This window comes from Vigna angularis, chromosome 2 (assembly GCF_016808095.1).
Source record: "Vigna angularis cultivar LongXiaoDou No.4 chromosome 2, ASM1680809v1, whole genome shotgun sequence".
NCBI lineage: Eukaryota > Viridiplantae > Streptophyta > Magnoliopsida > Fabales > Fabaceae > Vigna > Vigna angularis.
The window spans coordinates 36,438,662-36,582,840 of NC_068971.1; the positions used below are offsets into that span (position 1 = coordinate 36,438,662).

The 144,179-nt window shown below is 31.7% G+C and overlaps 10 protein-coding genes and 1 pseudogene across 27 annotated transcripts; 2 read left to right on the forward strand and 9 right to left on the reverse strand.

Annotated features, from left to right (window-relative positions):
• Positions 1-3,821: 3,821 nt before the first annotated feature.
• Positions 3,822-11,477, reverse strand: LOC128193361 (protein NRT1/ PTR FAMILY 3.1-like; annotated as a pseudogene).
• A 7,779-nt stretch (positions 11,478-19,256) lies between these two features.
• Positions 19,257-22,995, reverse strand: LOC108343995 (protein NRT1/ PTR FAMILY 3.1). The gene is made up of 4 exons (XM_017582457.2): positions 22,852-22,995; positions 21,422-21,639; positions 20,395-20,954; positions 19,257-20,217 (listed from the first exon to the last, which is right to left on the reverse strand). The coding sequence occupies exons 1-4, from the start codon at positions 22,979-22,981 to the stop codon at positions 19,326-19,328; spliced, it is 1,800 nt and encodes a 599-aa protein (XP_017437946.2). The 5' UTR covers positions 22,982-22,995; the 3' UTR covers positions 19,257-19,325.
• A 4,340-nt stretch (positions 22,996-27,335) lies between these two features.
• On the forward strand, positions 27,336-29,172 carry LOC108345073 (psbP domain-containing protein 6, chloroplastic). Of its 2 annotated transcripts, none has more exons than XM_052873997.1 (3): positions 27,336-27,744; positions 28,234-28,550; positions 28,687-28,822. In XM_052873997.1, exons 1-3 carry the CDS (start codon positions 27,438-27,440, stop codon positions 28,717-28,719), a joined length of 657 nt encoding a protein of 218 aa, XP_052729957.1. In that variant the 5' UTR covers positions 27,336-27,437; the 3' UTR covers positions 28,720-28,822. The 2 variants fall into 2 exon arrangements, with proteins under 2 accessions (XP_052729957.1, XP_017439129.2); XM_017583640.2 differs by having other exon boundaries at positions 27,347-27,744; positions 28,790-29,172.
• Positions 29,173-33,528: 4,356 nt separating this feature from the next.
• On the reverse strand, positions 33,529-36,860 carry LOC108345800 (bZIP transcription factor 17). Its single transcript, XM_017584561.2, has 2 exons — positions 34,856-36,860; positions 33,529-34,233 (listed from the first exon to the last, which is right to left on the reverse strand). The coding sequence occupies exons 1-2, from the start codon at positions 36,753-36,755 to the stop codon at positions 33,812-33,814; spliced, it is 2,322 nt and encodes a 773-aa protein (XP_017440050.1). The 5' UTR covers positions 36,756-36,860; the 3' UTR covers positions 33,529-33,811.
• A 12,004-nt stretch (positions 36,861-48,864) lies between these two features.
• LOC108343670 (uncharacterized) lies at positions 48,865-52,095 on the forward strand. Of its 2 annotated transcripts, none has more exons than XM_017581990.2 (4): positions 48,865-49,295; positions 50,057-50,681; positions 50,996-51,275; positions 51,843-52,095. In XM_017581990.2, the coding sequence occupies exons 1-4, from the start codon at positions 49,184-49,186 to the stop codon at positions 51,891-51,893; spliced, it is 1,068 nt and encodes a 355-aa protein (XP_017437479.1). In that variant the 5' UTR covers positions 48,865-49,183; the 3' UTR covers positions 51,894-52,095. The 2 variants fall into 2 exon arrangements, with proteins under 2 accessions (XP_017437479.1, XP_052728795.1); XM_052872835.1 differs by having other exon boundaries at positions 49,277-49,407.
• A 4,258-nt stretch (positions 52,096-56,353) lies between these two features.
• LOC108343665 (transcription factor MYBC1) lies at positions 56,354-58,916 on the reverse strand. The gene is made up of 2 exons (XM_052872836.1): positions 57,261-58,916; positions 56,354-57,179 (listed from the first exon to the last, which is right to left on the reverse strand). Exon 1 carries the CDS (start codon positions 58,286-58,288, stop codon positions 57,347-57,349), a length of 942 nt encoding a protein of 313 aa, XP_052728796.1. The 5' UTR covers positions 58,289-58,916; the 3' UTR covers positions 56,354-57,179; positions 57,261-57,346.
• Positions 58,917-60,529: 1,613 nt separating this feature from the next.
• Positions 60,530-69,505, reverse strand: LOC108345869 (calmodulin-interacting protein 111). The gene is made up of 11 exons (XM_017584697.1): positions 69,099-69,505; positions 68,193-68,360; positions 67,153-68,036; positions 65,995-66,199; positions 64,799-65,006; positions 63,389-63,837; positions 62,442-62,868; positions 62,146-62,226; positions 61,840-62,030; positions 61,571-61,758; positions 60,530-61,400 (listed from the first exon to the last, which is right to left on the reverse strand). Exons 1-11 carry the CDS (start codon positions 69,396-69,398, stop codon positions 61,319-61,321), a joined length of 3,183 nt encoding a protein of 1,060 aa, XP_017440186.1. The 5' UTR covers positions 69,399-69,505; the 3' UTR covers positions 60,530-61,318.
• An 11,289-nt stretch (positions 69,506-80,794) lies between these two features.
• LOC108344783 (G2/mitotic-specific cyclin S13-7) lies at positions 80,795-83,552 on the reverse strand. Its single transcript, XM_017583274.2, has 9 exons — positions 83,357-83,552; positions 82,857-82,998; positions 82,680-82,740; positions 82,344-82,568; positions 82,111-82,236; positions 81,772-82,020; positions 81,532-81,690; positions 81,257-81,435; positions 80,795-81,163 (listed from the first exon to the last, which is right to left on the reverse strand). Exons 1-9 carry the CDS (start codon positions 83,394-83,396, stop codon positions 81,010-81,012), a joined length of 1,335 nt encoding a protein of 444 aa, XP_017438763.1. The 5' UTR covers positions 83,397-83,552; the 3' UTR covers positions 80,795-81,009.
• A 6,537-nt stretch (positions 83,553-90,089) lies between these two features.
• On the reverse strand, positions 90,090-115,327 carry LOC108345757 (G2/mitotic-specific cyclin S13-7). Of its 13 annotated transcripts, XM_017584494.2 has the most exons (9): positions 92,653-92,799; positions 92,207-92,336; positions 92,045-92,120; positions 91,733-91,972; positions 91,524-91,649; positions 91,181-91,432; positions 90,927-91,079; positions 90,641-90,819; positions 90,090-90,534 (listed from the first exon to the last, which is right to left on the reverse strand). In XM_017584494.2, exons 1-9 carry the CDS (start codon positions 92,687-92,689, stop codon positions 90,372-90,374), a joined length of 1,356 nt encoding a protein of 451 aa, XP_017439983.1. In that variant the 5' UTR covers positions 92,690-92,799; the 3' UTR covers positions 90,090-90,371. The 13 variants fall into 13 exon arrangements, 1 of the variants encoding a protein (XP_017439983.1); XR_008246869.1 differs by lacking the exons at positions 90,090-90,534; positions 90,641-90,819; positions 90,927-91,079; ... (3 more) ...; positions 92,045-92,120; positions 92,653-92,799 and adding exons at positions 112,378-112,503; positions 113,582-113,666; positions 113,862-115,327 and having other exon boundaries at positions 92,215-92,336; XR_008246870.1 differs by lacking the exons at positions 90,090-90,534; positions 90,641-90,819; positions 90,927-91,079; ... (4 more) ...; positions 92,207-92,336; positions 92,653-92,799 and adding exons at positions 94,517-95,096; positions 112,378-112,503; positions 113,582-113,666; positions 113,862-115,327.
• An 8,148-nt stretch (positions 115,328-123,475) lies between these two features.
• LOC108343994 (uncharacterized) lies at positions 123,476-124,330 on the reverse strand. The gene has a single exon (XM_017582456.1). It carries the CDS (start codon positions 124,328-124,330, stop codon positions 123,476-123,478), a length of 855 nt encoding a protein of 284 aa, XP_017437945.1.
• Positions 124,331-126,561: 2,231 nt separating this feature from the next.
• Positions 126,562-135,135, reverse strand: LOC108345859 (stomatal closure-related actin-binding protein 3). Of its 4 annotated transcripts, XM_052873743.1 has the most exons (14): positions 134,799-135,007; positions 133,763-133,953; positions 132,976-133,275; positions 132,530-132,658; positions 132,185-132,277; positions 131,432-131,572; positions 130,856-130,924; positions 130,027-130,110; positions 129,445-129,625; positions 128,855-128,968; positions 128,640-128,698; positions 127,895-128,029; positions 127,443-127,592; positions 126,562-126,914 (listed from the first exon to the last, which is right to left on the reverse strand). In XM_052873743.1, exons 3-14 carry the CDS (start codon positions 133,258-133,260, stop codon positions 126,882-126,884), a joined length of 1,473 nt encoding a protein of 490 aa, XP_052729703.1. In that variant the 5' UTR covers positions 133,261-133,275; positions 133,763-133,953; positions 134,799-135,007; the 3' UTR covers positions 126,562-126,881. The 4 variants fall into 4 exon arrangements, with proteins under 4 accessions (XP_052729703.1, XP_017440167.1, XP_052729702.1 ...); XM_017584678.2 differs by lacking the exons at positions 133,763-133,953; positions 134,799-135,007 and adding an exon at positions 135,014-135,135; XM_052873742.1 differs by lacking the exon at positions 133,763-133,953.
• Between the last annotated feature and the right edge of the window lie 9,044 nt (positions 135,136-144,179).

A 144,179-nucleotide genomic window follows, 5' to 3' on the forward strand; every position in this document is an offset into this window, starting at 1 on the left:
TAAGCCAAAGTTTAATATCGGATGCCCAAGTCGCATAATTAGTGTCACTAACTTATCAATAGACAAGTGCATATTGACATAGTTAATATATATGGACAGGTCAGATACAGTGGTGGTAAAAGAGAGATCAGAAAAGATAACAACGGGACAAGCCAAGTTTCTTCAATCAAGACAACAAGGTCAGATCTAGAGGAAGGAGGTCACGATGAGTCCAATCATGGTGATCGGAGTCAGAGAAGATGACACACACACGACTGGAAAAGACAATGTTTGCTAACTTCAATTGACACTTTAGAACGCGTTTGGACTCTGATGGTTGCAATCTCGATGTGTTAGGGTTGCCTGACGAGACAGTCGAAATTGAAACTTTGATGATAGTGACTACGGAAAACATCAACGACGAAGATTATAGTGATAAGGACAACAAAAATATTGCAAATGAACCTTTGACTCTATATACCATATTAAATATAGTGAAAGACTATATATGTGATTAATATTCCTTGTGTAAAAAATACACATAGCATACTTTATTTATAATAAAATAAATATAGTTAAGTCCATAATACAAACTAAAAAATAATAACAAAATAACAGAAAATAAATAATTAAAAAAAAGATAAATATAAGATAGAATAAAGTATAATTCTAATCTCTGTTCCAATTTTTTTACTTACTTTATTCACTAAAATAATTTAAGATTTTATCTTTGATAAACATAAATATCCCGAGATGCTAATTAAACTATCATCTATTTTCTTAGCAACATTTCTAACTTTAGTTAATCCTAAACATTTGAAAATTGAAAAAAAAAAATTTGATAAAAAAAGTAAAAGAAAAGTGTCAAATTTTACATGCCTAGTAATATATTTAAAAGTTAAATTTCTATACAATGATTTATCTATAAAAATATAAAAAATATTTATTATACTATTTCAAAGAATCATATTAATACAAAATAAAATATAGTTCGATTTAAATTTAAAAAGTAAAATATAATTACAAAAATATTATTAATAGAGTTAGTTATAACTCAAAATAAAATATAATTTAATAAAAAAATTTATAACATATAAGAATAATTTATACCACTTATTTGAAAATTTAATATTTAATTAATCTAAAATAAAACTTCAACTTGAAAATAATAACAAACTAATAATAATAATATTTTAAAAGTTGAAAGTTATGTGTAAATTTATTATTATTATGTTTTGAGGGAAATCACAAACATAAAAAAGTGGATTAAATGATGAGAAAAGTAGAAAAAGGAGAATTATTTGAATTTAAAAAGAAAAGAAAGTGAAAATTTTGACATCATTGGCTATTCATTAACGCACTAACACGATCAGTCATCTATCCACTTCTTAACAAACCATCGTACTCAGTTCACACTGCAGAATTCAACACTCAGTGCCTGCAAAAGTCAATAACACATCGACGATGCAGAGCCACACCACGCTCTGCTTCATTTTTTATGGTCCCTCTTCTCCTTGTCCTTCTCTGCCGAACTTTATGCTTAATAATCATTCACTGAACACCACTATACAAACAACTTTTTATCACACTTCATTGCATCATATCAGTCTTTGATTTCCGTTTCAATAATTATACTTTGCAGCTTATGATTCAACCATATAATTAAAAAAATCTATTTAAATCGGTTAAAAAGATCAATTTAGAGATCTCGATTGTTCTCAAATCATTTCTGAACTGACAAATTCTAAAATTGTCTATTTAAAAGAAATATTTTCTAGCAGTATCTAGGAAGTAAAGATGATCTCATTGCTTTCATGGATATGCATGCTGGTCTATGTGGTACGATTTTATGATAAGGATGTAAACAAACATGTATGAGTGGGTTGGTGTGACATGATATTAATTGATTAACATAAGTTTCATTTTGAAAATCCTAAAATCGTGCATTTTTTTTTAATGGAAGACATGAAGCGAATGCAATAGATATAAACATGAGTAAAATTAATCATGAAAATAGCAAATAAAAAAGTTTCTTCATTTGAATAGATTTGAAGGAGAGTGATTGAATAGATTTGAGATAATTTGAAGGTAAAATTTTTGTTGTTTATTTGAGTGGATTTTGGAGATAACTGAGAGTGGATTTGGAAGTAAAGTTTGTGAGAATTAGTGTAAAATTTGATTGATGTGACAAATTAAAAAAATTTACTTCCAAATTCATTCTCACTTACATCCAAAATCGACTCAAATAACAAAAGAAAAAAATACTTTCAAATCCTCTCAAATCTATTCAATCACTCTTCCCTAAATCCATTCAAGTGAACAAGAGCTAAAAGATCTTGCAAATGAAAGAAGGAAGAAAATTAAAATTAATATTAACTTTTGTTGTTGAAATGAGTTAGGCAACATTGTTGTTTGTGTTTTTTATTTTTTGTATTGAACAAAGTTTGTTACTACATACTAGGTTAGAATATGAGTAATGGAAATTGTAAGTTGATATATACTGTTCTCCCTTCTCTCTTTGTATTAAACAATTCTGATAATTATCCTATTCATTGCTGCATATGTTACGTATTTAATATTTAATATTTAATATATAACTATAATAATGAAGAACAACTTTTGTTGGAGCTGGTTTTATATTCAATGTTCCATTTAGTTTTAAATGTTAAGTGGGAAAGTTAAAGTCATTTGATTCATTATTACGAAGAATGAAGGATAAAAACTATATGTATTTTTTTCTTCTAAATAAATATAATTAGACATAGAAAGATATACAACATTGTGTGAAAAGATTCCAGTGATAAAAAGAGTGAGTTCTCTTATTTATTTTTGCAAATGAGTAATAATAATAGAAAGAGACACATTTACAATCATTTGATATATATTATAAAGATAAAATGGTGTTAAAATAATTAATTTTTGTATTTTTAGAAGAAAAAAAGGAAGTAAAAACTAAGAAAGGATAGTATCAAATTATTTAAAAAAAAATTGTGTGTTGCAAATTGATAGCACTTAATGTTAAGTAAGAAAACAAGAATAAAGTCATATTAAGTTTGCAAAATATGATCATCTTTGTTGTTCCTCTTTCTATTGTTTTCTGTCGTTGGTCTAACAAGAACACCTATTTGTGTGTTCTAACATCTTCAATGTCTTATAGAAATATTGTAAAGATGAAAAATGTTATACCAAGTTTTAAACTTAAATTCTTTACACATGTTATCATTTCTAAACATGACAATTCTAGTAAATAGTCTCTCGTTTTCACTATAATATTCATCATCAATCACATCACTTTGAATAAAATAAAAATATTTTAGGCTTCGAAGCTATGTAAGGGAAGAACAATATTAATTGTCTATCTTAAGGTAAGGGAAGAACAATATTAGTTGTCTATCTTAAGGTAAGGGAAGTTAATTTTTTTCTTTATAAATTGTGTTTTAAACATTGTAGTAGAGTTTGTTATAAAACATGGTTGATAGGAATTATGAAATTTGTGGATGTGAGCCGTCAAATTAGAAGGAATGTGAAGTTTATCAAGAGCCCTATTGTTGAGAAATTTATGATTTTACTTGCGTTGTTTCAATATGGATCTCTTGGTTAGAACCTGCAATTTGAACTCTGTTTGATGTGGAGATATGGTTCAATTGATACGTCTTTGGGGTTGTAAGTATAAAGTTGGGAGAATCCATTTGATAGTATAGTATGAAATGTGACATAATGTCGATATTTTTTTAGAATTAGTTATGTTTTTTATTTCTAACCATATTTGGTTTTAATCCTTCTTTTCAACTTTGTTCCATCTAGGTCCATCTCCTTTTGAAACTCATGGATTTAGTTTTCAATGACTAACGCTGTTATTTTTTTTTTCTTTTTACGTGGCAAACAATTTTGTAATATTATTGTCATTCTTAAATAGTTTCAAGTTTCGAACCATAAATTGAAATATGACATACTCATACATGATCTTCGATAAAGCCTTGAGATTATACATTCAAACTAATGACGAGTGGAACGGAATACACCATATTCTTTACTTTCTGTATTCAGCATCTCCACCATCTTTGGAATTGGCAGATGAGATGTTTGTATTATTGTCCTGTTCCAATTCCAAATCCTTGTGAATGCTCACTTGAGTAAATTCTTCCAAGGGCTTTAAGTGTAAAACCAAACACAAATTCCAAAATAAATGATATTCAAGACTTGAATCCCAGTAACAAGCAAGTAATAGTAGTCCAATCTACCCCTGTTGAGGTTCCTATCAGGCAACCAATTCTCCTCCTTGCCACTATACTTATGCACAAGTGATACAACTAGTGTACCAGCATAGCTCCCAAGGGCAATTACTATACAGTACAAAGCAGTGGCACTGCTTCTCATGCTTTCAGGTGACTGATCATAGAGAAACTCAAAAAGCCCCACAGACATGAAAACATCTGCTAAGCCATGCAAACAATACTGAGGCACCAACCAGAACACACTGATAGGAATAGTGGAATTTGGACTATCCAATAAGTGGTACTTGGCGGCAACAGCTTTTCTTTTTACTTCAACTGGTGCTGAAATTAATGTGGCTATAGTGTTAATCACAAAGCCTATTCCCATTCTTTGTAGGGTTGTGATTCCTGAAGGGTTCTTTGTGAACCTACGGATAAACGGAACAAAGAGGCGTTCGTATAGAACAACTCCTGACATCAAGGTTAGTACACTGAAAATGGACATGTTGGCTGGGGAAATTTGGAATGAGTGAGAGAGGTGTCGGTCCATTGTGCGAGCTTGTTGAATTACAAAGCTGGGAAGATGTGATGAAGCAGCTATGAGCAAAATTCCTGAGGAAGAAATTGGAATGATTCTAATGATGGATTTTAGCTCCTCAACTCTATGAACAGTGGCCAATTTCCACCAGTTTGGTGGTGCATTTGAGTCTCTGCCTTCTTCCCCTGTGACAATTGCAGCCTTGTCTAACCATCTGTGGATATAGTGAAGCAATGTTTAGCGTGCAAATCCATGAACTATTCAATTATGAAGTTTTTAGCAATGTTGGATCAGTGAAACCCCTTAGCTGATGCTATTTTACCTATTCATGAAATCAATATGAAATCCTTTATTACCTTGTTAAGTGCATATTCATGCATATGGAATGTTAGAAAAGAATCATATACTTTTTATATTGGCTGAGATGTGATATCACTGTTTTGAAAATAAGACCTGAGAACCAAATATTTGACTTACTTAAATTGAGTTGTGTGTAAAAGTCTTCCTTCCAGACAGATAGCAGCATCGAGGTCACTGTTTTGGTACAAAAACTTGGGATCATTTGGCAAAGTCTTGTTCCTCTTCTTTATAGCAGCCACAATCACTTGAACCAAACGAACCAAAGGGCTACCTTCTGGTTTCTGAGTCTTGTAAAGTGGTGACCCCAACACAGGCAATGATGGATACAAACATGACAATAGTTGGAATGCCGAAGCCCCAACCCCAGCCCGTGTTGTCTTGAATGTAAACAACAATGGTCAAGGCACTAAGAGAAGCCAAATCCTAGGCTGAAAAAGTACCAATTGAAGAGGTTCCATTTCCTAGATGCCACACCATTTTTGGTCATGTCAAATTGGTCCCCTAAAAAGGGCACAACACAAGGCCTAATGCCACCTGATCCAAGGGATGTGAGGAAGAGAGAGATGTAGAATATGCTCAGTTGAGAAGGTTTGGCTTCTTGGCAATTCACTTGTGTTGGGCATGGTGGGGGGCGAAAATGGGGCAGTATAGCTGATACTGTTAAACTTACCAGTCCCTGTATCAAGCAAGAGAAAAAACATGTTCTTAATTGAAATATTTAGTGTAGTTGGAAGGTTCATTAGTGTGATTACAGATTCAGTAAGTGAGTGAGAATATGATGAGATTGTATGAAGAAAAGGAGAAGGTAAGAAACCAGTTGATAGATAAGAGAAGCAACAGTGATGGTCCAAAAGCGACCAGCAAAGGACTCAGCAATGAGAGCACCGAGAAGAGGGGTGAAGCTAGCTGTTCCACCATATATAGTGAGAATGTTTGAGGCAGATACGAGTGGCATGTTCAGCACTTGGGTCAGGTAACTTATCAAGTTTCCATTGAAACCAGCTACTGCAAATCTATCACAGAATTCATTTGCTGCATATTCACACACCCAACAACCATTTACCTCAACATTCATAAACAATGTGAAACTCAACATTATGCATGAAAATACAATAATATTTTACCGGACATATTAAAATACCGGACATATTAAAAAATCGAAGTTTAAATCTAATTCAACCCGTAAAAGATTTCATCCATGTATATATTTTAAATTAATTTTATCTGATATAAACTTTCAACACATTACCTCAAAGTATATACATTTTATTTATAAAACTAAATATTAATGATACGAGTAAAATATACGTCAAACAAACACAAAACTTACTAAAATAATCTTTAACCTATTATTTTGATATCATTATTTTAAGAATTATACTTTAACCAAAAAATGTACACTTACATATATCCTTTAAATTATCCTTCTCGATACATTTCTTTTAAATTACATGATTACTATACTGAAAATAATATATTATTAGCTATCATAGAATTATGAACACCATATTTATCCAGCAGCAAAATCAATATTACCAGGTAAGATTTTTTAGATCTCAGTTCACTTTGATTATGAACTATTACTATTAAACAGAGAAACAATAATTTAATACGGCATAATATAATTGTCTTGTCATGCAGTTGGTTATATATTAAACACGTTAATTTTTTAAAATAAAGGGATTAAATATGTTTTTAGTCTCTTAATTATTAAACGAGGTTTAGTTTCTTTTTCAAAATTTACTTCACTCTTATTTTTCTCTTTAACAAAACTATAATTTTTAGTCTTCCAAACGTTAAATTTTCAACGGTGTGCTACGTTGTTAGTCACGTTTGATGCCACGTTAGAAATCGAAAATCTGTAAAGTGAAAATGCTTTGGTTCTCTTCCTTGTTACCATGTCCAACCGCCATCCTCCCTCGACACCATCACCTCGACCCCATCGCCCTCTACCGCCAATGGGTCGTTCTTGCTGGGTGTACGACACCAAGCTATTAGGCGGGTTCATCTCACCATTAACCTCTTTCCTGCCTTCTCTCACTCCAATACCTTCTACAGTGGTTGGCTCAACCTAGTTGGGCCCCAGTACAACCAAACCATCAGTCCACCTTATGCAATTCTTCGATACATTGAATGAGACCTTTTGTTAATTGATCACCTTTCGTTTGCTCTAAGTGTTTCTGTGGAATCATGGCTCTAGCTCAACAGGTTGAGGAATTGCTTCCGAAAAACATGGACAGAAAAGAAATATTTTATACTCTAGCTCTTTGTTACTGTGGAGAAACATACGAATGCTTTGGATCTTTTAAGGAACTCTCTGAATCACAAAGAGAACTCAAACTGCATAACGGAGCTACTTCTAGCTTCAAAAATTTGTGCAGACAATAAGATTTACACTAAAGAAGGAATCAAATATTCTTTCAAAATAAATGTAATCCGATTTACACTGAGGGAGAGTGATCCTTCATGTCCAAAATAAAATTTTAAGCACGACAAGTAAGGGGAAAAGAATATTAAAAATTTATTTAAATTCTACCTTTTTAATATATGTAGAATAACTTTAATTTTGTCATACAGAAGAGAAAGGGAAACTGTGACAGAAGACTGGAAATAGAAATATATTTATCCAATGTGTATATGGCCTTATCACAGTGGCAGGATGTTGAAGTTTGTCTGGAGAAATATGAGGCTATTAATCCTTATTCTGCTTCTAGATGGCACACAAAGAATATATCGTTTGTTTTCAATATAATTTTAGAAAGGATATAATTCTCCACAAAAATGAGGAATCTTAAATTATCTGAAGCTTAACGTGTTTTACATTCCAAACTTCCTTAAGTTATTAAGTCTCATTTTGTTAAGGTAGCAAAATTCATAGGATAGGTTTTTGTAGGTTTACTTTTTGAAGCCAGAGGTCTTTATCCAGAGGCTCTGAAATCATTTAGGAAAGCATTATATATTGATCCCAACCATGTGCCAAGTTTGATATCTACAGCGTGTGTCGAGCAAAACACATGGTGAAAAGAGTTCAAGATCCGTTTACAGTAAAAGTTGTATCAAAAGAGGTCTAATACACCAATAAGCTCCGCACTAACATGGTCAATGACACCAGAAATATAAAATATAGAAATGTCTCCAAAGGCAAGACTAAAACAGTACATGTTACAGTACTTCCATGGTTTTATATACACATTGTATTCCTCTCCCTATCACAAATTGGTCTTTTAAAACTAGCCATTACTCATTGGGAATTTTTATGTATCAACTCCAATGATTCTGAAACTCCACAGTTTTTGAAGTAACAGAACAGGATAAAAGAGAATTTTATGTGAGTTCATTAGCATTCAAAACTAGCCATTACTCATTGAGAGTTTCTAGCTTTGCCAAGATGGACTGCAGATGAAGGTAGGAAGAAAAAAGTACAACATTTTTCTCTCCGAAGGTTCTTTCTGCTGATTTTTTACTTACTGTGTGTACACCATAAGTACTGAACCCTAGAGTTTCATCATATTACAATAAACAAAAATAGATAACATTTTAACTTTAAATAATGGACCAATCATCGCCATATAGAACAATTAAACACTATAAGTTATATGAAGACAAGGTAAAAACACTATACCCAAGAAGATTGACATTACTGGCCTAAACACGGTAACGTATGACTTAGTCTAGTGTATCAACTCCAGTCGCTGTGGAAGGTTTTGAAGTGAGAGAGGATAGGGGAAAGGTTAACGGTGGGATGAACCCGACCCAACAACTTGGCGCCGCGCACCCAGCAGGAACGGCGAGATGAGAGGCTTGCCAGAGATGCAGCGGAGGGCGGCGGGATCGAGGTGGAAGGCCGGGGTGAAGGTGATGGTGTTGAGGGTGGAGGCCGAGGCGGAGAGAGGGAGAGAACGGTTAGCCATGGTAACCAGGAGAGCTATTCTCCCTACACCTCACTTCCTTCCTCCTCCACCCCTAATTTTACCTTTTTACCCTTCATTTAATAAAAAGTTAAATTTAATTAAAGAATTAATGTTTAATCTCTTAACCGCACTTCGAAGTGCGAAAACTAATGGCACTTCACGTTTATATGATTTTTATGTTAACCGCATTTTGAAATGCGGTTTTTATTTTTTATTTTTATTTTTTAACCGCATTTTAACTACATATATAATAATTAAATTATTATAAATAAATTCAAAATAATATTTAACTTACAGATAATAATTATTATTTAATTCAATAAACAATTTAATAATTATTTCAATTTCATAAAAAATTAAAATACTTAAATGAAATTAAATACATAATAAATAATATATTATGAAAATTAAATTTATTGAAAAATAACAAATTCAACAAAATTTAACAAAAGAAAAAAAGTAATTCAAAAAAATAATTGGATTCTCCGTGCCGCATTTCGAATTGCGGTGAGTGGGTTCGTGAATCTGTAGTTTGTCTTTGTCGCAGTTCGAAATGCGGTTTCCCTGACCGCACTTCCAACTGCGGTTTCCCTGTGCAACTCCAACAAACGCTCTCCGACGAACACGAACTAACCTCCGGCGCATGAACACCCAACCAAGCACATGCATAGAACAGCAAAGAAAGCAGATGGAAGATACTAACCTGGACGCCAGAAAAATGGAAGGTACTGGTACACGGCAGAGAGAAGAATAGCAGAATGAGGGAGAGAAAAAGAATGAGAACTGATTTGGAAGGGGGGTGTAGGGTTTGAGTTTGAGATGTTTGAGATGTTTGAGATGCGGCATATTGTCTTTGTGTGAAAGGACGAAAGGTATCCTCGGAATTAAAATATGTTTTGGAGGTGCAGGACGAAGCCAGTGAGGTGCAGGGAGAATCGCTCTAACGAGGAAGAGAACCAAAGCATTTTCACCTGAATTCCAGATTTTCAATTTCTGACATGGCATAAAAGTGGCATACGTTGACCAGTTCATTGAAAATTTAATTGAATTTGTTTTTAAGGACTAAAAATTACAGTTTCATTAAGGAAGAGGATGAAAGTGGAGCAAACTTTGAAAGAGGAACTAAACATAAAAACGCTTGATAATTGAGGGACTAAAAACATATTTAACCCAAAATAAAATACTAGAATATTAAATTTACAATATCGATAACATATATTTTGAGAGGTAATTTTAAATAAAATGAATGTATTAATGAAAAGGTGGCACAAATATTTATTAGAAAATATTAATTTTTTAAATGAATTTTATTGGAGAATATGTCATTAATTCAAACTAAATATTACACCATCAAATTATTGGTCCAAGTACTATTGAACTTTATCACTTTTTTAATTTAATTTGTGGAAAAATATATATAATTGTAAATGGAAATTTTATTAGAAATGTCACCACATTCTTAAATCCTTATAGGAGAAATTAATTATTATTGAAATCAATAAATACATATCCAAAGCAATAAAAAAATTATATATATATATATATATATATATAGCAATTACTTTTGATAAATATGTTAATTATATTTAAAGTTTTATATAAACTTTAAAATAATGATAAGGTAGAAAGATAAGTTATATATATAAGCCGTACAAGACGAAAGATCGAGTCACTATAATAGTAAATTAGGTGACCACTTGACTTAAAATGGTTAAATTACTGACACATGATTTGTGAAGTTTTTCGTATCAATTTATGATTAATTAATAAAGGAAATAACATCTATGCAATATAATATAATTTCATGCATGTTCGTAAAAAATATACAAGCATTACCCTGACTTTTTATAAATCAGTCTTTTTCGTATTTTAGTCTAATGGTCATAGACTCCATAGTAACCTAAAATATAAATTTAACAATTCTTTATATATATATATATATATTTTAAGAATTGATGCAAAAATGGAAATAAATTTACACTAGCTACTATTTTTAACTTAAAAAACTAAAATAGAGAGAGTAAAATGATAATTGTAAAGTTAACCTAATCATTATGAGCAAAAATCAGACATGCATCAAGTGTAAATGACCAGAATTAGAAGACAGTTTCTAATCCTCTGTTATAATCTTGTTTTTCTTAAAGCAATTCAACCATTTTAAAAGACAAATAAGACCCATTAAAACTGATATTAGGGAACCCTAATAGTAAATAATAACTCTTTCATAAATGGTAAACCCTGTTATAATGGTAAAAAAACAAAACAATATGATAAAATAAAAACAATAATATGAATGTTGTCTCACCAAGGATGAAAGGTAATGTTCTGATACCACCACGACGTTGCTGTGATTTCTTCTTGTTCTTCTTCTCAGTAACCTCGCCACTGTCCATTTCCACACTCTTCTTCTCTATCTCCATATCTTCTTCTGTTATCGTATACGCCACTGATATCTGTAATGTAACTCACCCTTTAGCAGTTTTTGTCCTCATCTATATCTATATATATAGCTGTATATAGACATTATAATTGCATTATTGCATATATAAATATACTCACCCATAAAATATAATAATATAATAGTAGCGAAACCAATGAATATAGCGTGACGTACGTCTTTAGCATGTGCTGTTCTCAGTTTTCAAAGGTTGTCTCCAATTCATTTGCTCATGTGGGGTTGTCAAAGGGAATATTAAATTATAGGTGTATTTAAATTTGAATTATGTTTTTTAAGTTAATTTAGTCTATATTATTTTTAATTATTCAAATTCCAATAACTAAAAGAATCATCTCGATTTTTTTTTCCTTCAAAGTTTTTTCAAGTTTCTACTAAATTTGGAAATTTTAAGTTGAAAGAAATTGACGGACAGATTAAATTTGCATCATTTTTAAAATAGTGCAAAAGGATAGAGTTACACATAATTTAAACTAGAGGAATCAAAATACAATTAAACTAGAAATTAAAATCCCACGTTCGAGAAAGGTTGCACCTGAAACAAAAATAATAATAATAATAATAATTACAGTCACAATTGGGTTGAGAATTATAAATTATATGTACTGTATCTTAATGTTTTATTTCCTGTTTTTTCAATATATAAAAAATAATATTTGGCTTTAATAACATGTCAATAGATTTTTAGACCTCCAATAAAGTCTTCGACTCGTAACAATTGAAACGAGAGTTTGACTCTTATTTTCTTCTTTGATAATAAGATATAGTTTTTCAGTGTTATATATATCTGTATTTTTTTTTCTTTCAACAATTTTAGTTTATACTATTAAGTAATAACATTAACAAAAATATTACTGAAATTAGTACTTTTTTTTTACGCGTGTTTCTCTAATATAAACTTTGATGCATAAAACAGTTTGTGAGTCATGAAAATTTGAATTAGAAAGTTGATAGGGTATTAAGTTAATGAACTAGAATACTTTTTTTTTTCTTTTAAAAAGCATATTTCAGAACTTTCTGGTTCATTAGCTCAAATCTCATTATCTTTCTAAAACTCAGTTTCATATTTTTCTTTGTCTTCTCTCTACCACATCTCTGCCTTCTCTCTTCCAGTCCTCTTCACTGAGCCACTGAATTTTTGTTTAGGTGATGCCCAAACATCCGCAACGTAGAGGGCTTCGCAACGGACATATTCGTTTCGGGTTCTAGGCTGGTAAGTCCCTGCATGCAACCTCTTTTTCGTTCTTAAAACTAACACATGGAATCTCTGCTGGTTGCATGTGTCTTGTGCATTCATCTTTTTCATTTTCCACTCCATTCTAGCTCTAAGAGCTGTTTTCTACCATCAATGTGGTGGTTTGTAGGGTTTGGTTGGGTCCTTGTTGTGTGAGGTACCGTTAGGACATTCCAGTGAGTTGTGCGGTTTAACTCCAAGGTAAGGGGAGCTAGAAATACATCTTTCCATTGTTTGTATGAGGCATATGTATGCTATATTATGACTTGGTATGCTGTTTGGAGTGGTATTTCACTTGCTTGGGTATGACGCGTTATATGAACCTAACTGTATAATGAGTGATGCTAGAATTAATGACTGTGTAGTTGTTTGCATGAAGTGGATATCTGAAATTGGGTATGTTTGATGTATGTATTCTGTTGAATGGGTGATCAAGTGGAAGGTAAGGTAAGTATGCACTGTTTTGAGTAAATTGGTAGTGGTTTAGGTCAAGTTAGGGGAAGTAAGGTGGTGGATTTGGGAAGTAGGGGTTCTGGGTACATTTGGGCTGTTGGGACATCTTAGGCAAGTCATTTGTGACTTGTTAGGATCATAACACTAGCCTAAAACCTGTTAGAAATGGTAAAATCGAAATTGGGTCCTTAAGTTGTAGATATTGATGTTTTAAAAGATAAAACTTGATCTTAATCACTTTAGATTAGTAATAAGGAGAGTTAGGATCATCTAGGCAAGTTTAATTAAGCTTAATACACGAATTGGGGGTGTTAGAAGTTGATAAAAGGGCCTAGAATTGGTTAAGGGTGTGTGAGTTGCATAATTCTGTAAACTTGTGTTCTGCAGATTATGCAGTCTCCCTATGCAAATTGTCTCGCATAGCGAGACCCTGTAGAGGGTGCTCACTGTCTGGGTCATTCGTTGTGTGAGACCATCCTGTCTCGCCTTGCGAATAGGGTGCGCTGTGCGAATCCTCTGAGTCCAGAGTTCTCTTTTGCTCTTGTTATTGGTTGAACAAAGTGCGTGGAATGATTAGAATGCATAGTATGATGGTGGTAATGTGATTATATTGAAAGTATGTGAATGTATGAGACATGTTTGGTGGTTGAATGTAACAAAGTATGGTGTATGGACGTAATTCCATGGATCTCAAGGGAGGTTACATGGTGGCGTCCTATGTCATTAGACGTAATTTCGTGCTTCTGAAGGAGAGGATTCATGGTGGTGTCCTTGGTGTGTTTTAGAATGATTTGCATGGTAGCTTAGTATTGGGGGTTATCCTGACGCTCCAATGGCCTTTCATTCTCAAGTAGAGAGGATTGAACCATGTGGTGAGGAGTAGCAGGAGGTCCTAGTCTTGGGGGCTTCCAGTATGGCCCAAGGTGAGTGATAACGGACTAACCTCGTGAGTGTGGTAGGGTGAAACCCATTAGCAACGGCTTTGCAAAGCAGTAAAAGCCACCATGAGTGCATAACCCACCATAGCTCGGCAATCATTATAAGTCCAAACGAGTCAAGTTTAAGGTGCAACAAGTCATGTTTGTATAGTCAAGTATATTTGTCTTTACTTGCATATTGTATGTGATTATTATAACATGATTTTTGTACATCTAACTCACCCTTTCTTCTGTGTTGTATTTTGCTTGTGTGTGCTTTTCTTTTGCAATGATCATCCACTTGGATGTGAGCAGAGGTGGATGAGGTGCCTTTGGAACAGGCCTTGGAAGGAGATGACGCTGCCGCTTAGTCTAGTTAGGATTCCTAATTGTTCCTGTTGATTTTGAAATACTCTAATGCGTTTAAAGTTTTAAATTAGGACTTCTTTTGGGATGACGGTAACCTTAATACTTTATTTACAGTCTTTCTCTAACTGTTCTATAATATTAAAATGTAGACTTACTATGTTATATATTTCTATATAATCTGGGATGTTACAGCATTTATATTGGAGGTTGGGTGTTTTGAAAATTTTTATTTTGATTTACTAAAAAAAGAAGTTTAAATTCTTATTGTATTTTATTTACATTAATATATGAAATTATTTGATATTTCACTCATACAGTACAAAACCACCTTAATTACTTATTTATTGTTATTTAATTTTAATTAAAATTTAATATTAATAATTATGATAATTAAAAAAAATTCTCCTTTACATAGTTATTAAATGCATAAGACTTGATAAAAGAATTACACAGATATAACTTGAAAACTACAAAAAAATGATTTGAAATTACATTTATTTTAACTATAGCTAAGGGCTATTAAATAGTTACAACAATAGCTTTGTAATGAAAATTAGCTCCAGCTGGCAAAAAAATAAATGAAAAACATTGTTTATACTTTTATAAAAACAAACTTTGCTTGTTTTTATTTGCAAATTGTTGCTCTCTTTGTTAATTTGTTAACTATATACAAGATTTTAAAACTGAGAATCTGTTAGCTATATTTCATGGAGGTGACATCCCTTAATTAAATAAATCGCGATAGACTCTTTCCATTGACTAACGAGAGAGTGCACCCAAGTTGTTACAAAATATATAATAATATATAGATACACGTTGATATGGCTAAATTTTAACGTCAACTTGTTTATATTACTCCCAGCTAACTAATATTATTGTATAAACTAGTTGCAAAGTCTATGTTTTTTAAACAAATAAAAAATTATAGTGATTATAAAAATATAAATGGGTGATTTAGAGTATGTCGATGTATTTATGTCTATCTAAATAATTTATATTTATTTTTTTATAATTTTTGAAATAAAATTTTGAAATGTACAAATAAAAAATATTTAGTACACATTTTTATAGAAAAGATGTAACATATCACTGTCGTTTACTTTACTGTTAATTAGTATACGATAAAAAAAAATATATTTACATAATATTTAATTTAAAAGAAAGAAAGTCATGACTATATTAGAAAAATCTTTTTTATACCGATTAAAAAAAGACATTTTTACTTTTAGAACATATATAGAAATAGAAGTAAAATATTTGATAGCAAAATAAAAATAAAAGTAATAATAAACTTAGAAAATTTTCAAATATTCATAAACTCTTTAAGATTTTCAATCATAAAAGACCATGAAGAATAGTAAACCTCATATTAGAATGAGTGATAGTTTTCTTTACCTTGTGAAGTGCGAAGGTTGGTGCACTTAATTTGAACGTGAGATTACTAGAGACGTTAGATTTTGGCTTGTAAAAATCAAATCTGTTGAATCACTACATAACAGAACGTGGAAAATTTAACATTAAGCAAAAACTACAACTGCAAGCATACACATTATCAAAGTTAAATTATTTTACACCAGAATATTTGTTTGAAATTTAATGTAAAAATTGAAACTCAAGCCATGTGCTCTCTACAACCCAATTTAAACTGTACCGAAACAGCACATGCCCATTGTCCAAAGTCCTAAATTTATGTCCAAAAAATTATGTATGATAACCAATAAAATGGCTTACCTTGTTGTTGTTGGAACACCATATAGACAACAAAGTTCACCAAGCAGCTGATTCTGGCCTGCCAAGTTCACTAAGCAGCTGACAGTGTATATAGTTGGAACACTCAACATACCACGCGACGGGACCAAACACACACCAGGGACAAGAGCCAAACGCACACAGTATACCACCACACGTACAAATCCACCACAATTGGGAAGCACTAGAGCACCAACCATAACGAGGGCATCACCCACCACAGATGAGAGGAGCTTCAACCACGACAAACAACTTCAACAATGACAATCGACAACGTCGAACAACAACTTCATCCAACTAACACGATGACAACTTCAATAATAACAACCAATAAATGAGTGAACGAGAATCAGTGAAGGAGAACGAAGAATATTTAGAAAAGAATGTAAAATAATTTATATCAATCATAGTGTCTAACTAGTATATAAAAGTTCCTCGAATATTACATTTCTGGTACATCATACATTCTATACTTGTTCTAGGTATAATAGGTATAGAAAAACGACTTTCTATACATGTTTTGATTGCAACTAGTATATAGAAGTATTTGTAATTTATTCCAATTTTTCGTTGTGTTACTTTCTATATATGTTTCTAGTGTAACTGGTATAGAAAAATTTCTCTTATTTACAACAATATCATTGTACCACTTTCTATATAAAAATCGCTATAAAAAGTATATTTTTCACTAGTAAATAAACAACTACAAAATATAATATTTTTTATCATATATTCTCGTAAAACACATTATTGTTATAATTGATAAATAACACAATCACACAATGAGTTAAGTTAGAGTTTTAAAAACTTTTGAATATGTATATAAATACAAATATTACAATCACATTTCGTCCATATATTCTAATTAATATAAATTCAAAATAATTTATTTAATCAACATCGAAAATAATTATCTAATTATCAACCAACTATATTTCATGTTAGAATACTAACATCAACTACCATACACACTTGATTCTACTTCTAAAAGACATTTACATTAAATCAAATTTAAAAATCTGTATTTTTCATACTACCTTAACTAAGATGTCATAACAACAAAGTTACAAAATATAAACTCAATCCATAACATGTTAAATCCTGTAACGTATGAGACATAATTCTTTTCTCACACCACAAATAAGGTCATAAGAACTTCCTTCAACTTATTATCTAATATTTTTTCTATGTACATCTAATATTAATAGAGTCAAAATCTCTCTTACAAAATCTCAAATCAATACACAACCTAAATTTTTTTAATATAATATTCATTTTTTTTAAATAACTATGTTTTTCTTTTCTTCAAGTATATATGGACACACATTTACATTTACCCAAAGAAGACATTTTTTAGAACCCCTTAATGTTAACCCTCCCAGTTATTGGTTTTAGTTTTAGCATATGTTCAATTATGCTTAGAATACCACTATTATTTACAATTTTGAGCCATTGGTGCCAGTAGATGAACATGGCCACAAGTTAAACTCGTATAGACGAATCAAACTTCTCTAATTATAGAGTATAAAGTGAGAGGTGAAAATCATTAATTAAAGTTCATGCATTTTCAGACATGTGTAAAATATTTTGAATTAGTTTGAAAAATATATAATATTAAATGTAAAATTTATGCTAACCTACCCACTTTATTATTGCTTTTAATTTCAACATATCTTCAGTTATATTAGAATATACTACTATTATAATATTATTTACAAATCAGAACCGTCGGTGGCAGTAGATGAATTTGGCCACGTTAAACTAGTATAGATGAATCAAACTCCTCGAATTGTAGATTATAAAGTCGGAGGTTAAAATCATTATTCAAATTACATGTATTTATATAATCAACAAAATTTTCACTTGTTGGCTATCTATTCAATGAATATAATTATACTTTTCGTCATATTATCTAAAGTCAACACTCCACATAACTCTTAGCATAGGCATGCAATATGGAAAAGCAATGAATGGATATGTTAGAGCATTTATGCAGCAAAAACTAAAGCAATAAATAAAATAAAACCATTGCAATAAGTACGTATATACGAAACAAAAAATACCCTTGCTCTTTACGACCTTTCAAGCAGTATTTTAGCACTCATATTTTAAAAAATTTAGCTAATTTCGTATTTGTAATCAATGTCTAATTTTTATTTTATTTTTTTTGTTGATTGTTATCAAAGTAGTACTTTGACTTCTTTTTTTTATTTGTCGTAATATTATAGTGGGAAGGTAGAATAGAGAGGGAGGAGAAGGGGCTGTTGCACAGAAGGGAAGGGAGAAAAATAATTAGGGTTTAGGTATATAATTTTAATGAAGGGTAAAATTGGGTTATTAGGTTTATAGGGGTGCAGGAAGGAAAAAAAAGGAGGTGCAGAAAAAAAAGACCCTTAAAAAACAACTATTTCTTTCTCTGCCTTTGCGGGCCTTTACGAGATGATAGAATTTAAAAATATATTTTAAACTATGCTTCAAAATATATTTCTAAATTTGAAAAAATAGAGAAATCTAGTAATGTATTTTGAAATAATTTAAAATACATTTATAAATTCAGAAATATATTTTAGATTTCTGAGTTACGAAATTCAGAATATAATTTAATATTGCATAAAATAAAAAGTATATTTGAGATTGTACTAACATATTTATCAGATTACGCAACTTAAAACATATTTCAGATTGTGTGAATCCATTTCAGATGATGCAATATAGAATACTATGTGATCCGGATTACAATTTCAAAATCTAGATTATGCAATTCAGAATCTTTCCACTATAAACAATTTGAACTTTATTCGCACCTATGAAAGTGTAGAATATGAGGGTGCTAAAAGAAATTATCTGTGCAAAAAGATTAGTGTCATTTTTGGAAACAGAAACATATATGAGACGCAATTCCTTACTATTTATAAACATTTTCCTTACTAGGAACTTTTAATATCATATATACGCCAGATAACAAAAGACAGCATATATAATTTATGCACACTTTCCATTTAACTTTATAAATCCCATTTAAAATACGATTAATTTTATTTAAGATATACATGCGAGGAATTGATCAAGTACAAGACTTGAATATGAAATTTAAATCTTTTTCATTAATTGTAAATTATCTTCTGGTACATCCTTACATATACAACCTAAGTGACAGAAGAGATGTTTTGTTTGTCTTGTTCCAAATCTTCGAGATTATTAACTTGGCTAATTTCCTCGAGGGACTTGTAAGTGTAAAAGCATGCACATATTAGAAAATAAATGAGATTGAAAACTTGGATTCCACTGAGAAGATAAAAGTAGCAGTCCAATCTACCCCTGTTGAGGTTGGTATCAGGCAACCAGTTCCTTTCCTTGCCAGAATACTTGTGAACTAGTGAAACCATAACTGTGCCAACATAGTTCCCAATGGCAGTGGTTATGCAGTATAGAGCTGCAGCAGTGCTCCTCATGCTCTCAGGTGACTGATCATACAGAAATTCCAAATGGCCCACAACCATGAAAACTTCAGCAACCCCATGCAGACAATACTGAGGTACCAACCAGAACACACTCATAGGAATAGTTGCACTTGGACTGTCCAATAAGTGGTACTTGGCAGCAACTTTCTTTCTCTTGATTTCCACCCATGCTGAGACCAGTGTGGCTATAATGCTAACCACAAAACCTACTCCCATTCTTTGTAGGGTTGTGATTCCTGAAGGGTTCTTTGTGAACCTACGGATAAATGGAACAAAAAGCCGTTCGTAGAGAACAACACCTACCATCAAGGTTAGAACAGTGAAAATGCTCATGCTCGCTGGGGGGATTTGGAAGGTGTGAAAGAGGTGTCTATCCATTGTGCGAGCCTGCAGAATCACAAAATTATGAGACGATGATGCAGCTATCAGCAAAATTCCTGAGGCCCAAATTGGAAGCATTCTAATGATGGATTTTAGCTCCTCAACTCTGTGCACCGTCGCTAATTTCCACAAGTCTTGTGCTGCATTTGGATCTCTTCCTTCTTCTTCTGTCACAATTGCAGCCTTGTCCAAACATCTGCATGTATAAAAACTAGTTCAATCTTGAGAAAATCATCTAAAATATACTACATATATACATACATACATCTATGAAATATTTTGTACTTTGTTTTTCAATGTTAGCCTATTATATTCAATAGTGGTTAGGTTTGAGTGTGAAATTTTAAACTAGCATATTGTTGAAGTGACATACTTGAATTGATGAGAGTGTAGAAGCCTTCCTTCCGAGGAAATAGCAGCATCTAGCTCCCAATTTTGGTACAAAAGCTTGTGATCCTGGGGCAAAGCCTCCTTTCTCTTCTTTACAGCAGCAACAACTACTTGTGCCAAACGAACGATTGGACTACCATTTGGTTTGACGGACCTATAGAGTGGTGAGCCCAACACAAAGACAATGATGGATATGAGCATGGCAATGGTTGGAATTCCAAGACCCCAACCCCATCCCATGTTGTCTTGAATGTAAACCACAATGGTCAAAGCACTTAGAGAAGCCAAGCCCATGCAGAAGGAGTACCAATTGAAGAGGTTCCAGTTCCTTGATGCTACTCCTGTTTTGGTCATGTCAAATTGGTCTGCTGAAAAGGTGACAACACAGGGTCTAATTCCCCCTGTGCCAAGTGCTATGAGTAAAAGAGAGACGTACAGTATCCACAGCTGAGAGGATGAGGCTTCTCTGCAGTTCACCTGTGTTGAGCATGCTGGGGGACGCAGATGGGGTAGTATAGCTGATAAAGTTATAACAATCAATCCCTGTATCAAGAACAATAGTGTGCCCAAATTATATGGTGTAAGAGTTTATTATATTTATTGAGGTTAAATAATTTTTTAATCTGTGAACCTGGACGTACGAAATTAGAAATCGTTTCGTCTCACATTTTGATATTCATATTTTAAAAAATAATAAATATCTAGTAACAAATCTAACGTTCATAACCTGGCTTGCAACGAGTCCGAAAACGAGGGAGAAGCTTGCAGTTCAAGCACTCCAATTGTTGTGACGCATATGGATATACAAGGATCCCATTGTAGATCTCGTCTTTGTAATATATTATTGTTTTACAACATATTTTGGACAAGAACGAATTCCAATTTATTGTAAAAGTTTAGAATAAAAAACATATTTAAACCTGTTTATTATGAGTTAAATGGATGAAAGTTGCATATTGAAGCTTTGATGAGAATGAGTGAAATTGTAAAAAGAGAAGAGTGTAATAAACCAGTTCATAGATGAATGAAGCGACAACAATAGTCCAAAACCGGCCAGCGAACGAGTCAGCAATTAGAGCACCAAAAAGAGGAGTAAAACTCGAAGTTCCAGCGAAAGTAGTGAGCAAGTTGGAGGCAGGTACCATTGCCATGTTCAGCTGTTGAGTCAAGTAGTTTATCATGTTCGCATGAAAACCAGAACTTGCAAATCTGTCACAAAATTCATTTCCTGCACAACACCCAACAATTCTAAGTTAATTACTCTTGTTAACCTAATTATTATGTTGATTGTTTTCACCATCGTCTAATTTTATTATGAAATTACATTAATGGTACTAATTTAAAAAAATTAAATAAATTGTACCAAATTAATATGATTTCAAAATGAAAAAATCATGTTGTATTAAATAAGTCTCAGAACAACTTTTATGAAAAAAAAAATGAAATCATTACAACTTTAATTAAACTTAATAATAAAATGAACACTATGACTTCAGTCTATTTCGTTACAAAATTAAAATCGTGTCAACATAACATATTTTATTTTTATTCATAAAAGATAGATTAAATTTAATGAAAAACGTTTCAATATGACGATTTCAATTTTTTTTAAAAATATTTATAATTTAACACAATTTCATTTTATCTCTTAGACTTTATTATGAAATTCCATCACAATGGTAACATGATTCTTATTCTTATCTCACACTATTAATTAATTCAATAATTATGTATTTAGTATGCCATTTTATATGTTTTATATTCATTTCTAGATAATAAATAAAGATGCATTTTATCTTCTAAAAATAACAGGATTAGCATTTTGTCATGGACAATGATACAAATCCATTTCTCATCATAAGATATCTATTGCATATATTTTTTATTACATTATATATCCAATAAAAATATATATTATATTTTCTCCGTTCGTGAAACATTTTCTTTTCGTAACTGCCACAGCCAGCACTAACAGACACTGGACTTTAGCTTTCGCGAGGACTGCAGGAATGCATTATTGGTTCTTTAATATATTATCTGAATTATTTTTTATTATTTGTTAAAAATGATTAAAAAAATAATTTTGAATTTGCTAATAGATCTGAATGTGTTTAGAGAAACTCTGACTAACATTTCTGGTAACTTTTTTCTTCCATACTTTTTATTTTCTTCTTTTTCGTGCAACCAAAGATTAAATTTAAATATAAAAGTGAATCAATACAAAATTCCAAACACTGCTAACAAAAAAATTGCATATTCCAGAATACGAGTGTTTTAAGGCACCAAAATTATGAATAGAGATGATGATTTAGTTCACTTTCCCTGTCTTGAATCTTGGACTATGTGAGTCAAAGTGATGATTTGAAGCAACAGATTGATAGGAAAAAAGAAGCTAAAAATAAGCAGAAATGAAGATAGGAAATGAAGAAGTAAGATGTACCAAGGATGAAGGGTAATGTTCTGATGCCTCCTCGTCGATGGTTTTTACGGTGTAGAAGCTCTTCTTTCTCCGCCACCTCGCCGCTGTCTCTAATGTTAATGTTTTTCTCTGCCTCCATGTTTAACAGCATATGCCATACACTCGCCGATGTTGTCTATATGCCTCTGAATACACCTCACATTGTAATATATATATACAGAGAGAGACAGATTAAGATTCATTTGTACCCAATGTAAAAATTAGGATTAAAAAATTTCTTTCCATTTATTTATTTTTAACTAAACAACATCTACTTCTTATATTTCTTACTTCCCTTATTTTTTCTTTTTGTTTATCCTTTCTATCAAACTCGGCATAAACATAACGTGATAATTTGTCATATTGACTACTAGTTTGACATAACATGTAATAAATGTTGTTGATTTATTTTTATAATTTTAAGATACTATTTTTTTTTTCTCAATGTAAACTAAGAAAAAGATTTAACACTTTGAAAAATAAACAAAAAGAAAAAGATGTAACAATAAAAATCAATAACTCACTAAATCACCTTAGAGGGAAATTATAAATTATTTACAAAATTTTAAAGATGGATATTTATTTTACATGTTTTTAGTGGTGAAAATTTAATGATAAATTTTAAGTAATAAATAAATGTTGTAATATACTTAAATTCTGTAGGTAACCTTTTGAGAATTTTGGTAGATTCAAATATGGAAACATTAGTTATAACAAGTTATAACATTAATAGGTATAAAAAGTCGCTATAAAAAACCTATTTTGCAGTAGTGTATCGACGCAGAGGAAGGGGAAGACAATCATTCAATAAGACTAAAATTGAATCCTTCAAATGTCATGAAATGAGATATTTTCAATATGAATGTCCTATGGGAGAAGAAAGTGAATTATGACGAAATAAAGAATATGGTAGAACAAGATGATGAAAAAGATATCTGACTTGAGCGTCGAAATGTCTTCTGCAGGTTAACAACTCATCGGGGTGGATTGTGTTATTGGAGAGGATTGGACGATCGAAAGAGAGCAGAGCAAGGAAGGACGACTTGTCCTCGGACCAATTCAACCGAAACAACAAATGTATTTTATGTTCCTGAGCTAAAAAATAATTTATTGAACATAGAAAAGAAGGTTGACTATAATCATTTAGAGCAAAAAGTGCAATGTTGTTCATCCTAAAAGAGGCCTAATTATGAGATAAAAAATGAGTGGAAACAAGATGTTTGTATTCACAACCACTAAAGGAGCAACAACTTGTTGTCAAGTGGATTTTACGCACGATTCTTAACGATGGCATAATCGGTTAGAACATTTAAGCTATGATGGCTTAAAAACACTGGTCATTAAACAAATGGTGAAATTGTTGCCTCTATCACAACTCCCAAGGATCTATGTACATAGTGCTTGGTAGGGAAACAACACTGAAATGAAATATCAAAGAAAAGTCTTTGGAGAGCATCAAAGAAGATGCAGGTGGTTCAGGCTTATTTAACCAACTTCAAGCAGTAATAAAAGATATATCATAAGTTTTAATGATGATTTATCCCGAAGTATACTTTAAGTGAGAAATTAGAAACTTTTTCTTTATTTAAAGATTCAAAACACAGGTAGAAAAGGAGGCTGGAGAAAGTTTACACACAAATAAAGGAGAAAAATTTACTTCCAAGGAACTTAACAAATTTTGTAAACCATGGCATTTGAAGACAATTAACAGTTGCATTCCTGAAAAAAAGAGTAGAATCATTATAAATATTATTCTTTTGCATTCAATCAATAAACTCATATGACAATATGGTTTGACCTAGCTTAACCTCTATACTTAAAAAAAACTGAATTTTATTTTACAAGCTTGTGTAACACAAAAAGTCATATATCATCTATATAAACATAAATAATAAATAATGTTATATGAGAATATCATGAGTGGTAAATTAAGAAGACGGAAAATAATTAATTTTATATTTAGTATATTTTTCTTTGAAGTTATATATGTAAATATAATTTGATATTTTTTAAAAAGAAAAGTTTATTTTGAAAAAAAAATTAAAAAAATAATTTGTTTTCATCTTACACTAATTAATAGAATATTACAGCTACATACCAATGATAAAAATTAATTTATAAATTATATTTTCGGATTTTTTCAAAAGCATTCTGTTTAATATTACCCTCCATAATAATGACAATAAATATAATAATTTACAAATGTTATCTTTTCCGCAAAATAGGGTTCGTAGGCATTATCATTAAGTAGAGACATGGCTTCTAAGTGTGAAACTAAAATAGGAATCAAAATGACAAGCAATAAAAGACATTATTTTTGGGTAAGTAAATAAAGTTAATTATGATTATGTCCTTGCTTACGTCTGCAACACTTGAAGTTAGAGACTATGTTGTGTCACTGGAATAAAATCAAATATTTTCATATGATGACAGATTATGCAATAATTTTAATTTGTGTTTTCGATACAATTATGCAGTTAGTACTTAGATTAATTAATCCTCACAAGAGATTGAGTTCATAGTGTCTGTTGCATAGTGTTGTCCGTGACACCTTGCTGAATACAAAATACCGTATATATTTCCAAAGAGAGAAAGATTATAGACATGCTAATTTGAAGAAGTAACCCTTTTAATTTTCAATGTCTGAATTGAGATTTTCAAACAATTTTTGGAAGGATAATTTGTTTTCATAAAAAAATTGAAATACTTATAATTATTTATATTTATGTGATTGCACTTATCGATTTAAAAAAAATAGCCTAATTGAGGTTAAATCATATAATAAATTAAATATTTTATAAAATATCAATAAAAGAAGGAAAAGAACAAGAAAAAAAAGAGAGAAGGAAAGTATGACAGGACAGTAGTAAAAAAGGAAGAGGAGAAAGAAGAAAATAGAAAGAAAAAAAATCAAAGTAATATTTACCAACAATTCTAATTAATTATCAAAATTTGTTGATAGTTATTAATAAATGTTGTTGAAGGAATAAGAGCTTTAATCGTAAACCTTATGAAGCTTGAGAAGTAGAGGCATATAATTTAAAAAAAATAAATAAATCAGAGTTATGGAGTTATGGATAGAAAGACAAACTTGTTGAGTAAAGTCAACAAGAATAATCGAAGAGACACCGGAGATTGGAAAGGAAATTGAATAGGTTTTATATTATGATTTAGCTTGGACTAAGAGTTAGAAAATAAACTTTATTATTTTTTGTTTAGAATTTTATTATTGAAACTACAATTTAAAGATAACTCTCACTAAATACAAATTTAATTCATTAAATTATATAAGTGTGAAGGTTGACATTCAAGTAATAACAATTCAAGAACGTTCAAGACACATTGACGGAAAGAAAAAAAAATAATAAAAAAAAAATAAAATATATATATATATATATATATATATATATATTATAGGTTTCTATATTTTCTTTAAAGAAATCCATGTATATATATACTATTTAGACCACATAAAAATAATATTTTTCTAATTACATTTTCAAGAAATACTAAACGAAGAACATAAGAAATTATTTTCTATTCCAAGAGAATTTTGTCTGAACACATTTCTATTAATTCTTCTTGGGATTATATGTTATAGGTTATTTTTTGTTCTCCATTCTTAAACTCAAAGAGAGAGCATATATAGTCATTAGAATCATGAATCTCAAATAAAAAAGAAAGAAATTTGGAATTATTTGAAAAGCAAATATGTAGGAGATCAAAGGATACAAACTATATTTTTGGATGGATGTTTAAATGAAAGAAATATTTGCTAAACAACCAAAAATTTTTGTCATTAAAGTATAACAGGAAAAAGTGTATAACATACATAACGTCATATATGGATTAAAATGGATACCAAAATCAACACACTTGAAGAACTTCAACTTCATAAAAAATTCAAATTTACTCTATATGTTAAAAATGAACACAATGAAATATTTATGATATCTCTTTATATCAGTGATCTTTACAATATAACATGGTTTTTGTTTCAAGTGAATTATCATCTTTATATTCTCCTTGACTCTCTTTATCTGCCACTCATCAATTTAAAAAATATTATATCGTAATTTAAATTTTATTCATTATAAATTTTAATTATGATATAATTTATAAACATACAAAGTCAAAGTCTGTAATTATAATGGTTTATATATAAATATTCGCGCAATAATTAAAATAGTTATATATAAAACAATATGTAAAATTGTTTCTAATTGGTCAGTTGTGAGCAATAATGCAAAAATCAATGATTTTAAACTATTTCATCCTTTTTAACATAAAACAATAATAATATACATAAAATTGAAATTAACTCATGAATCAAAAAGTGTTTTAAAAAAATGAAAAATAAAATATTAAATTAATGTGATAATAATTATATTAAAGAACATCTCGAAACTTAACATTAATAATAGTTGTTCCCACAGAGGGGGAGTATGAAGTGTGATCGTGGTGTGTCCACAGTGGATAAGAGACAGAGTGAGTTAGATTCTAACATCAACCTTAAACCTTGTCCCTCCATACAAACATTTCACTAACATTAAGCCCCCCAATCTGAAATGGCAACCTTTCCATTCACTTCCTTATTCCCACTCACACTCTCATCTCCATCTTCATCTTTCAAGCTCTCGACTTTGCATGCTTTCAGAGCCTCAACTTCCGAGTATGTTTCCTTCCGGCACACACCCAGAAGGGAATTCTTGAAGGGTCTTGCTTTGATGCCTCTTCCTCTTGTTGTGCTGAGAGAGCCACCCCCTTCACATGCTAGAGAAGTTGAGGTTGGATCCTTCCTCCCACCCTCACCCTCTGACCCTTCTTTCGTTCTCTTCACCGCCTCTCCCAAGGACACTCCCGCCCTTCGAGCAGGTACATGGATTTAACACTACAGACAGAGTTCAATTGTTCACATTTGTGGCCGGAGTGAGTGCTAGTATAGATAATTATTTCATGGTTGTGTATTTGAGCATCACATTGTTTAGCTTCGTGTGCAAGGACAATTTGTGATTACGATTAATTTTTGGTGTTCCAAGAACCTGAATTATTTGATAGGCTAAGGAAGCTATGATTTTGATTACTCTTATGCAGACAATTTGGCTTGTTAATCGATAATTTTGCACCTCTCAGTTGCATATTTGAAAATTATAGCTGTAATTCTGGAGCTTTGTGACTCTGAAAAAGGTCTCATTGTATTAGAATCTAGGTCTGATTAACGTACAATTTTGTTACTGTGTCTACTCTCATCCTCCCCATGAATTGTATATGTATACATATTTGAGAGAAAAAGCATATATGAGGCATTTGATCTTGCCTAATGTTGTTCTATGCAAATGATAGTCTAGATTTAGTTCTTTGCAGGAAATGTGCAGCCATACAAGTTTCTCCTCCCCCCAACTTGGAAACAGGCTCGTGTAGCAAACATATTATCTGGAAATTACTGTCAGCCAAAGTGTGCAGAGCCTTGGGTGGAGGTTAAGTTTGAAGATGAAAAGCAGGGAAAGGTTCAGGTAGTGGCTTCGCCTTTGATACGCCTTACCAACAAACCGAATGCAACAATTGAAGACATTGGTAGCCCAGAAAAGCTGATTGCTTCTCTTGGCCCTTTTGTCACTGGAAACACACTTGATCCAGAAGAGCTCATTGAGACTTCAGTAGAAAAGCTTGGTGATCAGACGGTACATTTCTTTCCTAAACACTTACATTTTTGCTTTTACATGTTAGAAAAGGAAGAAACTGAATGAAGTACTCAACCAATAAGTTTAATAATTACTAGTCTTTTACTTTTTTCAACACTCACAAAATCAATGGCAGAACAAAAGTGTTCCAGTTGAAGCACTTCACTAAAACGACCATGTAGAACAGGTTTATACAGAGATGTATATTAGTGACCAACATTCTGAAACGTTATCTGCAGTACTACAAATATGTGCTTGAAACTCCATATGCTTTAACTGGCACACACAATCTTGCGAAAGCAACAGCAAAGGGAAACACTGTTGTGCTGTTTGTGGTCAGTGCCAATGACAAGCAGTGGCAAACGTCTGAGGAGACTCTAAAGACCGTGCTTGATTCCTTCCAAGTTTAGTTTTCTGTCAGGTAAATAAAGAAGTTTACCATCAGTTTATTTCTTTCTAGTTTTGTTTATACAAAAAGACTCAGCAATGCATTGGTCACCATTTCAAATTTTGTGTTTGGAGGTTGAATCATGTTTAAATGCTTTAACTTCATAGCAGTATGACCTTTTTCTTCTTTGTATATACCTCATTGAATAAACGACATATGTTTGGATTGTCTTAATTTCTTAATTTATTCATCTTTGTAACCAAACACTAGAATCAAGAAAGTAGATAAATAACAATTAGAAGAAGAGAATAAAGATGTTCAGTGCAGTAGCCGATTCATTGACTTCTTCATTATCAGAACCCATATGTTCAAAACACGAGTAATCTACTCCTTAGGGAGTTAAAACTATACTCTAACTAATGATGTAAGTTTTTCGTATTAATCCTTATTCAATCAAACTCTAAATATTGTAAACTCTCAAATATGTAGACATCAAAGCTTTTCATAATTAAAATTTGATTTCTTATTTAATTTAGAAATATGAAATATAACGTTATAAAAAGTAGTCAACTCTATTTTTTTTAAAACGCCAAAATATTTTCATTTTACACTCATATTTGGAGATGATAAAATGGTTCAGACTAACTCAGAAAATAGGATAGGGCAAGTTAATCGCATCGCAATGTCTATTTTTTATATATATAATTTTGTTTTGTATGTTAATATATAATATTAACAACACATTTAGTGAATTTCAATCTTTTTTGCTGGACCTATTTCCTTTATGACTAACCAACTTGATTCGTGGAATAAATTTTTAACCTAACCTATTTAATTTTCTGACATAATTTATTTTTAGAATTTTAGTTGTATTCTATTGATCGCTATAAAACTTGATTGGTTGTCAAAGAATACAAACAAATCTATGGTCAGGATCATAGTAACTTTTTCTCCTATTTGACTTCTCTTTTCCATTGCAATTACTCACAACCGGACTTTATTTCAACTTAACATTAAAAATGCATTTCTAGTGAACTTGATAAGAAATTCTACATGAAACAACGATGAGAAAACAATGGGAATTATTCTGGTATTTAATTTAGAGAAAGATACTGATGTCACATTAAAAAAAGAAAACATTCAAAAAAGAAAAGATGGTGAACGACAAATGATGAGGTTGATCATTACAAGTTATTTTTATAAATTTGGATTCTTATAACTAAAAACAATTCTACAAAGTCTCACAAATTGAAAATTCAATTTTCATTTTAAATTTATAAATCTTATGTTGCATGACACATACATCCTTTTATAAACTATTGTGTAAGACCTTCTAAATTTTACGTCAATTTTCGTTAAGTAGTTTTTAATGTTCACTAGTATTTAGCTTTCACTCACAAGAACATAAATGATTCACTTTCTTGTGGTTTTTCTTTCATTCCATGTGAGAATTCAACCTCTTGATTAGAAACATGATAGAAATTACAAAGAAAACCAAATTAATGTTACTAGTCAACCTCATAATTAGAAATACAATAAAAATTACAAAAAACACAAAACAGAATCATGTTAACCCTCTCAAGATTATATCAAACAACCTCTTGAAGGAGAGTTACGGATTCTAGTGTTAAACTTGTATTTGACCAAAGAGAACCTTGTTTTTATTCTAAGAAATGAAGCAGGAGATTAGTTGATAAATTAAATTAATTCATTAATCCAATTTTTAAAGTTACATTATTTTTGTCGGAAGTAATTTTAATATAAAAGAAAAGTAAGAAATAAAATGTTGAGACAATTTCAATTGGTGGATACAATATAATGAAATTAGTCCCTTATTATAAGCTCATATGACCAAAGCAACTCCTTCAAGAGTTTAAATTTGAAGAAAATTCTGAAAGACATTTTGTATGTAACAACCATAGCTATATACATTTTCTCTAATCATATCTTTCATAAAATAATAAATATATTGAGATAGATTGTCATCTTATAAAAGGATTGGAAATAAAAAGACATAACTACTAGATTTATTTATATTTATAACAAATTAAAAATGTATGACCTATATGTCTAAACTTAAAAAGAAATATTATAACTATTAAAATAAAATAAAAAACCAATCTTCTATGATTAAAAATATCTAAATTATATATATATATATATATATATATATATATATTTTTGTTAAGAAAATTTTATTTATTTTCATATTATATTTTTATTATAGAAAATATCAAATCTTTATTTCTAATTTTCCAATAATTTAAGGTGTCACCTCACAATTTTATATTATAATTTTAATTTGGTTTAATACCCAATTTTGTCCCCACTTTGGTTCGGAAATCTCAAGTTAGTCCCTTTATAGAAATGTGAGTGCAATGGATCCTTACTTGTAATTATTTGAGTCTAATGAGTCCCTTCCGTTAAATAGAAGGAAACGGAGTTAGTGGGCTGATGATGTGGCAGTTGTCTTTGGTGAGGTGTCAAGACGCAATTGTTTGCGTGCTTACGTGGTGTTAGGGTTCCCCATTTTCAAATTGGGTTTTATTAAAAATTGGGGATAACTCATTTCCAGTACCATCCCAACACTCACCTACAAACCAACACAACTTCCATTCCTCCATTCACTCAATAGAACTATACCCTCCAAACTCAATTTCCCCAACACGCACGCTGTTCCCCTCGCCTGACCGTCAACCGTCATCCATCCTCGCTGAAACAGCTACTGTTTCTTTTATCTGTAAAAGACAAGAAATCATTTCCCCCGCGCATCACAGAAAACCATCATCCCACCCCAACTACCACTTCGATTTCCAACTAGCAAAATCCCAAACACAGACTTGAAAAAACAGAAGAAATTATTCGGTTCCTAACTTCAATCAGATTTCCCATCACATGAACTCATTCCAAAACCCAGAACAGAAGAGATAAGGGAGAATAGGAGAGTCCATTGGTGGCGGCCTCCAAAGCTGTCGGCGTCGCGGTTGGGAACGGATCCGGTGGCGTTTGGGTTTGCCGCCGACGTCTAGATCGGCTCCTGGCGCGGCGCGGAGACGAGAAAGAGAGAAAGCAGTGACCCGCGGTCGGCAGCGGTGGACATGCCCTAATCTCGAACAAATCACCCCCAAATCCTTTTATCCCCAATTTTTAATAAAACCCAATTTGAAAATGGGGAACCCTAACACCACGTAAGCACGCAAACAATTGCGTCTTGACACCTCACCAAAGACAACTGCCACATCATCAGTCCACTAACTCCGTTTCCTTCTATTTAACGGAAGGGACTCACTAGACTCAAATAATTACAAGTAAGGATCCATTGCACTCACATTTCTATAAAGGACTAACTTGAGATTTCCGAAACAAAGTGGGAACAAAATTGGGTATTAAACCTTTTAATTTCTTAAAGTTAATTTTAATTGTCTGAGAACCGTGACTCAAATCTTACATAAACACATTTCAACTAAAGAAAAACTAAAATCATTGAAGTATATTATACCTATTAGACAATTAAGGCTGTATTTTATCTATGATTGTATTTTACTTTCACTGACTCTCATTTTGTTTAGGAAAAAAAAACTAATTAAAGTTGTATGACACATTCTATATCTTTTCTAAATGTATTTATGTATATATGGTACTAACCTTTTTGTAAATAAATATTTTGGTTAGTGTTATTCCATTGTTATATATTATGAAAGCCGTATTATTGTGAGGAAAGAAAAGTACATTTATACTGTTATTATCAATTGGTTCCTCTAAATTGAAATTTAATTGTCCGAGGTTATTTAAGTTGTCCATTTATTTCATTTAATTTCTTAAAAATTAGGAAAAAAATATGGTTTGACCCCTTAAAAACATTTTATATTTCTCCGCTTATTTGTTTTCATTTCTTCAAGTAAAATAATTAACTCGGGATCAATTTTTTAATATAAAAACTAGCCATGTGGACATCTATATAAAATCGCATGTTTAGTTATGGCAAAAGCTTTAGGTTGAAGAATGAATATACAGGGAATAAAATCATATCAGAGTAAAGGGCTATTTTAGCTCTAAAAGTATGACTTATCCAATTACATTCTGAAACTAAGTTTGAGAATTTTTTTCTTGTTCCATTAAATTAAATATTTACTGATATTTTAATTTCTATATAATTTAAATTTCATATTTTTATTTTATTTTTTAATCAACAAAATCATTAATCATCCAATAAATAGAGTATTTTAAGATTTTAGATTGATATTATCAACAAATTACTGTCAAAAATTTATTTAAAACAATTAGTTTAAAAACTGATAGTAACAATACTGTAAGCGTTTGCCCACTCAAATGTAACGTTAGTTTCTTTATTGAAAAGTAGAATATAATTCCCAAATTCACTCAATAGAAGTTCCACTCGAAAGCTAAGTGAAAGAAACGTAATATAAGCGACCAAAGCTCTGGAGCGGTTTCTAATCTATATGAATTTTAGACAGTTATCATAAAAACAATTTCATAAAATTATCATTATCCAAAATCGAGTTTACATGCTTTGTCTCAAACACACATTCGAACTAAAAATTCAGTGATGCGTGACAAGGGATCCGCTCATAAATTAAAAAGTGGGCATATATTATTCAGTTTCTAAGAAAGGTCTCAACCTTACACGGCTGGTGAACAACCCCCATTGAAGCCCAGCTCTGTATTCTCAGCTACATTTTTAAGCCTGCTACTTTAAATATGTTATTATGTACAAAACTGGAGCAGAGTTTCTTTCCTTCCTTCCCTCCCAGTTCCCACATATCCTTTGTTATAAAACTAGAACTCGGGTTAGATGGTTCAGCTCTATCGGAACACTTCACCGAAGGAAAGATGGATTCTCATACATAAGCAGTCACCAAAGGGGAGAAGCACGAGGCAGACCGCAAGAGTAAGTGACATACTTGACACTATCAATTAGCACAACCACGAAGATCCGAGAGAGTGACTTCGGTCTCATCATGCCATCGACATCACCATCGCCAACCTCTTTAGGATCAACAAGAACTGAAACCACCATGGAAGATTCATTACCATGGAGGTGGTTTTTATCCAAGTTTTTTACATGCTCTTCAGTTATGTTCAGACTCGATCCAGTAAGAGAATCTGGAAGCCCACGAAGGGTTCTTCTATTCCTGGTCTTTTTCACCGAGGTAGCATTCTGACGCTTTTCGGTAGACACATTAGATACTGATGTTGCAGGAACTATAGCTCCAGGACTTGGAGAAACATCAAACTGGAAAACTTCAGTGCACATGCCAGAACTTAACATTGGCCCTGTATCAGAAAACCAGAAAACTCAGCATACTTTCCATGTTATGAAGAAACAAAATAGGTCGACAGATCCTTTAATTTGCATATGATTGAAAGGTGGAAATCTCGAAGACACTGTTTTCAGCTCTTATATTTAGCCGAGATGCCGTTGATAATGAGTGTAAATCATGGCCTAAGAAAACCTATTCTACAGCTACAACAATAAACATGCGAAACGTACTGGAAAAATATTTTTAAAACCAATCTCATCACACTAGTTTGAGACTCCGAAGGAAACAAAGGAGAAAACACCTAATCAATTCGGAAAGGCATCAGAATTTGTTGCAACAATATTTCATCATTAATTTATAGTAACAAAACAGTATCATGATTTCTTATCAGGGAAAACCAAGGAACAACCAGAGAAAAGAAAAACATGTTATGTAAGCAAAGATAGCATCCTCAAGACTTAATCATCACCAAAATTAGAAACCTTAAGCCTAATGTGCTAGAATATTCACAGAATAAGATTAGAAAATAACCAAGACATGACATAAATTAGAAGAGTGATGTATCATATTATTTCCTATCAAGCAGCCTATACATAATAAAATTAACAATGAAAGCCACAATATTGGATAATCACCTGCAAGACCTTCACGGAACCACTGTTGCATTTTACCATCAGTTGCAGAGGACTTCATATGGTCCTTTAAAGCTTTGGTTGAACCAGAGGCAAGAGCCTTCCTCTGTTCAGCAGGAACCCTATATACATTTGGATGTCTTCCAACTTCAGGTATAGCCAATGCAGAATCCCAATCCTTAGGAATGGCCAAACCTGTTTCTCTCTTCTCCTTTGCATCGGCAGTTTGAGATGCCATAGCTTTTTCACTAGCCATTATGGAATGGATAATTAAGTTTCCATCAATCTTCACCATCTTATCATTCCTAGGAACATACAAAGAAGCAACAAGAGGCTCGCTGGCATTTCCCTGGCGACCAAAATTATCAGGGCCCTCCCGTTCACCCCTTTCTTCTCCTAAATGCCGGCCTCTCTCATGATTCATTTTGTCTTTAACACTAAACCTATCATTAGAAAACCGTACTTCTTCATCTCTTTCAGACCCATTCCTAGGACCGTTCACAGACCAAACCTTACCCCCACCTTGACCATATACCCTATCACTAACAAAGCTAGACATACCAGTATCAGGAACATTGTCCACTAAACCGCCAAACTTAAAATCCACAAGCGGAACAAGCCCACCAAAAAGCATGATAAAGAAAAACAAACCCAAGAAACTAATACTAGCAACCTTCTTAGTTTTCCCCTCACTCTTCTTACTATCGGACTTTTTACCTTTGGGTGCTGAAGTGGGTTGCTGAGGCTTCAACCTGGGAATGGGTACCAAAGGAACCTGAGATCCCTGAGGCTTGACAACATACGGAGCACAAGGCATCCAAGGATAAGTCATGTGTGCCATTGGAGGATGAGGGTAAATCCCAGGAGCAGGTGGTGGAGGAGCACACATCACACCAGCACCCACTTGCTGTCTAAGTGTAGCATTCTCAGCCACCATGTATGAAATCTTGCTACTCAGATCAGCAATGATGGAATTCATTGATCTCACTTTCTCCTCAAGCTCCTCCACGTAATGCTTCTTCCTCTGCCTAGAAAGCTGTGCACTTTCCCTATTCCTCATCAACCTTGCCTTCCTTTTCTCATCATCGTCATCAATTGCATTCACATCAGATGGAGTCTGTTTCTCTGTCTTAGTGTCCACCGAGGAGGAAGAGAACCTTCTGTGCTTGGTAGCACTTCCTTCACAACTCACTTTCTTCCTCTTCAGATCACACCCAGAAATTTCCTCCAATTTCACACCCTTGTCCATAACAGCATGCTCATGAGACGATGTTATGTTCCTCTCGAAAGATCCAGAATCAGGCGAGGGCGAGTTCACAGCCTCACATACACCCGATCCACCGTTCCCTGAACCCTGAGAGGAAACCGGTCCACCAGAAGACTCCTCCCGGTCGCAAAATTCAGACTCCGGCGATGAAATATTCGAAACCCTAACATCAGCCGCGTCATGCGAACCCTCTTTGCACGAATTACCCTCAGAAACAGAATCCGACGCTTGCGAATTGAAAAACCTTGAAACGCCGAAGCTCCGATCTCCAGAAACTACAGACGTGTCTGAACGCGGAGAATCGGAATTCTTCGCGGAAGACTCGTCAATCGGCGGCAAAACGGAGGTATTATTGGGGTCACATGCGTCAGGGAGAAGGAAATCCTCGACGTCGGAGGGAATGCAGATTTCGTCAAGATCGTCGAAGGTGATTTCGAACTCTCCATTGTTGTCATCAAAATCCATGCCGAATTCGAGATCTGAGGTGAAGGGAAGCGTGTCGGAGTTGAAGAGCGAGTCTATGGACAGGAGGGGGAGGGATCCAAACTCGGTGGAGAACTCGTCGAACAAGGGATCGGAGACCGGCAGCACCGCCGCCTCCGGCGACGGTTCCACGGCGTGCATTGATTCGGTCATGGGTGAGGGTTTCCGAGAAGGAAGACGGAAAGTTTGGGTTTTAAGAAATGTTGGGGTTTCGCTCCTTATTAGAAGACGAGAGCGTGAGTCACGCGCTATGAAACTGTCTACTGAATACGATAAATAGTTCTACAGAATTCTTGTGTGTCAGTCACTCTATGTGCCACGCGTTAATTTTTTTGAGTACTATTATTTATTATTATGAGGGAGAAAAAAGGACAAGAAAGCGTGTCCAGAAATCTGAGAAGGGATAATGGGAAGAAAGTAGTAGGACACAAAATCCTGTGAGCAAGAATTGCGTTTCCGCTACGTTCTGTTGCTTTCAACGACCACGACGGAAGGTGTCATGTTTTAAACGACTTTTCTTTTCGAAAGTTGAACCTAAAATTATAATGTCAGCAACTCACTACTCATGTACATATCTGATTCTTTAATTAATTTACATTGATACTATTAATCAAGGTGATGGAGGCATTTTTAATTAAGGATTTGGCTTTTAGTGAAGGAAATTTATTTTAGATGATAAAGCCTGGTGATGATATCTTATAGTATAATAATATATTATTTATTTCTAAAATATGTTTATATAATAACTTATTATTTAATATTTTATGATAGTATAATTTAATTTTCTTATATCTCTAATAGATTATAATGTAATAATTTATTATTTAATATTTTATGATAGAATAACTAATTATCATGTTATATTTTTAAGATATTTTAATGTAATGATTGATCATATAATATTTTAATAATAATTAAGTAACGAATTTGTTTAATATATGTGTTTATTTTTTACGTAGAAAGTTTATAAATACAATATTTATTACAAGGAATCTGATTGATTTTTTGAATTTTTACCTAGAATTCTTATATAAAGTCTCACATTCAATATTTCTCATTTCTCATATTTAAACTTTCTTAATTTGTAGTAGATTTTTCTTTTTATTTTGGAAAATAACTCAGTTTTCTCACCAAAAAGTAATAGTTTTGACTTTTAAAAGTGATGTGATGACTCATTATTTAGATGGATGACAAAGAGAATCCATCATTGTTGACAATCGTCTCACTCGTGCTATCTTGAATTTATGATCAAAAATTTGCAATGTCTTTAAGGAGTGTTATCTTAACACTCTATCTTTTTTTACATTAAAATTTTATTATTATATAACATTTTATTCAAATTTTGTGAATAATAGTGTTAAAATAGTTTTTTTCCTTTTCCTTTTATAACACATGCCTAAATAAATGTTGCAAGTTCCAATGATGGTAATAAGCTTATTAGCACTCTGGTTTAAAGGCTGAAGGTGAATAGTTTTGCAACTACTCAATGTCACCATCCAACATCTCCCGAGAAAGTGGTAATCGATTATTTTACTAAATGGATAAAGGTAGAACCTTTATCAACTAACACTATATAACAAGTGCAAAAGTTTATTTGGAAAATTTTGTATACAGACACACTTTACCCAACTATGTTGTCACCAAATATGATTGACCATTCATTAAAAAAGACTTTGAACAATTTTTGGAGTAACTCAATATAAAACGTCAAGTCTCTTCACAAATCAATGATCAAATTGAAGCAACAAAACAAATAGTTGCATGGAGGTACAACACGTGAGTAAAGAAACAAGTTTTTCACATAGACAACCTTGTATGGTAGAAGCTCAGAAAAGTGAGAAGATGAACTTGAAGGAAAGTTATCACCTGGTTGAAATGGTCTTTGTTGTATAAATGATGGATCCAAAATGGAGCATACAACCTTCAATACCTTAGTGGTAAACTAATATTGAGGACATGAAATGTTACTCATTTAAAGATGTACTATGTGATGTTACATATGAGGATATGTGTGCTCTTTTTTCATAGTTTAAATTTTATCCCTAAGTAGAGTTTTGTTGAGCAAAGTTTTAATGAAGCACATCAAGCATTAACCTTAACAAAAATCCTATTTTTACATATTGTTATACTATATGTTTTGTAAGCATTCCTCGAGAAAATTTTAGTATAAGCTTATGAGAATGTGACTAAATCAATAAAATCCGAGTATAATTAAGTGTTTGAGAATGTGACTAACTTAGGAAAATTCGAGCATGAGCGTAAAAAAAATGACTAACTCTAAATTTGAGCAGAAGTGTCCAAAAACATGACCACCTCGAGAAAATTTAAATATAAATAAGTGTCTAAAAATTCATATAAATTAATTTGTATTATGTTGTTATCTTAGTTTATGGATTCATTCCTTTTTTTTTTAAAAAGTATAATTCCTTGGTCTAATCAATTTATTTAAAAAATGTTCAACTTATCATTTATTTCAAAATATTATTTGAATAACATACATGAAATCGCCATGAAATCGCTCAAGGTCTTTGAAAATGCAAAAAAAAAAATTAACTACCTCAATTTAGGTTTTGAAACAGGAAAATAAACGATGGTAAGAAAAGATTGGTCAGGATTTAGGTTCAAAGTGGAATATATGATAAGAAACAATGATGGAATCCATGAAGAATGAAAGGGGATTCCCCTTGTCTAACCAATTGATAGTTCTAATTTTGGAGTTTTAACATATTAATCAAAATGAAATTTCCCCAATATTTGAAAACAAATCTTTGAACACATTTTTTTAAACTTTTTTTTTCCTTTAAATTAAAACTTTTGAAAGATAACAATCAATCTTTAATCTATGTGGAATTTATTAAACTTGTATTGTAGTATACAAATTGACAGTAAAGGCCCCCGACAATGATGTCATGGTTATTTGGAACAAGGTTCTATGAATTTTCATCCAATATATGTTTGATTTCTCTTCATTTACTTCTCTTTTTTCTTTTTTTATTTTCATTCTTTCTCTCAAAAGCATTTTTTAAGGTTGGAAAAAATAGGAGTCTTAAAAATAAAGTAGTCTTGAAACTTTGGTGTTTTTGTTTGATAATTAGTGTTCTTAAGTGTACATCTTTGTTAGAACATAATTGTTATGTTTTTTATTTATATTTTAGCTTACGGGCAAAAATGGTCTTTTACCTTTTATTAATTAGGTGTAAGAAATTAAAATAGGGGGTGTAAAAAGGAAAAACATGCAAATTAAATAATGTGAGAATTTAATAAAAAGATATTATATAAATCTTTTTGAAGATTTACCTGTTACTATTTTTAAAAAGTAGTTGAAAGAAAATAAGAGCTATAATCTTGAGATTAAAAGAGATATTATTATTAGAAAATAATATTATTAGATATTGTTAGATATTCTAAAAAATATTCTTGAATATTGTTATATAGTTAATTAAAAGATATATTGAAATATTATTATATATAATTAGATATTATGGCTAGATAATAATAATATATATTATTGATAAACTCAGTATTGATGTTATGGACTGTTGTGGTTGTGGGTGGTCGCGCAAGTGGGGGGTTGTGGTGGTTGACCGTGGAGTCCCTCGACTAGGTTTGGGCTGATAGATTTGGGGTTGTCTTGTTGGGCCTGTAACTTGGTTTGATTTGGCTTGAGTTGGGTTGAGCCAGTTTGGGTCTGGTTGCACCTACAAGGCTTCCTTGTTTTGAAGAAAAGGAAATAAAGGAACGAACCTAATTAAAACTTAAAACAAAATAATAATAATAATACTAATAATAATAATAATAATAATAATAATTTAATTGGGCTAGCTGAGCTTCGAGGACTAGAGTTGAATTTTTGGTTGGACATTAAATTAGGGGTGTTGCTCCCTCTACCATCACCTCTTGCTCCCTCCACCTTCTTATTCCTGTTTTACCCTTCAGTACAATTTTATTTTTAGGATTAATATTTTTTAACTTCTACCTACTCTAATCCCCTACATGAATGCGATGGTCTCGTTTATGCTTAACCAACAAGCATTTGTTATTGACAGTTATGTTGTTTCTTTCTTTCTTCGATCTCATCTCCCAAACAACACAATCATTTTAATGGTGGACCCATGTTTCTATGTTTCATTTTCTTTTGTCTCTCTCTGTTTTTTATGCTTCTTTCCATTGTTGCATCTTTTGAACTTTCTGATTGTTTATCTTACTCACACCAACGTCGGAAGAGTTATGCAATCTCACATAAAAAAAAGTGTTGATACATGAAGAAGAAATATATGTCACAATGTGTCAGAAAAAAAATATTGTGGAGGATAGTTAATTTTATAAAAAGGTTGAAACATTTTATATAATCATTTAAATAAAAAATTAAAATATTGAAATTTTAAAACTTTAAGAGAGGAATTTGATCATTTAAATTTAGAAAATTTTAAATTATAATTAAATAGTAAGAATTTTGAACTTTTGAAATTTTTTTAATTAATTCATGTATACATTTTTCATTTTTTTTATTCCGTTATGTTTTGAAATTGAGATATAGATACTTTAACACATTTTACTGACAATAATGAATATTTCTCTCATGCTAACAATCGATTGTGGTTAATTTCCAGATTCATTTTGCAATCATTTTTTTTACCAACATTAATAATATATGTTTCCATTGATGTCATTTAGAACTTTTTATCAATGTCAATAAATTATTTTTTTATGATGTTAGTCATAAAATATTCATTATTGTCAGTCATAAAATATTCATTATCGTTTGGAACCGCACCGCCGAATGACCACCACAAACACCCTGCATCGTCGCACCACGAAAAGCCACACCACCGCACCACAAAACCAAATGGATATGGAGACAAGAATATGAAGAAGAATCAAATGGATATGGAGAAGAGAAGTAAGAATTGGGAGATGAGAAGAAACGAATCCGGTGAGAGTTGGAGGGGGTGGGAATCTGGAAAGAGAGAAAGTGAGACTTAGGATAGTGGGGGAGTGGGGCTATGCAGGGAAAATGGGTGAGTAAAAATAGGCAGGAATTTAGGGTTTTAGAATAAAGTAAATAAATAGGGTTAAAAGTAAAAATGGCTACTTTTGCAATTAAAATTTTTTTGTAAAGGGTTGGGAGGTGGAGGGAGTAAGGGGTGGTGGTGGAGGGAGCAACACCCTTAAATTAGTAATGGTAAAGACAAAAACTTTAATAAGAATAAGATAATGAAAAATTTAAAATAAAAGTTATGTTTCTAAAACCTATGTTTATTGATAAAAAATACACATATCATAACTAATCTCGCGAGTTTAGTATTATGGTTATTATATTATAATAAGGTATCACTCTATTATTATTAACTATTCTATTATTATATACTTGAGGTAAGTATTATTCCAATGATAATACAGATCCACAATCCGTGTTGATCTTATAAACACAAATAGTATTCTCCGAAGGAATACACACTTAATAATAACTAATACTCGCTATATTCATAAAGATTCAAACTCTCTTATAAATTTAAATGTTAAAAAGAATATTTTGTAAATGGATATTTCCCCTCTTAGCAAGAAAAGATTCAATTTTGACCATCAAAAACATTCAAGCCACTAGTAGGATTTTGCCACCTACCTGAAGATACACAAGATCATGGTAAGATTTACTTATATTATTTGATTTGAATGTGTGATTTTATGATAACAAAAATTAATAAATTTAAAATTATTATGACTACATATATATTTTTTATAATTTTATTATAGGTAATTTTTTATCATAGATATATACATTTCAGTTTAAAATATAACTAAATTAAAAAGAAGGTCAGATAAAAATTGTTAAGTTTAGAAAAGAATGATACTTAAAGGGTTAAAATTGGTATAAATTGGTAAGACAATTATTTTAATTTTGAAAAAAACAAATGTTATGAGTACACGAAAAAGAATAGATCTCAATGGTATAGATAATTAACTATAAGGATGTTATTTTTTTTTATATTTTTAAAAAGTATTTATAAAATGAATAATTTATATATTCATCTTGAAGTTAAAACAAACATGTAATTTTTCTATTACAAAAATAAATAACCTGGTTAATATTATTTTTCGTGAAGCAGAAAGTAAAACTTATTTTATTCGATTTCTTTACAAAGAAAGAAGTTACATGTACGATAAATTTAATAATTTTTACAAATTACAATTTATAATTAAGCGATAATGTCAAATATTTTTGTTTTATATTGTTGACTAATGAAAATTATTTTGTTTTTACTCGTGGAAAGATTTAAAGCTAACTACAACTACAATAAACTTAGGAGAAAATGTATAGGAAGCAATTAAACATTCAAATATTTTTTACTTTGTATTCAGAAGAATGGGCCAAGTTCGTTGCTGAGTCCAAAAGAGTTGTGGTCAAACACGGCCTAGTCTGCGTAAGTTGGTTTGTCCAAAATTAGTTGAACTAACAAATGCACGAGCTAAGATATCATATCAGTGCCTGAGAATAGTGTTTCATGGATATTGTTTGGACTTTTGTTGCAATGCATGTATCATGATTTATGTTATATTTGTACACTCCTCAAAGTACATTCAACTAAAGAGTATAAATTGATGAATATAAGAATTAATGTTCGTACATTTTTATACTATCATATTTAGCTATAAATTATCAATAATAAGTTTTAAGCTAGTTATTAAAAAAGTCTAATAAATTTATTATATATATGATAAATTTTATTGTTAGATGGCACTTAAAGTAAAGCATAATATTTTAAAGAAAAATAATGTAATAGAAGGAGTAGAACGCAAAAGCAATAAATATAAGTACTATTTAAAATTTCTAAATCGTAATTGTTGGATGATTGTTGTAGAGGAGATACTTTAATATTGTAATATTTTGACATCATTTTTACATGAGTATGACATTTTCTCTTATAAATGGGTGAGTCATGCTAAAAGTCATTTCTACACTAATGTTGTTTCTGTTTTTTATTAGACATTGCAAGAGATTTATCTCTTGTAATCAAATATATCTTACATATTTGAAAGTATCAATTTTGTGAAGGATCCTAAGGCGTGTTAGCTTCAATTTTTGGCTAATAAGATTGCTTAGTATGATAAGAAGAATTCAGGTACTAAATTTGGTAATTGTTAACTTATTGCTTTATAGATTTCAAGTTTATAATGGTCTATTAAGCTTCTTCTTGAGGTGGAACAATGGATTCAAAATTTTGTTTTGACTAAAGATACACAAACAAAGGGACTACTTAATAGAACTGTCGTTTGACCTCTTAAGCCATGGGCTGACCTTAACCCCTCTAAAATCATGTTCTATTTTTTTGACACACTTAACAGAGAGTTTTTTAAAAGTCTCAACCCCAAAGCCCCACATAAAGTAGGTTGGGGTAGGGTTAGGGTTAGGGTGGGGTTGACCTTCAAAACTAAATTACTTCATTTTTAATGCATTTTTAATTATTTATTTCACTTCAAACATCTTTCTACAATGTTGAATACCCAAAAAAATTTATTGTTTAATAATTTATTGCACAAGGGTATTTTTTATTGTATAATAAAAAAGGTGTAGTTTTAATAGAAATTAGTGTAATAATTATTTTATACAAATTTAGAAAAATGAAAGTTAATTTATATTTGCTTCTAATATATTATTCCTAAAAAATATATAAATATTGCTTTTATAAAAAGTTATTAAAAATAATTTTTTTAATTGTAATCTTATTTTAGATACATAATTTCATTATTTTGAAAAGTTAAAAATATAATATATGTTAAGTTTGTTTAAACCTTAAAATAAGGTAATTTGGAAAAAAAAAATATTCAAAATAAATCATTTTTTATAAGTTCAAAAATTACTTATATTTAGATAAAATTGTATATTTAGATACAGTTATAAAAGCACATTTTCTTTTAATTCTTTTGTGTTTTGAAAGCTTTTATGAATTTATTTTAATAGACTATTTAAAAAGATTATATATAAATAAGCTTTTAACTTATTTTTTAGTTTTGATATCTAAAATATAATAAGCGTGTTTCAGTTTAAAAAGAAATGGTTTTTTCTCAAAAGAATCATTCATAAAAAATCAAATAAATTATTATTTTTTATAAAATAGTGCTAATATAACATAAACATTTTCGTATATCAAAATTGAATACAAATACACATAATTTTATAAAAAAGAAAAAAAAAACTAGATGTTAATACAATTGCATAATTTGTTTCAGATACGCATGACTAATGGATGTGATTAAGTTACAACATCACTTAGACTAATATGCTAACTTAATGACAAATTTTTTTAATATTATAAGGAATAAGATAATCAACATGTTAAAAAAAGATATATGAGTTGACCCCCCAACCCATATGAGCTAGGGACAAGTCCTATAAGATGAGATAATTTGACAAGTCTACTGCTCAATGTAAAATGGTCCATCTTGTGTGGTTCTAAGTTGAATGGTGATTTGCAGGTTACTAATATTTAGATGGAGTATAAAGCTTATATGTTACTTTAACTTGAGAGTTTGCTTATGAAAAAATGACTTGGACTAAGCTCATGCGTACTTGATTTCTTAAGTCTAAGTATCAAAAATATATTTAAATCATCATCAATTTGACATGGTATTAAGGATGCATATAATGTTGTTATGGAAAATACTTTTTGGACACTAGGTAAGGAACATTGTATTAATATTTGAAATGATCATTGATGTTTTGACATTTATATATTTAAATTGGCTATAATTCCTTATTTTGATAGAGTAAGGTTATAATACTCTCTTGTTAGTTTGGCATGGATAGGTATTCGGTGAAACTTTCCTTCTTTTGTGGCTAGTTTATATGACTTTTCTTCTTTAATGGTTAATGAGAATGAAGATGTGTCTAATTGAACTCTGGACAATACAAATGTGTTTTATAAAAAAATCTGTAAAAAAAAGAGAAAATTCTCTTATGGTATGGAATGTGTGGATTGAGGAAACTTTGATTTGGTTGGATGAGGTGCCACAAAAACTTTGATTGTGTGAAAAATATTGTATGGTTGTTTATCTTTTGATTTAAAGATTAAAAAAACAATGATTTTATGTTGTTTTTTGTGTACTAATAATATTAAATCTTTATCTCATTTGTTATTTAATTATTCTTTTGCTAGATGGATATAAAAAGTACACCTATTCACTAAAAAAACATTAATAAATGAATCAAAAATTTGAAATTGTTCATTTTACTTAATAAATATAATTAATGTTGTTATTTCATTTAATAAGTATTATTAATACAAAATAAATATTACTTAACTTAAAAAATATCTTTAATAAAAATGCTTTTTTTAAACCACTTAGCACTGGTTAACAACCCACTCTTTGAGATATTTTAGTCATTAAAAAATTTAATTTTTGTATTGTAAAAAAAGAAAGAAATTGAAGATAAAATAGTGGATGTAAAGTGTGTTTAAAAAATTTGTTGGGTGTCAAATTACATGTGGCAAACTCAACTACTCTAAATTAATTAAAAGAAAAAGAAAATATTAGAAGGTCAATTTTTAATAAAGCAAATGCATAAAAAGTATTAATATAATATAGTTTTATTTAATGAAATTACAATATCAATTATACTATAGATCTATTAAAGAATTGATTAAAAACTTATATCAATGCAAAACAAAATATACATAAATACAAATATTTACAAAATATAAGTCAAATTAAAAATTTATATTCTATTTTGAATGTTGCTTTTACACCAATACCTATATTTGTTCGTATACGTATACATGATATAGTAATGGTATGTCACACCATAATAACATATGCAAGGGTAAGTTATTAAAAACAAATTTATTTAAAAGTCATATATAAAAAGATACATTTTAATTAACTAGTCACAACAATTCACTTTCATTTAAAAATAAAACATATAATAATCACATAGACCATACATAGATATATTCATAAAAAATATTCAATAAGTGAAATATCATTTGACACCTTCTGAAAGACTATGTTGTATTAGAGACTAATTCATAATTTAATCAAAGACAAACTTACCAACGAATCCACAAATCATAAAATTAGAGTAAGTTCATTACAACTTATGCCATTGATCTACACATATTGCGGTGTAGGAACTCCCATTATTTCTCACCACATGATATCTTATCTCTATGACTTAGATCATTGGTAAAACAAGTGGTTTCTATTATAACATAAGTGTCAATATTTAATATTCAAATCAAACAAAAATTTACTTATCATAACATATAAGTAATAACAAATTCATGTAAGGTTCACCATTTTCATGTGAGTTTCAAATCATCTCACATTCTACCTATACATTTTGTCTCAGTCAAACTGATCATGTATCATCAATCACATATACTTAATCTCAATTTAAATGCTAATAAATCTTCTAGTGTATTAATATAATATCCCAATATAATGTAATAATAAAATAAAATAAAGCAATGAAAGATAAACTAATTTTAGCATTTTAAAATATTTAAACTCATTTCTTTAGAGCTCATAAATACTCTCTTAGTCAACATTTGGTTTGTAAAGCACATGCAGAAATTTGCTATTAGAATTTTACTCACTTAACCAAAAACCTTAGCATAAAAAGTGAATTTTGGATTGCCAAATAATTTGGCTCCCAACTAATGACCACTAGGATATTTTATAAAAATGGTTTCACAAATTGAGAATATGACATGCCTAATTATTATAAGGGAGAATATGATTCTCTTAACGACCAATTCTTTATAAGCTTTTGAGTTTTTTACAAAACTAATTTTACCTGGAAAGAGATTTGCTAAAATTAAGGTTATCTCTTCATTTCTTATGCCAAAAATTGATACACACATTTGAAACACATCAAACTAAACCAATCTATCTCAAATAATCAAAATGTAACCTATAAAAAATAATCAACATAATACACTAAGTCAAATATATAAAATTGAGTTTATCTCTTCATTTCTTATGCCAAAATTGATACACACATTTTAAAAACATCAAACTAAACCAATCTATCTCAAATAATCAAAATGTAACATGTAAAAGATAATCAACACAGTAAGTCAAGTATATAAAATTCAATCAATCTACCAAACTTTCATAAACAATATTTATTAACTATATCACTTTTTTACCATAAATTATAATAAAGAAATTTTGAAAGATACTATATATAAAAAGAAAACTTAAAAAAAAAAAAGGGAGAGCTAGGACTTACAAGATTACATTGTTTTTTTTTTTCCTAAAAGGTTAAAGTGAATAATTAACCCAATTATATGCCTTACACAAGTCTTACATTATCCCTAACATTAAAAACAAATATGCATATCCTACTTATGTCACTTACCCGAATTTGAGTATTGTTGGAAAGCTTCAATTTCATGTGTTGAAAACCACTTTGAATCTCGTGTACATTACTAACATTACTAAGAAAATCTCTTCAAGTTCAAATATTAATTTTCAAGTTTCACAGATTTATTTTATATATTTTCATTGATTTTGAAATTAAAATTCATACACTTCGCTCACGATTGACACAAACACAAAAGACAAATCTCAATATTTATTAGTTTAATGATATGTTAAATAGAACCAATAATAAATTTAGTTTAACGAATAGATAGAAAAAAAAAGTCATAATCAGAGTAAATATCTTTTTAAAAAAAAAATCTTCAATATTTATTAGTTTAATGATATATGTTTGATAGAAACACCAATGAAATTAGTTTAATGAATAATGATAAAAAAGAGTCATAATCAAAGTAAATATCTTTTTAAAGCCAAAAGCTAAATTTAAGTATTTTCTTAGTTTAAAAATGGAGCATGCAAGTGTTTAAAATTGAATTAAAACCCATTAACTTTAGTCAAACAGATTTTTGTTTTTTGAAAATTTTTGAAAGCTAAAGAAACTTTCTAATCCTCTAAATATGTTCTTGATAGTATTGCAAAGAAAAGCAGACAAAATAATTAAGAAAATGATGTTAATACAAGTAATAGTTTCTATTAATTGATAAATAGAACAATACATAAAACTAGATTGGGTAAATATTATTTTGAAACAAAAGGGAAAAAAGAAAAAAAGATAGTGTAGAATTAATGATTTGTGATGGATGGAATAGTAGAAAGTGAACCGTGAAAAAGGAGATAATGTGGTGAGGGATTTTGTGTGTTCACATTAAAGAAGAAAAAAATAATAAAGAAAAATGGATGAAAAGAAGATTTGGAGAAGGAAGTATTTATTACTTGATCCGTGGAAGCAAGATAAGAATAAGAGGAAGAAGGAGAAGAGAGAGAAGAAGTTGAAGGGTTGGGTTTTGTAATCCAATCTTCCTTTTTCCTATGCTTTTAAGGCACAATTTCTTCTACCTCCTGTCTTCTTCTTTCTTCTCTTCCTGACTCTTATTATTCCTTTTCTTTACCCTTTACCTTTTGCCCAGAAAGGAAGGGAAGGAAAAAGGAACAACTAATTGTATTATTATTGTAATTATTTTTATAATTATTATTATTATTATTTATTATTATTATTATTAAATTAAAATTATTATTATCGTTGTAATTGCTCATCCATGGATTCCTCTTCTCTCTCCAACGATTCGGTTTCTGGATTCAAAGACAAGGAGTCAATGGTTGACCCCTTTTTAGTCGAGGCTCTCCAGAACCCTCGTCACCGCCTTACCAGTTAGTGTTTTCTTAATTATCCTCCTCTTTCTCTCTTTTATTAATTGTTTTTTTCGAATTTTTGTTTCTGGGGTGGGATTGTTTGTGCTATTCTTGTGTTTCCGCGTCGTGGGTATGCTTCAAAATTGTTGCTTTAGCTCGATTTCTCGTTGACCCCTTTGTCTTTTATTTTTTTTGAATTTTTTCGTTTATGGGTTTTGCGTGTAGGTTTTTTTATGCGAATCTTTGTGCTTTTTGATATTTTTAGATGTGTTTAGGTTAATTGAAGTCAGATCCGGGATGGCTGTGGTTATTTCCTGCTTAATTGTGATAATTTGAGATTCAGGTAGCTCTTTGGTAATAATTAAGTAATAGGTTGGTCATTTGGGGGCTTTATTGAAAATTACGTTCTCGTTGAAAATGATGTGATCGTAGGCCGTGTAGGCATGTATGTTTCTGCCGAATAAAATTTTAATTTGGAATGAAATAGGGAAGCAGCTTAATTTCCAGAGTTCATAGATTGTATTGTTCTGTAGCATTTTTATGCGTTTAGTTCTTACTCTTTAGATGGAGTTGTGCTATTGCTTGCTTTGATCAAAATTTCATCTGTCACAAGTTTAAAGTAGTTTTCTAGCTAATGGATGACTTATTCTTTGATGATTATTTTCTGCCTGTGATTTCCCGTTGCCAATGTTGATTCTGATCACATTTTCCGATTTTTTCTTGGTCGTTGTTAAACTTGATATTTTTCTTATTATTTTGTACTTTGTTTTTGTCCTTAGTTTTGCGGATGGAGCTGGACATTCAGAGGTTTATGAATAATGCTGACCAACAGCATTTTGAGTTTCCACATTTCCCTTCTTCCTATCTCAGATTGGCTGCACATCGTGTTGCTCAACACTACAGCATGCAAACAATGGTTCAAGATATTGGCTTAGATGGTCAGGGAAGTAAAATTCTCGTGAGAAAGTTACCAGAGAGCAAGTATCCCATGGTTAAGTTATCTGAAATACCTGCAAAGCAATTGGAAAATGATAAATCTGAGCAGAAAAAATTTGTTATTAGACCTAGGCCTAATAAAAACCGTTTGAATGATGCTAATGGAGTTGGGATGAAAGGAAATCCTGTAAGAAGTGTGGAAGAGAGGAAGGAAGAATATGACAGAGCACGAGCACGTATCTTTAGTGGCTCTAGAATCCCTGACTCTGGTGATATCTCATCCATGGTTCCAATGGATGGGAGGAATTCTTCTACTAGCAAGGATGAGAGTGAAACTAGCAAGAACCCCGTTGCTGCTGATTCAGAAAGATGTATCAGTGTCAGGGATATTTGTGCGAATCGAGTTGCCATATTCAGGGATAGGGAAAAGGACCGTAGTGATCCAGATTATGACCGTAGTTATGGAAGGTGAGTCATATCACTGTACCCTGTTAACTAATTGAGAGCTTTCCAGCAATTCAATGCTATAGTTGCAGAAGCATGATAATATATTTGAAAACAAAAGATTAAAAGTTGTCTCTTTGTGAGAGAGACATAGAGTGGGGGAGGGGTCAAGAGTAAAAACTGAATAATGGCATTTTTTGTTATTTGGCTGGCACCTTTGATGGATTTAAGAATTTATATAACTTGTGATCGTTTTGTTTCTTCAGTTTTTTTTGGTTATTTGTACTGATTTAATTTTTAGTGTACATTTATCAGACTGAATTAAGTTATCGGTGCAGGTATGCCAGGAGTATTCCAACCTCTGCTGTTAACTTGGTGCCATTTAACTTGCTAAAAGTTCAACCTTCATTTGCTCAATATGACGCTACATTTAATCATTTGGGTCAGATGTCACAAACTCAGGCCACACATGGCTATGCTCCTTCCACCCCCATAATGAATCCTTTTGGCACCACAGGATTAAATCAGACACCTACGGACGGTGCTTACATACAGTGGCCTAGTGCTGCTATGATGTATGCACATTCATATGACCAATTTAGACATGCTGTTTTCCAGGTAACTAACATTTAATTTACTTACTTTATTATGTTGGAGATCTCACACGACTAAAAATAAAACGGGTTTATAATATACAAGTGAGTACAAACCTTACTTTTATAATGTCGAGTTAAGTCGAAAGTCCATTACTTAACATAAGCAGAACAAGTGTTTTCTGCATTTGCTTTAAAAATTACAAAGACATGTTAGCAATTAGTGTAATAATTTGATTAATTAATGATGTAGACATTAGTTAATGCTCTCAACTCCTTAAAATGGGTTTTAGAAATGACTGCTTTTGTGTTGAAGTTTATATAGTTTTTATTCTTGTAAGATAATGCTATAGATTTGGATTGTTAGACCATTTTTATTCTCAAATAAGGACTAAATTTGTGGGGAGCTAGATGTCTATAACCATACCCATTTTAAGTGCTGTTGATTTTCCTGATATGTGATAATTATGCTTTGTTTGAGTTCTACTTTCTGACAAGGACAAAATAATTATTTTTTTTCCTGTATTTCACTATATCTGCTATTACTTGTCATTTTATGCATCTCATCTCATACTTTTTACTGTTTTTGCAGGCTCCATTTGGTCAACAGCCTTTGAGCTTTGACTATTCGCAGAACTATTAGGTGACTATTGAATTTGGATGAAAAAGTTATGTTAGCCTTTTAGAATTTCATGTTAGGTTCATTTGTCAGTGCTGTCATAGACCCTTGTTGTAGTATTATGTCTTCTGTTTCAGTTTTGATGGTTATAGTAAATCGTTGGGTACTTCTCATGTGACAGTTTATAAAAATAGTGAATTGTAGTGCGTTACTGGATTTACAGTTATATCATAAGGTCTCTGTGCTGCTTTTTATACTAACTTTGTCTAATTTGGGGGTTACACAGAGAGGTACTTGTTTCATTGGAATGTTTTAAGATTTGAGAAAATTAATTTTGATCCGTTGAATGTTATTGGGATCAGTATTTAAATTAATCTTGTTCATAAATTTTAAATTAAAACGTGTTATGGAAAGAGAAATTGATTACGAAGGTTTGACAAATGGACACTTTCAGCAAATACTTTTCAATCAGCTGGAAAATTTTCTACTACCTTTTTTTCATATTTTTTTCGTGGCTCTTTTTATTTGATTATTTTTTTTCCGAAGGTTTTTTGAATTATTGTTTCTTTTAATTAATGTAATGCCTGTTTTAATTTTTCTAAAACTGAGTCTCAATTGATAAAAATAAATTAAGATTGCAAAAAAGACAATTCAAAGAAATATACTAAAAATTAATGTTTTTCTTATTAAATTTTAGGAGTAAAAAGAAAAGACAGGTTTGTTTGTGCTGTTTCCCACCCAATAAGGATAAGGACACCAGTTGGATGGTGGACATTGAAAACCCAAATTGGAAGATTAGTTTATTTTAAATACACAACTGAACATTCTAGATCTAAGTTATTCATTTTTTTATAAGATCCAATCCAACTCAATTATTTAATTTAGTTTTTTTTTTTTAAAAATTAATAACTGTAAAAGGTTGATGTATGAAGAGATATTTTTTTTCAGAGTTGAATGCATGAATATTTTTAATATATAAATTATAATTAGTATGCGTGATAAATAAATGTATATACTACTTTTGTTTTAAATGTGATATAATATTTTTTTTTTCACAACAGGTGTACCTTTTTGCAAAGGAAACATGTTTAAGGTTAATCCTTAAATGTGAACACATAAATTTGAACCTTTTACATAAGGTTATTTTTAATCATTAATAGTTTTAAAAGGTTAAAATTCAATTTAGAGATGTAAGCAATGAATCATTAAGAAAACCAAGTATATAAAAAAAGTAAAAGAAAATTGTTTGACTAATTATAGAAAAAGAATGGGAAAATTTCAATACAAGAACTAAAAAAACTGAGAATTAAAAAAAAAATCAAATGAGAAAATATGAATAGGAGAGAAAAATTTGTAGCACCCCACTTGAATTATATTTAAGATTACTGTAAGGTTGAATCATACTATAAAACTCATATTCACAGTGGATTTTTTTTAATTTATTCAAAAGTTGTGTTACAATGAAGATTCTTTTTGTAGAAAGGAAAACATCCCAAATCTAAATAAAGAGATTCTTTTTATACCTTCATTCATTGCATCACAAACTCTTCTTTTGTTTCCCCTTAAGATGTTAATTGATAGAAATAGTTTACATAAAAATCAATAACAAATGTCAAAATCTATATTTTTCTCATTTAAATTATTTGTAGTTCCATAAAAAAAATGTATGTCTTATATAATATAGATCTACTTTTTTTTTCAAGTATTTCATATTGTCTATTAATTATGTCATTATCTATTAATTATGCTAACTATTTATCATTAGTGTGATTTTATTGTTATGAAATGGAAAGAATAGTAAATTATATTATAATTGATTATAAAATTTATCAATCTTAACATATTCGTATTTTCGTATTTTGAATTACTAAGTATTTAAATTATTTTTCAAATAACGAAACATGGTCTAATATTAAGACTATCTATGAAGTCATATTCAGCAGAATTTTCATTTTCAATTTTACGTTTAGTAAATGTAATATTGAAATTTCAATATAAAAATGAAAAATCACGTGTGACGAAGTATAATCTAAAATTTCAAAAACTGAATTGATTTATTTATATAAATATTCTAAATTCTCTAAATGTTATTTTTTTATCCAAGCTCTAGATTCTATACCAAAATCCAACGAATAAAGGTGATGAAATTGATTTCAATTATTTATATAAAATGGTCAAAGTTTTATTCCCCAACAATGAAATTAATCTTGCCACCTTTCATATATAAATCATAGACGTCATTTCTTCACCAATAAGGTTTTTCTGAACCAACAAGAAATTGAATAAGATCAACGAAAAAGGTGGTGAGTTGGACTATTATTATTTTTGTTTATGTTGATCTTACTTATATTCTACATAATTTATAAAATCATATTTTTTTTATTGGAGCAAGATGATCTGAATTTTATTCCATTCCTTTGACCCTTGTACTGGAATCCACCACATCACGTTAACGTCACCGAGCCCAAATCCCAGCCACTGTGGCCCATACTTAAATAACAAAAATGGGGCAAGATTTGGTTGGCCCACTTACAAGTCAATGGTGTTGTGTTATTTGAATATGAGATATCTATTGGGCCACAAAAGAAATATATAAATGACTCACTTTTAACGTTCTTTCTTTCAACACACTATTATTAATTAGTTTGCGTAAACTCTACTGAATGATGCAAATTTAACCTTCAATTAAATGAGTTTCGTCTACGATTTGTGTGTGAGTTTTATCTGAAAAAAAAAGTGTCAAGTGTATAAAAAAATGCATTACTAATATAGGAAACAAAGACACAAGATTTTTATTTTTGTTTGGTTTCTTCTCTACATATGGCCCACCTAATCCATTCCTTTGCAACTGCAAATAACAAATATGGTATCTTATATGCATGTACAAGAAAACAAAAAAAAAAAAAAAATTGAAGCAGAATTGACTATATTCACTTTTTTCATTGTCATGGCCTAAGAGGATAGATCTGTCTTTCCATTGTGTTGTTATCTTATCTTAAGAATAAATAATTAAGATGGTTGTTGCCGTGAACACTTTTACGTATAAAAAATGTAGTTCATGTTGAGTCTTGGGATGACATTAGTCATAAGAGATTTGACGGGCACCAAGTGCACCATCCATACAATTGATTAGTTGGAAGTGGACAAAATGACAAAGGCTCTGCGCACAAACTTAGTGACTGCTGATGTGTGTTCAACCTCTGCTTTCTTCCTTGAACCAAACTTTGAATAAGAAGTTCAACTTTTCTCTTTCAAGGTAAAAATATCGATTACATTGCACCAAATGTCAAACCCATGAAAATTTCATTAGGATTTTACTTTTACAACCTAGTGTACCTGTCGTAGCTGCTAAGAAAACAAGAGACAATAACGTGATCACTAAGAAAACAAGAGATAGTGATATGCCATTATTGTCATAAAACCATTTATAAACTAGTAAACTGTACCGTACTAATTGGCTCTGCAGTTTTTTTTTTCTTCGACTTAATGTTTATGTTCTCTTTAACTTCTATTTACAAATAAAATCTCCTCTAGTTAATGTTTGCAATAACTCTTTTCTTCTTCAGAAAAGAAAAAACTAACCAGCCCGAAACAGGGCAAAACAATGCTTCAGACAACGTACGAAAAGAATTCGGTACTGAAAGATTTAGGTCACCCATAAGAATCCGTTATACGTGGCTCAGGAGAATGCCACATAAATGTCTACAAGTTGTTTACCGATAACAGGAAAACTAAACAGTAGTTTAGTTACAGATGACAAGGATATTCTTCACATGGAAGATAGAAAGAAATTTGTAACGTTTCCAACTCTGACTTCAAAAAGGACATTGTTGTTGGGTGGTGGTGCATTTTTTATGAAGAAAGCATTACAGCTCGACTTCATCATAACAAATATGTGCGGCGTCATTTGTTAATCAAAACTAATATATAGACAATAGACAACAACAGGAATTAAAATTCATGCGAGCCCTGAAATGACAGACTATAAATTTGTTTATAAGCTTTTGCAAAAATAATCTTGTCCTTGCTAAAGCGAAATCCATCTTTCCTTAAAAACATGAATAATTTCAAGAAAAATTACTAACACAAGAAGAAACTCTAGAAACCGGAGAAGATGCAAGGAATAACTAAAAGGTGACGTAGACCGCACCAAACTTCGCTGTTAGATCACTTTTTTTAATTTGACATTGAGAAACTGCAATTAAGATAAGATAGATAGAGGAAACGATGATCCAAAAATACATTGGACAGATAACTGGTTGTTAATTTTCAGACTTCTTGACCTTACTGTCAGTCTTAACCATAATGTGTGGCTATTTCTATTAAATTTTTCAACTCATACTGCTGCTAGGATATGGATACATACATTTTTCGAGTGCAAGATCATGATGTTCATCCCTTTATCACATGTAATAACATATATCATATAGGAAATGAACTCAAACTAAAAAAAGGATCTTTGTGAACAGTTGGAACGTCATCCCTGGTGTCTCTAAAAACATAATCATCAAATTAAAAGACTTCAGAGGAGTCCCGGTACAAAAGAAAATCAGAGAATTCCAGTCAAATGAGAATTACATGATTAAGTAAACATGAACTTATTGTTTTCGTAAGCAGGTAAACCTAGAAATTATGGAAACTGATTTACTTGAGTTCATCTAACATATAGACCCCACGCGGCAGTAAGATTAGAATATTAAAGGATTGCCTCACATCAGGCATTCAAGTCTTCTATAGAATCAAACAATGTACAACTCACCTCTACGCAGCACAACAAACTCAACACCAAGGAGACAAGTCTTTCGCAATAGAGGTTCTCGGACTTAGTCGAAGAATTCACAACCAAACACGCCAATGAGTTTAGCTTCCATTAGTTTCTACAAAGTGTAACCCGTGTTTACTACCACCTGCAGACACAAATACCAAATTGGCATCTTTTGCCAATCCTTCCATGAATACCAACACAAATCCATCCATTCAGTGATTCTCCAGATTTCATCCAGCCAGAGACCAATTCCCAGACAATCAGAGGAAGCCTCAACACCAGGAAACCACTGATTGTCACCCAGAATTACAGGCAGTTGCATTACTATTGCCGCTCAACAGTGACATCATGATGAATGTCAGTCACCTGAAGCTGACGGAGAAGTTAACCCAAGCAGCGGCGGATATTGGTACCCCACAAGGTTATTAATTAATTACACCATACCCACCAGAAGTATCATGACTGCTGGAGCTTTTGAATCTGCAGACTTAAACTCTAGACTCCAATACCCCCAATTAGCAACACCAAACTCATTAACAATAACCCTAACACAAAAATACCAAGTAAGACCTTAACCAAACATAAACTTCACATTCAGAATACAACAAGGACACAGTGACACATACCAAAAGACCAAAGAGTACCATACTATTACCATCACCATCGTCATCATGATCATCATCGTCATCATATATGATGAATATTCATTCAATCAATCATCCCCAGTTGGAAACAGAGTAAGAACCTTTCTACCTCCTGAGGCAGCATTAGCAGATTCCATATCCTCCACATAGCCACTCACAGGGTGGTGGTTATGCACAGGACCACCTCCACCTCCACCCCCACCCATCCTCTGAAGATTCGGCCTAGAAATGAAGGGGTTCTCGAAGTGCCCGTTCGGCGGCGACCCGAAATGGCTCACCTGCCTATGGTACTGGGCCGCCGCGGCCAGCTGCTGCTGTTGCTGCTGGTGGTGGTGGAGCGCCGGCACCGGCACAAACGGAAGGAAATGATCCGAATTAGGCCTCGTCGCGGGGTGCAGGAAATGCGCCGGCACCGGGGAGCTGGCGAAGAGGTGGTCAGTGGCGGGGTCCGCGACGGCGCCGGAGGCACCGCCTCCGGGTCCACCGGGTCCGGCGGCGGAAATCCCCTGCATGCGTTTGAGATAGAGACGGTACTTCTGCAAGTGGCTGGCCACGTTTTCTCGGGTCAAACCATCGACGCTCATGAGCTGCATTATGGTCTTGGGAACGGCGTTTTTTATGCCGAGGTGCGCGACGGCGTCGACGAAGCGCTTATGGAGCTGCGGGGTCCACACAAGGCGGGGGCGCTTGAGGGTTCGAGCGGGCTCCTCGCCGGCGGTGCCGGAGCCGAGCTCGCCGGAGTCGGCAAAGTCATTGGAGGTGGGTTGCTGGGGGTTGGGGAGCGATGAAGGGTTGGAAGGTTGTTGCTGTTGTTGTTGTTGTTGCGGTGGCTGCTGTTGGTGTTGATGCTGTTGGGCGGTGTTGGGGTTGGTGGAGGTGTGGGGGTTTCTGATGTCGAAAGCCATGGCTAGATCGGGCGTGATTAGGGTTTGGGATAGGGGCATGAGTTCCTCTGGCGGAGGAAGCTCCTCTTCCCATCGCGAAAACCAATTGGAATCCTCTTCCCTCATTTCTCGAATTGGAGGAAATTCTTGTTCTTGTTTGTTGTTTGGAAATTTAACGGTTTAAGGAAAGGGTGTGGATGTGATGGCGAAGATTGGGATTTGATTCGTTTTGGGAGAAGAATTCGATTAGAGGGTGTGAGAGTGGTGGTGGTGGTGACGAAGGGTGGAGTGTGGAGAGAGGTTCGAGGTGGATCTTGTTTTTCTCTCTCTCTTTTCAGCTTTTTATTGTGGGCACTGTTGTTGATGCTTTTCCTTATGATTTTTATTTTTCCGGGATTTGGGGGTCTTCTTACTTGAGAGTGAGTGTTACAAGATCGCTCCAGTATTTTTCTTACTTTTTTTTCGCGACCGGGGCGTGGGGCAAACGCGCCTCCCTTGTCCACGGTGCAATTCTTAAATGTGATATTTTTAAAAAAGGGTCCTTTATTTGGCAGGTGTGGAAGGTTTTAAAAAGAAATGAGGGGTTTGAAGGTTGGGGCGGGAGAGAGTGGCGCGTGGAATGCAGGGAGTGGGGAGAGAGGTGGGGGAGAAGTGGGAATGAAATGTACGGGTATGGTATGGGAAAGATTTTTGATCTGGGAAGGAATGTGGAGAGAGAGAGAGATGCAAAGATTAAGATTGTTGGGTTTTTCGGAATTTCTTTCCTGTTTGGTAGATAGGGAATAAGTTGAGCTGGTGTTGGTTTGCCTCTCACGATGTCTCCGCTTTCAAAGTTAAAATTCGATTTGACTGAACGTGAATGAATTAGGGAATAGGGATATATGCATAAACAACACAAGGTTAGGGAAATTGACGGGTGAGGTTATTTAATTAATTAATTAATTAATTATTTATTTATTTATTTATTTAGATGGATTAGAAAAGGAGGATGAGGTATATAAAATAATTGGAAAAAGGTTAGTGCTAGGGCCCTGGAGGAAATTAATAATGAAAGAAAAGTGAGAAAGTATGTTTAGTTTGGAGTTGGAACAGAAAGCATGAAATGCCCAGAAGGGAACTGTTGGAAGTGGGATACCTGTGTTGTTGCAGAAATGGATTTATACCCTAATCACTCATGATGAGTCACTGAGTGAGTCATAGATTGTAGTGTGTTGCATTGCATTTGCAGCACTACACAAAAGAAGGTGAGGGGGAAACACAAGAGGCATGAAGGGTTGGGGGGTTTTGTCTACCTATTCTTAGTAAAAGGGTATGGTGCAATTATTGTCCCTAGAAAGCATGTTTCCTCGTGCAGTATTGCCAACAGTACTGACTGACCAATTGAATCAAAGTAATATGATAAGGGTACCCCCATGTGATACCCATGTTTGATGTTTCAACAAAATACCAATATCATGACAGGTGTATCTCTTCTATCATTAATGTTTTGGCATTTATCACACAATGCCCTCCTATACTATTCTTCTCTTCTGGTGCTACACTTGTTTCTCCCTCTTTTCTCTACCAGGAATATTCATCAAAAATACCCACCAATCCAAAACTATTTACATGTCTACAATTAGAAATATCGAACACCCTGTCTTCATACCTCCTCTTCGTCTTTCCCTAATATAAAATTTCCCACTTCAATAACTTCGTCTCAACAATACCTAAATTTCTCAATCTTTAACATTTAAATAAAAAATACGCATCCTATTTTATCGGAACAATATTATTGGACCTCGGAGATCAAATCCAACAAAATACAAAAACGAACATTTTCACATACTGTTATATATATTTATATATCCTTTTTATGGTGATTTCTGGGTTTGTAAAAATAAAATATTACAATGATGTAAAATGAAAAAAAACGGAACAACTTTACGGCGGATTTTTTTACTTACAGATAAGTGACAAATAAAAGTATAACTTTTGTTAGTTAAATAGTATTTTACAGTAGGACAGAAAAGTAACGAGCTGACAAAAGTTTGTGGCGTCGTGTTATTGCTAGACTGTTTGGTATTCACATGAAAATTTGACAGCCTAAGAAACTACCAAATGGTAAGAATCTTAAATTCGTGATGTTTATCCAATCATCACAGACAAACTATTCAGATCTAACTCAGTTGGCGAGCTGAAATTATATAGACAAAATGTGGTAGCAGTTTAGAAATTCAAATCTCTGAAAATAACTATCGTGCCCGAAAAACCCTTTGACCAAAACAAAAAAATCTCATACCAAAAAGTATGCATCATTCATGACTGACGTGAAACGGGGTAGAGATGTAATTTTGAGCGGAGAAATAGATTCTCATTAAAAAAACGTACGAAAAAAATCACTTGTACATTTCAATGAGTAGATTCAGTGAGCCCGTTGCAGCCATCCAACAAAGAAGACTAATAATGATAATAATAATCTAATGATGTGTCAATAATGCAGCATCTACAAAAGTTAATAAAATCAACTTTTCAGCTAAGAAATTTTTGACCAATTTGCTAAAGAAATTGCTAGTAAAAAAATTTCATCTACAATTGTTATGACGCATTGAATTGGCCAAAACAAGGGTAATCTGTATATGCGTTGCTCTCAGCTAATTTACAACATATTCCTCAAGCTATGTAAGTTTTATCAACAAACTCCATAATTTATTATTTTGTGTGTAAACCTATGTGGTCGAGACCTTTAGAAAATTGGCCTGCTGAAAAAGACACAGATTTGAGTGACCGTTTCCTCAGACAACGTCCTTGCTTCTCTCACCTTCAAAAGTAATAAACCTTTGAAGCAAGCAAAACTTCCAAGCAAAACCACGTTAGTAATCATTCTAAAAATATATTCATCTTTCACCGGAAAGGCTGTCCATGATTTAGTCAAGGGGGTTTTCAGCACATATTTCAGCAATTGCACCCTTTTTCTGTTGGTGTACACATTGATCCTCATATTTGTGCTCCATAAGCAAGTAGACCCAGCCTCAGGAATATAACAAACATCATACTGCGTTCATACCTAATAAAGGCTCAATCTAGAGTTTGCAGTGCAGATGATCCTCAATTAATGAACATGAACCCAGTCATGGGAGGAATATGACAAACATAATAGTACTCTGAGGCCTGTAGTTAACTACTTCGAGCAGTTCTTAAATTGAAGATGGAAGCTGGAGTCTGATAGAGGAACAACGTGCAAGATTTTATGAACTTCCTGCTTATTCAGAGGCATTAAAAGAAAAACAAGATAATTTAGTTTTCAGCTGTAAAAATCAGTTTTCAGCTGACCTCAGCAAAACCATTTTCAATTTCTAATTCCACCTTGTGGACCCCAAAAACCCAAATGAATTCTAATTATCACAGGATGGAACAAGACACGTTTACCAAATGTTGAAGTGAGTAGATTTAATGTCGCGCTGCATAGGATTGAATTCATCCTTTATATCACTGCAGTGGACGGCCCTTTGAAATTTTGTTGACAGCTTTTGGTAGGAGTGAACATCTGATGGCTGGATCTGTTTTATTGCCGTCTTTAAATGCTTCATTGTTATAACTGAAGCATCAAGGCTCTCCTGGCAACATAACATCAAAACAAATTTTACTTTGCAAAAAGTGACAACACATCCATCAAAAAGTCATGTTGATTGACACACCTCAATTGCTGCAACAGCTGCCTCACGACATATCAATGATATGTCAGCCCCAGTACAACCATCTGTGAGTAGAGCTAGTTCTCTAAGGCTAACATCAGAACCGCATGGGATTTTACGTAGATGAATGCGAAATATCTCTTCCCTATCCGCCTCATTTGGAGGTCCAACATATAGCAGACGGTCAAAGCGTCCTGTAAATGTTTAACGTCAGTCATTTTAAAACTTATGCTGTTAATAAAACTCATCCACCATCATGTATCTGAATGGGCATAGAACACTTGGAGAACAACATAACAGAGAGGGTACCTGGCCTTAAAAGGGCAGGGTCAATCTTGTCTGGCCTATTTGTAGCAGCTATGACAGTGACATTAACTCTTTGATGTAGACCTGACACAAATAAAGATTGTCAAAAGAAAAATATGATCCCAATCCAAACTTCAAAACTAACTGGTTTTTAAAAAAAAATAATCATTTTCTGGCCAACAAATATCAAATCAACATGCTTTGGAGCCTGCTGAATGAGCCCTAATTTATCTTACATATTAAGCAATATGTATATAAGCAATAATTCACATTTCCACTGCCCAAGATTCATCACTAACCATCTAACTCAACAAGAAGTTGACTCATGACCCTATCTGACACTGAAACACCATCACTTTCCTTCCCACGAGTTACAGCAAGACTGTCTATTTCATCAAAAAATACTATTGATGGGGCATTGACCCTTGCTTTTGCAAATAATGATCTGACGGCCTTCTCAGATTCACCAACCCATTTGCTGAAGAGTTCAGGACCCTTGACTGCTAGAAAGTTCAACCCTGCTTCAGAAGCAACTGCACGTGCCATGAGGGTTTTACTACAACCTGGAGGCCCAAACATCAATACACCTGTAGGAGGGCGAGTTCCAATACGGTCGAATGCATCATGGTGTTTCTGTGGCCATTCAACTGCTTCCATCAATTGAGCTTTGACCTCCTTTTGACCGCCAACATCTTCCCAATTAACTTTTGGAACCTCAAGGATTACCTAAGCATTAAAAAATTTGATAACAAAAGTATTATGCTTCACAATCCCTTTTCATAAAAATTTTGATGTAGAAAATTCTCATCTGTGCATATCTAATCATGTTATAAACAACGTTACATGAACAGAACATCAGATCTCACCAAAGCATTGTGATCATAAGTTCCTCAACTTCAATAGTTTGTATCAAATAAAGTGTAGATAAAGAGAATACAAAAGGAATATAATTTTATTTAAGAGAAATTCCATAGATATAAGTGACTAAACTGATTGCAGCTAACAACAGATCACAGTTGAACGGGGCTGGTGACAAGAGATGGCATTCCTTGTTTAAGTAATTTTAATGAGCCAGGATATGCCTGTTGGCAACACTAAGACAATGCATTCTATGATGAAACTTGAAAGCGATTAGCAAAAAATTAGGGAATACCAAAATAAGCCAAATAAGACAAATCTTGGGTCAGATAATATACTTTTGTAAAAACAAGTTCGCAAAAAATCCTACTCATGGCATCAATCATACCTCTCTCATGGCACTAGGTCTTATTTTCATCCTGGCCTTCTGAAAATCTTCAAAGCTTACTTTCAAAATCTGCTCTTCTTTACCACTATCAGGAATTATATCCGTAGTTTCACAAGTTACCATGCAAGAAGGTAATACACAACTGGCGGCCAACATATCTGAAGTAGATGAAGTTGACTCATCCAAATGATCTATTGAGTTTGTTGCACCATTCCTCAGAACAGGTTTCCCGGTTATATAATCAGAACAAGAATCATAAGTCTTCTTAAAGCTAGCATAATGCCGTAGACAAATCAAGGCTGCCTCATTGCAAAGTGCAACTAGATCAGCACCCACAAAACCATGAGTGACTGTACCAAGCTGTTCAATTTGTAACTCAGAGAGACAATGATCCATTTCATTGAGAAGAGTGATCAAAATATCTGAACGTTGTTTGGGGGATGGCACACCTGCATATGGATTTGACATGTACAGTGAATGAGTTACTCTGTTAATCCATTGAAGTATTTAAAACAGAAAAATTGATCTGTATCCCAAAATGCTTGCTTCAGACTAACATTATTTTACGAGTCAAAGTCACTCATGAACATGTAAGTTAACCACTACATAGTGGCATTGGTAATTTTCAAGGATCAAAATGGAATTCCAATATTCCCTTTTTGCCTCAGGAATAGAGAAGTTGCACAACAAAGCTTGTGGTGATTATACCCCGGCCCTAAAAATAGCACATATTGCATTTGTCTCTTTCACAAAATAAAAGGACAACAATATGCAACTTTACAGATTTCTAGTATGCCATTTCATAAATAATGGAGAACCAATTGAGATTATGTAACTACCCATGGCAGTAATAGCTAAAAGCCTCAATGTAAAATAACACATTTGTAAAAAAATATTTAACTCAAAGAAAGACCATGATATTATGTGTTCTTTTAATAAAAAGCCTCAAAATAAATAGTTACAATAAACTTCATACTGTTAAGGGTAGTGGGCTTTTTTTAAAACAGGGACATGAAATCCAAAACCCAACATGTACAATGAAGCACAATTTTATTATCAAGTCATCATTGAATAGCAAATCTGGAAATCTGCCCATTGCGAAATGGCAGTCTTATAACAGAATATAATCAACAAAAGAAGGTATTTATAGTAGTAAAGTAATAGAAGTTTAGATATTGGAATGAAAAGGAGCAACAGTACATTATGAACCTATTTTTTCTATTTTTGATAAAAGTACATATATACATGGTGCCGAAATTGCACTGTGTTTACATATCAAACTAGATCATCCTTACAAAGTAGTAACATGTGGAGGCAGAAGTTAAGTGTAAAATTCACAGTTAGGCATGTACGCATTTATTTTAAGATAATAGCATGCTATTGACTGGGAGGTACTAGCATAGGTAATACCAATTTCAATTTCCTTGTCAAATCTTCCAGGTCGTCTGAGAGCTGGATCAATATGGTCAGGGCGGTTAGTGGCAGCAATTACAAGTAACCCTTCAGTTCTACTAATTCCATCCATCATATTCAATAAAGTCGCAACCAATCTTTGAGATAACTCTTCACCTCCTTCTTTCCTTGCAGGGGCAATGGCATCTAATTCATCAATGAATACCTGTACATCACAGAAATCACATATTCAGCCAATCGGGAGAACTTTGAATATAAACATCAGTTTTAAAATCAGGGGCACTATTCTCATTGAACCTGAAAAATATAAAACTAGAGTATCAAAAGCTTGGAGAAAAATGTCAAGATTGGAAATGTTTCAACAAATCTAAGAATATTGAAGAGAAAGTGTCACTGATTTAAATATACCTGCTTTAACAGTGTAACACTCACCTGAATATTTTGTGGTGAATCTCACACCAGATAAATTATAGATACAAGAACAATTTCCCATATAAGACTGTCTTTTTACATAACTAAATACACAATTAGAGGCTACCATCAATAATTCCTGAAGTTGTACGTAAAAAGAACTATTCATGAATATATAATAATTCAGGAAACAATTAAGGATTTTTAGATCATAGAAGAGAATTAAACAAAAATATAATAATCCATAATTTTCTCACCAGAATTTAAAATAAAAACCAGAGCATTAAATGAAAAATTAAAGCTTAAATTTTAACTTTATATAATACTATTGCCTGCAAATCTCACCAATATACAAAATTAACAGCATTAGTAATTGAATGCATCAGAAAACTCAGAAATCTTTATATTATACCTCCTTTAAGTTTCACTTGATTTATTTAGATCACCATTCTAGCAGCAAGATTCTTATATATTCATGAAGCCTCAAAGTGTTAAGTGTGTTACTGACTCCACAAATCAAGTAACATATACCATATTAGAGATATTACACCGGAATTATTTAAGGGTCTCTTGATAAATACATTAGTTGTATCACAAATGAGAAAAGGGAAATCACAATTAGAAAATCCCCACTAAACTACATGCATACTTGCAGTATTGCACATGATAAGAGTTAACCCTAAAGGTCTAAAACTATAATGTAAAACTTCAACAAATTCACGTGATATGTAGCTCGTAGAAATATTATTTAGCTCAAACACAATATTTTGACAAAATCTAACCACAGCAGGTGCAGCTTCAATGGCGGAATCAAAAACTTTATGCAAAGCTTGCTCACTTTCCCCATAATATTGGGTAACAATTTCAGGTCCATTTATTGGGAAAAATTTGACTCCAACATCATGAGTACATAATTGAGCCAGGGAAGTCTTTCCTGTACCGGTTGGACCATGAAGAAGGACACCTCTTGTAGTTCTTAGACCAAAGCTACAGTTTGAAAAAACAAGAAGCATGAGCATTTAGAAGTGCATGTCAGAATGCAAATAAGTATGTGAGAACAGATAACCATGATCATTGAGGTACGTACTTTGAACTATAAATTTAATCATTGACAGTTATAAACTGATACAAATGAACATCAAGAAATTGTCAAAATCCATGCTTCTAATAAACTGACTAGATAAATCAAAGAATTAACTGAATCGTATGAAGTTTTAAAAAAATCATAATATATGCAAATTAAATCCATTAAGAACAAGAGATAACTTGAACTTTATCTTGTTCAAAAAATCATAATATATGCAAATTAAAGCTATCAGTAAGTGACTTCTATGAAGGACATGGGTTCTCTTATGAGTAAAATTTCAATGGTTATCCATTAATTAAAAAAAATAATGTTCTTCACACACAGTGAAGTGTACAAGAAAGAGGAATTAAATGATAATTAATTCATCTTTGTCCCAAACTTTGATTTGGTTCCCAAACTTTAAAAATAAATAGATAAAATCTTTTGGACGTGTCAAACAGTGTTTCAAGTTGGTGTTTGAGTTCTTTCCGTTTGACATATTTCAACTCAAATATCAACCTAGAACGTCGTTTAACACGTAAAAAAAATGAATGTTATTAACTTAAAAGAACTATATTCATTCATTTTTTAAAGTTTGGAGACTAAAATGTATTAAAGTTTGGGATAGGAGCAAATTCCAATTTGGCATCCAAGCTTAGGGACTACAAACATATTTAATCATAAAAGTATTCATTATTTAACCCACATGTTAAAATATACCTTGATAAAGCATCATTCACAATCTACTTGAATCCACCAAACAAAAATTATGCATAGAACAACACACAATCTACAGCAAGGAGATAAATAAATAAAAGTGTTCATTATTAAGTGTTAAACTCACATGTGAAAATATGTATCAGACAAAACCTACCTTGATAAAGCATCGTTCACTGACGAAGAAATTATGTCCTTTAGAAGTGTATATTCTTTGGATAGACCACCTAATTTAGAGATTTTATCCGGTAAGCTAACATTAGCAACTTTGTGTTCTAGTTTCACACAAGGTATATCCCTTTGAATTGGCTGTTCAGATGCTGATGCTGCATTTGACGGCAAAGATAAAAATACCTTTGTTTCGTAATTAACAGTGAAAGCCTGATATACACTATCTGCTATATCAGAATCCTCAGGATATAAATCACTGCTTCCATCTGATGGAAAATGACCAGATTTGGCAACTGGCTTCTTCTTAGCTCCTATCACTTGGAAAAAACACTCTGAAAACATTGGAATACTGACAAGATTCCCTAGAAGTAAAGATCGAGAATATAACCATGAAGTTGCCCATGTCTCAAGTGACTGCTTAGAACTTTCATCACTTAATGCTAAGCTGACATCAGATGAAATCAGTGATTGACTCTTCTGATTTGGCACACTAGATGCTGAATCCTCAAATTGTGGAGAAGACAAACCACTAACATTAGAAAACTTTGATACAGAAGAAGGTGTTGCAGGAGAAGCAACAATGTCATTCTCAAATTGGACATGAGATTTCACCTTAGACACGTCCAATGAGGGAAAATTATTAAACTTCAATGGTAGCCCACTTTTAGAAGGAACCAACTGAAGATACAATTCCTTGCAATTATTAATAGGTAAACAATTATTTTCCATATAATGCTTTTGATTGCTCCCACTGGCAGGAGTAGGCAAGAGTTGTTTCTGTAATGCACAAACAAACACACTTGAACCCATAGGAGGACATCCCATAGAATAATAAAGGTTTGAAGACAGGCGTACTCCATCCTTCAAAACCTATGTAAATGTAATAAAATATAGAAGTCTGGTAAGGATAGATGCCGCACGTTTATAAATATAAATACATGCACAGACTTACATATAAAAAAAGGTCTCCTTTAAATACAGCTCATAAGAAACAATTTTATGAAAAAAAATAGTAACAGGACAAACCTTATTGGCAGGAAACACCGTTGCAAGCACAAAGTAGTTCCCCGCATCATCATCATCAACTGCCGTCCCGATTTCCAGTCCATGGCATTTGGCACACTCATTAGCTAATGACACGAGGGGAAAACTATGCAATTGTGAACTTTTCTCGTCTGAAGATGGAATAGACACCTAAAAATCAATCAAAATGATGAAAGAAGTATAGCAGCATAACAAAGAATCCAATTACAAACTGATTCGGCAACATGAAACTATGACTGCCAAAACAAACCGATATTGACATTCATTAGCTAAAATATAATATTTGCTTTCATAGGTTTCAGTTTCGCCTCATGTTTCAAAAATTTCACTCTGGCAACTTAAGTTACTTTGCTAAACCAATCTTTTCCTTTTTTATAGTTCATATAACTAATTTGGTAATACGTGCCAAACTGTAAGAAATGACAAATCAGCCATAATTGACACAGTTGGTGCCAAAACTGACATAAAGACCAATTTGCTTTAAACAGAATATTATAAGAACCAAAGTTAAACTCTTTAAACTTGAGGGAAATTAACTGCATCAATTCGAACATAATTTGAGACTAAATCCGGTATCAATTCATTGAACTTCCAAACGAGTAGTTAGCTCGACTTCATTTACAATTATAATTATTTTATAAATTTTTATTTATTAACTTCACATAAAAATACAATTAGATATATAAGTTCAGTAATACAAAACATATTATCTAATATACATGAACCAAACGAGTGGAACTATACAGTTCAAGTTCAGTCTAAGAAGGCAGCAAAATGCTACGTTAGGTACATTAGTTTATACAAAAGGTAATTGAACAATATAAAGCGTATGTGGAAGAAAAATGTGATGATAATCATAAATGTGTTTGTGATGGTGATGGTGATTACCGACACAATCGAACCCGGGGAGAGAGAGGAGGAGAGCATCGAAGGTTCGGAGAGCCAAATTCTGAAGCCCTTGAAAAGGGGAACGGTGTCGTCGACATGTATGATTTTAGCGACGATCGCGGATTCAGCGATGAGAGAAGGGAACTTTCTAGAAGCTTCTTCGCATAAAGAGGCATGCTCTTGTGCTTGTTGTTGCTGCGTTTTGGGAGGCACGGTGGTGGCATTCGACGACAATGGTGAGTTTTGCAGCTGCGCCTTCAATTGCTTCCTTTTCTGCTTTGAATTCGAGCTCGAAGGCATTGTTTCACACTACTATGTGTTGTGAGGGAAAAACTGAACCGTAATGCAAAACCCCTTTCAATAGAGAGGGCTTTAACGTTTTGGTGGGAATAATGTAACATGCAGAAGGTTTTACCCTAGGTCCTAAACCCTCAATTTGTTTTATAGATATTTATAAAAGAGAAAAAATAAACTTATTCAATAAAGTTAAACTAAAATAAACTTATGCAATAGGTAAAATGGGCTATTTGAAAAAGTTAAAATCATTTGCTAAAAAGTCAATTAAGTTTATTCTACGTGAATTTTAGCTTCTACAAAACATTATTTTAATTTATTTTACACAATATTTTCAACTTAGAAAACTTATTTTCTTATTTTTGTTTTTTATAAGTTTATAGAAATATAGTCGATTGAAATATGTGTCCCATTCTTATTAAAAGAATGTCTATATCTATTCGGTTCTATTCACATTTTTACTCCAAAAGCTCCTAAATTAAAAACTTTATATATATATTATAATTTTTTAGTTAGATTAAGAATATATAATATAGTGCTAAATTATATTTTTAACCAATTATTAAAAATACTTTCTAATGGTATAAAATGATAAAATCATGATTCCAAATAAATGACAATTTGAATAGAATCATATTGACAAATAATATTTTTATAATTTAGTCGAATTTTAAGATGGAACTTCCTTTAGAATCATTAACATACACCAATAGTTTTTAAGGAATCGTCAGTATAGGGGCTAACAATGATGCTTCTAAAAGAATTGTCAACACTACTTTATTATAAGTGGTATAAGAAATAAGTTTTTTTTTTTCATTATTGTTGTTCATTTTCTTCTTTGCTTTTTTTTTTTATTGCACTCTTTTCCATTACTCTAAGTTTGTATTGTTGTTCTCCCTAGATTGATCCTCTCTATGCCACTGGTCATCGTTGTTGTTAGTTGGTGCTCTTATAGTTGTCCACACATATTGGTGTTCGCATTGTTGGCAAGTTTGTCTGTCATTTGTATTCACTGCTACCATTGCATCACATTCATCGTGGCCCACTTCCTCTTTGATGTCTAAGTTATGAATTCTTACTTTGAATTTTTAACTTTTTTAAGATTATTGCATATTGGATTATTGTTTTAGTATAAGCTTATATTGAGTTATATTTTAACTATAATGTTTTTTAATTATGTTAGTAAAATCTCTAAGTACATTCGTATTGGATCCAAGTATGTCTGGCTTCTAACAAATTAAATTGGTTTATTTTTTTTCAGAAGTTCAAAATCTTAGCTCTTACGTTGATGAAGTTTGAGACAAAATACATAAATTTGAATTTGTGAATGACAATTTCATTTTGGCTAAATGATATTACAATAGTTTCTAGAGCATATGAGCAACCTATTTTATCAATTTTTCACATTAGGCTAGATACATATATAATTCTTCTTAAAATGACAAAGAAAAATTTATTATATGTAAAACATCATCATGTTAATTTAAAGGAGTTTGGATTCATGAGACAAAATTCAACAACAAAAATGAAAAGATATAATACGAGAATAAGAGTCTTTATACTTATGGTCATAACATCTACATAAATTATAACAATAATATAAATGATGATCCAAACAAACTTTGGATTATCAACAATTATTCATTGTGGCGATCCATATGGAAGGTGACATTGAGCCCTGCTTTAAGAAGTTATAGTGCAACAACCTTCTTATTCTGTGGCAAGCTTTAGCTTATGCGGTGGAGACCCACTTTGGCCCTTTTTTCGTTCGATTCCCCATGCTCAACCTTGTTTAAGCTTCAACAAAAGGATACCGCAATATTATACAACATTTGTGTCTCTGGCCACTCGTGTGGAAGGCCTTCTTAACTCTTTGACAAGTGCATTAAATTGTTCATGTGATATAGATTATAAATCCAGATATTATCTTCCAAGAGATTTGTGTTTGTTTACTTAATTATGATTACTTACTAATTTAAGAAATGAATATAAATGATAATTGGTTCAAATACACTACGAACATATAAAATTACTGAATATAAAGATTATAAAACGATATGGGTAAAGACTCATCGAGGTTGGATTTCATTACCCAAACTCTAAGAACTCATCCATGCAATATATCTCTAACACATTCAAGCATTCACATCATAGGTAAACAAGCCCTTATTCCTTATAAACAAGTTCTAAACCTTTATTTGAAAATACTTATCCTTTAGATATTCAAACACAAGATTTGCATTAAGAAAAGATGTTAAGAATGACCAAGAGCCTTGGTTTATGTCTATAGCCAAGTCTCTTAGTCGTTCTATCCATGTCTAGGTTCCAAAACATTTTCTAATGATTAGATACCAACAAAATAGCATAGATATTCCATCATGCAAGTGAATAAAACAGATATAACAAAAGGAATATGAAAGATATTTTATTGCATAGAAAGAACTACAAAGAGTTTAGGTACATTACATCCAACCCCAATGAAATGGAGTTTAGCTACTTCTATACATTCTAGAACACAAAGATGGATTGGATGATGAAAATGATGAAGGAAGATGAAGTTTTTGAGTCCTAGAAGTGTCTCAACCCATGTCTTGAGCTTTTTCTGTGTTCCCACATCCAAAAAAATACTTTTTTCTTCAACTCTCAATACTTTAAAAGGTCACCAAAAATTGCATTTTGGTTGGGCCACCAAATCCTCTCGTTGGGCGAGAGGTCACTTTTCAGGCACATGGCTTTTTCCAGCTCTTTAGGCCTCTTGGCTGGGCTAGTGCTGTCATTCTCTCGTTGGGTAGTGGAGATGGCTCGCTAGGTTGGGTTTTTGCCAATAATTGAGAATGTACTTTGATTAGTGGTAAAAACCTTAACAAGAATTAATCAAGAATGTACTTTGGTTAATTAGTTTTTTACTATAAGAGATAAAAGAATAAACATGATTAGGCATAGTAATATTTAATTGAGAATGTACTTTGGTTAAATTTACTATGATTAATCTACAATTTGTTTACTTTTAATTGAAAGTGTACTTTGGTTAAGAGTGAGAACGCCATTAAATTAATTGAGAATTTACATTGATTAATTTGAAAATCTATGATAATAATTAATTAAACAGTAATCTTTTAGATAACCAATGATAAATCCTATTTTGAAAAAGCAATGAAATCAACCTATTTTCTTTATCATTTTTTTTATCTTTTTAATTATCTTTATAAATTTCTTTTTTTCTATCTTTTGTTACTTTATTCCTTAATCTTTTCTTTATCTTTATCTTCTTTATTATTTTACTAACCTTTTTTTTATAGTTTTATAAGAACTAATTTGTTAATAATCAATTTCGTGTTCGTTGGGAGTTGAATTTACTTTCTATTTTGTTGGCTACTATCTTAGCAATATTGAAGTTGTTATAGTTTAGTAGTATTAATTTGATCGCGTCAACGACAACGTTATCACCTTACATTCTCAACAAGCTAATGTGACATTAAAGGAACTCTTTGTCTCATTATGTCCACCTCTTCTTACAAAATTATTGGGTGTTCTTCAAAAATTTGCTTTTATTGTTTTGGCAAACCTTAGAGATTACCACGAGTTCAAAGTCATGATCATGTCATCCCTCTCATACCGAGTACTACTTTGGTTAGGGTACGTCCTTATTTGTACACATTCAGTTATAAAACTAAGATTAAGAAAATTATTTAGAAATTGTTGCAAGATGGTTTGATTCAACCCAACACTAGTCCATTTTCGTCACTTATCATTGTAGTGAAAAAGAAATATGGCTAATAATTTTAATTCTTACCATTATCTAAGCTTTATTTTAGTGGCAAAGTTAGCTCTCATTTAGCTTATTACTTGCTTAAATCCTCACTTTTATCTTATTTTTATGTATATTTATATTTTGGGCTACATTAAATAAATAATACTCTTATCCCCTATTTTTTTTATCTATTTTGGTGTTAGGAAGATCCTCCGCCATATCGAAGAACCTTGGCAACCCAGAGAAGCAAGAAGAACATCAAAATAGGGAGTGCTTTAGATCTAGGCGTTGGACGAGACATACTTCTCGCTAGGCAAGCCACCGTTGAGCGCCCACATCCTATAACTCTAATGTTTTTGAAGATTCTCGCTTGGCGAGAGGTGTTGTGCGTTGGGCGACGAGATGCTGATAGTGCAAGTTCTGCCCTATTTCTTCTGGTTTCGCAAGGAGAGAAGGGCCTTTGGTGGTTTGGAGGCGCGTTTTCACTCAGAGGAGAGCTAAAAGGGTTGTTAGGGCTCGTGGGAACACTCCCTTCTTCCTCTTGGCTTCTCCATCTTCTTCCATGACCATTTTGTAAGCTTGAGGCTCTCCATGAAAATAGAGGGTCAAACCCATCTTCTTAGAGACATTTGTAGCCATTAAACTCTCTTGTACCTTGTAAATTTTTTATTATATGTATGCCTTTTCCATTAAATGTTAGTCTCACGTTTTAGCTCTTAATGCTTGCATGTAATGGGGACATTCATGGTTTGATTTATGGTCCATAGGGTTTTGGGAAGTATCTTGTTACACCTAGGCTTGAAACTAGAGATCTAGTGGATGCTAGTATCTAGGGTTGGAACATGACCCATTAGTTATCTTAAACTCTAGATCTTAAGGCGAGTTTGTTTGTTAAGTGTTTATAGGATGGATGCTTAGTTAGGAAACTCAGGCTCTTTCACCTATGGAATTAGGACTAAAGTGTTTTAGTGAGTTAACATTAGTTTTTGATGGACAGGAGATGATTATGTGTGTGCAAGAGAGTGAACCTATTGAAATCTACCTCTAGCAATGTCATTCCATAACATTTCTGACCTTTTTCCACTTCTAAGTGCCTCTAGCTACCAAAAGTCCACCTTTATTCTTTATGTATTTACTTACTTGCACATAATTTTACATTCTTTAGTCTATATGAGTTATTAATCGTACAATTCTTTAGTATTATACAAGTCTCTTGGGAAACAATATTTGATCTTACCATGTTTTATTACTTGAACAATTTGGTGCACTTGCGAATAAGTTAACAATGGTTCATGGCGATTTTGCATTAGCTATAGGGCTTTCAATGCAATAATAGTCAAGGACTGCTTTTCTATTCCAATAGTCGACAAAGTCTTGGATGAATTACATGGTGCCTAATTTTTCTCTTAATTGGATCTTTATTCTAGTTACCATTTGTTGTTGGTAAAGCCACCTGATCGTTATAAGATAACCTTTTGCACCCACCAAGGCCATTACGAATGGTGGATAATGTCGTTTAGGTTGACAAATACCTTGTCTTCCTTTCAAGCCTTGATGAATCACATTTATCATACTTCTCTATGACAATTGGTCTAGTTTTCTTTTATGTCATTTTGATATGTAGTGTTTCCTTACCTGACCACTTGTTGCATTTGGAAAAAGGTGTTATCTATATGGTAGGAACATCATTTATATGTTAAATTAACAAAATGTACATTTGCTACACAACATAAAATATACTTGGGTTACATGGTTTCTTCTTAAAGAGCTTATATGGATCCTAATAAAGTTGTTGTAGTTTTTCAATGGCTTGTTCCTTCTAATGTCAAACAACTTCATGGGTTTTTGGGCCTCATAGGCTATTATCATTGATTCATGAGAGGATATGTTGTCTTGGTCTCTCCTTTACATGATCTTTTCTTAAAGAAAGATAATTTTGTTTAGTCTGAAAAAGGTTATTCTACCTTCCAAGACTTAAAAGAGGCTATCCCAAGGCTCTAGTTCTTGTTGTACCTGATTTCCCCATACCCTTCGAATTGGAAACTGATGCTTTTAGAACAAGTATAGGTGTTATTTTTTTATCAACAAGGTCATCCCATTATTGATTGCGTGATAAGGTCAGGTCAATTGAATTGGCAACGTCAGGTTTATTGATGTGGAAGTATTAAAAGTTAAAGTTATTGGGTAAAAGGAAAGGATTAGAGTTCGTAGAAGTTCTTCCCTCAATTGAGCAAAGTCGTTGTGGCGAGATAGGAATGGGTTATTCCCAAGGTTGTTCTTCTTGTTCCAATACATGGGGCAAAGGAATTTATCATTCCTCACATGGTGGCGGTTGGAGGGGAGGTGAGATAATCTCTATTTGCAACTGTGGTGATATTGTTGTAACCAAAGTGGCTAGCAACCAATTTTTGGGATGTCGTCATTACAAGGTTTTCTTAATACCCTTTTCACTTTATGTTTATTGGATTTATGTGTTTATACATTCCCTGACTTTGAAGTTATTTTGGTGAGTAACAGAGTGGATCTTCAAATGGGATGTCTTGTAACTTTTTCAAGTGATGTTCTAAAGAAAACATTGATGAAAGAGATGTTATAATTGTCAGGCAAAGGAAGAGGATATGTGATCTCGAAAATTTAGTGAAAGAATTGAATAAAAGGATAAAATTCTTAGTTGGAGCTATGTGTGTTGGTATTGCGCTGAACATTTTAATATTGTGGTTCTCTTTAGGTTGATGTTGTTAGGTGGACAGTGTGGTTGTATCTTTTGTTCATGTAATGTTAAGGTGAATGTTTAGGTTGAGGTGTTTAGGCTAATGTTTGTAGGTTCATGTAATGGATTATGTATCAATCTGTGTTAGTTGAAATGAAGAATCTAATTTCATTATGTAATGTTCAATTTAATCCCCTTTTGATTAAAAAATGTGCAATGTGGTTCGTAATGTATATGACTATGATACATATGAAGGATACCTGACCGAATATAGTAACAAAAGTGTTATAAATCATTTAAAAACATAAGATTATGACATTTGATTGACATAATTTTCTACAACCTTTGGCTTGTCCACGACACGTACAACAAACAAGTTTACTTTTCCAAAATATTTTGCCACGTTGATCATATTCATTTGCACCTCTATCATCATACAACTTATATAACGTATCATGTATACTATAAAATAACTCTTTTACTTCAATGTACTCCATATCTTTAAGGACACCTAGTATTTCAAAAAAAACTTCATTTATCGAGATCAATGTCCTAATAAGTTATCTCCCCATCTATATACTTAAAGGGCACCTCTTTTATCAAGGTCCCATCGTGGTGGGCCACTACCTCAAACCTTTCGTCATTCATCTCAATCCCAACCTTGCAAATGGAAACTAAGACCACTAAATTAACTTAAAGTAGCACCTATGGGACCAATATAAACCCCAAAAATGTGACAATTTTTACCATACTTAAACACAAAAAACGCAACAACTTTAATCATATTTAAACCAAAACTAACAACGAATTACAAAACAATTATATAGATTCAAAATTTAACCAAACAATAACACATAATTACAAAATTTATACCACGACAAACATGCCCAATCAAACATACATTTAACATAATTAACATATTCAACACGAAATTAAACCCTAACACCCAAAACCAACAAGAACAACATTAGGTTAACAACACTTAGATGACCTACGCTCTTCCAATTGCAAGTTCAACAAACCACGAACCCAATTTCAAGACGAATTTCACCAAATTCTTCAACCCCAATTTGTGAATTGCTTCTAACCTAATTGTAATTTTATTTAACGCTAACTTTAACTTTTTCACGTTAATAACTTTAACTTTTAAAATTTACATGTCAATTGACCTGAACTTGCCACACAATCAATAACTTGACAACTCATTCACTTTTGGCTAGGGTGGACATTACATTGTTAACGTTTTTAACGTCGTAAGCAAAAATGACCAACTTGAACCGTTTTTACATAATATGGGACAATTATGAACTTTTGAAAAAAAGGAAGACCACTTTGAACACACCTAACGAAACTAGGGACCAAAATTGGTATTAAGCATAATATTTAAAGACATTTGGAATCAGTACCAAAGTTCAACATGATTAGACTTTGCAATAAGAGAAAAGAGTGTACTTTTTAATAGAGTTTGGGAGGAGGTAGTAACTATGTACTTATGGAGTAAGCACAATCTACTTAGTTTAAATAGGGATATATATGAAAAATTGTGCAATTTAACGAAGTCTATGCATGTGAAGTAATGAACTTGGTTTGAGAGATTTACTTAGTTGTATGGATTAAAAGTATCACACTCCTTGTGGGGAGTTAAACTAGAGAAAATATGGCTTATATTGATCATATATGACAATGTAATTTTTATTGGAAATTATCTATGAAATATAAATGGATTGAGGAATATAGTTTAAAGTATTTAAGTTTCTTAAAATATTTCATGTGTATGGAAATTAGTGGGTCAGGACAACAAGATTGTTCTCTTAGAAAATTCACGTAAGTGGTTGGAGACTCACCAACATATTCTTTTGTTACTAATAGGAAATCAACATTAGGATATTACACCTTTGTATGGAATGACCTATTCATATAATGACATAAGTGTAACATGCATGGTAACAATGTGGTTGGTAAGAGTAGTTCAAAGAATAGAATATATATATATATATATATATATATATATATATATATATATATATATATACTTACAATACAAGTGTAACATGGTAATAATGTAACATTTTGGACAAATGGGTTGAGCTTAATGAATTATGGGCGTCTATCAACGAATGTCATTATATTGTGGTAAGAATGTTATAACAAGTTTTTTGCACAATCTAATGCAAAATTATCATACCAAACATATACAAATTGATAGACATGTGATTAAAAAAAAATAGAATGACACTATTTTAATTTCTTATAAGTAACCTAGACATATGAAGCAAATATTGCAACCCTAAAAAGTGGTTTAGCTTGATCATAGGACACACTTATTATGAAGTGTTGAAGACCTTGATTTACACTCATGAGAGTATTCGATGACAACATGGTTACAACCCAAGGAATGAAGGGAGTCACCAAAATCTCTAAAAATACTATGATTTAGAGTTCAACATCTTCTCACACCCCTCTTACCATTTTCATTTTGTTAATATTGAACAAAACAATTTTGCTAACTCAACAAAATACACAATAACACAACACAAATACATGGATTCTTGTTGAATCCTAAAAGGGTTATTATAATTGTACTACGCATGCTCAAGAACATCTTGGCCACCTTGGCTAAGATGTACTTGGCCTAAGTATACATAACCAGAGTGACATCATATTGGCCAAATTATTAATAATAATGGAAAATGTGATTAAGTTAAGACAATATTAAAAATATTAGTAGAGTATTAGGAAAAGTTAATCAAGGTAAACACGCAGACCAAACCTATTGAGGTAAAAGTCTATAAACATTGTATAAATAGCACAATACACAAGCTAAATTAATTACTTTCCATTATTACAATATGTAATATTGTTTGACGTATTTGATTGAGTTGAACGTTGAAGTGTCTTCTGTAATCACAACTAGAGCTGTCAAAATGGGTCACAATCCGCGGGCCAACCCAGCCCACCACGGGTTTGAACTGGATTGGGTTTGAAAAAATTGTATTTTTTTATGCGGGTCAGATTTAAACCCGGCTCATGCGAGTTGAACCCGTGGTGGGCTGGGTTGCCCACCAACCCACCTACCCAATTTTATTTTATTAAAATTTAATTTTAATTTTATAAAAAAATATTTATTATTTTGTTTTTGCTTGAAAAAATTATTTAAGTTCTTTATTTTTAAAATTAATTAAACACCCATGTTGGGAGTGAAACTTGTTTAGATTTGAATTATAGAAAGTTTGTAATTTTTTTTTATTTTAAAAAAATTGTAATTAAGTGAGTCAGTGAGTCAACCCGTTTACTCACCCACCCATGGTGGGTCGGGCCGAGTTTGAATTTTTCTGGCTCGCTAATAAATGAGTCGGGTTAGGTTGGCTCACTAAGTGACCAATCCGTGGTGGGCTGAGTCGGATCGAGTCAAGTGGCCCGTTTTGACAGCTCTAATCACAACCTATTTGACATAAAAAAGACTAAAACTTGGAACATTTCGACTTAAAGATGTTAGGATGGATTTCAAAATTGAAGAAAAATTAAAAATCTTTAAAGTGAATATTCAATCTTAAAAACAAGATTAATATTTGTAGAACTTTTTTATCTCCAACAATATGGGTATGAAAAAAAATAAAGAAAAGAAAAAATAATTTAACTCTTCTCTTCCAAGTCTCCATTTTCATTCTTTTTAAAAAGAGTCATATTTGAACAAATTTAAACCATTTATTTTAGATGGTCTTATTTCTTAAGTTTACATATGAAATACCATTTCATCTACGGCAAGCTTCCTTCATTCATTCTCCGGACCTCAAATTCTCTCTATATTCTTCTAATCATTTTTCTCACATTTAGTGACATTTTAAAAATTGATAAGTAATATAAAGTGAATAACTAATATTATCGATTTTATAAGATAAACCCTAAAATTGACAACCTATTTGACTTTAAAGATACTAAAACTTGGAACATTTCGACTTAAAGATGTTATGCTTGTAGAAAAATTAAAAATCTTTAAAGTGAATATTCATTCTTAAAAAACAATAATAGATTAATATTTGTAGAACTTTTTTTATCTCCAAAAATATGTGTATGAAAAAAATAAAGAAAAGAAAACAATAATTTAACTCTTCTCTTCCAAGTCTCCACTTTATTTTTTTTCAAAAGAATCATATTCAACAAATTTAACCATTAGACAACGGTCTTATTTCTTAAGTTTAGATATGAAATATCATTTCATCGACATCAAACTTCTTTCATGCTCCGAACTTTAAATTCTCTTATATTCTCTAGACATTTTATAAAAGGAATTACTGATACTATCGATTTTATAAGATAAACTCTAAAATTAACTAGTAATATAGATAGAAGAAATATATAATATTATCGGTTTTATAAGATAAACTCTATCCGCAGATGATATATATATTTTCTTGTCCATATGGCTAGCCTATTTCTTATCAAACTAACTATATTTTACCAATTTTTTTCTTTCTGATTCATACCTACCACATATTTATAATTTTCTTTAATAGTAATTAATAATTATTGCACCTGTTATACTACTAATTATTGGATGAAAAACGACAAACTTAATTTAATAATAATTTAACAACAGGATTCAACAGAAAATTTCTCAACGCAGAACCATTTGATTTCTGTAAGAATGTGTATGACAAAAGCAGAAAGGAAAAAGAAGGGGAAAATAAATTTAAAATAAGTTAATATCAATAACATTATATATGTCTGTACTAATAATAATAATAATAATAATAAATACTACAAGATAACTTTTCTTCCCATGCACCAAAACTTTACTTCCCATTTATATATATTTTATGGAACATTGTTTTAAAAGACGAAATTTTTATTTAAAAGAAATTAACAGAGTAATTTTAAAAACGAAGGGCACTACAGTTAGGTTTAGAAACAATGTTTTTGAAAAAAGCGAAGTACGCAATTTTAAAAAATATGCAATTCTGTTGGTAATGTTTGCAGCAATATGACATTTTCATTTTCATTTAAGGAATTTGCAAGTGCAAAACTTGCAACTAAATATAAACCAGAATTTGTAAACCAGTACAATCAAAGAAATAAAACTAGAACGGATTATTTCTGAAATCCGCATAAAAAACTCTATAACAGCAGCTTCTTCCTTTGCTTCTTTTTTAACTCTATTATTGGGAGGCTGAACCTTCAGGCAGAAGATACTTAGCCGGTGGGAGCACAGCAACAGCTCCCTTCTGTGGATCAGAATACTTTCTGTACACTACCTTCAGCTTTTCACTTCCAGCAGAGGAGTGGAAGCTCGCCAATAGTTTAGCACAATCCCTGTTTGCAATCAACAATGCCAAATAAATTCAAGAAACAGTTGAGTCATAAATCCAAACAATATTAACAACACCGAATCTATTTTTTACATACATAAGTTGTTCTTCTGAGTAGCCAGTGTGCAACTTAAGCGTGTCATTCCAAAGGGGAGTCTTATTCAGCGTGCATCTAGCTGCGAAGACTGCTGAGGCAGCAAGCATTGATGGGCAATACATTAAGGTCGCGTAATTCATCATTCCCAACTCAGACAGAAAATGGGTCATGTTTTCCAACTGGAAAATGCAGAAATCCAGAAAGACATTCAGACAAGACATCATCATCAAATGAAAATAAGGTAAAAAAAAAAAAAAACTCACACACTCACTCACCTCCTGATCTGGGACTGATGCCTTGATAAAACGCACCAGGAAAACAAAAGGTGTGGGAACAGTCAAAGTCCATTCCAACTTTCCCAGAATAACTTTCTCCATAACAAGTATCTGTTCATGAGTGTATGCTCTATCTGAGAGGTGGACAAAGTCATTGACCTTCAATGCAAGACAAGTGTCATGTTATTCACCATTTTTTTTATTATCGTAGCATTTATCAAGGCAACAAAAAATATATACCTCGGGTGGCCAGATTTCTTCATACTTGGATGCCATCAGCATGGCACTGATGCCTACCAATTGCAGCTCCCTCCTTGGAACAGTCTTAACTGCTAGGAATCGATCGATAATATTGATGGTCAGGTAAAGGGTCTCGAGTGAAAGTTCAAACTTGCTGTGGACATCAATCAGCCAATCAACCAGAATAGCTCTCATCTTCTCATTTATCTCAGGTTGTGAGTGAATGTAGTCATGGGGGCGGCTTTCGTGCTTTATGCATCATATTTACATTCACAAATGTTAGAATGCCATCACATCAGACACAACACAGAAAACCACAACAGAAACCATGTTTGATACCTCAACAAGTTTATAGAACTTGTAAATGTCATCAATGTACTCCACAGCAGCAAGTTCATTGTCAACATCACTGGCATCGATGTCTATAATATTCTCCTTTGGTTTGTTACTTATGCCACATGCTGCCTATAACATCAAAAGGAGGAAAGATGGCATCGTATATTAGTGATACAATATTGATTCAGACAAAAGCTTATTTCTTTTTTCATTTTATCTCTATTATCTTTATCTACCTTGCTTCTAGCCGTGAGAACTGATGTAAAAGCTTGTGAATTCTTCTTGGACTTACAATCTCCTTCCTTTTTCTTGTCTTTCAGGACCTCCTTGTCTGAACTATCTTCAATGTCAATGACTTCCTCAGGCTTTGGTTTTACAGTAACTTTCTTCTGTCCCGGCTTGGGAACTCTTTTGGCCACAGCGATGGGAGCAGGACCAGCCACATTAGCACAGGCTTGTCTCTGCAACTCCAAAACAAGAAACAGTCATGACTTGATAATATAACTAAACTATATTGAACAATAATCCCCCTAAGTAGTTAATGAAACAAAGTAGCATAAAGAGTAGTTCACCTTATTATTCTCGACAACCGCTGCGGCTTGTGCTTTGGCAAGTAGTTGGGCACCAAAACTCCTAAAAGAATCATAATAATATCGCATCAATATTAACCTCAACAACTTCTTCTAAACAACCAAATGAAAAAGTGGCTGAAAAAGAAAGAAAGGGAGAAAGAGAAAGTGAGAGGGAACCTAGTGATGGGGCGATGAGGCTTGGCTTCAACAACTCCTCTTACATTGGCCAAATTCCCAATATCACCCAACGCCTTACGATTCTTTCCATCCGCTACACCGTTCTTCTTCTGCTGTTTTTCACCCCCTATGACTGCTTCACCTAGGAAAATCACAACCAAACCACTCATTCAAAAGGTGGAAGAATGCTTTTGATCTAAGCACAGATCCACAAGATAGTTCCAACAACAATAAAAATACCTACAATAGAAAACTTTTTGGTCTGAAAAGATTGATGAGTTACGCAAAGAGATTTATATACAAAGATCGGGAAAACTGAAACTTGTCCGTTATACAAATAGATTTGATTTCAAACAGTATCTTTCATATTTTCATCCGATACAAAAGGAACGAACACAGAAACAGAATCCCAACTTCCCTAGGGGAATCGGAAAATAAAGATTCGCTCAAACAAGAAACAGACATTGAAAGAAAAATACAAAGATTGAAAAGGACACTACCTCTGGCTGCGTGTTGTTGAACTATTGCTCTTGACGCCATTTGGGATATCCTTTTGGTCTTGAAAATGGAATCAAAGTATGAGAAACAACTCTAGGTAGAAGGGTGGGTTACCTTCCCCTTCCCTCCCTCTCTCTCTCTCTCTTTTTCTGTAGGCGCAGAATGAGCTTGAATGAAAATGGGGGTGAGAGGGACAGTGAAATAGCCTTCACATTTGAAGCTAAGGGACACAACGCTTCTCCCTTCAACGGTCAATTTCTGGAGTCGAATTTGGACCTTTGGATTTACATTCATCCGACGACTGAGGTTCGACTATAGAGAATAGCCGTTGGAAATTCAAAAACGAGAACGTGCCTGCAGAAAAAGTATTATAATGGAAAAGGAAGAAAAGGAAAATAATAATGAAATAAATAAAAATGTCACGGGTAGTAAAATGTCTTCTTATATTTTATATCTGGCAAATTAATTATAATTTAACTCTTCTTTTAAATTTCTGATAATTTTTTTATATAATATTACATATATATATATATATTATTTATATTGAAAATGAAATATATATTATTTATAATTTCTCGCTCTATATATATAGAAATTATGTGTATAGTCAGAAAATAATAGTAACTTTAAAAATGCTAAAAATGAATAAACATAGTATTTAATTAACATGATAAAATATAATTGATAATTTTATAATTTGTCTTAAGGTGAAAATCATATTTATTGGTAATGGGTATTTCTCATATCTATTTAGTCAGTGACATGATTGGTTTTGTTTAGTTATATAATATAATTGGTTAAGAATAGTTTTTTTTTGTAATAATAGTTTTTGGATGTGTAAAACGAGTTCAAGCAACTGTGTTAACCTTTCTAATTTATTATTTATGTCGCCAAATAAATTTCAGATGCGTATTAATATATGGCTTGTAATTAGTTAATTATCTGTTTTTGTGACGCGTAATTAGTGATAAATAAAGTGTGTAATGAATGAATGCATGACTTATATGTATTATAAAAAAAAAACATTTCCTTTTCTTTTATCTCAAACAAATATCATATCAACAAGTACATAAGCCTTTAAGAAAATAAATAAATAAACGACTTTTCTTTTCATGCATTAAATTATATCTATTTGTTTAATCACTCTTATTATACAATTTTTTCCAATTTTTCTGTCATCATACTTCTTATATACTAGGTGCAACACATGTGCTATAACGGATAGGACAAAAAATCGTGATTCTAGAAGGGTAAGCTAACTCCAAAATCTCATTTTTAGTTTGGATGTTAAGTTTGCATGAAGCAAGAATCACTAGTAATTGTCGGTCAATCGTACGGTTCATGGTCCTTGTACATACAACCCTTTACATTATAGGAGTTGGTCATGCTTGAAGTCGTTACCTTAATTATAGAGAGATGTCAAAGAAAGAGTTAGTGACTGAAGTGAAATCGTAACAAAGTCGTCATACTGGAAGGTGCGACTATATCACCTTTCACAAAATGAAAAATACATAAGAGAGAATCATACAAAATTTCATACACTCACTTATTTAATCACTCTTATTACATAAATTTATCTAATTTTTCAAGTTTTATAAGAATATTTCACAAAAAGAAAAATACATAATAGTTTGAATCATACAAAACTTGATACACTCACTTGCTTAATCACTTTTATTACATATATTTCTCTAATTTTTTCAAGTTTTATAATAATCTTTCACGAAAAGAAAAATACATTAGAGTTTGAATCATACAAAATTTCATACATTAATCATGTTTATTAGACAAATTTCTAATTTTTCAAAATTTATAAGAATTTTACAGGAAAAGAAAAATATTTTTGAATCATACAAAATTTACATTCATTTGTTTAATTACTTTTATTACATAAATTTTTCTGATTTTTAAGTTTTGTAAGAAATTTTTACGAAAAAAAATACATAAGAGTTTGAATCATACCAAACTTCATACTCTAACTTGTTTAATCACTCGTATTACACAAGTTTTTCAAATTTTATAAAAATCTTTGACGAAAAGAAAAAAATACATAAAAGTTTGAATAGCATAAAATTTCATATACTTGTTTAATCATTTTTATTACGCAAATTTATCTAATTTTTCAAGTTTTATAAGAATCTTATACGAAAAGAAAAATATATAAAAGTTTGAATCATACAAAACTTCATACACCCACTTATTTAATCACTCTTGTTAAGCAAATTTTTTAACCTTTTAAGTTTTATAAAAATATTTCACAAAAAGAAAAATATATAAGAGTTTGAATTATATGATATTCCTACACCCACTTGTTTAATCACTCTTATTAAACAAATTTCTTTAATTTTTCAAGTTCTACAAGAATTTTTTACAAAAAGAAAAATACACGAGTTTAAATCGTACAAAACTTCATACACACCTACTACATGTTTAATCACTTTTATTATACAAATTTATTTAATTTGTTATGTTTTATAAGAATCTTTCACGAAAAGAAGAATACATTTCAATCATAAAAAACTTGTTTAATCACTCTTATTACACAAATTTTTCTAATTTTTCAATTTTTTTGAAAATCTTTCAAAATATATATATATATATATATATATATATATATATATATATATATATATATATATATATATATATATATATATATAAGAGTTTTAATCTTACAAAGCTTCGTATATACCCACCTACAAACTCTATCACGAATAACACATCAACCCTTAATCCAAAATGTGATTAACTGAATTTCTAATTATAAAATCATTTCTTTAATAGCTTAATTCTAAAAATTTTAAATAACTAAGAATTTTTATATTTCAAATTGATTACTCAAATATATGCAAATACAAAAAATTAACTAAAAAATGTTTTAATTTGTCAAAATAAACTTACTGTCCTTTGTACCAAAATTTTAACATATCCATTGCTAACACTTGCATTATTATATAGACATCAGATATTGAAATTAATATTTCAAGTTCACTTTAAAGTTGTATATCAACCTGATATTAAGTAATTGGAATACATTCACATATAAAATTTGAAGCTATTGAGATTCAGAAATCAATTGTCAAAAACATCCCACGCAATATCCAACTCATGATAATTTTCTTTGACCACATTTAAATTACTAGTAATACAATATTCACGGACGAATCTTTAAAAAATATTTTGAAATATCGAAAGTTTTGTATAATATACAAAAAATAAATAAAAAATTGTGCGATATAAAATATATCAAACTTTTCAAATACTAATTAACTTATTACCAGTTATCCAAATACACAATGATGGAGGATAAAATGTTGCTGTTCTTAATATTATTTTAATATATTAGCATTCTTTAAGTTAAATTAATTTTTTAGTCCTCCTAAATTTAAGTTTAATTTTCCATATTTAACTTTTAGTTTTCACTTAAAGCTGGTGCAATTTTTTAATTGTCTATTGGTGTAAATAATGTCAAGAAAATCTCAAGATCGAAGTACTTTTCTTCTAAATAAATTAGTTTATCTACTATTCAAACAGTATTATAAAAATAATACTAAAAATTCCCTAATTGTACATGCCCATAATATACATTTGTTCATTTAAATTTAATCAATGTTCATTATATAAGAAAAAACATATACAACTTACAAACAAATAAATAAAAACACTAACTTTTTTAATAAGAATTTAATTATTTAAAAAAATCTAAAATTACAAGGACATAAAATTGTATTTTTGTTAAAATAAAAACTTTTATTTATATAAAAATCTTATATAATTGTTTGAACATGTCAACTTCTATCATCTCATATATATATATATATATATATATATATATATATATATATATATATATATATATATATATATATATATATATATATATATATATATATATATATATATATATATATATATATATATATATATATATATATATTTGTTAAGTGAGATTCACACCTCATAAACTATATTTTGATTTTATTTTTAGTTTATTTGATTCAACAATTTTATATACCTACACACAAACATTTCAATTATAAACAATTTAATTTTCTCTTAACAACAATTTAAGTATATCATAAAAAATTAAATAAAAACATATAACATAACATTATTCATAACATTATTCTTGATGTATTAACTTCAATTAAGTTCTATTTCTCTTAAATTTCTAAAAAGAAATTCGGAATTTAATCTTATAAAAATGTTAAAATTTTTAACATAAATGTTAAATTTTCAACAATGTGTATAACTTCATCTCTCTCACATCATTTCTTTTTTTTTTTTTATAAAAATACGATAATCATATATACAAACCACAGAAAAAAAAAACAACTTAAACACTTTCATAAAATAATAATAATAATAATAATAATAATAATAATAATAATAAACTATATTACCATAAACATGTTCATCAAAAGACAATGAACTTAATTAGTTCATAAAACCTTTCTTCTTGAAATTTTTTTATTTGAGTGAAAATTCCTTTATTTGAGTGAAAATTAAGTTACATCAAACCTCTTTCCATTGAAAAAGTTGTATTTAAATGAAAATAATTCTAAATTTAGTGGTTGCATTTCACTTAGGTGAGAGGTCGTTTAAGGAAAAAAAATATAAAACTAAAGACCTATAAGACTTTGTATCAAATTAATTTAACAAAAAAAAAATTGTCATAGCTTTTAAAACGAAATAAAATTCAACTATTGTTTTCATCTAAATAAAGATAAATTTGGTTCAAGTTTACAACGTACATTCAATAGTATATAATGTGTATTTGAAATTATTTATTCTGAAATATAAAATAAAAAATATATTTTGAATCATACAAAATAATAAATGAAGTGACAGTCACTTCGTCAGTGTAAAAAGAGTAATGATACAATGACACGCTTTTACATTCATTTGACACAGGTTACAAGGGTAAAATGGTCAAAAAAGTGTAAACTTTTGTATTGTTTCAAGAAAGAAAAAAATAAAAAGTGAATAAGGATAATGTCAAATGAATGTAAAATATTTAGGTGTGTCAAATAATCTTTACTCGTGTAAGAATAGAGGAAATAGGAGGAGTGAGGCTAAAGGAAGAAGGGAAAGAAAGGTGCCAATGGGAGATAAAGAAGGAAGAAGACCCATGTCATCGTTGGAGCAGAGAAAGAAGGGAAAGGAGAGCCAAATGGAAGAGGAAGACGGGTGAGAGATGTAAAAGAGGAAAAAAAGGAGAGGAGGGTAAAGGTGCGTTCATGCAAACACTTTAACATAAAAAATGGAAAATGATTTTTTCACATACCTAAATTTTTTACATTCATTTGACACTATCTTTATTTATTTTTTTTTGAGAAAATATAAAAGTTTCAATTTTACCTTTGTACTCTATAAAATAAATGTAAAAGTGTCTCATGATACCATTATTCATACAAAATTTAACATTAATTTATACCCGACTTTATAGAGGTTATACATTCCTAAGACGACTTTACCACTCTCATATTTGAAAAGTTAAAGTCATCATATCTCTACGACTTCATATAAAGAGATTGTGCATTCTCAAGACAATTTCATTTATGTCATATCTGAAAAATTGAAATTGTCATATCCCCACCATTTTAATCAATTACGAAATCTGTTACCTTAAAGTTTTATATCCTCCAGGACTTTCAGATAAAAGTTTTTATACTCCTAAACGACTTCTAGCTTGAAGTCTCATACCTCCATTCGACTTTACCTAAAGAAATTGAAAGTTGTGTTTCACACCAATAATTTCAACATAACATAATTAATTATCACATTTCATACCACAAGTTATAATCGATTAAAGTTGGGGACATGACATCTTCAATTTTTCATATAGAAAAAAAAAGTTAAGTCATCTTTGAAGTATACAATTTGTTTTAATATAAAACTGTGTGAAAGCTGCGTGACTTGTATATTTCTCTAAATCTTTTAAAATTTATTCATGTACATAAAAAAGTACCTTAATTTTATTTATATATAAATTTAAGTGGAATAAAAAAATGTCTTAATAAAAGAATATACAGCGCATTTTTACCATACACAGTACAAATTTGCCTACATTTTTAGAAAATACCAGTTCAATCCTTTCCCAGATGTGTGTAGCGGGTTTGAATTTTATTTTGGATAATATTATTTTGATATTCAACCAATTTTATTTTTAGAAAGATACTTTTTAAATATCTTTCTTATATAAATATAAAAATTATTTTTTTAATGATCAAAATACTTTTAAAGGTTTTAAAGGTTGTCATGTGTCAAAAAAATATTTTCATTTTATTTTCTTGCAAACGATCAAAATATTTGTTTTTACTTTTTTCTTCACCAATCTTTTAATGGTTTGAATTGATGATCTAATAGTTATTAAAACTAAGAAAAACGTTTGTTTGACACGGATTAAAAAAAAATTATTTGACACTACTTTTAATAATATAATAATATATATTATGATTTTAAATTAAAAATAATATAATTATAATAAAAATATTATTATTTAACCGTGTCAACCTAATTTGTTATCAAAGTATCACATCACTGCTCTAAAACTAAACATGCCGGAGATTTATGTGCCCAGAAAACCCTAAAATGGAATAGTAGATAATAATTTCAATTTTTTAAATCGAATAGATTAGAATTAAATGAAATACAGATTACTTAAAATTATTTCCCGTTACTAAAAATATGTTATAGCAATCTGAAAATGTTTTACCAAAACACACACGTAGGTTAAAAAGTAAGTCAGCAACATACGATAGCAATAGGTTTTCACAGTATATTTTTTAACAGTGAACTCTATTCAGTGACGTACGTAGAAAGCACACTAAGCAATTTCAAAAGATGTTGTTTTAACATTATGTTGGCAATAACAGTTAGCAGTTCGAGAAGTTCCTTAGAAAAGACACTGTCAAATTGCACCTTGTTGCACTTAGTGAATTTCATAAGGCGACGAAGGAATTGACTGTGAAAAAACTTAAGGAGTTTTTCTTTTTGGCTGCTTCTTCAGTTTCGTTAACTCTGTTGAGAGACAGAACCTTCAGGCAGAAGATAATTAGCTGGTGGGAGCATAGCAACAGCTCTTTTCTGAGGATCAGAATACTTTCTGTGCACTACCTTCAGCTCTTCTTCATCCCCAACCATGGAGTGGAAACTCACCAATAATCTAGAACATTCCCTGTTTGCAACAGACAAAACCAAATAGGATTAAAATTAAAGAAACAATATATAGAACGATTTTAGTAATACAATCCAAAAAAAGTTGGTATGTCCAATTCACTTACATAAGTTGTTCTTGTAAGTAACCTGTGTGCAACTTAAGTGTCTCATTCCAAAGGGGAGTCTTATTCAGAGTGCATCTAGCTGCGAAGACTGCTGAGGCAGCAATCATTGACGGGCAATACATTATGGTGGCATAGTGCACCAATCCCAGCTCAGACAGAAAATGAGCCATGTTTTCCAACTAAAAATGCAGACATTGAGCAGGAAATTCAGACAAGGCAGAAATTCAATAGCAAGAATTATAGTTCAAGAGATTTGAAAAAAAAAAGGCCAGACATACTAACTCACCTCCTGATCTGGGACTGTTGCCTTGATAAAACGAACCAGGAAAACAAGAGGTGTTGGCACAGTCAAAGTCCATTCCAGCTGATACAGTATGGTTTTCTCCATGACCAGTATCTGTTCATGAGTATAAGTTGTAAGGCAGACAATACCTTTAACCTGCAGTTCAAGACAAGTGTTATTCCCTTGATATTCATTGAAAAGGTAAACACATCAACGTAGTAAAAAATGTATATGTACACACACATATAAATACACACCTCAGGCGCCCAGATTTCTTCATACTTGGATGCCATCAGCATGGCACTGATGCCAACCAATTGCAGTTCCCCACTCCTTGGAATTCTCTTAACTGATAGGAACCGATCAATGATATTGATTGTCAAGTAAAGGGTCTCAAGTGAAAGGTTATATTTGGTGTTGACTTCGATCAGCCAATTAACCAGTATAGCTCTCGACCTCTCATTTATCTCAGGTTGTGAGTCTATGTAGTCATGAGGGCGGTTCTCATTCTTCATGTATCAAAAGCACGTTTACATATATTAAATTTATCTCACTTCAAACACAGCATACGAAATGGATCAAGGGAATCGCGTTTGTTACCTCAACAAGCTTATAGAACCTGTAAAGGTCATCAATATACTCCACAGCAGCTAGCTCATTGTCAACATCACCAGCATCAATGTCAATAATCTGCTCCTTCGGTTTGTTTGTTATGCCGCTTGCTGCCTGCAATAGTTTCATAAGAACTTCTTGTCAAGGTTCTTAATTTATGTTCATTTTATTTTTACTTTGATTTTCTCAACTTATACCTTGCTTCGAGCCGTGAGCACTGAAGTAAAAGCGTGTGAATTCTTCTTAGAGTTGTCATCTCCTTCCCTTGTTTTGTCTTTCCGAATCTTCTTATCTGGGATAGCTTCCTTGTCGATGGGTTTCTCAGGTTTTGGTTTTACAGTGACTTTTCTCTGGCCCCGTTTTTGGACCACTCTTTTGGTCGGTGCAACTGCATTAGAAACAGGTGGAAGTCCAGCCACATTGGCAGAAACCTGTTTCTTCAATTCCAAAACAACACTTAGTGACAACCTTATAGGATAATTAAACAAGTAATGTAAAGAGTATTTCACCTTGTTATTCTTATCAGTAGCTGCGGCTGCTGCTGCTTCTGCTTGTGCTTTGGCATGTAGAAGAGCTCCAAAACTCCTACAATTATCATAACAATGTCACCTTAATAATGAGTACGCCAGAGAGAGAGAGAGAGAGAAGAAGAAGAAGAAGAAAAAAATCACCTTGTGATGGGTCGATTAGGTTTGACTTCAACTTCTCCTATATTGGCCAAATTCCCAATATCACCTAACGCCTTGCGGTTCCTTCTTTTCGCTGCACACTGCTGTTTCCCTCCTTTCACTACTGCTTCATCTATGGATTAAAAAAAACTCATTCACGTAGCTTTGAATCGAAACACAGACTAACATGCAAAACCTAAGATAATTCCAAGAACAGAAAGATAAACCCTTTCATGTTTTCATCCAACGGAAAAGAAACCAACCCTGAAACCCCAAGATCCAACTAAAAACAAAATTTGCACCAAGACCCCAGAGGATGAGACAGAAAAGATTCAATCAATCTTATTTTGACAAGAACAAGAAACAACCCAAAGAAACCAGCAGGGCAGCATCATCGTACGATCAAAGAGTGTACATGCAATATTAAAAAAGGACAAATACAAACATACCTGCGCCCTGTTGTTTAACGGCGATTCTTGATGCCATTCGGAAAACTCTTTTTTTTTTCTTAAGTTGAGACAAAGAAGTATAATCTCCTATAGGGTAGAATATTTGGCCCTCTCTCCCTTTCTCTATGATCACTGTCAATGATACGAGAGAGGACACTTTGCCTTCAACGGTCAATTTTTTTTAACCACTTCTTAAGCGTTTGGTTTTGCATTCATATGATATATATACACATATTATATAGCCGTTGAATATTTAAAAATAATCAATAATAATTAATGGGAAACGAGGAGAAAAGGGTGTAATGAACTCCCAAGGAAAATAATAATATCGGGTTGGAAGGAAATTCCAACTTTGTGTAAAACAAAACATGTAATACGCTAGAGACAAAGGCATAACGTACACATGCATACGTGAGTGATCATACTCTCAATGCAATTTTATTTTTTGTACTCATTCAATACAACAAATATTTCAGGTGCGAATATAAAATTTTTTAGATACCAAATATATAAAACATATTTATATTTAAAAAAATATTTAAAATTATATATTAATTTAATATATAAAAAAGAACATTGGGAGTTAATATCATCCTTCTTTATCCCTCACTCATTTTTTCCTTTATAAAATATCAAAGTTTATTTTCGTATGACAATTTTATCCATATTTTGTCAAATGAATATAATCTGTGTCAAAATTACTCGTGATGTAGAAAAGTGAAACATATGAATAAGGAAAAAAAATATAAGAGAATATTTATAAAGAAAATACTTTTTTGACACTATTCACAGAGTTCACGTCCTACTTTTAAAAATATTTTGATTATTAAAAAAAATAAATTTTATATTTGTAAAAAAGGAAAAAAAAAATTAAATGATAAAATAGTAGATTTGGAAAAATTTGTTGGATGTGAAAATAATAATGTCCTACTCATAAACTTATAAAATATATAAAGTGATACTCTAGCAAGTCAGGTCTGCTAATGGATGGCAATTTAACTCGTCTCTTTTGACCTTGATTATTATAAAAAACAAGTCTTCATTCTTAATTATTTACATTTTTTGTATAATTATGCATTCGTGATCTCAATAATCTTTGTCTTAATAAAAGTGATTTGAGATTTGGTGTTATTATCATCCATTTACTCAGGGAAAATAGCTTCAATAAAAGAAAAGCTAAAAAACAGTTTAGTAAGTTCTAACAATCTTCGTTGGCATTGTATTTTAATATTTATTATAGTTACACGGTTCTGATCTTCGACCGGTCTAATAGGAAGAATTAGGTTTTTCAATTGTATTTCAATGTATATACAAAATAACTATATAAACATTTTATTTAGAAATTACAAAAACTATTGAATACAATAGACACTCAATTCCCTTTTTTTAAATTAAGTTATTGAACCAAAAATTAATCATATATTAAATACTTAAAACTTATTTATTTTTTTAAAAAACATTCTATCTTTCTTCTCCTTCTGTCTCCTTTCTTTAACAATATACATTTAATCTAATTACATAAATAAGGTTAAATAAGAGTTTTTTTTGCTAGCATTTCTCTTAATTTTAGTAGACGTAGATTAGCGCATTAACTCCGAATGCATTTTAAAGTTAACCATAACAACAGTTTTCTAATATATGATATAAAAAAAAGTGAGGGTATTTATATATGTTGTAAGGATTTATTTTGGAGAAAACCTTTCTCATCATTTTTTAATATACACATTCGTTTATTTCTCTTAAAAATTTAGTTAAATATATTTTTCGTTCTTAAATTATCATAAAAAATTATATTTCATATATAAATTAAACGGTTAAATATGTTTTTAGTTTTTCAACTATCAAGCAATTTTATTTTTCATTCCTCTTTCAAACTTTGATACACTTTGATCCTTCTCTTTAAAGAAACTATAATTTTTCGTTCTCCAAAATCAATGTCGTTAAAAATAAGCTAAGGTGGCTAACGGTGGTCAGCGACATCATTTTTTTTTCTGAGTCAATCTTTTCCCCTGCTTCTCTCCCTTTGAATCTCTTCATTACTCAGCCGCTCAACACCCAGAATGACTAAACACTCATCCAGAGCGTCGCGGACACTGCTGTAAACCTTAAGACACTCTCATAACCAGAGCTGTCGTCGTGCAAGCCGAACGAGAGTGAAACCCTCCTGATCGAACCGTAATGGCTCACGGCGTCGAGCGGGATCGTGCTGCAAATCAGCACGTGCCGTATCTCGTCCTCCAATCGCGACATCGCAAGTTGAATCACATTTTCTGCCCGGTCCATGATGACGGTCTAGTGGATGATCTCGTCAATCGTGGAAAAGTACTCAACGAGATTGTTAGGAGGGTTGAAGAGAGAAGTGGATTGGCGCGAAGGCTCGTCGGAGAGGGATGCGTCGGCAAGAATCACTTTCTTTGCGGCTTCAAAGTGGTCAAGTTCTTCCTCTTCACAGGATTTAGAATATTCACCATTTATTAGGTCGGAGATGTTGGATAGTCGGTTATCGAAGATGATGACAGAATTTAACAACGAACTTCTCAAAATTAAACTCTTGTAATTACCACAATCACATAGTCTTCGATTTATAACAACGTTAATAAATTAACATTATTGCGATGAGGACGACAAGTGGCCTCCAAAACAAAATCCAGTACTATACCTAAATTCATATATCAAAATTCATTTAGCAGTCAAATCAAGAACATAATTTCAACACAACACAAAACCAGATCCAGAAATATATCATCATCTTAAAACCCTTGAGGAGAGAAGAAAAACACTCATACCTTCAAGGAAGAAAACATAACAAAGGGGAAGGACATGAGTGTCAACGTGGGAAACCTAAGAAAAAAAATCATACCTTTGGCGACTCTGAGGCTCTTCACTTCAAAAAAATCAGCACAGTACAATGGCGAAGAGTAGAAGAAGGAGGGGATGATTGACCTTGTCCCATCATCAATCGATACAAACTGTGACTTGGGGATCGTTAACGAACTGATGAACAATAAGAGTGGAAGAAGGAGGGAGAGAAGATGGGCGTGAAAATGTAAGGATGGAGACGAAAGGAGAGGGAGGGAGAGAAGCAAGGAAAGATTGACGAGTCAGAAAAAAGAAAATATGATTTGGCACACACTTAGCCAGCCTAGCTTATTTCTAACGGCGTTAGTTTTGGAGAACGAAAAATTACAGTTTCTCCAAGGATAAGGATCAAAGTATACCAAATTTTGAAAAAGAAATTAAAACAAGAACGCTTGATAGTTGAGTGACAAAAAACATATTTAACCCTAAATTAAATTATAAAGTGTTTAATTCCTCTAAATATTAACAAATAATATGTAAACTGTTTTTTTAAGTAATAATAAATTAAAATATAAACTATATATATATATATATATATATATATTGGAGAAATAGGTTTACATTACCTTCACGAAGTTTGAGAACAAAATACTTTGTAATTTAATTTATAAACTAAACATAATTTTTCATCATAATTTAAAAACATGAACATTATTAATCCAAAAATTTGTTACAACACTAAAAAAGGAAACAAGATTTATCGACAGAAAAATTTGTCGGTAATGTGAAATATTCATTGGTAATGCATGGTTATCGACGAATTTTCAATGGTCGAAAATTCATCAATAAATACCTTATTAAAAAACATTACTAAAAGATAATGGTCGTTGATAATTACCGAGGGTTATGGGTCGTTGGCAATGAAATATGAAACATGCGGACATTACTAACGATCAATATTTGCTGGTAATGCAATCAATATGTTTTGCATTACTGAGGGATATTCGTCGATAAGTCCGTCGGTATTAACCAAAACAGTTTCAAGTGCTATTATTAATATTTCTTACCCACCACTATATATACCTACCAAGTAAGCAATTAATGCACTCAGAATTATCAATTCAGACAATTTGCTCAATATTGAAACAAATAGTTATTATATGATTGTTCAAGCAACAGATAAAACAACTAAGTTTTAAAATAAAAAAGCAACACATAAATGTTTTAAAAAGTTCATCAACTCCTAGTAGTCATCATAATCATCAAAATCTTCTTCTTGTAGAGGCAATTGTTGGGGAGGCAGTTGTTGTTAAACAAATGACGACATTGGGGTGGGCTGCATTGGTGGGCATTCTTGCTGGAAAAATGATGGGGTGGACTGATTCTGTCTTTGCTGAGGTAATAATGTCATGACCAGATTTTCAAGATTCTCACATCTTTGTAGAAGTGCATCATAAGCCTGGTCACGAGCTTCTAGTTTATGTCGATATTGCTCTCATCAAAAGTGTTAGATGCAGATGGTTGGTGTCTCAATATGCCTCTTCCAGCACTATAATTGATAGTAAGTTGTCTTGCTCCATATAATCGTCCTTTCTTCTTAACACCGATGACATCAACCCAACACTGGGTCTTGATGATGTCATCGTCACTAGTATCTACTCTTGATCCATCATTAGGAGTAAATTCTATCTCAGATTTGGCCTATGAGAGTCTAAGGGAGAAATCTTCTTGTTATATAATATACAAAGTGTTAGTAACATGAAGTTCAAAGTATGAAAGAAATAAATAATAGAAGATTGAATATTGTTGAAAAGTTGACTTATAATAGTCTTGGAAGACCTCTCACCAACATATGCGTCAATGCCCTTTCGAAGATGAATTAGTGTAAATACCTCATCAACGTGTGTCAATACCCAATTTCGTCCGGGTAAATAAATTCATCACAAAAATAAATAAAAAAAAAGAACAAAAGAATAAAAAAAATATTATTTGCACCCCCAAATTAAATTTTTATTCCTTAATTCAATGGTCCAAAATAATCTCACTTTTTTACCTCCTCACCACCCATTTTCTCTTATCACACCCCACTCTCCACATCACCATCCACCTCACCCTCCGTATCACATTCCACATCATCTACCTTTTTCATTTACTTTTTCCACCTCATTTCCTTATTAATTTTTATATATCATCTTTTCTAATTATTCCACTTACATTTTTTAATTATATCTTCTTCATCAACATTTTTTATGATTTCACCTACTTTCTCTATCCACTTTTTATATTATTTCTTTCACTTATTTTCCACATTAACTTTTACTATTTCCTATATTTTATTTCACCTACTTTTTCCATCCACTTTTTATATTATTTCTTTCACTTATTTTTTACTATTTTCTATATTTTATTTCATCTACTTTCTCCACCAACTTTTTACATTATTTCTTTCACTTATTTTCCACGTTAACTTTTTATTATTTACTCTTTTTTATTTCACCTAATCTCTCCACCAACTTTTTATATTATTTCTTTTACTTATTTTTCACTTTAATTTTTTTATTTTTCCTCTCATTTTTTAAAAAATTATATTGTATTTAATACTCTCTCCATCCTTAACTCTATAAATACCCACATTCTTCACTCCTTTTTCACTCACACAATTACACAATATCCATCTTTTCTTTCTAACACCAAACCTCTTCATTTCCATCCAAAAACTCTACTTCATTCTTCTCTCCCACACTACATATCTTTCCACACATTCCTTATCTCCCCAATTATCATTCTTTTACACACACCACACATGAAACACTTCAACACACCTCTTCTCCTCCATATCAACATCTACATCTCTTGAAACCTCTATTTTCACTCGCATCTTGATCGGACTATCATTGTCTTCTCATCCAGGTTCTTATCCCTTCACCTCTTCTTTTTGTTTTGAATTATCTTATTAAATTTGGTTTTATTGTTCCATAATTATTTTTATTGTTTTTTATTCTAAATTTTCATTTATAACCAATTTGGTTTTTTATCTCTAAAAAAAACACAAAAATATCAATTATCATGTCAAGTTTCAGATTTCCTTGATAATTCAATTTTTCATAATAATAATTATTGTCATGTCAAGTCTCAAACTTGCTTGATAATTACGTTTTTCATAATAATAATTTCATCAAGTCTCGTACTTGCTTGATAATTACATTTTTCATAATCATTTTGATTATCATGTCAAGTCTTGGATTTGCTTGATAATTAAATATAAAAAATTAAAAAAATGTAGTTTTCTTGCAAGTAAATTTAAATATTTGTGTAATTATTTTTTCATCTTAATCTTTCTCAATCATGTCAACTATGTAAAAAAACATCATAAAAATTACAAAACTTTTTTTAGAAAAACTGTAAAAATAATTTTATTATCTATTTTGTTTTATATCCAACTTGTTGATTACATTATGATAACTTTTTCTTCAAGATAATCCAAAAATACTAAAAAAAACCATAAAATCCCAAAATAAAAAATATCAATCGCTTTCAAATCAAGAAAAATAGTCAGAATTACGTGATCCTTGATTCTCCATCAAGAGTGGAGATACGTAGGAGCAAGACTAGTCCTTGTCAGGTTCACTTCCCAAAATCTAAAATAATTTCAAAACAAATTTTCAAACAAACTTCTCAAACAGTTTCAAAAGAACTACGTAACCCTGATTTCTCACTCTGAACGAGAATACGTAAGAGTAAGGTCAATCCTTGTCATGCCCAAAAAACTAAAAAATATATTTTGTTCTTTGGAGTTTTATTTTAGGGGATAGTTAAACATTTTGAAAACCACATCACATTCGCCTATTTAGTTAAAGGGACTGCCTTCGGGCATGCGCTGTAGGGTGCTAATACCTTCCCTATGCGTAACCGACTCCCGAACCCAGAATCTGGTTTTCGTGGACCGTGCCTTTCTTTACGGTTTTCTCGTAGTTTTCCAGAATAAACTATGGTGATGACTCCAAATCTCTTTTTCTAAACCCGTTTCTCTTTTGGGTCGTCGTCCCGTCGCGATTCCGATTGCGACAGATGGCGACTCCACTGGGGAAATAGAGAGTCAGGCCATTTAATTAAATGCGCGAATTTGATGTGGTTGTGCTTTATGTTTTTGTCCCCTTTCTTTTTCATATTTGTATTATTCTCGTTTGTGTTTTATATTTGTCGGATATTGAACCCTAGGCTAGAAAACATGTTTATATCAGTCTGAGATTTTTTCTGGTTATTTTGCAGGAGATGGTGAGATTGCATATAGTTGACCTTGAATCCGAAGCAGTGAACCTTTACTAGGGCCCGAAGGGAGAAATGTGTATTCCTGTAACCCTCACACTGTTTGTTTCCTTTTGTTTAAAACATTGACATTGCACTTTCATACTATGCACTTGTAACACCCCTTACGGAGTGCCACTAGAAAATAACAAAATCCAAAATTTTACGCCAATTTTTTTTTAAATTAACATCGCGAAACTAAACCATCAAAAGTTTAAGCGTCTTACAAGTTAAAACCTTACAAATATCAAATTCATTATTCAAAGACATAAAATTACTTTAAAAACATGATAAGTCCCCCATAGTTATTCCCATAACTCTCGTCGTGCTACTTCATCTTTGCCTTATCTGCAACGCCATCTACTCCCGTACAAGTACGATCATCGTAGGTTGAACCATAACCACAAAATGAAAGGGTGAGTAACTAAGAACCTAACATAGCATATAATTTCAATATTAAAATATCATAACTTAGATGATCTTAGTCACAACCTTACAATACAACACAATATTCCATTCATAACTTAGACCATCACCACCCAGACTATCAAAGTCACCACATTACAATACGTCACAGTATTAAACTCACAACTCAAATCATTTACACAAGCTTCTGTTGTTTCCATGAATTTTGTCGTACCAAACCTGTTTCGCAAAATAGGACGATTCGAGTCGTCTTCCATCGCAACTTCAGACCTATCTCCCAGACTCCTCAAGGAATTACGAGTAAAAACTTCGGTTAGGCGCACCCACCGAGCACTATACTCACACGAGCCGAAGTCATTGGGCGAGACATCCAACCATCTCTAGTCCCCGCGCACGAGGAAAGGGTGACACTCGAACCTCAGTCTCCGCAGAGACTCAACACACTATCGTATCGCAATACGAATACCATCGATTCAACAAAAATTCTAAGGAAATGACAGAACGCTTGCTCTCACAATTTTACCATCACAACCATCACCATCATATATAAAGTCAACTAAATTCATTGACTAACAAATAATTAAATAACTTAATTTAATTATTTATCCTACTGTCGCACCCCTCTGAAATTACTAATTTCACACTTCCATCAACTAGAACAACATTTCTAGTGCACCCCCACTTTTTAATTAATACCCAACATAAAGAAAAACATAATTCTAATACACCCTTTTTTTTTTCTCTAAACACACTCCCTTATATATCTACATTTTCAAGTGAACCCCAAAATCATTAAATTACATTTTCTCTTACTTCCAAGTAGATCCTACATGAAACCACCAAACTCTCTCCTTCTCCCTTACTTTTACGTAACTCTTCTTTCATTCTCTCTTCATCTTTTGTTTTTCATTTAACTACACCAAGTCCACCTCACCCCCTTTTCTCACCAAGCAAAACCGTGGACCCCACTCCCATTCTTCTACTCCTTTTAATCTATTTTATATATTAAAACCACAACTTCACTCCATGCACCAATCTCATTTACGTAGCACCTCTTCTCACACTTCCACTTTCTTCTCTTTTGACTTTTCAACCACACCTTACTTCTACCTTTTCAAATTTCATTTCATTCTTCTCTCTTGCACCAACACCATTTACGTAACCCATCATTCCTTCATTTTTTTTTCTTTGCTTTCAAAGGTCATCCCAAGCTTCTTCCTTCACGGTCTTTGGTCCTCTTCCAGCACCTTTCTTTTTTTCTTTGCCACTTTTACATCAACCAAGCCATACCCATCTCCATCTTCCATCATGTTCTTCTTCTATCCAAGACATCAAACTTTCATTCTTCTTCACTGTTTTTCATCAAACACATGTACCCCAACTCACCAAACATCTCTTTCACTCCTCTCATTCTCATAATTCATTCTTTCCTCTTCCAACAATGGAAGAGAATTCTCAATTGTTGAAATGTCAAATGTAATATTTATTTATCTTAGGAGGTGCCTAACTTGTGTCTTTAGGATGTGCCTAACTTAGGTTAGGATGTGTCTAACTATTAGGTTTATAGTTCTATAAATAGGTAGTATGTTGTAATAAGAAAGATGGAAGAAATATAGATTTCATTTCACACCTCTTACCCACACTCTTGGTTAAAGAGTGTAGATAAGTGCTCTCAACGAGTAAAATTGAATGCTGTCCACACTGACCTTTGCTTGTTATTTTACTCATAAATCTTTGTACATAACTCCAAATGAGTTGATTTCTTTATTTTTTGGAAACTAGACTAAAAAATATTTCTTTGGATACCAAACTCGAAATTTTTGGACAATAGTGCCAGCTGGAGTAAAATTATTAAAATCGAAAATTTAATCTTGCTTTGGTATTCTCAGCTTCGACCTTTGTTGATTGTTTTGTTCATTACTCTCTCTACCAAACTCCAATTGAGTTTATTATTGTTTTGCTGGAAATTAGACTCATACATCTTTCTTTGGACACAAAACTCGTAATTTTTTGGATAGCAGGGCTAGCTGCAGTAAAATTAATAAAATTAATCACTCTTTGGTATGCTCAGCTTTGACCTTTGATGACCATTTTACTCATTACTCTCTCTACCGAACTTCAATTGAGTTGATTTTTGCTTTGTTGGAAACTTGACTCAAATATCTTTCTTTGAAAACAAAACTCGAAATTTTTGGACTATAGGGCTACCTGCAGTAAAATTAATAAAATTGAAAATTTAATCACGCTCTGGTATGCTCAGCTTTGACCTTTGATGACTATTTTGCTCATTACTCTCTCTACCGAACTTCAATTGAGTTGATTATTGATTTGTGAGAAACTAGACTCAAATATCTTTAATTTGACTACTCATACGACTATTTTGGACTTCGGGAAGGGTCTCAAATAAATCTGGAAAAACTCACAAAAGTTCATTTTTAGCTTCTGCGTATTATACCCAAAAACTTACAACCCAAAAGAAAAGTACATGCCTCAACATGTTAACTTTAATCCCAACACACAAGGAAGAAAGCATGCAACAACATTATATTGTTACCTTGTACCCATCATACACTATGTTATATCCCAAGTTAAACCCCTTACCTCAATTCCAAGCTAGCTTCCAAAGGCTCTTAGGTTTCCTTTTCTCACTAGACAACAAGCTTCCACTCCTTTGGTCTCCTACAAGTGATGTCCAAAAACTCCAAGGCTAGGGTGACTCTTCCTTTCTCTCCCAACTTGGTTGCTCTCCAAAATCTCTTTTCCACTCTCCCAGCTCTAACCTCTCCCCAAGGTCACTTTGAAGCCTCCTAAGTCTAGAAAACATGTACCCACCAAAGCAAGTGAAACACAATATATGCCCACCCAAGCAAAGTGGAAAACAAGAAAAAAAAGGAAATGGTCCAAGCACTCACATAAATGAGGGAGTAATGGGAATAAAAGTTCCCTCTTGGAATCAAATAATGAAAGCATTAACCTAAGTGCTTCCCTCAACATCAATAATATAACATCCTCCTTTTCTTTCATCATTTATGCATGAAAAGCAAAGTGAAATAAGGCTTTGGAAAGCCATTCACGTTGCACACCAACTCTTCATGGCCAACCACATTTAATTTCCTCTTTCTTACCTCAACGTGGGACCCACATGCCAAGGTGGAAATTAAAAGGAGCTAGTCTGGTGAAGGTGCCCCTTTCATGGGATGCCCGAATTGTCTTTGAATAAAAAGAGGGTTGCAATTGATGCAATACCAGACACCTATGAGAGGTACATTGGGAAAGCTGCCACAATGTTGGATAGACTGTTTAATCCCAAGCCAAGGTGTAAGTTTTATGAGTTTTTGGGTATAATACGCAGAAGCTAAAAATGAACTTTTGCGATTTTTCCCAGATTTATTTGAGACCCTTCCCGAAGTCTAAAATAGTCGTATGAGTAGTCAAATTAAAGATATTTGAGTCTAGTTTCTCACAAATCAATAATCAACTCAATTGAAGTTCGGTAGAGAGAGTAATGAGCAAAATAGTCATCAAAGGTCAAAACTGAGCATACCAGAGCGTGATTAAATTTTCAATTTTATTAATTTTATTGCAGCTAGCCTTGTAGTCCAAAAATTTCGAGTTTTGTTTCCAAAGAAAGATATTTGAGTCTAGTTTCCAACAAAGCAATAATCAACTCAATTGAAGTTCGGTAGAGAGAGTAATGAGTAAAATGGTCATCAAAGGTCAAAGTTGAGCATACCAAAGAGTGATTAAATTTTCAAATTTATTAATTTTACTGCAGCTAGCCCTGCTATCCAAAAAATTACGAGTTTGGTGTCCAAAGAAAGATGTATGAGTCTAGTTTCCAGCAAAGTAATAATAAACTCAATTGGAGTTTGGTAGAGAGAGTAATGAACAAAACAATCAACAAAGGTCGAAGCTGAGAATACCAGAGCAAGATTAAATTTTCGATTTTAATAATTTTACTCCAGCTAGCCCTGTTGTCCAAAAATTTCGAGTTTGGTATCCAAAGAAATATTTTTTAGTCTAGTTTCCAAAAAATAAAGAAATCAACTCATTTGGAGTTATGTACAAAGATTTATGAGTAAAATAACAAGCAAAGGTCAGTGTGGACAGCATTCAATTTTACTCGTTGAGAGCGCTTATCTACACTCTTTAACCAAGAGTGTGGGTAAGAGGTGTGAAATGAAATGAAATCTATATTTCTTTCATCTTTCTTATTACAACATACTACCTATTTATAGAACTATAAACCTAATAGTTAAACACATCTTAACCTAAGTTAGGCACATCCTAAAGACACAAGTTAGACACCTCCTAAGATAAATAAATATTACATTTGACATTTCAACAAGAGGGTATTGAGAATTATCTTCCATTGTTGGAAGAGGAAACAATGAATTATGAGAATGAGAGGAGTGAAAGAGATGTTTGGTGAGTTGGGGTATATGTGTTTGATGAAAAACAGTGAAGAAGAATGAAAGTTTGATGTCTTGGATAAAATGAAACTCCAAAGAACAAAATATATTTTTTAGTTTTTTGAGCATGACAAGGATTGACCTTGCGCTTACTTATTCTCATTCAGAGTCAGAAATAAAGGTTACGTAGTTCTTTTGAAACTGTTTGAGAAGTTTGTTTCGAAATTATTTGAAAATTTGTTTTGAAATGATTTTGGATTTTGGGAAGTGAACCTGACAAGGACTAGCATTGCTCCTACGTATCTCCATTCTTGATGGACAATCAAGGATCACGTAATTCTGACTATTTTTCTTGATTAGAAAGTGATTTATATTTTTGATTTTGGGATTTTATGTTTTTTTAGTATTTTTGGATTATCTTGAAGAAAAAGTTATGATAATGTAATCAACAAGTTGGATATAAAACAAAATAGAGAATAAAATTATTATGAAAAACATAATTGTCAAGCAAGTTCGAGACTTTACATGACAATAATTATTATTATGAAAAATTGAATTATCAAGCAAATCTAAGGCTTGACATGATAATTGATATTTTTGTGATTTTTTTAGAGATAAAAAATCAAATTGTTTATAAATGAAAATTTAGAATAAAAAACAGTAAAAACAATTATGGAACAATAAAACCAAATTTAATAAGATAATTCAAAACAAAAGGAAGAGGTGAATGAATAAGAACTTGGATGAGAAGACAATGATAGTTCGATCAAGATGCGAGTGAAAATAGAGACTTCATGAGATGTAGATGTTGATATGGAGGAGAAGAGGTGTGTTGAAGTGTTTCATGTGGGTGTGTGTAGAAGAATGATAATTAGGGAGATAAGAAATGTGTGGAAAGATATGTAGTGTGGGAGAGAAGAATGAAGTAGAGTTTTGGGATGGAAATGAAGAGGTTTGGTGTGAGAAAGAAAATATGGATATTGTGTAATTGTGTGAGTAATAAAGGAGTAAAGAGAATGTGGATATTTATAGATGAGAGGAAAAATAAAAATGAGAGGAAAAATAAAAAATTAAAGTTGGTGGAGAGATTAGGTGAAATAAAATACAGTAAATAATAAAAGTTAACGTGAAAAATAAGTGAAAGAAATCATGTAAAAAGTTGGTGAAGAAAATAAGTGAAATAAAGTATAGAAAATAGTAAAAGTTAATGTGAAAAATAAGTGAAAGAAATAATATAAAAAGTGGATAGAGAAAGTAGGTGAAATAAAATATAGAAAATAGCAAAAGTTAATGTGAAAGATAAGTGAAAGAAATAATATAAAAAGTGGGTAAAGAAAGTAAGTGAAATCATAAAAAATGTTGATGAAGAAGATATAATTAAAAAATATAATTGGAATAATTAGAAAAGTTGATATAAAAAATTAATAAAGAAATGAGGTGGAAAAAGTAAATGAAAAAAGTAGATGATGTGAAATGTGATATGGAAGGTAAGGTGGATGGTGATGTGGAGAGTAGGGTGTGATAAGAGAAAAGGGATGGTGAGGAGATAAAAAAGTGTAAGATTATTTTGGACCATTGAATTAAGGAATAAAAATTTAATTTTGGGGTGCAAATAGTAAAACAAATAATATTTTTTTTATACGGTTGTTCTTTTTTTATTTATTTTTGTGATGAATTTTATTTATCCGGACCAAATTGGGTATTGACAACATGAACAACCGTCCAAGCTCTACTGCCTGTAAAATTATATATATATATATATATATATATATATATATATATATATATATATATATTGTCAAATAAGAGAAAGGTAAAAAAGCTAGAATTATTATTGAAACTTCCTAACATAAGACAATTACTCACTTGAGATATAAAAGTAGGAGTTTATTGTTGGTTATTACTGGTAATTTAAAAAATACACTAGTCATCTTAAACTTTATTGTTGTGGTAAGAGACTCATAAGCAACAACTTTAAGCTCACTCTTAATAGCATAATTTTTATATCGTTGTAATTTTTGTGGTATTTATTTTTATAATGTGTCAAAGACACTACCTGTGACTTGTACGTCGCCATCATCACTTACATCTAATGTGTGTTTTGCTTGCATGTTTAACTTTCTATTACCACGAATTAGGTTTGAGGTGTTAGGACATAACTGATGATTGTGATCTAGAACAACAGTTCTTATAAACCATTTTCCTTTTTTTTTCTTGCAACCGTTACTTTAGCTGGACATTCTTTTGTTTGACTTGGCAACGTTTTCAGCCCGTTCTAATGGAAGAGACATACTTTCATTCCCTTAAACAAACTAATTTCAAGTAATTCAATTCTTTTTTCTCATCTTTCTTAGGAGCCCTTATTCGGACATCGATGTCAGACCTTATCCCATAGTCGGTGCAAAATTTTTTGGCTTCTTCCATTGCATCAAAACACATGCACTATTAACACCAACTCCACATAATTCTCGTTCTCGCCATTAATTTGGGCATGATTGTATCCATATTTTGTGAAGTTCCCATGATAATGTTGTATATCATGATCATGGTGCACAAAAAATAACTATACTTAAGGTTGATCAAAGAAAAATTAGACCATGATTTCATATTTTTTAAGGTAACGTGAAACTTCTAAATTTAAGCCATACATAATAGAAAAAGAAACTTAGGTATCTTCATAAAAGAATATGGGATATGCATACTAAAATAAAAAATAAAAATAACAAATAAAAAGTAATGGTGACCGTGGTGGTCACTCTAGTGCACACGTTAAAGGAAACAACTATACCTCGAAGTGAAGACCTCAAAGTTAAAAGGAATTAATAACTGCGGAAATAAATGAAGGACTACACTTCACCAACTCTCAAACAAGGACATTAATATGAAGTTAAATGTAGGAGAACGAAGAAAATGAAGGTTAAAGGGAACAAAACTCATTTCCCTTTGTAAAGGTTCTTTAATGCAACAATGGTGGAAAAGAAAGCTCATTTCACAAGTTAATGTAGGGGCATTAATTATACTGTAATATTTCTTTTCCTTTATTAAATGTTTGTAGAAGATATGTGTCAAAAAGTAACCGTAGGAAGTGAGCTTACCTTCCGTCATTAAATACACCTTAAAGAAAGATAAAATAATAATTTTATATTAGAATAAAATATAATATTTGTTATCTCTTCATACATGGGAGGTGTGTAAAGTGTTACTATGAATGACACCTGGGAAATCATTACATTCCAGTTCATCATTACCACTCTCGTTTTCCTGAACAAACATCACCATTTTCATTTTCTCCAACTATTGTAATTTTTTGTATGGTGAAAAATTTATATCCCCTTCTGATACAAAGGTTATGTTACATAAAATTTATTTTTTTAGATACTCCAATTATAGATGGTGGAAAGGTCTTGTTATTGATGATGATGTCCTTTTTAAGCTTTCTTGAAGAGGTGTAATGCTACATCAACACTCATACCTGGTTCTGTAGAAAATGTTCAAGCTACGTTAATGAACAAGGTCAGTGATGAACCCCAAACCACTTAAGCACTTGTTCAGGATGTTGCTAAAGCAATATTAGACCGTGATTTCAAATCCAATCCCTAGAAATGGGCAGAAATGTTCATACAACACCATGGTCGAAATTTCATTTGGATATCCATCATTCACAGGCTCTGTATTCCACAATGCACTGATTTCCAAAGTGTCAATGTAACACGTCACACACCTCCCATATATAAAGAGGTAAGATATTATATTATATTTTTTCTAATATAAAATGATTGCTTTAGCTTTCTTTAAGGTGCATTTAATGAAAGAAAGGTTAGCTCACTTCCTACGGCTACTTTTTGGCACATCTCACCTACCAACATTTAATGAAGGGAAGGAAATATCACAATACAATTATTACCCCTATATTAACAAATGAAATGAGTTTTCTTTTCCATCCTTGTTGCATTAAAGAACCCCTACAAAGGGAAATGTGTTTTGTTCCCTTCAACCTTCATTTTGTTCATTCGCCTACATTAAACTCCATATTAATGTCTTGTTTGGAGGTTGGTGAGGTGCAGTCCTTCATTTATTTCCACAGTTATTACATTCCTTTTAACTTTGAGGTATTCACTTCTAAATATAGTTGTTTCCTTTAACGTGTGCACCAGAGTGACCACTATGGTCACCATTACTCTTTTATTTATTGCTTTTATTTTTTATTTTAGTATGCATATTTCATATTCTTTTATGCTGATATCTGTTAGAATTATTACTTATTGTGTATGATTTATGTGTGTATGAGTTGTGTTCAAGTGTGTTCCAACTAAGAGTGAGCTGGAAAGGAGTGTGATTAATTACTTTATTTTCTATAAATTTAAGTCTTAAACACCTCTACACTTACATTTATAAAAAACAAAGTAACTAACCACACTCATTTCCAACTCACTCTTAGTTGGAACACACTTGAACATAACTCATACACACATAACTCATACACAATAACCAATAATTCTAACAATACCCAAATTTCTTTTTCTATTATTTATGGCTTAAACTTAGATGTTTTACATTACATTAAACAATATGAAATCATGATCTAATATTTCCTTGATCAACTTTAAGTATAGTTATTTTTTGTGCACCATGACCATGGTATACAATATTGTCATGTGAACTTCACACAAATGTGGATACTATCGTGCCCAAATTTAATGATCGAATTAATGACGAGAATGAAAATTCTGTGGAGTTGGTGCAAGCAATGTATATGTGTTTTGATACAATGGAAGAAGGCAAGAAATTTTACACCGACTATGGGATAAGGTCTGGTTTCAGTGTCCGAATAAGGACTTCTAAGAAAAATGAGAATAAGGAATTGAATTACTTGAAATTAGCTTATTCAAGGGAAGGAAAGTACGTCACTTACATTACATCGAAGCTGAAAACACTGTTAAGTCAAACAAAAGAATGTCCAGCTGGATTAACAATTGCAAGAAAAGAAGGAAAATAAGTTATAAGAATTATTGTTCTAAACCACAGTCATGAGCTGTGTCCCAACACCTCAAACCTAATCCATGGTAACAAAAAGTTGAACATGCAAGCAAAACACACATTTGAGGTAAATGATGATGTCGGCGTACTTATGAATAAAAGTTTTCTTAGCATCGTGGGCGATGCAGGTAGATTTGAAAATATGCAATTTGTCGAGCGAGATGCACACAACTATATTGGGTAGCAAAGAAGATCATTATGTAAGGACAGTGGTGGTCAAACACTCTTACAACACTTTTCAAAGATGAAAGAATTAAATAACGACTTCTTCTACGAGATTGAAATGGACGAAGAAAAATGAAATTGTAGTGTTATTTACGCTGATGTTAGAAGTCGTGCTGCTTGTAAGGAATTCCGTGATGTTGTCTCCTTCGACACAACGTACTTAACATATAAGTACGACATGCTTTTTGCACCATTCATTGGAGTAAATCATGGACAATCTATTTTACTTGGTATTGGATTGCTTTCTTCATATGACACTTCGTCATTTGTATGACTATTTAGTTGTTGGCTTAGATGCATGCATAACAAGGCCTCCTTTAGGAGGTATTGTAATTGACCAATGCAGGACAATAACAAATGTCATTCAAGAAGTCTTCCCAAATACAAATCACAGGTGGTGTCTTTCCAAAATATTGGAGTCATCCATGCCAAAAAAATGAAATAAATCACCCAGAGGAACACACAAAATCACTCTGGGAGTTCAGTTGTCCTAGTTGGGGACCCATGTTAAGCTTTAGGTACAAACCAACAATAGGTCCATTGTAATTGATTACAAGCAGAGACCCCATAATCGATTACCAAGATTGACTTGGCCACCAATGGTCATGGACTTGACATGCCTTGGTTCAAACCACCTATATTGGCTTTTTTCTCCACAATTGAGTGCAACAAATTATGTTTTGATGTACTAGACACCACAAATCATGACGAAACTAAGTAATCCATGTCAAAAAATGAAAGAAATCACCAAGAAGGACATAAAATTGCTTTGGGGAGTCCAATTCTTCTAACTGAAGAGTTACGTTGAACTTTATGTACAAATTAGCAATAGGCCCCTGGTAATCGATTACCAGAGTTTGACTTGGCAATCAATGGTCATGGGCTTCTCCTTCCTTGGTCCAAATCACCATATGGGTTTTTTCCTCCACAATTGAGAGGCCAAACTATGTTTTAATGTACTAGACACCACAAATGATGACGAAATTGAGTCGTCGATGCCAAAAAATGAAAAAAGAAATACAGGGACACATAAAATCACTCTGGAAGTCTAATTCTCCTAGTTGGGAGTCACGGTTAACTTTATGTACAAACCAACAATAAGCCCTTGGTAATCAATTACATTACCAAGGCTTGACTTGGCCACCAATGGTCATGAACTTAACCTACCTTGGTTCAAACGACCTATTTGGACTTTTTTCTCCACAATTGAGTCGGCCAATTTGTATTTTGATGTACTAAACAACACCACAAACAATGACGAAAATGAAAAAAAAAATCACGTTAAGGGACACAAAATATCAATCTTAAGAGTCCAGTTCTCCTAGTTAGGGAGCCCAGTGCCTAACTTGGCAACCAATGGTAATGGACTTTACCTACTTAGTTCAAACCACTATATAGGTTTTTCTCTCCACAATTGAGTGAATCAAACTGTGTTTTAATATATATTAGACACCACAAGTCATGACAAAACTAAGTCATCCATGCCAAAGAAAAAATCACCTGTGGGACACAAAACATCACTCTAAAAAGTCCAGTTCTCATAACTAGGAAGTCATGTACAAGAAAAAATATTATTATATATGGAAAAAATCTGAATGTAGTATTCAAAATCTGTATGTAATACAATATTATCTACGGATTATATATGGGCAAAAATCCGCATGTAAAGTAGTCGTAAGTAAGATTTTATACGAAAAATTTCGTAAATAATTATATAAAAAAAATTCGCAAGTAATTGTATATGAAAAATTTGTAAGTAATTCCACACGAAAACGGTATATAATTACATATGAAAATATGAAAAAATTTGTATGTAATGTTGCTAACAGTTTTAAAAAGGTGTTTCGTTTAACGCTACACATACCACAACATAGATGTGTAATATACACACACAACCATCCACCAAAATAGCTTTCATTCAACACCATAGGAAGCATTTCACATTTAAAAACAAAATATATATATATATATATATATATATATATATATATATATATATATATATATATATATATTATAAACATCATTGTCAAGTAAGGGGAAAATATAAAAGCGAGAATTATTACTTAAACTTCCTAATATAAGATAATTATTCACTTGAGATATGAAAGTAGTAACTTTATTGTTGGTTATTGCTGCTAATTCAAAAAACACACCAGCCATCTTAAACATATACTAATTGGATCTAAAGTAAACATTTTAAAGTCCAATATTTTAAAACAATTTGCATACATTAACACTTGATAAAAACAAGAACAGACTCCATCACTAATACATGTATTTCTCGATCAAAATACTCAAGCATGTACGACCAAATTATTTACACCACAATAATTAATACCATTAACAAAGTGTTCCAAGAAAGCACTGCTGCACCGCTACCCTTGAGTTTTCACAAATTAACCATGATATATATAGACTCGTCACAACAGACTTTATTTCAATAAAACATTAACATGATCATGCACTGAGAGTCAAACAACATTATAAATAAACAAATAAAGCAGAATGGATTCAGTACCTTGGAGCCAAATTTGGATTTGCTACTGGGAATCTTTCACCTGCTTTGGGCAGGGGATAGTAAGGAAAACGGTGGAATGCTTATAAAAAGAGTCATTGTAGCATTGATAAGGAACATGATCTGCAACTGTCAAGAGATGGTTTAGCAGAAAGACGTATGCAAAAAATCACAGATGAGTAAATATTACCACAGAAATATTTCTAACATAATTTATTTGATAAAAAGTGACCACCGATATCAAACTTTCAATTACTAAGTTGAAATACATAAACTATATTAATTATAGAATTAATTGGTGGAATGTAATTGTTAAAGAAATATCTTACCCAGAAGGCTAAAGGAAATAATATGAAAAATCTAGAGAGAAAATTTAGCTACATTTCGAAATCTAAACATTGTGGTGTCACTATCTTATAGCTAAATTTGGACATTTATGAAGGTTTCATAGTAGGCAAGTGGCACAGTGTCACATCTATCATTTACTCATGTCACATCTATCGTGTCAAAAGTAGATGTATTAAGGCAGAAAGCAGATATATTAAGGCAGAAGGCTTATGTATTGAGGCAAAAAAAAACTAGAGAAACAAATCTATAAAAATGTCAAAAAGCATCTCAAATCAGTGATGGTATATTTCACAGAATGTTTTGAAAAAATGGTTAGCAAGTTTTAGCTGCATTGTTAAGATATTTTTCTTCATAATGTATTTGTAATAAGAACAACAGTGTATACTTATATTTAATTTTTTTGTAATGTTTACATAGCCATGATTTCAAAATAATATTAAGTATCACAACAAATCAAGATTACAATAGCAATGACGATTTAGAATCTCATTTAGTAAAAAAAAACAGACTAAGTTTTAAATAGCTGATTTGAAAGAAAAAAAGAAATTAAATTAATAGTTTTAAGAAATTAATAGAATGATTCTACACTTAACTCATTAAAGTAATAGAAATTTATTATATGCGTTTATACATCACTTTATGATTTTACAAAACTTCTCTCTTTACTGATATACATCACTTTCATTGAATCAATATTCTAAAGACAATCACATTTATTAAATAGAAACTAATAAATTAATAAGATTCATCTTCTAAACTACGAGATTGATTCAATGATAGGACTTGTCAAGATGGTTAAACTATCAGCAAAAGACTTAGAACATATTTTAATATAAGACTGAAAAATGTGAAAATATACCTTGATGAGAACTCCATTCTTTATCTGTGAATGGTTGTAAGGAAACGTTGTCTATCCATATTTCGTCGTCAGAGGTATTATTGCCCTACATAATTCATGATTTTGATGAGTTAAAACATCGTAGAAATTAAACAAGATACTTCTTTTAAGAAATAGATTTTAAAACCTGACTCAATCTCGTATAATCAACTTTATAAAATAAGATTTGTATTCATTTATATTCCATGAATTTATCGTAAAACTTCCAATAATTTCCATAAAATAAAAAAGTCTCTTCTACTCTTTGGCTTGGCTTGAGAATGACGTTGGTGCAAACGAGCATACAAGTCTTCTAGTATCTTTGCCCTCTTTGTCCTCGAGTGAATACCCTTAGTCTGTTACACTTCAGCCACCTTTTCATCTATCTTTGCCTTCTTTTCCACTTTTCTTATTCAAGCCGACTTTTAAGTTCCAATTACATGTAACAGTAGCCACCATCTAACAAACCAAACTCCGGAACAAATAGAAAAGAATAAACTTCCCTGTAAACCAGAAAGCAAGCAATTGGAAAAGTCAAGTTATTGTTTTTCTGTTGGCTTAAAACGTCCATATCAGAGAGAACATTATGAACTTCGATATTTGGCTTTTCCTTCTTTGTTCAAGTCAACTACACTATTCCAAAGAAGATTAATTCCAAGCAGCAATACGAACATTGAAAAATCTTCAGGCATCAACTACTAAGTTCGTGTGAAGCAGAGAAACAACAGAGGCAGAGAATCATTATAGACTTTGAAAAGAATTTCAACATTTCCTTACCTTTTATTTAAAATTAAGAAAAAAATTATCAATACTGCAATAATGTACAGGTGTGTAAATTGAAAATGAGGCATTCAACAAATATGCAATCATTGAAACACATGCATGTAGAAATGAATTGGTACTGCATCACCTGTCATGGGCATAAATAATCAAGTGAACTACTAATATTACTAATATTATGAGCAGATGAGCAGGTTGTGAGCTGATTTGGTGAAGCAAAAGTTGACATAAAATAAAATAAATAAGATTTGGTGAATCAATCTTGAGAACAAACCAACACCAGTAAGAATCACATTAATAACTAAGAATGGATTTAGGTCTTCTACATTTCTTCCAATTCATTAACTATTAGGAATTTCAGCACACAAAAGGGAAGGGACTATCAGTCAAATACAAACAATTTCACTACCTTTTCTGAACCTAATACAGTGAGTAAAGTACATTACTTAAGTTATCAAGCACTACAAGATAAAAAGGAAACAATCTTGAGAATCAATCAACACCAAAAAGGAATAAATCAAATGAAACTCCCAAAGATTATAGATAAAACCACCAACAAGAAAAAAAATAATAAACATGAAGAATAAGAAAAGGGGAATGAAAATATTCACGGGGTTTTATGAACTCGAAAAATATTCAAAATACCAATAAACTTGGTTTTGAAAAAATGGCACACAGTGCATCAAAATAAATTTATTACGTCACAACAATCCAAAAAATAATTAACTACAAAAAGAACACAAAAGAGCAAAGGAGAAAAGGTACAGACAAAATGGAAAAGGAAAAATAGAAAAGGCGAAGAGGAAAAGGAAAAAACGCGAAGGGAAAAGGAGAAAAGAGAAAGAAGAATATGTGTCTCGTAGGATTGCTTCGTCGGAGAAGATGACCTAAAAACAGAGAAGAAAAAGAGGCTGGAGAGAGAAAGCAGAAATGGAAAATAGCGCAGGGTCGGAGAGACAATAAATACCTTTTTTTAAATTTAAATGGTAAAGGTAGTTTTGAAATTCAAACTCTAACCTGGCACAACTTTTCACGTCAACTTTAATAAATAAAAAATTTATTTTAAACAGTTCAATGTGATGACACATGACGGTTATCAAAATATTATTAACAAAAAAGTTGTTAACATATCAAAGTCTACTTCAGATTTTAATAACATTTTGATAACGTTCATGTGACAAAATGTTATAGCATCATCATAAAAAAAATTTGTACTGGTTTACGTGAAAAAGAGTGTTCCAAAATAATCTTATTTTTTTGAAAAAAATTTCATTTTTTCTCTAGTCTATCATGTTTTTTCTTTTTTTTCTTTCTTGCTACAAACAAAAACTCGTTCTCTCTTCACACTTTTTGTGTTGTGGTTCAAGCTCTCTCATTTCTCTGGTTCAAAGTTGAAGGTCTCTTCTTTCTCTCATTGAAGCTCTCTTCCTTTTCTCGTTGAAGCTCTCTCCCTTCTCTCGTTGAAGCTCTCGTCTTTCTCTCGTTGAAGTTCTCATCTTTCTCTGTTTAATTTCTTGTGGGAACAAGAATTTTGAGTGCATGAACAACATCTTATTCCATTTCAATGTGGAGGAAAAAGGTCATATGGGTAAGAGAAGCAAGATAGATGAAGTCCAAAAGATGGAAAAATGGGTAATAAGATCATCATTGCACTTAAACACCACCCATTCACATTGAACTCACTCACCCATCTCAAAAAATGGAAAAATTGACCCAAAACAGACCAAAAACCATCATGGAGAGTGTTGTTGTTCCAATTGGGGAGTCACATTGAGCTTTCTGTACAAATGACCCTCAAATCCCTGGTAATCGATTACATGACCCTTATAATCGATTATCAAGCCTTCAGAAAGGGAACAATGGTCATGCACCTCACCTTAGTTGGAGCAAACCACCTAAATGGATATTTTTTTGAAGAAATCAATGGCCTAACATGATCATTGATGTAGGAAACACACCCAATAACATTGAACTCACTCACCCATCTCAAAAAATGAAAAAATTAGCAAAAATCATCATGGAAAGTGTTGTTCTAATTGGGGAGTCACGTTGAACTTTTTGTACAAATAGCCCTCAGGCCACTAGTAATCAATTACGAGACCCTTGTAATAAATTACTAAGGTATCAAAAAGGCATCAATGGTCATTGACTGACCTTAGTTCGCCCAATAAATGGCCATTTTACTCAATAATTTAAGGCCCGAACGTGTTCATTGATGAAGTAAACACCAACCATGACTTATAAACTTAATCATCCATCACCAAAACTTCAAAAAGTCATCCAAAAAGACAAGCAAAGTAAATCAAATTTTAAATTTTATTCATCAAAACTGGAGTTTTATTCAAATAATGTCTGACAAGTACATATTACCCAACATGACCTTTTGTATACTAAAAGGTTACAAGGCAAGCTATACAAGGCTCATACAATCAAAATCTCTAGAAAACATACAATTCAAATCCTATAATAATCCTAATTCTTGCAGCACTTGGAATCTTCGCACGTTGTTGTTGTTGTCTAGAATCCAGTCACATACATATTTTTGCCTAAATCCGAGCAACTCCTCCTGTAATCAACACATCACACTTTAGAAATTAACACAACACCACAATTTAGTGATTAATCCATACTCATTTCACGAAAGTCATTTTCTTTACACAACCCTGACATTAACAAAAGCATTATCAGTAAAGCAAAAACCTTTACTTCATGGTGCTACCAACCTCCACAATGTGAAAACCCCAAACCTTGGAGAAAGGACACCTTTAGTCGTTGATGGATGCGAGACAGGGGCAGAGAGGATGCAACGTTGGGGAAGGAAGAATGTCGCCAACAACAACAGATACAAAGGAAGAAAGGAGGAAATGTTAGCCACAATTGTGCTTATCGGACTAACTTCGCCACCGATGGAGAGAGGAAGAGCGAGACGGAGAGAGACTAAGGATTTCGGTGGAAGACATTGAGAAATAGTGAAGAGAGGGTGAAGCAATGGTGCTTTTCATGAGACTAAGAGAAACGTGCATGGTTCTCTAAAATGAAAGTGTGAAAAACTTTTTTTCTTCCAAAACGGCCCTCAACAACAAATTTCACCTTTTTCTCAAAAAAAATATTAAACGAACCAATCAACAAGCGCCACATGTAGTTATCAAAAAGTTGACAAAAAACAGTTGTCAAAAAGCATTTTTCATTCTAAAAACACTCTCTAAGTATGTTGTCGTATTTTTTTTTATTATTTAAAAGGTGGACTCCTCTCTCCTTTCAAATATCAAATATATTAAAGTTTTGTTAAATTCTTTTAAAAAAAATATCTTTTACCTATCATGTCTCAAAGTTAGCTACCTCCTTGTGTTAAAATACACGTTCTCCTCCTTTAACAAATAAAATTATATTACACTTAATTTATATATAAAGGATTTTTGGCAAATAAAACGTCAATCAAGTCCTAAATGACCTAATAACAAACCCCAAACATCAAGTTCATTCCTAAAATAATTCCTTTAGAATATGACTTGTCAAAATCCCAAATTTCAAACCAAAACCAATTATAACTCTATCATTCCACCACACTACAATTCAGCAACAATTTCCAATTCATAATAACATCAATCCCACATTCAAGCAACCAAAAATAGGTACATTCAACAAGCAATTACTACAAGGTCCTTTTAATATCATACATCACATATTTACCCCAATTTCATGCAATCAGGATATCAAAACAAAGGAATTTCAGCAAGTTCACATTCAACAATTCCATATACCAATTCATCAATTTCAAACTAAATCAAGAATGCAACACAATTGATCTAAACATTATCAATATCAAAAAGTGGTAGTTAGCTTCCCTTACCTTATAGAAAATCAAAGTGCTATAAAAGGCCTAAAACAATTCCACAAGTATAGGAAGCCCTACTACTCCTACGAGTAACAGAAATATGATTAGGTACACCGTTAGAACTATTGATCATCAGAGAGTCTTATAGAAGACTCCCACTTCACATGCAAACACAAGGAGAGTTAACATGCAAAAAAAATGAAATTAACTAAAGAAAGGATCATAAAATCAACTTATTATATCTGAGAAAATGATTGGTTAAACTTAAAGATCTTGTTGCGATGATCAATCAGGCATTTTATGATCTTTAAACAGACGAATAGAGAGCGAGGACCCTTAAAGAAATCAAAAAATTCTAAAAAAAATGGTTTATTAGAGATAGTGTGTTTTAAAATTATAAAACTCATTTATGGCCAAACTATTTATATTAAAACCATTTAATATTAAAATAATTGAATTTCACTATTTTTAAATCATGTTTTTCAAATATTTTATTATACGATTTATTAGATTAAAATTTTATTATTGTTCAAAGATCAATTTTTAATTTCAAATTGATTTCATCATTTCAGAAGGCTTATCGGAATTGAAAAAGGTTTCATATATGTTGGTAAAATCTCACCATGCAATGTCAAAATTGTTGTTTCAATGTATTATAATAACATTGTGTTGGATAATTACATGTTTAACAGGAAATGTTATTTTTAACAAAGTTGCACTATGTAACAAGGTTTTTGACTCTATCCAATTTCTAAATATTTGTTTCACGATATTTTAGCATTATGTTTTAGTCGAGATGTTATCGTTTAACAATGAACTTACAAAACTGCATCTGGAAGCACTTCGTGACCATAGAAGGAAACTTATAAATTTTATATCTTAGTTTGTTCTGAATTCGTATCTACCTTTCATAAGATAAAAATGAAAATGTAGATTAACATATATTAACAATATAAACTCATAAATATATTATTTTAAAATTTTAAGTTTAGTTGAAAATGATATAATTTTTATGTGGATTAAATTTGTTATATAGATTAATTTTTTATATAGATTAAAATTTTAAATACTTCATTAACTATTAACTTTTACATGGAGGCAAAACCTTCAGGCACAAGATGTTTTGCTAGTGGTAACACTCCTTTCACAGGAACTACAGTTCCTCTTTCATTTTCGATTTCTAAAATTCTCGTCATTAAACTAATAAACTCATACAAGTTCTCCGATGTGATATTGGGAAAACATTGTTTTTTTTTTCTTACGAAATATTTATATAAATTTAATTCTTATTCTTTTACAATTCCTGCTATCATTATCTTACCTTTCATTTCTTTATTCTTGTTTAAAAAAAATACCTTTTCTATTTTATTTTTAATTATTCTTTAAATATTTATTATTTAAATAAATTGATTTACTAATACCAATAATGGTTACACAAACGAAAAAAACTTGTGTGATTTAAAATTTGAATGAATTAAAAGAAATTGACTTATCAATGTATAAAAATTAAAAATTGAACAAAAAGATTATAGTAAAATTTAAAAAGTAATATTAAAACAAGGCTCACTATTTGCTAATAACAAAGGTCCAAAAGAAACAAACCCACGACGCGCATGAGACAAAAGTCTCGCTAGAGTCTTTTCGAATCAAAAGTCCCGAGGATTGCAACAAGCTCGCTAGCCTCCGAATGAGAGAACATGCGTGGAGACTTCATGGTAGTAGCGGAGCACGACATCTGGAAGAAGAAGAATGCATCGATCGGGAAGAGAGTTTCATTAAGAGGTAAGAATAGCTTTTAACATTTCATAAAATCTGTATTATTGTATTGTGTGTACAAACTACCATAAAACAGAAACATCAATACCCACCCGTAAAGCTGGATGGTGAATATTCACTAATCCAAGCTTGGGAATGATAGATCTAAAACGAGTGCGGTGAGGAAACATGGTGAAGACATCGACGAGTTGTTCTTCGAAACGAATGGGAAGAAGATGCAAAAGTTTAGCGTGAATCTTCTCACGCATCACATGACAATCCAACTCGATGTGCTTGGTCTGCTCATGGAAACTCTGGTTGTGAGCGATTTTCTTGGCCGAGTTGTTGTCACAATAGAGGGCAGCGGTAGCAGTAGGTTGAACTTGAAAATCCTAAAGAAGATAGTGAAGCCATTGTATTTCACAAACAGTGGCAGTTAGGGCACGATACTCTGCTTCTGTAAAGGACCTGGAGACAGTGTTTTGCTTCTTTGATCTCCATGACACAAGGGAGGAACCCAAAAATATGCAGTACCCAGTGGTAGATCTCCTCATGTTAAAGCAAGTGGCCCAATCCGAATCACTGAAGCCTTTGATTTGAATATCAGAATTGACAGCAAAGAAAAGCCCTTCTAAGGGACTAGATTTAGCATATCTAAGGATGTGCTGCGAAGCTTGATAATGATAATTAGTAGGTTTCTACCTAAATTGACTTAAAAGATTGAAGTAAAACACAAATTAGGTCTAGTATTAATAAGATAGAAGAGATTCCTTATCAATCTGCGATATGCAGTTGGATTATCCATGTAATTCTCAGCCTTGTATAGGGAACTGGTGTTACTTAGAAATGGTGTAGAGCATGGCTTGCTTCCCATCATTCCTGTTTCCTCAAGGATATCCAGGGCATACTTTCTTTGACAAAGGTGTATACCTTTTTTAGACCTAGCAACCTCAAATCCTAGAAGTATTTGAGTTCTCCCAGATCTTTTATCTGAAATTGATGATGCAACAAAGTCTTTATGTGATTAATCTCACTCATAAAATTTCCTGTTAAAACAATGTCATCTACATAAACTAGTAAGGCTGTGAAGTTTGTAGAAGTTTTCTTGATAAAAAGAGAATGGTAAGAGCTAGATTGAACATAACCAGCAGAAATAAGAAAAGTAGATAATTTTTCAAATCATTGCTTGCTGGCCTGTTTTAGGCCACAGAGACATCTTTATTTAGGTCCCCATGCAAGAAAACATTATCCACATCAAGTTGATGCAGAAACCACTTCCATGAAGCAACAAGAGCAAGAAGTAATCTGACAGAAGTAAGTTTAGCAACAGGAGAAAATCCAAAAAATTTATTCCCTCTTGTTGGGTGTAGCCTTTGACAACCAATCTGGCCTTATACCTTTCTACAGTACCATCAACCTTATATTTGACCTTGTAAACCCATCTACACCCAATGAGTTTCTTTCCACGAGGGAGTTGGGTCAGAAACCAAGTACCATTATCCTGCAAAACCTTGATTTCCTTCTGCATAGCATTTGTCCATTCACGACTGTTTCTAGCCTCATCATAGGAGTTGGGTTATTTGCTAGCAGTTATAGCTAGGGTGTATTTTAAGTGTTTACCAGATAAGGATTCATAAGATAGGACATTAGTGATAGGATAAGGAGTTTTCAAACCATTTTTTATGCATAGGGAAGCAGATGAGGACTGGTCAACTTCATGTATGTATTCCTTTAAGTATTCAGGAGTTCTTTTAACCCTGTTTGACCTCCTCTGATTGTGAAGATCTTTCTCTTCTATGAGATCAACATTATCAACATTGACATTAATGTTCTCAGTAGGGGTTTGGTCATTTCTTCTATTCTCAACCAAACTATTCTCATAGCTGCAGAATAGATCATTTAGAAAAAGCATAATGTCTTCATTGTCATTGCAATTAGCCTTATTATTTTGTTCATTTCTATAGGGAAAAACATCTTCATAATAAACAAGATTTCTACAAATAAAAATTTCTCTAGTATTGATGTCAAGAATGATGTAACCCTTTACACCGTTTTTGTAGCCTAGAAAAATACTCTTTTCTAGCTCTAAAGTCAAGCTTATTCCTATTATTTTCAAAAGTAGAAGTGAAACACAAGCAGCCAAAGATCTTTAGGTTAAGATAAGTGGGTGGATTATTGGGAAAAACCTCATAAGGAGTTATATCTTTAATAACAGGAGATGGAAGCCTATTTATTAGGTATAAAGCATGAGATAAAGCATAGGACCAATAAGCATAGGGAATATCAGATTGAAAAAGTAAGCTACGGGTAACATTTAATATATGTTGATGCTTACGTTCCACAACAGAATTTTGTTGCGGGGTTTTAACACAACTTCTTTGATGCTCAATCCCATAAGAGTTATATATGTTGAAACAATTAAATTCTGGCCCATTATCAGTTCTAATGATCTTAACATTCTTATTAAATTGAGTCTTAATTTTTATAATAAAAGTCTGTCGTAACTCTCTAGTTTGACTTTTATTATCCATAAGAAAAGTCCAATTATGTCTACTATAATCATCAACAATAGTGAGAAAATACTTATGCCCATGGACAGAAGGAATGGAGATAGGTCCCCATATATCATAGTGTATGATATCAAATCAATTAGAAGATACAAAATTATTTTTAGGAAAAGGCAATATGTGTTGCCCTGCATAGTGGCAGATATCACAAGCATTATTAGAATTAGTTTGAATATAAGGAAAAATTTTGCATATTCTCACAACAGTTTTGTGTCTAGGATGGCCTAACCTATAATGCCACAAATTTATATTTACATGCTCATAAGAAAAAGCAAAGCTAGGTGGGAGATTTCTTCCAAAAGATTATAGGTAGTAAAGCCCCTTGTAGACATTAGCACATCCAATCATCTTCAATGTGGAGTTGTCCTGAATTTGACACATCTTAGAGGAAAAAGTTAGAATGCAATCTATATCTCTGGTCAGACTTTGAACAGATATGAGATTGAAAGTAAAATCAGGAATATACAGAACATTAAAGATAGTGAAATGTTTGGAAAACTATATAGTTCCTGCATAGTGGGTTGTGACAATGGAATTATTTGGTAATTTTACAAATATAGGCTTGATTTTATAAAAAGTAATGAACTGACTTTTGTCATGGGTCACATGATCAGTGACCCCTGTATCTATAATCCAAGAAAACATATCTTGTTTGTCCTCAACAGTGTCTTTATGTATTTGGCTAATGTTATGAGCAAGGCTATCAACTTTTTCTATTATTTGCAACATTTGCTTCATTTGTTATGGGGTGAATGAATTTTGAACATAATTGACATTATTATGTTGGCTGATCGGTGTTTCAGTATAGGCAGTGTAGGCACTGACAGATCCCCAATCACTTTGTCCCACCTTTTCCTGATTATTACTGTCATTCTTCTTATACCATGGTGGATAACCATGTTTAGAATAACATTCATCAACTGTGTGGTTCATTTTATGTCAATAAGAACATTGTTTTCCAAAATTGGGATTTCTTCTTCTCCTTCTCCCTTGGCTACGAGGTCCAGAACCACGTCTAGGAGCCTTGAAATTTTGCTCATTCTTCCATTGACCTTGTCTTTCAGTAGTATTGGCCAAAACCTTGATTTCATTTTGATTAATAGGGCCAAACTCATGCTTTCCCTGCCTTTCTTGTTGCATAATAAGAGAAAAGACGTGGTTTATGCTGGGTAGAGGCTCCATTAACAATATTTGGGTTCTAACAGTGTTATAGCTTTCATTTAGACCTTTCAAGAAACAAATGACATGTTCCATTTCTTTGTATTTGTGAGAAACCTTAGACAGATTACAACTACAAGGAACTTTGCAGCTACAACACGTAATGGGTATAAGAAATTCTAGCTCTTCCCATGGGATTTTCATATCTGTGAAATATTGACTCACACTCCTTTCTCCTTGTCTGATATAGTGTATTTCTTGAAGCAAATATGAAAACTTGAAGTGATCACCTTTGGAAAATCTTTCTTTTAATTCTTCCCACAGTTCTTGAGCATCTTCCACATATATAACACTCTCTACTATTTGGGATGAAAGGGTTTTGATTATCCAGGACAACCCCATCATGTTGTTCCTTTCCCAGGAATCAAAAAGGGGTTCGTCTTTATGAGGTTTCTTGATCCCTCCATCAATAAATTTCAGTTTGTTCTTAGAGAGGAGAGCTCTTCTCATACTTCTGTTCGAGGAAGTATAATTGGATTCATTTAAAACCTGCAAAATGAGGGAGATACTAGGGTTTTCTCCACGATGAAGATAAAAAGGACTGGAAGGGTTGTTGAGTTGATCAACATTCTCCATGATGGCAAGAAAAACTAGAAAAAAGAACCAATCACCAAGAAACCAAGAAGATTAAGCACAGCGGAGGTAGGGGCAGAACAGGTACAGGACCTGCTCTGGTACCATATTAAAACAAGGCCTACTGTTTGAGGTAGGGTACAGAGGCGTGAATAATTCTTTTCACTATGGAGTTATGGTATTGTGGAGCATCATGGTATTATTCATGATGAAGGATTCATGATGAGGTTAAATCTAATGGAGGTACATGTGATGATGATTCATAGTGATGATGTGTTTGGAGACTATGTTGATAGGATAATGTTGATGGTATAATCGTGATAGGGTTAATGAGGATACTGATGATGGTAAGAGTGTAAAAATGATGATGGTAAGAGTGTAAAAATGATTATGTTAGTAGGATAGCGCTGTAGATTATTGATTTATTATTAAGTTGTGCTTGTTTCTTATGTACAAATTTTATTGTCATTGGTTGTGCTATGGTAGCTTACCCATATTTGTTTTTGTTATGGTTGTGTGTGTGTTTTGCGATGATCGTATGACATTTGGTTATACGGGAGCAGAGGATGTTACAGATGCTCCAGATGTATGATAGAGACACGTGAGTGAGAAGATGACTTGGGTTATTTAAAGCTTTTGTGCTATAAATTTTAGAAACAGTGTAATAAGGTTTGTTTTATTTCTTCTTGATTTTTTTTAATTTCGGTATTATATAAGTTGATTTTCGCGATGGTATTATGATTTTAAAAATTTTAAATTTTTTCTCGTAATCGAGACATCCCAAAAATCGAGATGTTACACCACTGTTTGCTAATAACAAAGACCCAAAAGAAACAAACCCACGACGCATGAGACAAAAGTCTCGCTAGAGTCTTCTCGAATCAAAAGTCTCGAGGATTACAACACAGCTGGCTAGCCTTCGAATGAGAGAATATGCGTGGAGACTTCATGGCAGTAGCGGAGCACGATGTCTAGAAGAAGAAGAATGCACCGATCGGGAAGAGAGTTTCATCAAGAGGTAGGAATAGCTTTTAACATTTCATAAAATTTGTATTATTGTATTGTGTGTACATTACAAAAAAAGGAAGAAAAATCCTAGAAATATATAGGGTTCGAGTGAGGAGAGAAGGGAGAAACGAGATTCATAAAAATCCCTAACAGAAAATAGAAACTTACCCTAAGTACAAACTACCATAAAACAGAAACATCAATAAGTAATTTATTTATTTTTTTAAAATATGAATTCGATAACTATTTAGTGAAAAAAATGAGGTCATTTTTCTAATTTTCCACCTTGATATTTAATAAACTATCATAGTTATTATTACCTTTTATAGTGGCTAACAATCTTATTTATTTTACATCTCTTATATTTTATTAAGAGTTTAATATTTATGTTTTTTTTTTTATACTATCAACTAGTAGAAAATCATTATGCATATAACTTTTAAGATAATTGTCATAAAAGTAAAGAAATTTATATATGACCGAGTGGATGTGGAAAAAGTGATTAAATTAATTTTTCTTTGATTGATCAAAATCCTAATTACAAGTTTATCAAGAAAATAAGTATTATCAATGATCGATAATCCACCAATGTTATTGTTAATCAGTTTTTATCGTTGCCCAATCAATATCTTCCCTCGCTGTTACCACAAAAATAGGTACCAATGCTCAAACAAGATGAAGCATAAACATTTTTTATTATATAAGTTTGATACATTTTAAAAACATAATTTGATTACAATATTTACGTTAATCTTAGTATTAAAAGTTTGAGAAATTAAGGAGAACAAAAATAGAGCATGATGTTTCGTTTTGTAGTGTTCATGTACCAAACACTACACGTGTACAAATTTTACTTATCCACGTATGATACAGTGCTAATTACTCTTAGTAGTAACTAATGAGTCATCAAGAGATATTGTTAACGATCATCTAGAATTTTTTTTTCTCTCTTTCTCGTGGGTCTTCTACAAGTACGAAAAGTACAATGAATTAAGATGAAAGCACACATCACTTTAAGAATGATTCTAGATTCTCACTGTCTCAAAATTTTCATTACTTACAACTTCAAATTTATTATTTGTAGCAACAATGGAATTCATTAGTTCAATTGGTTTTAGTAAATAAGAAAAGAATAAATCTAAAGATAAAAGTTTATTTTTATCCTTAAGCAATACTCACTTGAGTGTAAATCACTACTTCCTTCCCAATAAAAGGAGGCATACATAGCAGATTTACTTGGCAATGATCATTAAGAAATTTTGGTATATACCATGTTTGGGATGTGCTTTACATTACAAAACAACTAGCACATGCAAATTAGCCACAATGAACAAATGAACTAATAATTATAAAAGGTTGAGCTAGGAACAACATGATTAGGCAAATAAAAAAACATGCCTAAAACAATGCAACTCAATTAGTGGAAACCCAATCACAAGTATGAAATCACATCTTTCTTTAACAATACAACCACACATGTATACTCACACCAAGAATATGATAAACCTCACGTTTGTAGGAAGAACTCAGTCAGTTAATTTTGCTTCTACACTAGATCATCTGGCCCAGCAAGCACCACCTGCATTTACAAAACAAATACCCATTTTTAATTTGCATCAAAGTAAGGGATCAATTTCAACAAGGAAATGCATAATTTTTCATTAAAGCGTATATTTTTTATAATTAATTTGTCTCCAAATAAATTGTTTTCAATGTCATTTATTGAGAAAATGATGTACTTTAACAAAATTGTTTCAAAAAGCTATATTTGCTGCTGTTCATGATCCGTGTCACAAGCCTTAAACCACACTGATTGTGATAGAGGAAGTACTGCTTTCTGTGTCTAAATGGTGGTAGTTTAAGGTTTTTTCCCACACAAATTAATGACAATATTAAATATAACTTATTGAAACAATTTTACTAAAATAACTTCACTCTTTCAGTAAATGCATTATCTTTTATCTCCTACAAATACATAGACAGCAATTTATTTGGAAGCAAAGTACGAATAAAAATGCAAACATTTTGGATAGAGGTAGGATCTGAACGATGAGACAAGAAAGTCAACATATGAATCAGTAACAGGTAAGGTGAGAAGGGTACATACATTGCAATCAAGAGCATATTTCCTGGCAACCATGATGGCTACATTTCTTTCTCTCTCTGATTCAAAGGTTAATACAAATGAGAGACCTTTTCTAGCTTGCCAAAACAATGCCTTCGCTGCGTTACTGACATCACTTCTAACTCCACATAGCTGTAGTTAAGAAAAATGTTAGTTAAAAGGTAGTCAAATTGAGCACTTAAAAGATAATAAACCATGAAAAAACAGTACACCAATGGAACATTGCACCTCGATAAAAACATGTTATTCTTTATCTAGGTTGTCTGTGTTAAATAAATAATAGAAAGGAATAATTCTGTACTGGGAAGACATTGAAACTGAAAGTGTCAATTCCCCATGTGTGAATTTATGTGTCCGGGGGCAGATGGAGAGCCTTTAACGTTCATGTTTAACGTGTTGGACTCAAGAATAAGGACTGATTGCGAAAATAGTACCTGCATTGATGGGGAGTAAATCTCTCTAGCTTTTGTAATCCAACCTCTGCATAGCTTTATCCTCATCCTCCCCACATTAAATGAATGAGTAGAATGAGATGAGTGATCTTTTCCATTCATTTGAGAAATAACTACCTGTGAAAATCCAGTACAAACCAGGAATTATTCTCCCAAGAAATGTCCACTACCAAAGCAAAACTTCCTCTCTTTTGCAGATAAAAGGAGTGTGTGAAAATGTGGAAGTAGATAGTTAGCTGCACATATAAAGAATGAAACAGTAAAGCTGAGTTATATATAAAACATGTACAAAATTTACTCAATTAGACCACAATGGTTCAAGAAATGTACGGCTCTTTTGTACGCTACAACAAAAATTACTAAAACATATAGCATCCATCTTTATCACCCAATACTCAAAATTTGCTTGCAAGTTTGCAACAATTATAATACAGGGTGGGAGGCGACGATGAGAGTGGAAATAGGAAAGGGGTGTTCCATCTTAGGGCCTGGAATCCCGTATCAAGAACTTACAAGCAAATTTCTCAACCAAGAAGTAAGGCTTATAATGTTTGTTGAATTATAGGACCAAACAGAATTTAACTCTTCTTTTAAACATCATCTTCAGAAACTACTCAGAAGAGAAACAGATATTTTATAATATTTGTTGAATTAAATGACACTTTCTCTACAGCCTTTTCTGGCAGGAGTCAAACTACTGAATCTAGAAAGGATGTTGAAAACATACATTAAAATCAGCATTAGATTTTCGTAGAAGTGACTCTACAAGGCTTCCAAGTCCTGAAACTGTTACACACAGATAGGTAGCTGTTAGCCTTTGTTATCTACTTCAGGGTGCATCAATAGTTAATGTCAGGTACAAGATAACCTCAACTATGCACACTTGAAAACGGAAGTTATTTTCTGGGAAAAGAGAAAGGTAAAGGCCCTTAAGAAACTAACCAGGTTGAATGGGATTAGTTGTAAGTGTAAGTTTTTTCCCATTGGAGACAATATCTACTTGTAAGATTCTCCCTGCATCGGAGGGGTCAGGAGCATATATTGATTTGATGGCACCTGAGAAATGAAGGGAAACCAACTTCAAACATTATTAAAAACAATCAAGATCAACTAGTTGTTGGAGCCCAGTCAAAGAAACCGCAGCATAAACAAAGTCAATAAAATAAAAATAGATTCCACCACCAGATTGGAGCTAAATGGTGCAGAAGTATATTTGAAAAGTTACAATTGTTGGATTGTAAAAATAGGATACATTATTAAAGAGGATACATATGTAAATGCTCCAATAATTATTTATAGAAAGACTAAGAATGAATAAAGGCATCAAACCTTTTCTTGACATTTACATCTCAATCATAGATCTAAAATGGAAAGCAAAATGGCCAATTTGTAATATACAATAGTCATTCAAAAACTTCCAGACCAATGCCAAATTGACAGAATCAAGTATAGATGTTACTCAAAAATATCAATACAATATTGTGATCTGAGCATTCTGAAGCACGATTGAAAATAAACTAAAAGAGAGGTACCTGAAATAACTTCCCTCCAGCTCCCTTCAGATGACAAGCGATACCACTGAATCAAACATTTAGATACATGTGGCACTTCATCTGAGCAAGGCTGGACTTGAAGATATGAACCCAAAGCTTCAGAACCATTTAACATGTATAGGCGAGATTTATTTTCCTCGTCCCTCTTGCTCATGGTAAGCTGGCATAGATGAAATGAAGTTATTGCAAGAAAAGTAGATTTGAGTGCATTAAATCTTAGTATTTAGAACATGTATAAATTATAGTTTGCAAACCATAATTTTATCCGATAGACATGAGGGTTTTATTCGTTCCATTCAAAACATGGTTTGAGAACCAAAATCATGTTCAAACACGACCAAATCAAGATTTTGCCCAACATGTTATTTATGAGTTAAAATTTGGTTACTATAATCGAAGCAAACAATTTATGATTGATTCAAATGGGAAAAAAAAGTATATGAATAAACTACTATTGTCCTACTACCACATGCTAAGTACAAGACTTCCCAATCAAATCTAGTAAAATTGATTATAGCTTTGATAGATAATTTGAGCAAGTAAAACACGATATCAACCAACCTCTTTCTGAAGCTTAATTGAAAATATAGATTTCTCTCGAATTTGGTCCCTAAGAGCACGTAATTCATATTCCATGGCCATCACCTGAAATCATAGAATTGTCATATTTCACCATTATGAAGATATTCAAAATGTTAATGGGTCCTTAGATTAAGATGTGCCTGATTGCACATGTAATGGTTCAAGTTATCCCGAATGATATGACGTAGAGAAATGGAAATTTAAGTATAGTTAGGATACAGGCATAGCAGAGTATATTAATAAACAGTAGTAATATATGTAGACACACACATAAGGATTAGAAAAGAATGAAAAAGGATACGCGTTGATATTGTAAAGTATTTTTCAAAGTCATCCAAATCACAAACTACCATATATAAGTTTGTTGACTTTGACAATAATCACCCTAGAAGTCACACTAAAGCTGATTTTTATTTGGTTAACAATGTAAAATCTTTCCACACTGAACACACATATCCATTAAACTCAAAATGTTAATATTAAATGTAATATACCAAAATTCTTCAGATATGGTATGGTCAAATTTACACAATTCAAACCAAATTTCAGCATTTAATGACAATTATATGCATTTCAAATAAAAAATTTCTCCTTTTGAAAGGTTTAAGGTGAAAATGTTGTATCTAAGCATGGTGTATGATATGTGTAACAACGTAACTACGAAATTATAGAAAAATTGGTGTTAATGCTTCTTGTCAACATCTGGATTATTTTTATTACTATTATAATCATTATTATAAAATAAAGTACAGTGAAGTTAAGCAAAAACTACCCGCTAACGGTATTGAGGAAGAAGAAAGCAATTCACCTTGCTTGGCTGATGTAACAGTTTGATTCTTCTAGCCTCTTGAACCTCTTCTATTAGTCCATCCACATCCTAGCAATGAGGGACAGTAGATATTATATACCACTAACGCATCTTTAGAGATTTTCCATATTTATATACATTGCAAAATGAAGGATGATACAACATGATATGAAGATACTATGTAAATTACAAGCAAAGAACTACAGAGTATTCAGAAAACAAACCTTTTATTTTCCTTTTTATAGTTCCAGCCTGAGTATTTTTATGCATTGAATTTTTCACGTGAATGAAAGTATGAAAATTTCTATGTCAAGTTAGTTGATGAGGAAATAAAGTTCATAAGAATTCTTCAGCATATACAATTTCTATAGGAAATGTTATCTTCAAGATGTGGCCATCATACCCCTCTTTTCTATCCTAAAATTGTAGTATTTGGTAATCTTTTGCCTACACCAAACGTATGATTCTCATGTGTACATTGAATATCATTATAGTGTAAAGTAATGCTTCATTAAGAATTCATTAATGCAAAATTATACACACATATAATTGTGTAATCAAACAACACTTTAATACCTGTGGTTTTGAAGCTTGGGATGCTTTTTCTTGTTCTTCAAGAGCCTCCCCAATTCTGAGCACCACTGACCTTGCGCTTTCTATTTCAGCACAAGCAAAAGACTTCTCTTGATTAACTAACTTCTTAGCATCTTCAGAAGCCTACAAAACCAATTTTCTTGTCAAAACATATTTAAATCAAAGAACTAGAAAATCAAAACTACCAATCTTAGTTTAACTCATCCTATCAATCTTTAAGTCAATTGTTCAACAACCTTTTCATTTCAAAGTTTGATTTCTTATTCTTTATCTTCTTATTTTTATCTTTATTTTATTTCTTTATCTTTTACTATTTATTTTTACTTTATTTAAAACAAAAATATTTAATTTTTCAAAAGTAACAAACAAATTGATAAAACAAAAATATTTAATTTTTCAAAAGTAACAAACAAATTGATACTATGCGAGTCTCTTGGATTTCAATACTTGGACTTAAAAATCCACTTTACTACTCCTGGTCTTAGTACACTTGCCAAAATCTTTACCACAGTACAGTTTGAAACAGTTTATTTGCAAACAATACACAAACACATGTCAAACAACGACTTCATTATTGCTTTAAAATCTGTAAAAAAACATACCCAAATGAATTTTGAAATTTGATCAAAGCATTAATAGTGAAAATTCATAAATTGTTCAAGTAAATTAAATTATGAATTAGCAGAATGTTTTGGAGGAGATTGTGCAACAAAAAATTCAGATATCGAAGAAGACCTGTTTGAGAAAGTTTACTAGCTTCTTCACTTCAAACTTCTCTTGGATCAATTCTCCTTCATTTTGAGTCAACTTAACTGCTAAAGCTTCCACCTGTGAGGAATATATTGTTAAGTATGAATGTTTAGCATCATTAACATGAATTGAAGAGCTAAAATAATTTTCCTCATGTATTATGAAACAGCTTCTCAGAAATATGTGGGGCTCAGGAAAAGGAAATGAAAACACGCTCCACAAAAGTAAGCCAGAAAACTTAAAAAGATAGTGAACCAATTGGAATGAAATAACATTTCCAACTTTGAACAATGTAGTGTACTCAACATGAAATAAGATAAAATAACGAACCATAGATATAGCTTTCTCCACATCCTCTTTGTTTCTTCCTGCAAAACGACCTCTTAAAGATTCTAGTGCATCTCTGAGTTTTTTCAAAAGAACATGTCCCTCCAAAGATGCAACGTCTCTCAGTTTTGCCTGAATTTTTCACACAGAATGGAGGACGGTAGAATCATCAGAAATTGAGAAAAGAACACGACTCAGATTAACAACCAAAAAAAACACGGATGAACTGCGATTTGAAGTCAATAACAAAACTTGATTTCAACAATGGCACTCCTGATTGCCTAAAATCTAAAAGAGATGTAACTTGAACCAGCTATTTAATTTTACTTTTGCTTTGAACTAATGTGTATTTGACAGAACAGGGAAATGTTGAAAAATATTGGACATTTATGTTAAGTAAAGGAAAATAATCAAATAGTAGACCATAAGCAAATAATTGAAACAAAAACCTCATTAGACAATTTAGCAGCTGCAGCCAAGTTCTTGTCAAATTTACTGGCAAGGTCACGAACTGAGATCCGTTTGTGTTGGTCGGACAAATTGGAAGCTTCTTGTTCAATAACATCCTTCAATGAAGGACCTTGGTTTTCCTCAACTGGCTCTTCCAGAATTTGATTATCAGCTCCCAGTTTGTACTTTGGAAAACTATCATAAATAAAGCTCACGTCAGCTGAAACTGGCGGAAATGCCTCCATTGGCATCTTGATTTCAACTTCCGGACTTATCTTTGTCATGAGGAAAATTGTAGTCTGGTAAAAACCATATAGCAGTGAAGAGTCAAAAGTTAAACAAAGTTTAAGTACAGAAGACTCCTTTCTTCATCAACAACTACAATTAAATCCAGCTTAGACAAACGTATTGAGGACACGTGACAAGTAATTTAGAGAAGGTAAAGTCATGAAAGAATGCTAAAAATAAGAAAGCGTGATGGAATAGGTATGTTTGAACTTCTAGGATCTGTCTACTACTCAAAGCTCCTTTTACCATAAGAGACAAATCAATAGTAAATAAATGTCTTCATGAACTTTAAGAAGCATCAATCATGTTTGATTATGCGAGAAAGAAATTCCAAATTCATGTTCATGCAACTTGGTGATGAAACTACAATCAAAACATAAACAACATAAGTTCATCACGGTAGCTGATGATCTGCCAACTGCCAATTATGAATGACATTGTAAATCAAACATCCTCATTCTGATAAGAGAATATAAAGACTTAAAAGAGTGTTGTTACCAAAGATTAGACTTTGAAGGAGGATAGAATCTTGAAGTGTTATCAACAAAGATTAGAATTTGAGGCGAAGATGGTTAGATTGTAAACGATGCCAGATGAGTTCAGACTAAAATAACCATCTCATTTGACTCCATTTAGTTTGAGCAGAAAAAGTGGCCGAATACATCAATTGTCAATTAATTCATATACAACTAAAAAAGGGAAAAAGAAAAGGATGGAAGAATTAGTACGGCATTTAATTAGAAGAAAAATTATGTAGCAGCTAGCATTAGTAGTAATAGTCAGAGGGAAAGATTAGAAGCAATAACATAAACTAACAGCTATATTGTGGTTGAATATTAGTCTCAAAACATCAAAGTGATTTATTTCCTATATTTAGTAAAAAGAGAGATCAAGCGTAGTCACCGTGCCAACAAGCCTTCACTTACCAAACTACATTATCAAATTAAGTTTCAAGTTAGTGCAGCAGTTCCTGATATAGAAACAAAAGCCAGATTAAAAAAAACAAGGTTTCTTTCTCCTACCCCCAACAAACACGCAAAACCATGAAACCACATAGATCTACACAACAAAAGTGAAAAACTGCTGACAATGACGCAGGCACCTAATACATGATAAATCAATAATAAGAATTAAGAATAAAAGCGAGAGAAACAGAGTAAAAGCATTGATAATTCGAGATCAAACAAGAGGATTGTTTGTCAATTACATCAACATCTAAAAATGCATTCCTGAACATCGTCAAACCAACCCACATTCCATAATTTTCGGCCTACTTCAATCACAAATGCAGAAATAAATAAAAAGGTAAAATCTTACTTTTCACTCAGCAACACTTGTAAGTAAGGCCACTGAAGCAAAGAATAGAACGAAAAATGAAAAGCAAAGTGGGAGTGAATGGAGAGCAAAGAGTTGCATGCACCCAAATGGAAATGCCAGAGAGAGAGAGAGTTTACAAACTCCAAAAAACCCAAAAAAAATAAAAATAAGAAAGAAGAACAACTCAACAAAGAGAGTGATTAAAACAAAGAGTTACCACTGCTGAAGCCGGTTGCAGGTAAGCAAAAAGTGAAAGAGACAAAGAGGATTGAAGTTGAAGAGTTACAAGAAGAACAGCAGAAGAAGGATAAGGGGGGGTTGAGAAGAAGAAGAAGAAGAATCTAAAGGGTGGCCATTAGCGTTGCTTTATGAAAAGGTTAAAAAAGAGAGAAAGAAGAAAGAAAAGAAGAGTGAAAGGAAAAGCTTGCAAACCTGACTCATTTGTCTCCCCTCCCAACGACTTGAAATCAATTTGTTTTTCGCTAACTGCATCATTGTTACGCCCTCCCTCTAGGTGGGGCCACCCTCCAACGCCCCACGCGCCGTCCCCACCTCCACCGTGCCCATCTACAGCGGGAAGGCGTGCACACGCGCGAGTGCGCGCGCTTGGCCATATTATCGGACCGTACCTTTGGTTTTTCTTTTTTATTTTAACGTTGTTTTACAGCGGGGACTGCTGTTTGGCGGGTGTTGTTCTTTTGACTCCCTTTTACCCCATAATGCCCTCCGTCTTTCTCTTATTGACGCATATGCCACCACCTGAGACAGTGGATAATATAATACATAAAAAAAAAACATTAAGAAAATCATCAAACCCAACTTTCTTTAAGTTTACATTTTGTCTGATAATAAGAAGTTTCGGATTTATATTTCTACATGAAAAATAAAAGTAACTTAAATAGTTTTTAATAAATAAATTCAGATTTATTTTATCTCTTGGAAAATTAAACATATATTAAATTAAATAAGAATTTACCTCGATATTTTTTAAATAAATATTATATGTACTGAAAACTTAAATTGTAAAATAAATTTTATATTTTCACTATCCAAAATTTTAATTAGTCAATAGTATAAAGAAATTATACTAACAATATGCTGAAATTAAGTTCTTTTTTTTAAATGAAGTAAAGAAATAGCTTAATCCATATAAAAAAGAATTTACAAAGTAAATTTATTTCAGATTGATAAAAACAAAATTACGACTTACCGTATTAGAACACCAATAAGTAAAAACAAAATAAAAAATTAGATACCACTCATCTTTATAAAAATGGTTCTCTTATAAAAAAAATTAAATATTAATGACATTAGAATTTACAAAATACAAAATAGAATTGTTTTTTAAAGTGTATCGTGAGTTTAATTAATTATTCAAACCGATGCGCATAATAGAATTGATTTTTAAAAAGGAATTTATATTCAAGAATGAAAATACAAAATAAAGTATTTAATTTAAATAGTAAAGGAAAATGAGTTTCAGAATTAAAAAGAAGAATGCATTCGGTTTAAAAGATAGACGGTTTTGGTTTTCTTGAAATTAATTTTGCTTATCTAAAATTAATTTTAAAACATTAAAAAAAAAAACGAGCAAAAGCAACTCTTTCACGGCGTGGTGATTTCTAGGTCAAAATAAAGTTCGAAAGTGGCCCTTAAAAAACACTATATGTATAAAAGAACATCTACACGAAAAAAAACAAAGACAAAGTGTTGGTTTGTTTAGTTAGCCAACTATCCAATTGAGATGTCTTAAGACCTTATCCATGAGTAACTTTTTCTTTTCCAATTATTATTAATTCTTAAGATAAATATTCCAAACTATGAACATATATATACCTCTTCAATTGTAAGATTTATAATTGAGCCTCATATGTGGGACCACTTCTGCCAATATGAAAAGGAATTTTAGTTTACGTATTTTTCGTGTAATAATTCGCTGTTTTAGAGCTTGTGTTTAATATTTGGTATATAAATTTGTTTTCGATTTTAAGAGGATGTTATTCAATATATTTGGAGTTTTTATATCAACTTTTGTGTGGAAGGAAATAGATATATATGAAAATCCTGTACAGAACAAGATCTAATAATAGAGTTGTAGATTCACGTGTATCTTTGATGATTATTATTATGTCTTTTGCACATATAAAAGAAAAATAATTTCGTAAAAATATTCAAAAGTTTAATTTATAAATAGATATGATTATTATAAAATTAACAACGTTATTGTTGATTATAATTTAAAATTAAATTATATTATGAATATAAATAAAGAAATTGTTTATGTAAAAAATAAAATATGCGAAGATTATATATGAGAGCATTGTGTAGGTGAGATGACTGTGCATGGAAATTAAAGCATGCATGTGAGCGATGAGAAACTATGCAATCACGAACCCAGCTGGGCCTATAAGTGCGTTTGGTTGCTTTGTCTATTTTTCAACATTTTGTTACTTTTGTTATATGTCCTTAAATTTTGGGATTAGCATTCATAATTCATAATATTATAAAAGGAAATTTTCTCTCTTTGTGACATGTCTTGATGGTGAAAGAGCACCAAAGAGTGTGTAAAAGGCTGGAGATATAGGTGTTATTTTAATGATAGATGTAATCACTAATACGTAATGTTCTCAAATCATGCTTATGGAATACTCTAATTCCAAATGGAGATATATTCGTCAAGTCATCATACTAACATATTTCTTATATTAAGCCTCTATTTAGATTTAACACTGTTTTACACTATAGGCTTAATTCAATAACTTTTGGTTAAAACTCAAATTATTTTTCAGAAATTACCTCATTTTTGTCGTATACATAACTAATATACATCACTTAAAATTTATGATAAAATTAAATAGAAAAAAAAAACACAATGAGAAAGATAAGAAGGAATTATCTTTGAATTTTTTTTCTTAATTTCTAAAAGTAAATAACCACGTAAAAGATTCAACCTTCATAGTCAGAAAACTTTCAATATACATCAATTTTCACTGAGAGAAATAGTAAGAATATTTGACACTGAGTGATAAACATTATATATAAAAAAAACATCTAAAATCTTGAAATATTGTATATATGAATATTTTTTTTAATATGTACTGTTATTTAAACTTATTCCACGAACAAATACTTTGATATCTATTTTTTTTTACTCTCATTTAATATTATCCTTTACTATCACTCATTCTATTTTTTTTTAATGCAAAAAAAAAATCATTTTTTTAGGACCATTTTATCTATAATAGATTGTGAAATAATAGTAATGGTACCAAAGAATCTTTTCCTATTCCTTCTGAAAGTAGGACCAAACTCACTCTTAATCCTAACGCATAAAACTAAAGTTAATAAAAAGTGATTATTCTCTCTCTATCATTATTTTGATGCATGTCTTTGGGTGTATTTTTGCCATTAAAGTATACTGAAAGAGTTCCTTAACTAAGACTAAAACTACTCCTGGTATGATAATTAAGTAGACAAAGTAAAACTATTAATAATGATATGATAATTTAGTGGAGTATCAAGAAGCATAAAAAATGGATTAGGGTTGAATGTTCTTCCATGCCCCACATGCACTTTTGGCATCAAAGTCATCTGCAGCCTCGGAATTGATGAGTATGAATATGGTTCCACCAAAATCTGTGAATACATCCAACCTCACTTGGATTATATATTGCACTTCCTCCTAACTCTGCATTATTTTATTATGTGCATATATCATATATTATATATAGGCGCGTCTAGATGAAGGAATCATGGAAATGATTACAGTGTTAGATAAATGATACTTTGGTTATGATAACAGCCATTTTGGAGTCACACTTTTGCAAAATGCCATCTATTTTGTTTATGTTGGCTGGGTTTTGGACCTACATTCTTTCACTTTCATTCAGTTGTGGTGGGGGAGGATTTGGTGGCAATTAACTTAATTACTGCCCTTAATCATTGTTAGGACCTTTAGCAACCAGCAACTGATGGCACCCAGCCACTTACCTTGTCCTTTCATTTTAGAGGTACCCTATAGCCAATCAATTAAATAAGAAATAATATTATATAGCTCAATAGAAATAAAATTATTTTCCAAATTGGAATTTCATACTCAGTATATGTTCATTTCACCTAATTTTAATTTTGTCTTTATTAAGTTATTTCATTCCTTTTATTGCGTTTCAATTTCTCATTTATTATAAATTAAATGAAAATGAATGAGAAGAAGAAAAAAAAAAGAAAAAAAAGAAGGTGAGTAGAAGGAAGAGGAAGCGATCACTAACCTCTTAACAATTTACTTAATTTACCCATGATGCCACTATTTTAAACAGAAAGTGAAATTTAGAAGAAAAAAAATTCTCAAACTTATAATCCATTAAAGTTTTCATAAATAAGAGTAATAAAAATAATTCATTATTTTTTAAAACATCAAAAACCTTATCATTATTTTGTGTGATGTATTATTTTATATGAGTAGAAATTGTGGATTTGATATTTAGTATGATTGTGATGATATATATGCTTGTTTGGAATGTGGTGGTGACTAAATGAAAAGTGTTCCATTTTGTCAGTCTCTAGTGGTGAGCTTGAGTGTTGACTCTGCACCATAAGACTCATGGAAGAGTAGCGGAGAGTGGTCTCCACATGATAAATCTCTTTGGGTGAGTAGTGGAAAGGGTAACTCTACGTAGTTGCGCACCAAATGTGAACTTTATCGGGAAAGCTCTTGGGGAGAGTGGTTGGAAGTGACACATGTGTATTTCACCGTTGAAGCTCTTAAGAAAAGTGATGAGAAGTGAAACTTTATGTACTTCACTAGGGAAGATCTCGAGGAGAGTGATGAAAAGTGACACATGTGTACTTCGCCAAGAAATCTCTCAAGGAGAATGATGGAAGCGATACTTGTGTACTTCTCCTATAAGACTCTTGGTAAGCAAGGGAGGTGGACTTTGTCTATAAGGCTTATGAGAAGTAGGAAGGATGATTGCTCTAGTAGTGAGTGATTGTTGGTAAGTTATGTGCGAGAGTTATAGTTGAAACTTGGTTCCTAATGTTGAGATAGTTGGTGATTGTATTATTTGTTGTGATGATATGTTTTGAACTATTGTGTAAGATAACAAGCTTTGTGAATGGTTGTGAGACAACCCATGAAATTGAATGATGTTATGAGACCTCGAGATTATGAAAATATGTTTTCAATTATTTTGTGAGACAAGAGACTTTGTGAATGATTGTGTGAAACAATCAATGAAATTGAATGATGTTGTAAAACACCAGGGTTATGAAAGACTTAGATGAGTTGTTATATTATTATTGATGTATTTATTGAGTATGATATTTGACAGCTAGCTTACCTATGCATGTGTGTTTGACTATAATGATCATATATGTATATGAGAGCAAATGTTGTTATAGATATTGGTAATGATGTACAAGTGTAAGAAGATGTGTTGGGACTTAAATGGAGGGTCATATTGAGAAATGTTATAGAATAATATAATAAGGCTTTTGATGTTTTCATAAACAATGAATTATTTTGATAACATTTATTTATGGACACTTTAATAGATTATAAGTTTGAGAAATAAAGATTTTATTTAAAGAAAACATTCCATTTAAAACAATGATATTAAAGGTAAATTAAGTAAATTGTTAAAAGATTAGAGAAGGGTGTTACATTTGAATGTAAGATCCAAGAAAGATAATTTTAAGTTTAGAAGAATAAATCAATAGGTAAAAGTTCTTATTATTATGAATAAAGTTAATTTAAAATTGAATAGTGTTGTAGTTTAGATGGTTAGATATTTGTTTTAAAAAAAAGATGTTATGGGTTCAATTCTTACCTAGGGCACTTGGCAAGATTTGAACCAATGATCTTTTATTTTAAAACAACACTTGAACTAGTTAAGCTTTGATTTGGATGTTACAACTAAGTTTAACTTTTTCTACCAAAATGGAAATATTCAAAACTAAATGGATTTTTCTCCTCTTATAGAATCTTGTCACACACAGTTCATAGCATATAAATAGATAAGTATAAGGATTTATGATTCATTCCTTTGCATTAATAAGCCCTTATTTTAGTTAGACTAGGTGGAACAACAATATTAGGCACTTGCTACATAACATTCTCATAGAATATTTCTAGGTGATTTGGTTGCATTAACATTGATCCATTTCTAGTTGAGTATTATAAAAAATGAGTCGACGATATAAAAAATTGTCTTGTTTTTGTTTTTGTATTGTCGATCTTTTCCTTTTTTTTGTTCCATTATTATTTTTATCGAATTTTATTTTTTTATTTTTGGATCAAATTGCAACTGATATGGTGTATTTCCTCTCAATTGAATGAAAAAACTTACACTAAAACAAACAAGTTAGAACAAGAGATGAATTGATGATTTTGTTAAGAATTATCAATGATAAAAAAATGCATTCACTAAATAACAAGTAAATCTATTGAGTGACTTGTTAATTAATTTTTTCATTCTCCATTAGTCATATTTGCTCATCACTTTGTACTACTCACTCAATTGTTGAAATATTTATTTCCTTAATTTCCTTATTTGTACAATATTGTTTTTTTAATAAAAATCCGTTATAACTAATCTATAAAACATATTTTCATTTTGGTTAAAACTTATGGAAATGATATACTTATCTTAACCATGATTGTCACCCGATATCCAATCTAAAAAGTCATGTTAATCAATTTTAAAAGTCTATTATACTAAAAAAAATTGGTATTTAATTCTCATTACAAGCAAAAATCAATGTAAAAATAATGTTGAATTTTTTTCATCACACATGCAATGGAGTCTAAAATCATGGTCACCTTCACTAGTGTTTGCTTTTGAAGGCTAATTCTTTGTAGCATCATAATAAGTCGATTCCAAATTGTGTCAAAGTTAAAGTTTTTCTGGGTTGTGCAACGCATTCACTTTCATTTCAATGAAGAACTTGTCATTCATGATCTTTCCTCTTTTATCAAAAGGTCCACTAGTTTGCTTCTAATGAAACCAATACCCTTGATTGATGAGCAAGATCCACTTATTCTTCTTACTCTTAATTCTCATAGGATACTTGTCTTCCAACATCACATAACAAGTTAACACAATGAATCAAGAATGGAGAAAATGGAAGAAGAAAGTGGTGATTGCCACACATAGGAGGAGGAAAAGGGCACACTCTCACACAACATAGTGATTGATATTTTAATTTTTTTTCTGTCAGCAAAGAATTGATAAATAATTATAGTAGAACACTTATTGTTGTGCTCTAACCCTCTTACAAAAGATACATAATAACCTTTTACAAAAGAGATGCATAACATTTCAGAACATGAACAAAAAAAAACTCTTTATAGAATAAGCAATACATATATACACTCACACATAATTCATTGCCTACCCTGGATGAAGAAACAAAACAATATACATTTCCATATGTGGCATAGTATAGTTCACAGGGCACAAAGGTGTCATAATTATACAGGGAGGATATGTCAAACAAACTTTAAAAGTATGATTTGTTCGTTTTTAGTAGAAAATTTGACATAAGCTCGAATATGAGGTGTGATAGATAAATTTATTATGTGATATTGAATAAACTCATAAGTGCAATGGTGAAGAATTTTAAATAATGAAATATAACTATATAATTGTGCCAAGCATCCTGAAATTTATACTCCTATTCTTAGATTAAAATGTATCTATAATCCTTATTTTAAGTCTAAAAAAGTACACAAATTATAATGTTACTATCGACTTAACTAACATAAATTTAAATAAATATTAAAAATTTACTATAATATTTACTAAACTGATACTAATTAAAATAAATAAATAAATAAAATATTAATGTTAACTTAATAAATATTATTTAAATAAATACAAAGTATTAAAAGAAACAATATTAATAGCGACTGCATTGACATTAAATTTAATAAATATTAAAAGAAAATATTAGTAATTAAAATAAATATAAAAATAAAGTATACCATGGTCAGTCAAAGATAACTTAAATAAATATATATTAAAAAATTAAATTAAATTAAAATTACTTAAATCAATACTTAATTTTGATAAATATTAAATAATTAAATTAGTGCTAATTTAACCAATATTAATTTAAATAAACTTTAAAAAATAAACAATATTAATTTAAATAAACATAATTTTGTAATATTAAATAAGATTTACGCAGACTAACTCCAATAATTCAATTTTATTAAATATTTTATTTTAGTTTGAAATTAAAGTCAACTTTCACCGACCTTACATTAGTGCATTATTATTTGTTAACTAATTAAACATTTATTAATTAATTTAAGTTCTACCTTTTAAATAAACTTTTGTTTCTTATGAATTTCAAGTTCATTGGAACTTATTAGTCAAAATATAGAAAATAAAATAAAATTTTAGTTGTTGCACCAATAAACTTTTTCCATGACTTTTATCAATTATGTATTGGCTTCTTCCTAAAGTAAGTTGGGGAAAGGTCAAGCTCACATAATGTGTATATATATATATATATATATATATGTTTTTCAGTTGGTATTTTTTAGCAATGTGGATCAAGTTTTAGTAGACAAAAATGGATTCTAAGTTTTAAGGTTAAGGGTATTTTAATAATTTTCATTCTCAAAACTAAAAAAAAAAACTCAAACCCTTACTCACATCTCTCATTCCTCTCAACCCTTTCTCTTTGATCTTTTTAACTCCAATCTTTTCTCTGTCTCTCTCATTCCTCTCAATCCTTTCTCTTTCATCTTTCTCACTCCAATCTTTTCTCTGTCATCCCTAATGTAGCCCCAATTGAAAAAATCAAAAATTTCTCTCAACCCTTTCTCTTTCATCTTTCTCACTCCAATATTTTCTCTGTCATCTCTACTGTAGCCCCAATTGAAAAAATCAAAAACACTTGCCGTTAAACAATCTTACAAAAAAAATGATTTTATAATGAGTTTTCATCTTATAATTTGTGTCTTATCTAATTTTATCCAATTTTCACAAGCATAAAGGAATTGGTAATTGACCTGGAAAAAATCAGAAATACTTGTTGTTAAACAATTTCTTACAAAAAATGATTTTATAATGAGTTTTTATTTTATAATTTTTGTCTTATCTAATTTTATCTAATTTTCACAAGCATAATGACATCAAAGGAATTGGTAATTGGCCTGGAAAAAATCAGAAACACTCATTGTTAAACAATTTCTTACAAAAAATGACTTTATAATGAGTTTTCATTTTATAATTTTTGTCGTATATAATTTTATCTAATTTTCACAAGCATAATGACATCTAAAAGAATTGGTAATTGGCCTGGAGGGTTTTTTTAGAGATGATGATTCAACATATGCAGATGATGAAGGTTAGTGAAGATGGTGAAATTGAAGAGATCTTGAATGAACCTTTGCCTGAAGGTGAATATGTCAATGACTCAACTCTTTACAAAGGCAAATTGTTTAAAGGCAAATGTTTTTTATTTTTTCAATTGGAACTACAGTAGGGATGACAGAGAAAAGGTTGGAGTGTGAGAGATGAAAGAGAAAGGATTAAGAGGAATGAGAGAGGTGAATAAGGGTTTGGGGTTTTTTTTTTTTTAAGTT

Bases quoted from the DNA above. Each gene is read 5' to 3' on its own strand.
- LOC108343995 (XM_017582457.2), bottom strand. From the start codon at position 22,981: ATGCTGTTAAACATGGAGGCAGAGAAAAACATTAACATTAGAGACAGC. The intron at 21,640-22,851 runs GTACATCTTACT...GGTGTTGTGCAG, and splicing joins AACATTACCCTTCATCCTTG to GAAATGAATTTTGTGACAGA. The intron at 20,218-20,394 runs GTATGTCACTTC...TTATACATGCAG, and splicing joins CTACACTCTCATCAATTCAA to ATGTTTGGACAAGGCTGCAA.
- LOC108345073 (XM_017583640.2), top strand. From the start codon at position 27,438: ATGGCAACCTTTCCATTCACTTCCTTATTCCCACTCACACTCTCATCT. The intron at 27,745-28,233 runs GTACATGGATTT...AGTTCTTTGCAG, and splicing joins CACTCCCGCCCTTCGAGCAG to GAAATGTGCAGCCATACAAG. The intron at 28,551-28,789 runs GTACATTTCTTT...CGTTATCTGCAG, and splicing joins AAAAGCTTGGTGATCAGACG to TACTACAAATATGTGCTTGA.
- LOC108345800 (XM_017584561.2), bottom strand. From the start codon at position 36,755: ATGACCGAATCAATGCACGCCGTGGAACCGTCGCCGGAGGCGGCGGTG. The intron at 34,234-34,855 runs GTGATTATCCAA...TTTCTGATACAG, and splicing joins GTTCCGTGAAGGTCTTGCAG to GGCCAATGTTAAGTTCTGGC.
- LOC108343670 (XM_017581990.2), top strand. From the start codon at position 49,184: ATGGATTCCTCTTCTCTCTCCAACGATTCGGTTTCTGGATTCAAAGAC. The intron at 50,682-50,995 runs GTGAGTCATATC...TTATCGGTGCAG, and splicing joins TATGACCGTAGTTATGGAAG to GTATGCCAGGAGTATTCCAA. The intron at 51,276-51,842 runs GTAACTAACATT...CTGTTTTTGCAG, and splicing joins TTAGACATGCTGTTTTCCAG to GCTCCATTTGGTCAACAGCC.
- LOC108343665 (XM_052872836.1), bottom strand. From the start codon at position 58,288: ATGAGGGAAGAGGATTCCAATTGGTTTTCGCGATGGGAAGAGGAGCTT.
- LOC108345869 (XM_017584697.1), bottom strand. From the start codon at position 69,398: ATGCCTTCGAGCTCGAATTCAAAGCAGAAAAGGAAGCAATTGAAGGCG. The intron at 66,200-67,152 runs GTAGGTTTTGTC...TTCAAACTGTAG, and splicing joins GTGAACGATGCTTTATCAAG to CTTTGGTCTAAGAACTACAA. The intron at 62,031-62,145 runs GTACCCTCTCTG...AAACATTTACAG, and splicing joins CCCTGCCCTTTTAAGGCCAG to GACGCTTTGACCGTCTGCTA.
- LOC108344783 (XM_017583274.2), bottom strand. From the start codon at position 83,396: ATGGCGTCAAGAGCAATAGTTCAACAACACGCAGCCAGAG. The intron at 82,741-82,856 runs GTTCCCTCTCAC...TGATTCTTTTAG, and splicing joins CCTCATCGCCCCATCACTAG to GAGTTTTGGTGCCCAACTAC. The intron at 82,021-82,110 runs GTATCAAACATG...TGATGCATAAAG, and splicing joins AGTTCTATAAACTTGTTGAG to CACGAAAGCCGCCCCCATGA.
- LOC108345757 (XM_017584494.2), bottom strand. From the start codon at position 92,689: ATGGCATCAAGAATCGCCGTTAAACAACAGGGCGCAG. The intron at 91,973-92,044 runs GTGAAATACTCT...TTGGAATTGAAG, and splicing joins CTACTGATAAGAATAACAAG to AAACAGGTTTCTGCCAATGT. The intron at 91,650-91,732 runs GTATAAGTTGAG...AAACTATTGCAG, and splicing joins TGCTCACGGCTCGAAGCAAG to GCAGCAAGCGGCATAACAAA.
- LOC108343994 (XM_017582456.1), bottom strand. From the start codon at position 124,330: ATGGAGAATGTTGATCAACTCAACAACCCTTCCAGTCCTTTTTATCTT.
- LOC108345859 (XM_017584678.2), bottom strand. From the start codon at position 135,076: ATGATGCAGTTAGCGAAAAACAAATTGATTTCAAGTCGTTGGGAGGGG. The intron at 131,573-132,184 runs GTCTTCTTCGAT...TTGGTTTTGTAG, and splicing joins TAGTAAACTTTCTCAAACAG to GCTTCTGAAGATGCTAAGAA. The intron at 130,925-131,431 runs GTATTAAAGTGT...CCTCATTGCTAG, and splicing joins CCCAAGCTTCAAAACCACAG to GATGTGGATGGACTAATAGA.